Source organism: Sorex fumeus, unplaced genomic scaffold (genome assembly GCF_029834395.1).
Source record: "Sorex fumeus unplaced genomic scaffold, SorFum_2.1 ptg000006l, whole genome shotgun sequence".
NCBI lineage: Eukaryota > Metazoa > Chordata > Mammalia > Eulipotyphla > Soricidae > Sorex > Sorex fumeus.
Genome location: NW_026606063.1, coordinates 55,005,109 through 55,149,287, shown reverse-complemented (window position 1 = coordinate 55,149,287; position 144,179 = coordinate 55,005,109). Strand labels below are relative to the sequence as shown.

The 144,179-nt window shown below is 38.1% G+C and overlaps 1 protein-coding gene across 3 annotated transcripts; it reads right to left on the bottom strand.

The window, feature by feature from the left end:
* Positions 1 to 60,583: 60,583 nt before the first annotated feature.
* On the bottom strand, positions 60,584 to 138,806 carry EFEMP1 (EGF containing fibulin extracellular matrix protein 1). 3 transcript variants are annotated; one of them, XM_056124684.1, is made up of 11 exons: positions 138,518 to 138,806; positions 137,120 to 137,207; positions 131,199 to 131,247; positions 130,637 to 131,047; positions 87,841 to 87,963; positions 82,516 to 82,635; positions 81,360 to 81,479; positions 79,525 to 79,644; positions 73,617 to 73,740; positions 73,337 to 73,532; positions 60,584 to 61,196 (listed from the first exon to the last, which is right to left on the bottom strand). In XM_056124684.1, exons 2-11 carry the CDS (start codon positions 137,198 to 137,200, stop codon positions 61,035 to 61,037), a joined length of 1,506 nt encoding a protein of 501 aa, XP_055980659.1. In that variant the 5' UTR covers positions 137,201 to 137,207; positions 138,518 to 138,806; the 3' UTR covers positions 60,584 to 61,034. The 3 variants fall into 3 exon arrangements, with proteins under 3 accessions (XP_055980659.1, XP_055980650.1, XP_055980666.1); XM_056124675.1 differs by lacking the exon at positions 138,518 to 138,806 and adding an exon at positions 138,349 to 138,363; XM_056124691.1 differs by lacking the exon at positions 138,518 to 138,806 and adding an exon at positions 138,172 to 138,188.
* Between the last annotated feature and the right edge of the window lie 5,373 nt (positions 138,807 to 144,179).

The window sequence follows — 144,179 nt, the reverse complement described above, 5'->3', positions numbered from 1 at the left end:
CAATAATCTTAATTCTCCTTTGAGGTGTACTGTTGTATTTATTCTAAAGTGTACTATCCCTGTCCCTGTCCTCCCGTTATTCATCGATTTGCTCGAGCAGGTCCAGTAACGTCTCCATTGTGAACTTGTTGTTACTGTGTTTGGCATATCGAATACATCACAGGGAGCTTGCCAGGCTTTGCCATGCGGGCGAGATACTCTCGGTAGCTTGCCGGTCTCTCCGAGAGGGGCGGAGGAATCAAACCCTGCTTGGCCGGGCTGGCTGCATGCAAGGCAAACGCCCTACCGCTGTGCTATCACTCTATAGAATAAACAAAATCATAGTAAAATATATAGGATTAATGTGTTTGGGATTTAAGCTCAGGTGTCTTTTCAACTCTCCAACTTTTTCTTTTCCTATTCTGATAGTTCTGCTATTTTTTTCCATTTTTTACCATACTGCTCTTATTTCTAGATGATAATTTTGGAATCCTTTATCTCACTATTCTTTAAAATGTCTTCTTATTTTTGTTTTTGGGGCCATACCTGGCAGTACTCATGGTTACTCCTGGCTCTATGCTCAGGTGTTGGACAACATTGGGTTGTACTTGTTCCTCCCACAGGAGGCTTAGGTTTATTGAGTTACTCCCACAATAGTGCCCTTGAGGCACACCCAATTCCATTAAGCACTATAGCTTTTCTCTTTGCTTTATGTCACTTGCATGGTTTAGCAATGTCCCATTTGTACAGACACAGGAAGACAGTTGATGCTATGCTTTTGTAACACGGAAGTTAATTGACTGCTAATAATAATTTCTCCTGGTCTTCCATTATATTTACCTGACTTAAACTTCAGTTACCCTTACTTCCTAACACCCCCAGAAGGAGGGTCCTAATGAAGGGACTGGATGGACCCAGGGCAAGCTGTAAGCTACCCAGATATAGAAAGGGTACAAGCTAAGTAGCATAAGTATAATAAGTTAAGAGCACCGTCATGGAACAAACTCTGTCATGACTCCAAAAGAAGTAACTGAATAAGGACCCTACTAGGATAAGGAAAGACTAACCTGGCCTGAGGACTGTGGTCTTGAATATATAGCAAGATGTCCCCAGGAAGAGCCACCCATTAAACTTATAATATATCTCTTACTATGTTCATAGAAAATGATTAGAAATATTGTAAGTAAATTTACTATGATGGTTAAATGGTTTATAAGATGAGGAAAGGAGAAAGCAATACACCCTAGATATAATCCCACCCTGAGTGGATCTCCTAGTAATCTGGAGTGCTTAAACCTCAGATGAGATTTTGCCCTTGAGTTAATCTCCTAGAACTTCCCCTGAAGGAATGGCTTTATCTGTGTTGTTATGACAATGTTCCACCCCACCTGTGTATAACCTCACCCTTCACGATTTCTATATAACTATGCTATGTTCACAACAACCAAAATCTGGAAAAAACCCAAGTGCCCGAGAATAGATGACTGGTTAAAGAAAGTTTGGTACATCTACACAGTGGAATACTATGCGGCTATTAGAAAAGATGAAATTTACAAACAAGTAGTTCTACATGGAAAATATCATGCTAAGTGAAATAAGCCAGAAAGAGAGGGACAGACATAGAAAGACTGCACTCATGGGGAATATAAAGTAACAGAATGGGAGATGAACACTCAAGAATAGTTGAGATAAGTACCAGGAGGTCTGCTCCACGGCTTGGAAGCCGGCAGCACGTGCTGGGGGGAAAAGGCATCTCAGAGAGAGAAGGGAACACCAAGTAAAGGATGTTTGGAGGACTCGCTTGGAATGCGAGATGCATGCTGAAAGTAAACTATAAACCAAACACAATGGCCACTCCATACTTCATTGCAAACTAAAACACCCTAAAGGAAAGAGTGAGCAAAAGAGAATGCCCTGCCACAGAGGCAGGGTGGGGTAGGGGGATGTGGTGTGGGGTGGGAGGGCTACTGGGATCATTGGTGGTGGAGAATGGGCACTTATGGAAGGATGGGTACTCAATCATTGTATAACTGAAACTCAAGCTCGAAAGTTTGTAAGTTTACAACTGTACCTCATGGTGTTTCACTAATAAAAAAATATTAGATTTACAAATTATAATATGCTGCTGTGGAAAAGAACTTCTTGCTGATGAAGTTTCCTTTTTCTTCTTATGCAGCCAACCCTGCTTTAGAACAGCTTTGCAACAAGGACTGTTTTCCTAGGGATCTACTAAGGTGGATTGAATACAAAACAAGTGCCATAATACTGTACTATCTCTCTGGTCTCTTGGATAGACATTTAAAGAAAATTAGGGGATTTATTCAAAGAGCTTGAGAATTTACCACCGAGGAAGTACCTTTGTGAGTATAGCTAACATTGTGCTTTCAACTGAGCAACATATTGATACTTTTCAGCCTTTTTGCATTTACCCCTCAGTTAAAATATTTTGTTCTTTATGACTTCTTCACTTTTAGTGGGTGGTTAATGAAATGACTGAAATTACTGAAATGACTCAAAGCAAGAACCAGAGAGATGAAGACAAGACATGAACGGGAAGGAAAGAGAATTCTGGGAATGTATAACTAACATCTAGTTGCTAAATTTGACTGAACAGATACCCAAGGACAAGTATCTGGTTGCTTTCCTTCTGTGAAACACCGATAAAAAGCTCAGATGATTTTGAGTAATCAGAATAGATGCTGTATGTCATATACTGATGCTTATGTACTTAGACCAAAGACTAAGCTTCACAATACTAACCAAAAACATGTTTATTATTAACATAGAGATTGTGGTGACAAATTTGTTTGAGTTTTGTGCCATTACAAGTTTGAAGCAAAAATACGCAATTCTTTGATATATGAACATCAGTGCAAAGTAACCTCAGACAGTTGATAATATAAAAGATGGTTAAAAATATAAATATTGTCCAAGTAACCTGGAATGCATCATGGCCTATTTATTGTAAGGATAAATAATAACATTCTTCATCTGTTTTTTTGTTTCAATGTCAGAATAGATACTTTAAAGATGATCCTATATCATCCAGAAAAAAGCCACTTTGAGTATACTTTGATTGAGACTCAAGCAATCTATTTATAAAAGAGTTTAAGTTCTATAAAAATTGACTTCTGTTAAATACAGTATTCCTGGAACTAACAATGAGGGAAGTGTTGCTGTGTGTTTAAAACAAACAAAGTGGAACAGCCTAAGTCAGAGCTAGGACTCTATGCCACAATGCAAGGAACCTTATATTTCTGAGAAAATGTACTTGCAACCTTTCTTTACTCGATGTCAATTGTTGGACAAAGTCGGATTCTGCAGACATTCTATGGCCTTGACGGTGGGCAAAGAGCCATCACAAGCTTCAGTGCAACCCCAAGGGGTGCATATATTAAGGAATAAACAAGAGCCATGCTCCAACATGGCTTACTTAAAATGCAAAGAGTAACAAGAGAGCTACATTTGGGAAAAGATCAGCTCTCAGAAACATGAAAATAATACCAAATCTTGGTTAAATGTGCTTGCTCTTGAACTAATTAGCTGGGGATTGGTCTTAGTACAAGAAGTTAGAATGTGGGTTAAGAGTGAAGAAAAATGTTATTTTTTGTGTAGGTACTAGTCTGGTACTTCAGAATGTAGTAGTAAGTACACATGGGCTTTAGTAAACTTAGCAAAATTACAAAATTTTGAAAAAAGCCATAGCTTATTTAAAAAAGGAATTCCGGATGTAAAACTTTGGCTATGTTTATGATAAAATACTTTTTCCTCTTTCTTTGTTGGTAGTTTCTTTGTAATAGGATATGGATACATTTGTCATTAAAGAGAAATGGGGAATGGATAATAAAGAGTTCTGAGAAGAAAAAGTTAGTAGATTCCTACCCCTTTTGAAATACTTATCAAGCATTGACTTGCTACTGCCTTCTTTCAAATATCTTTTATTGTTTTTTCTAAAATGGGAGATTTTGTGAGAAAATCATACATCATACATAAAAGAAAGTTAGTATTATTTGCCTTTCTTTTACTTGTGTGCCTTCAAGAAAATGACCGCCTTTACTATGATCATATTAATGGCATCCTTCACTGGAAATATGTCCTTGACAGAACCTGTCTACATATGTAGGGTCTTATTAATAGACCTGTGCTAGATTAAAAATTTCTATGCCTAATTAGCTATGAAAACAAATTTGGAATTCAGAGAATTTTGTATTTCTCAAGGGAAAAAAGCTTATTGCCTATTTTGGTAGCTGTTCTGTGTTGTATTTGGGTGCCTCAAAATTTGAAGTTCATAAACTATCTAAAAATCCATGCTATTCCCCATGATATTTGCCTTGACTTTTACATTGTGTATATATTAATGTTAACTTGGCTCTTGCCTTTGATTCAGAAGTCTCAGAATCAGAGTTAATGTTTGGGACTCAGGGAGAATCATTCTACCCACAAAGTGCAGAGTACATTTCAGCAAAACGTTTCCAACTTTTTGAAAACTTCAGTTTTGGCTCTCTCAAAGCCCAACAGTTATTTAAGATTTCCAGGTCAAATATAGAGATTTCATGAATTTTGGGTCACAGAAAATAAAAGAGGCAACTAGTGACTATGCCAAATCTGTTTAGGAGAGAAATGAAATACCTTGGTGTGGCAATCTTTCTTAAGAGAGTGTCCACCTCAACATCAGCTAGTCAAGAATCCTTAATAAACCCAATGTCAGGGGAGACGGGATACAGAATAGGTCACGCAAGGTAGATTTTATCTTCTGATTGACACTTAAATGACAGAACTCATTTGATGCTATTCCAGGCTACCTGCTGGGTATTTCTAATCATACATTTTAACTAATGTTTTTGTTATACATGGGTCTAACATGAGACTGTTTCATCAGATGAGCATATATTTAGAAGTATTCGATATGCCAGACACAGTAACAACAAAGTCTCCAATGGAGACGTTACTGGGCCCGCTCGAGCAAAATCGACGATCAACGGGAGGGCCAGATGAATAAACAAATGTAAATAAGGGAAAATGACTGTTAGAATGATGAAAGTGATTTTTTCTAAAAAGATAAATCAAGGCATAAATAGCACTATAGCACCGTCCTTCCTGTTGTTCATTGATTTGCTTGAGTGGGCACCAGTAATGTCTCCATTGTGAGACTTGTTGGTACTGCATATCAATATCCCATGGGGAGCTTGCCAGGCTCTGTCATGCTGGGGGGGAGGCTACTCTCGGTAGCTTGCCAGGCTCTCCGAGAGGGACGGAGGAATCAAACCCGGGTCAGCTGTGTGCAAGGCAAACGCCCTACACACTGTACTATTGCTCCAGCAATGTGAGGGTGACCTGGCTGAGACATCTGTTACCCCATTGATCGCCAGGGTTGATTCGGCTGATCTGGATGGGTAGACGGGTGTCCCCTTCCTCCCTTCCTCCCTCACTGCTTCATGTGTGTCCCTCCTGAAGAGGACAACCTTCCCCGAATAGAGTCGAATAGAGATGGACCAGACCAGTCTTTGGTTGAGGGTATACGAGTAGCTGCGTTCCCCTGCTAGAACCTCCAAACAAACTCTCAAGGCATAAATAAATGTATACTAATTCAAGATTCCTCTATAGTATTACATAACTTGTCACTTAAACACATACTTCGGTTATAACACTGTGATTTGAGGATTGTTTGCTTGCTCTTGCCTTAGAAATTTATACCAGGTCTTGAGGCAGCTGTGGACACCGTAGAGTTTATTGTCACTTGTGTGTTTGTGTGTGTGTGTGTGTGTTTGTGTTTGTGGGATTGGAGTGCAGTCTCAAGCTGTGCTCGAGTGATCTGAAGTTATTCTTGAAGATACTTGGTCAATTGAGTAAACAGTTCAGTCCTTTGGTCTTATAGTATTGGGGACTCCCTGGGTCACCCTGATGATGATGAATGACCTACAGGGCTATACCCAATGATATTAGGGAGACTATGTAGTATCAGGTATTGAACCTGAGTCAAAATTGACTGCTTTAATATTTTTTCATCACTTGTCAGTCTTGACTTAAAAAATAATACAAAGATAGTATTTGGAAGTATTTGCAGAATTATGAGGTAATATTTATTTGGATTAGTATTGATTTCTTCCCACAGCTGGAGAAATGAGAGAATTAGAATGGGTTAGTTCTTTTGTCTCCTCCTACTGCTGTTTCATAAATTTTGCTTTTCCCATAAAGTGGACTTATATTGCTTACACATATATTTAAGTCAGGTTAAGTCAGTAAACTTTTAGAGAATTGATTAAATCCAAATAAATCAACATTTACTAAGTACTTCTTCATTTAAAGTATGGGCAAGATTCTGTTCAATGTTATAAGAAACGTGCTTATATGACGCATCTTGCTTCTGATGTATGTGTTGAGTTTGGAGTACATGAAAATATCTTGTTTCATTTTGTCAGGATCCATAAGTACTTAAATTCTCTGGGGCTGGAGTGATAGAACAGCGGGCAGGGTGTTTGCCTTGCACGCGGCTGACCCGGGTTCGATCCCCAGCATCCCATACGGTCCCCTGAGCACTGCGAGGAATGGTTCCTGAGTGCAGAGCCAGGAGTAACCCCTGTGCATCTGGGTGTGACCCAAAAATAAAAAAATTAAATTCTGCAATTGTTGATTTCTCTTGACCCAGGAGAGCTTGTGAAAGTTACTCAAAAGCTATGAGACTAGAATATCAGCAAATTTCTTGCTGATAATAGCAGGAGCTGTCCTGCACGAAAGAGTAAAGTTTTAACAACTTTGCCCTTGCCTTTTCTAAGCTTAGCAGGCCCCCTTTTTCCCTTTCTCTAACTTTAGAGGTCTGAATTCTTCAAGGTGACTTAAATTAGTTGTTTTTAACCCAATCTGAAAAGTCACTGAAATGACTCAGCCTAACCCAGATCAATGAAAAGCACTATAGTAACTCTCTTGTGCTACTCTTAGTATCTTCTCCAAGTACAATTTGATGAGCTTCCCTTAAAAATGTCTTTGTAAATTCCCCTAGTTCCTTTATTCAAGATTCCACTGATTCTAAGATACTTTAATAGCAGCTTTTTAGACAGTAAAATATCACCATATTAAAGAAACTTAATGTTTTGTTTGTTTTGGGGTTATACCTAGAAGTGCTCAAAGATTACTCCTACTTCTGTGCTCAGAGATCACTTCTGGTGGTACTCAGAGGACTGTATGTTGTGCTAGTGGATAAAATCCGGGTTGTACACATATAATACTAGTGTCTTACATGCTATACTATCGCTTTGGTTCCTAGAAGAACTTATTTTTGTTTATGACATAACTTCAGAATTATTAAAATTTGAAAATTATTAAACTCTTTAAATGAATTTAAGCATGTTTAAAGCTAGGATTTGGCACTGACCAACCAAGTGGAAACCGAGATAAAAAATGGGACTATATTAAACTAAGAAGCTTCTGCACCAAAAAAGATACAGTACAAATACAAAGACAATCTACAGAATGGGAAATGATATTCACCCAATACCCATTCGATAAGGGGTTGTTATCAAGGATATACAAATCACTGGTTGAACTCCACAAGAAGAAAACATCCAACCCCAACAAAAAATGGGGTGATGAAATGAACAGAAATTTTCTCAAAGAAGAAATCCAAATGGCTAAAAGGCACATGAAAAAATGCTCTACATCACTAATCATCAGGGAGATGCAGATCAAAACAACAATGAGATACCATCTCACAGCACAGAGACTGGCCCACATCCAAAAGAACAAAAGTAAACTGTGTTGGCGCGGATGTGACGAGAAAGGGACCTTCCTTCACTGCTGGTGGGAATGCCAACTGGTTCAGCCCTTTTGGAAAACAATACCAATATGGGTGATTCTCAAAAAATTACATGATATAAATTGAGTTCCCATTTGACCCAGCAATATCACTCCTGGAACTATATCCCGGAAAGGCAAAAAAGTACAGTCGAAATGACATCTGCATATAATGTTCTTTGCTGCACTGTTCACAATAGCCAAAATCTGGAAAAAACCTGAGTATCCGAGAACAGATGACTGGTTAAAGAACCTTTGGTACATCTACACAATGGAATGCTATGCAGCTATTTGAAAAGATGAAGTCATGAAATTTACAAATAAGTAGTTCTACATGGAAAGTATCATGCTAAGTGAAATGAGGCAGAAAGAAAGGGACAGACATAGAAAGACTGCACTTATGGGGAATATAAAGTAACAGAATGGGAGATGAACACTCAAGAATAGTTGAGATAAGTACCAGGAGGTCTGCTTCACGGCTTGGAAGCTGGCAGCATGTGCTGGGGGGAAAAGGCACCTCAGAGAGAGAAGGAAACACCAAGTAAAGGATGTTTGGAGGACTCGCTTGGGATGTAGGAATGTGAGATGCTTGCTGAAAGTAGACTATAGTAAATCAAACTATAGACTAAACACGATGGCCACTCAATACCTCTATTTCAAACCACAATACCCTAAAGGAAAGAGAGAGCAAAAAGGAATGCCTTACTACAGAGGTGGGGAGGGGTTGGGGATGATGGAGGGGTGGGAGGGCCACTGGGTTCATTGGTAGAGAATGGGTACTGGTGGAGGGATTGGTACTTGATCATTGTATAACTGAATCCCAAGCACAAAAGTTTATAAGTCTACACTGACAACTGTACCTCATCGTTTTTCACGAATAAAAAAAATGCTAGGATTGTGATTTATATTATTGTTTTTAGTAATACATTGTCACTGCATTACAACTTCACCAAGGTGCCAACATTGTCTTTAGGTCTTTTTTTATCTCTCAGTCCTTAGTCTTGTTTTGGCAATAAATCTTTAGATCTTAAGATTTTCTCTGGGTTCTCAATTATGTCTTATTAATTTCTGTTTGTCTTTATTTTTGTACCACATGGTTTTGATTGATATAGATTTATAGCTTAATTTAAAGCTGGGGAAATAAATGATTCTTACCTTCTTTTTTATTCTTTTCTTTTGATCTACTTGATCTTTTCTGCAGTTAGCAGGGCATACTATAATAATGTTACCAATATCTTTAGATATCCTAACAGCTTCTTTATATACTTTGATCAGTTTTCATTTGGTACATATGCTAATGACTGTTAAAATATTAATATATCTATCCTGTGGTCAACCTGTGTCCCTTAATATATTTTTCAATTTTTAGTTTACTTTGTATGACATTAATATGACAATTCCAATTTTTTCTTGGGTACTATTTTTCTGGTAGCATTGGTTTCTGGACTTTTACTTTCAGCCCGTGTTTAGTCTGACAGCTCAGGTTAAATCTGTTATAAATAACTGAAGATTGTTTTTTGTTTATGATCCATCTAGGCATTCTGCGCCTTTTGATGGATGAGTTCAGACCATTGAGATTAAGTGAAGATTCAATGCTGCTCAGGCCCTAAGATGATGAGGACCACAAAGGCCATGTTGAACTGCTTTAAGGTCTCCAGAGCTACACCAGTCGAAACTTAGGAGCCTCTAGGGCTACACCCAATGATGCTTAGGAGGCCATGTGGTGTTGGAATAGAACCTGGGTTGACTATATGCAAGGTATGTGTTTTAATTCCTTTACTATTTCCTTGTTTCCATTTCTACTTCCCCTACGATGCACCCATGCTTTAAATCACTCTTTAATCAGTGGACCTTTGTTGAAGATCAACTGTCCATTTACCTGTGGTTGGTCAAAATTCTGTTGAGGATCTTTGCATCAGTATTTATCAGTGATGGATGTTTATAGTTCTCTTTCTTTCTTTCTTTCTTTTTTTCTTTCTTTCTTTCTTTCTTTCTTTCTTTCTTTCTTTCTTTCTTTCTGATGTCTCTGTCTGATTTTGGTATCAGAATAATGTTTGTCTTGTAGAAGCTATTTGGTAGGCTTCTTGAGTCTTCAAATTTCTTAAAGAACCTAAATAAGATTGAGTGTAGGTTTTCTTTAAAGATTTGAAAGAATTTACCAATAAATTTGTAATGGCCAGGGCTTTTGTTTTGAAGAATACTTTAGATTACCATTTTGATTTCCTTCATAGTAAATGGCATGTTCAGGAGCTCTGTAGCACTGTCCTCCCATTGTTTATCAATTTGCTTGAGCGAACCCAGTAACATCTCCATTGTGAGACTTGTTGTTACTGTTTGACATATCAAATATGTCACAGGTAGCTTGCCAGGCTTTGCCATGTTTAGGCAGGAGCTCAGTTTCTATTATATCTTGGAAAGTTATTGAAGTCCAAAATATACCTATAGGTTCTCTCTCTTCTTGTTTTGGACCACACCTGGTGGTTCTCATGGATTACTCCTGGCACTGTGTTCAGGGGTCACTTATGGTAGGGCTTGTGGTTTCAGGGAATGAACTGGGTCTGATGCATGCAAGCAAGTAACCTACAAACTGTATTATCCCTGGAATATTATATGATTTTAAATAGTATTATTCTGGGGCTGGAGTGATAGTACAGTGGGTAGGGCATTTGCCTTGAACGCGGCCAACCCGGGTTCAATTCCCAGCATCCCATATGGTCCCCCGAGCACCGCCAGGAGTAATTCCTGAGTATGTGAGCCAGGAGTAACCCCTGTGCATTGCCAGGTATTACACCAAAAGCAAAATAAACATAGTATTATTCTGACTGAATATAATATGTGATTTTATTTATTGATTTTAATTTTTAATTGAACATTTGAGATACACAGTTACAAAGTTGTTCATAATTGGGTTACAGTCATGCATGTAATGTTCCAACACCCATCCTATCACCAGTGTACATTTCCCACCCCAGTGTCCCCAGATTCCTTCCGGCTCTCCCCTCCGTGGCTGCTTCCATGGCAAGCACTTTCTTCTCTCTCTTCCTTCCTCTCTCTCTCTCTCTTCTGTCTCTCTCTTTCTATTTTAGGCATTATGGATTGCAATATAGATAGTAAAATTTTATCATGTATATCCTTTTACCTACTTTCAATACTCAGTTTTTGTCCAGAGTGATCATTGTTGTCATGCTGATCCCTTCTCTAGCCTAACTACTCTTAATATGTGATTTTTAAAAAGCTGTTTTCACTGTTAAGGAGAATATTTTTGAAGTTAAAATATTGCAGATAGTTTTTTTTTAATAAATTTATTTATTGAATCACTGTGAGAGCAGTTACAAAGTTTTGGGTTTAAGTCTCGGTCATACAATGGTGAAACACGTTTCCCTTCACTAGTGCCCATTTCCCACCACCAAAAACCCCAGTATACTCCCCATCCCACACCCTCCCCCTACCTGTGGGACAGATGATTTCCACATTACTGTCTCTCTACTTTGATTGTATTCAATATTTCGACACCAGACCCACCATTATTATTTGGGATTTTACCCCAACACTCAGATCTGCTGAAAAAGCAACAGTAGACAATTCATTTTCTATTGCTGGTTATGAATAACACATGATGTCGTGCAGCCGCAGTACGGACTGCATGATTTTGGAATTCCAAAATTTTAACAATTAAATCTGGAGGGATTTCAGCCAAAATCTGTTGGATTTTGAGATTTGTTTCTGAGTCTCTGGGATCATGGCCATTAAGCAGCTTGATTAGGAGCCAGAGAAGCCATTCATGGGTGACCACTTGGGGTCTTGTTGGGATGGGGAGGAAAGAGCTGACTCCACCCTCATTCTGTGAGGCCCCATGTGTCTCATCACTGCGGGTCCAAACCTGACTGTCCAATGGCCTTTGGAGGATGGTGGCCACTGAGCTGCCAAGGGGAAGCAGGCGGAGGGATAGCACCCTTTCCCCAATGGGGTGGCCCGGTGCCGGTAATCTACTGCGGGACCAGATGCATTTCTGCCAAAAGCTTATGGTTTTCAAGATTTGTTTCTGAGTCTCTTGGATCATGGCTATTAAGCAGTTTGATCAGTAACCAGAGAGGTCTTGCCTCCAATTATATAGCTGAGGTGGAGGTGGTTTGTGGGTGTGTCTCCCAAATACCTAACTTTTGGTCATTTACTTTCTTGGAAAACTTGGACCTAACTTATTGGGGTCTGACTAAAGGCACAGCAGCAATTTTGGGGTATCTAGAAGTCTGAAGGCACCATCAGGCTGCTGATGCACTTGCCTCATAGGTACAGATTGACCTGCTGGTGGCACCACACCCCAGTGCAGATAGTTTTTAAAAAATGATTTCAAATAATAGTATGAGATATGGAAGGGTTTCTAAGTTTGTTTCTATTAAAACTTTTGACCATACAGTTTTTTGTTTTAGGGTATTTCTTTCACATTATAGTATCTTTAGTAACACCAATTGCATCAAAATAAAGATGCCATAATGCCCAAAAGGAGGGAGAGAGTGTGAAAGAGAGAGAAGAGAGAGAGAGAGGGAGAGTGAGAAAGGGAGAAAGGGATGGAGGGAGGGAGAAAGAGAAGGGGGGTTGGAGGGAGGGAGGGATGCAGAGAGATAGAGAAAGAGGGAGAGAGAAAGAAAAGTACTTCCATAGAGGCAGGTTGGTTGGGGGGGTGGGGGAGAAACTGGTGAATTGGTAGTGGGAAGTGTAAACCGGTGAAGGGATGAGTGTTGGAACATTGTATGACTGAAATCCAATTATGAACAACTTTGTTAACTATGTATCTTACTGTGATTAAATTAAAACATATTTAAAAGGTAATAAATAAATATGCCAGTGGTAACTCCCTTCTAGTTATGACAGCCATAGATATCTCTTCAGACATAGTTAAGTGTTTTCTGGAGAACTGTCACTGTCACTGTCCTCCGTTGTTCATCCATTTGCTCGAGTGGGCCCAGTAACGTCTCCACTGTGACTTGCCAGGCTTTGCTGTGCGGGTGAGATATTCTCAGTAGCTCGCTAGGCTCTCTGAGAGGGGTGGAGGAATCAAACCTGGGTCGGCCAAGTCGGCCATGTGCAAGGCAAATGCCCTACCCGCTGTGCTATTGCTTCAGTCCTTCTGAAGACCACACAAAATTATTCTTAATTGAGAGTCATTCAGCTAGTGAAACATATATTTTGGGAGCAGAAGCTGTATTAGTTAGTGTTCATTTCCAGAGAACAGACCCTAGTTTATCTGGTCTATGCAGACAATTACTAATGACTAGTATTCAATAGTTGACAGATACAGTCTATGGGTTAATGAAGTAGAGTCCTAATTGGTGAGTTTCTAGAAATGGATCTCAGTATAGCAACTGAGTCATCAAAGGAAATGTGTTTTACTTGATCTAGATACTATCATGATAATGGAGAAGCTATGTTCAGTATGTACTTCTGTTAAACAGATGACTCAACACTTCCTCAAGCAGTGGGAGAATGATGTCCCATGTTCAGCTTTCTTTCTTGCTTAATTCATTCTGAATTCACATTCTGGAAGGGAATCTGATAACAGAAATTATGTCATATCTAGAATCCAAGTTACAAGTAAGAATGGGGAAAAAAGCATTTCTCATTTATCAGCCTCTGTATACACAGAAAGTCTCTCCAGAAGAAAGTTGGAATTTGTGGTGAATGAACTCATTTCTAATATTTTCCCCAGAGTTCTTCTGAGGTCTCTCACTCTTAAAACTTGGTAACCACCTATTTCAGATAATTGAAGTTTGCCCAAGTATCTTCTTTATTCTTCATTTACAGTATTTTTTTTATATGGAGTTCACTGTCACTGTCACTGTCCTCCCATTGTTCATCGATTTGCTCGAGCGGGCCCAGTACAGCTCCATTGTGACACTTGTTAATGTGTTTGGCATATCTAATAAATACATCACGGGTAGCCTGCTAGGCTTTGCCGTGAGGGAAAGATACTCTCAGTAGCTTGCCGGGCTCTTTGAGAGGGGCGGAGGAATCGAATTCGGGTCGGCCATGCTGGCTGCATGCAAGGCAAACGCTTTACCCTCTGTGCTATTGCTTCAGCCCATATGGAATTAATTTTCTCTTTTATTTTATTCTATTATTCTCGCTATTTTCTTTTGGTTTCCATTATTTTTATACATCTTACCTTTTCATGACTATTTATTTACTGAGCACTCGAATATCTATATTTCCTACTTGGCCTTGTTAAGAGACAGGGTATGTGAAAAGCCTTTATTGATGAGATGTAACCTAAAACCCATGTTTCACAATTATCATTACCTATGTTCCTAATCATCAAGACACTGTGGGAATAGCTACTTTGGAACAAAAGCTTGTATCTTTGATTCATATTATAAATGTGCCTCATCACTAATTAACATCAAACAATATACAGATGTGAAGTAAATGCTTATCAGTAACTTTAAGTATAACTGTGTAAGATCAAGTTTTACCTCTTGTCTCTGGATTACAGCTCTACTTTTCCTGGATTATAGCTATAGCTTCTTGTCTTGTTAAGCTATCCCCGTTGTCACTTTTTCAAACTAAAAAAAAAGGTTATCTGTTATGAGTAGGAATAACCAATGATTATTTACCTAGTATATTTTTTATTAAAGTTTGTTGCCGAATACAAAGGTCCAGGTACATGGGTGGTGTTAAGGAGTGATAAAGATAAGTATTAAAACCAAGAATCAACAACACTGAAATCATGAGACCCAAAGTTTAATAACGAGACTTAAAAGGTGCCTGTCAAGATGGCAGACTGGGGAAAGGGTAGGTCAGGGAACCTGAGAACACAGGTGGAGGGAAGTGACATTAGTGGAGGGATAGGCAATGAAGCATTATATTTCTAAAACCCAACTATGAATAATTTTGTACATCTGTCTTTTAATAAAAAAAATTTGAAAAAAACAGTTGTTGCAAAAAATTCATAATTAATTTGATTTAAGCTACTGGTATTTTGACTCTAAATTATATTCTTGAGAATTATAAATATATCATAGGTAAGTTACTTTTTAGTATAGGGTTACTACACAAAATGCAACCCAATCAGTTAAATTTGAATTTTCAGTAGTGACAAATTTTAGTGTAAGTGTTATTTTTTTTAATAAGTAGTTCTCAAAAGTTGTATGAAGTGTACTAACACTAAAAGAACTTGTTATCCATTATCAAAATGGCAATACTCCCCAAAGCACTGTACAGGTTTAATGTGGTTCCTTTAAGAATACCCATGATATTCTTCAAAGAAATAGACAAAACACTCCTGAAATATATATGAAACAATAAACCCCCCACGAATAGCTAAAGTAATCATTGGGAAAAAGAAGAAGGATGGCATCACGGTCCCCAACTTCAAACTGTACTATGAAGTAGTAGTAATTAAAACAGCATGGTATTGAGCTAGAAACAGACCTGCAGACCAATGGAACAGAGTTGAATATTCTGTCACAGACTCTCAAATATATGATCACTTAATCTTTGATAAAAGAGCAAGAAATATGAAGTGAAACAAGAAAAACCTCTTCAACAAATGGTGCTGAGAAAACTGGATAGTTACCTGCAAGAAAAAAAAAGAACTTTGACCTCTGTCTAACGCCAGGCATAAAAGTCAATAAAATTCAGTTAAAAGTGCATTAAAGATCTCAATATCAGAACTGAATCCATAAGGTACATGGAAGAAAGTGTAGGCAGAACCCTCCATGACATTGAAGTCAAAGGTATCTTTTTTTTTCTTTTTGGGTCACACCCAGCATTGCACAGGGGTTACTCCTGGCTCATGCATTCAGGAATTAACTCTTGGTGGTGCTCGGGGGGAGCATATGGGATGCTGGGAATTTAACCCAGGTCGGCCGCATGCAAGGCAAACGCCCTACCCACTGTGCTATTGCTCCAGTCCCCCAAATATATCTTTAAGGATGAAGATATACTTATATCGATGACCAAGCAAGTGGAAACAAATATAAACAAATGGGACTACACTAAATTAAGAGGCTTCTGCACTTCCAAAGAAACAGTGACAAAAATAAAGAGATAGCCCTTGGAATGGGAAAAAAATATTTACCCAATACCCATCAGATAAGGGGTTAATATCCAGGATATACTAGACATTAGTAGAATTCTACAAGAAAAAATCTCCAACCCCATCAAAGAATGGGGAGAAGAAATGAACAGAAGATTCCTCAAAAAAGAAATACAAATGGCAAAAGGCACATGAAAAAAATGCTCTATATCACTATTCATCAGGGAGATGCAAATCAAAACAATAATGAGATATCTCATACAACAGAGACTGGCACACATCAAATAGAGCAAGAACAACCAGTGCTGGCGCCGATGTGGGGAGAAAGGAACTCTCTTCCATTGTTGGTGGGAATACTGACTGGTCCAGCCTTTCTGGAAAATAATATGGGCATTCCTTAAAAAAAACTAGAAATCAAGCTTCCATATGACTCAGCAATACCATTTCTGGGAATATTCATGGGGGTGAAAAAAGTATAGTAGAAGTGACACCTGCACCTGTGTATTCATTGTAGCACTTTTCATAAGAGAGCTAGAATCTGGAAACAACCCGAGTGCCTGAGAGCAGGACTGATTAAAGAAACTTTGGTACATCTACACAGTGGAATACTATGCAGCTGTTAGGAGAGGTGAAGTCATGAAATTTGCTTATAAGTGAATGGACATGGTCATGCTTAGTGAAATGAGTCAGAAAAAGAGGGACAGACATAGAAGGAATATATAAAAATAACATGAGACTAACACTGAGGATAGTAGACACAAGGGCCAGAAAAATTGTTCCACGACTGAAAACCTGTCTCATGAGCTGGGGGAGAAGGCAGCTGGATCGAGAAGGGATCACTAAGTCAATATTGGTTGGAGGAATTGCTCAGGATGGGAGATGTGTGCCTAAATTAGATAAAGGACCAACGGTGATGGCCTTTCAGTATCTGTATTGCAAACCATAATACCCAAAAGTAGAGAGAGAGTAAGAGGGAAATTGTCTGCCATAGAGGCATAGGAAGAGGTGGGATGTGAAGGGGGGGGTACTGGGTACATTGGTGGTGGAAAAAGTACACTGGTGGAGGAATGGGTTCAATCATTGTATGTTTGAAACTCAAACATGAAAGCTGTGTAACTATCTCATGGTGATTAATAAAAAAGAAAAAGAACTTGTTATCTAAAATTCAAGTTTAACTGGATATCTTATACTTGTTACTTGTTACTTCTGGGCCTGTTCCAAGTGTAACATTCTGTTGCCTTAGCTGAACAAACCAAGCTTGGAGGTAAGCAAAAGGGATGAACAGAGAAGGCACTGGATACCTTGGAATCTTGCTTGCACAACTCCTAGATTGCATGGTTCTTGGCTTCAGTGCAGCTGGGCACAATTTCAATACACATCTATGGAGACCATGTCACAACAACAAAACAAACAGATGTAGCTTCGAGTTACACTAACAGCTTGAAAAAAAAACAAGCCAACAGATTTGAAGACTGTTCTGGTAGCCCCTCCCAGGGAGTTAGCCTTTGTCAGAAAGGGAGTTACTATGCCTTCTTTTTGACATTTTTGCAGTTTCTCTCTCTCTCTCTCTCTCTCTCTCTCTCTCTCTCTCTCTCTCTCTCTCTCTCTTTCTTTCTCTCCTACACATGCACACACATTTCCTTTAAATAATTTTTTTGGGGTAGAGAACTCTTGCTTTATTGATGGTCAGCACTAGATTTTTCTAAGGTGGGGTGTTACCTGTTACATACAAATTTTCTGTCCTAAGACATGGTTCCGTTGCAATAGATGTCATGTTTATGCACTGAGTGCAGGGATAAATATCTACATTTCCCCCTATGCTCTGACTCTGCTGTTGGTTCCAAATACATTGAGTCTGATTTTCCAAATCTGTTTCATTGCAAAGTGGTAGTCAGAAAGAGTTACATAATTCTCAGCACTATCTTATAGGACAATTTTCATAGGTCGTTTGATAGAGATATTTAGCTCCTTACGTATAACTTAAAGCTGGTAGTACCTTTTCTGTTACTAAAATTAGAACAAACTGGCTTCTTTATGTTGGTGGATCAGAGCCATGAGTATATGGGAATTGGAATCATGCCAATATCTGGAACCTCATGTGCATACACCTTTTTATTATTTTTATGAAAGGTTTTATTTATGTGGCACTAACATTGAGGTGTATGAGTGACAAACTACAAGACCAAGTGAAGAGGAGAAAAATTAGACATTTTGGTAGGGATCTGCATATCTGCTAATCTTATTTCTTTAAAAGAAAATGTAAGGAATACTTTATTTTGTATCTTGGATGTCTTCATCAAATTTGCATGTATTCTTGCACTATTTTATTTCCCTTTATAGATAGGACATTATGACAACTTTAATTTTGTCTTAGTAACTATAAACTTATTGTTTAAGAAAAAATACAGCAATTCCAACCTCATTTTCCTCAGTTTTCTATGATTGTCTTTTCTTTTAACCAATCTGCTGACTCATATCCTGGGTTATCTGTTTGTACTTGTTTCCAGAATTTTTTTATTTTTAGCATTTCCCTAGTTTTTCTTTCCCCCTGCTGTTTTTATTCATTAAATCTTATATCTAATAGCCTCCCCTTTTCTACACTACTCTCATACTATTTTTTTTAGAACTTTCTTGCTCATTTATCACAAAACTTTTATGAAGTTTTGCTCCAAAGTCCTTTAAACTATGTAGAACAGATTTCCCTAATTCAAGGGAACACTCCAATGACAGGCATGAATGACTCAGAGTTGTGGGTGTGAAAAGGGGATGAGTTATGATCTCTCTTGGGTCCATTCCACCCTTAGAATGCTATGATTCCATGAAGAGACACTTTTGGGATTGATGAATCAGGTAAGCTCTTTTTTTGTGCATTTATATTCTCCAGATCAAATATTATAGTTTGAAATTAAGTTATGCTGAGTTGAAAAACAAGCACATAAAAAATTCCAAGTCATAAAAAAATAGAGACTCTTTTCAGAGAGGCTGTAAGAGCAGTGTTGTCAGATGGTCAGTAATGCTTGTAATCTTTGAGAGATTTATTCTCCGAAGCAAGAGTAATTTGCTTCTCTTGGAGAGAGAAAGTATTAACTCCTAAGACAGTTAAAAGATCTTTCTCTGGCACACCCTAAAATTTCCCACCTATATTGCATGTTTAAACCCTCCTAGGGGAACTAGAGGTCATGATATCTCTAGCATTCCATGCCCTCCCTTAGATTCCTATGGTGAGGGCTTTCTTCAGGGTGAAAAAATCCGCAGCCTCTGTTGAACCATTGAAAAGGCAGGCTACAAATTTGTATGTCATACACGATAAGCACAAATTAAACTCTACTAATTTTCTTGAAGCCATTAATTTAAAATCATTTCATTATATACTGTTTCAGACACACAGTTAAAAAGTGGTGAACAATGGTGAAGATGCTAGATAATGTGCTTATGCTGCCACGGAGTATAAAGACAAATAGGGAAGATAGACAATAGTCAATCACACAAAACTATCTAAAATATAACTTGTAAAAAAGGGCTAAAAAAGGGGAAAGTATATGAAGCAATTAGAGTTTGGAACAATTAGGTCTGATGTATCTTTGAGGTGGAAGGATATCTGAAGGAAGAAGAGGAATTCCTTGGTACGAGAAGTGAGTGAACGTTTTTCCTAGAAGTCGTAATCAAGTGCTAAAGGCTGGTGATAGAAGGTGAACCTGGTAGTGGCAGTGAAACTGGAAGAGCGCAGATCAGGTGGCAGTAGTAGACAATAATGAGGATTGACAATAGGGGTCAGATTATCCAGGACCATGGATTGTTGGTTTTGTTTTTCAATCCTGAGAAAGATAGGTAGCCATCAACATGCTTTGGAGTATTCCATGAATCAAGCACCTTAAAGTCTTGGTTTGCTTTAGCCATCTGTGTCTATTGTGGTGTTTGAAGCCAGGAAGATGTCACGTTTCCAGATAGAATTTTAGTAACTCAGTGTGCTGAATTTTCTGTTTGTATTGAATGATCAGAATCTATAAGATGGGAAACAAACACTGTACCATATTTTTCTTCTAAGTCTTCATATATTCCCCAAATTTGTCCATATTTCTATATAATACAATGGTATCACTTGTAGTTTCTGAATTTTGTGTACTTTTTAGTTATTCTGCAAGAGTACTAAAGAAATATGAATTTATTTAACCATAGAACTGGCACTCTCAATTAATAAAAATATACTTTATAATGTAAAGAACTATGGAATCTGATTTAACATATTAGAATCCACCTACCTCATCACGTAATGATCATTTTCAATTTGTGTATAACTCACCAGCCATATTAGTCTTCCATAAATATTCCTAACTGTTTCTCCTTCATGGCTGAAGTGATAGCACAGCGGTAGGGCATTTGCCTTGTGTGCAGCCAGACTGGCTGAGCCAGGTTTGATTCCTCCGCCCCTCTCAGAGAGCCTGGCAAGCTACTGAGAGTATTCAATATGCCAAACACAGTAACAAGAAGTCTCACAATGGAGATGTTACTGGGCCCACTCGAGCAAATCGATGAACAACGGGAGGACAGTTTCTCCTTCAGTATAATTTGCTCTATTTTTTGCCTGTTGTTTCTGATTCTAATATTTCACTAGCATAGTTGTTCACTTTCATTAAATTCTATACATATAAATTAAAATGTAAAAAATATGTTGGGAACAGGGTGGAAGTGTGAATCAGGCTTACATGTCAAACATACTTTTTATAAAAAATATCATGAGACTCTTAAGATAAATGCAAACATTTAAACAGATATATATTTTCTTTTTTTGTTGTTACTCAAAATAGTTTTATTTATTGGTTCATCATGATATAGTTACAAAGCTTTGAGTATTAGTCATACAATGATCAAACCCATTCCTCCACCAGTGTACTTTTTCCACCACCAATGTACCCAGTATCCCCATCCCATCTCTATCCCCACTCCCCTTGCCTCTATGGCAGACAATTTCTCTCTTACTCTCCACTTTTGGGCATTATGGTTTGCAATACAGATAATAAGAGGCCATCATCTTTAGTCCTTTATCTAATTTAGGAACACAACTCCCATCCTGAGCGATCCCTCCAACCGCCATTGACTTAGTGATTCCTTCTCTATCCCAGCTGCCTTCTCCCCCAGTTCATGAGACAGGCTTCCAACCATGAAGCAATCTTCCTTGACCTTGTCTCTATTGTCCTCGAGTGTTAGTCTTATATGTTATTTTATATTCCACAAATGAGTGCAGTCCTTCTATGTCTGTCCCTCTTTCTCTGACTCATTTCACTAAGCATGACACTCTCCATGTCCATTCACTTATAAGCAAATTTCATGATTTCATCTATCCTAACAGCTGCATAGTATTCCATTGTGTTAGATGTACCAAAATTTCTTTAATCAGTCATCTGTTCTCGGGCACTTGAGTTGTTTTCAGATTCTGGCTAATGTGAACAGTGTTTCAGTGAATATACACGTGCAGATATTATTTATACTGTGCTTTTTTGCACCCTCAGAATATATTACTAGAAGTGGTATTGCTGAGTCATATGGAAGCTCAATTTCTAGTTTTTTTTTTTTAAAGGAATACCCATGTTGTTTTCCAGAAAGGCTGGACCAGTCAGCATTCCCACCAGTAATAAAAGAGAGTTTCTTTCTCCCCACATCGGTGCCAGAACTGGTTGTTCTTATTCCATTTGATGTATGTTAGTATCTGTGGTATGTGATGATATCTCATTGTTGTTTTGATTTGCATCTCTCTGATGATTACTGATGTAGAGCATTTTTTCATGTGTCCTTGGCCGTTTGTATTTATTTTTTGAGGAATCTTCTGTTCATTTCTTCTCCCCATTTTTTGATGGGATTAGAGGTTTTTCTTGTAGAAGTCTACTAATATCTTGTATATCCTGGATATTAACCCCTGATGGGTATAGGGTAAATAATTTTTCCCATTCTGTGGGCTCTCAAACAGATATATTTTCTTTTTTGCTTCATGGTAGGAACTTTTCTGAGATCAGAGTAGTTCATGCTCCTTCTGGGTAGTATGACCGGAGACAGTGATGGGAACACTTAACATTAAGTATATCCTAAATTATAAGTGTATTGTCGATTTCATAGGTGAATTATTCTACAACAACTATTGAGAGCCCAGTTATATCAATTGAGACTTCCTCCGTGTTGTAAATAACTCTCCATTTCCCCATTCTCCAACCTCTGGTAAAAATCACCCCTGTGTTTGATATTAATGAACTTTATTTTTTCAATGCCTCTTAGAAGTAGAATCATTCAGTACTTTTTTGGTACATGTTTTATTTCACTAGAATATCTTCAAGATCCACCCATGTTATCAAATATTGCAAGATTATATAAGAAAATATTGAATAATATTCTGTCCTATGTATACACCTCACTAAAAATTTTGTTCTTTTGTCAATGGTTATTTTCATCCTTTAGCGATCTTGAATAGTGTTGTAATGCATGAGCTCGCAAAGCAGTGCAGAGAAGCGACAAAGGAAGACCTCAGAGAGAAGAGCAGCAGTGTTGGCAGATGTGGCAGAAGCTAGGAAAAGCATTCACAATGCTCGCCTGTCCTTCACCAACTACAAGACCAAGATGACTGCCCTCTGACGTCCTGATGGATCTATCACATCTTCCAGAAGGGCAATGGAGATTATACACACTTGGATCTCTTCAATAGCCACGTCCACCTGCCCACATACCAAATTCCACAGGACGGATATGTCATTCCCAACATTGTCCGTTATGAAATCCGACACACCATTTTGTCAGTAAAGAAGCGAATAGCACCCAGCCCAGACAAGGTCAGACCCGAACACCTGAAGAACCTGCCGTCAGTACTCATCAATACATTGGCTAGGCTCTTCACAAGCTAACTGTCTGAATGCAAGGTTCCATCCCAGTGGAAAACCAGCAGGACTGTTCTACTGTATAAGAAGGGAAACATCTACAACATTGGCAACTATCGCCTGATCTGCCTGTTGTCTGTTGTCTGCAAGCTGTTCACTTGAGTCATCCTGAACAGGATTGGCAGAACACTTGATGAAAGACAACCATGTGAGCAAGACGGGTTCCAAAAAGAATTCAGCATGATCGCCCATATCCACATGGTAACCAAGCTCATTGAGGTTTCTCGGGAGTTCAAGATGCCGCTCTGTCTAATGTTCATTGATTTAAAGAAGGCCTTTGATTCTGTTGAGACAGAAGCGGTCATTGAAGCCCTAGTCAATCGGGGCATTCAGACTCAATACATCAGGATCCTCTGTGAGTTGTATTACGTATTCACTACCAGGATCTCACCATTCTACAAAGAAGTGATCATCCATGTCAAGAGAGGGTTCGGCAGGGTGATTCTATTTCACCGAAACTCTTCAGTGCCACCCTCGAGAACATCATGCAACATCTGGAATGGGAAGGAACTGGACTGAAGATAAATGGTCGGCAAATACACCACCTCTGCTTTGCTGATGACATCGTTCTAATAACACCAAAAGTTAGCCAAGTGGCACAAATGCTGGCCGACTTTTACCGTGAATGTGAAAAGGTTAGACTACAGCTGAATCTCATGTTTATGAGAAACGATCTCGTTCCTGATGTTCCATTCACTCTCAAAGGAAAAAACATCTCCGAATGCAACACTTATGTGTATGTATGTACCTGGGTTGAGAAGGCAACATGATGAATGACCTGGCACCCAAGTTGCTCAGGAGGAAGAAAACAGCTTGGAATGCCTTCAAGAGTGTCGGCCGAATAACTAAGAGGACGAAGAACTTCTGACTCTGGGCACCTCTCTTCAATTCCACTGTTCTTCCTGCATTAACATATGCCTCAGAGACCTGGGCACTACAAAAACAGGATGAGAACGCTATTTGGGTTTCCCAAAGAGGAATCAAAAGAGCTATGCTTAAAGTATCACGCTTCATTCCAGTGAGAGAAAGAATCCGGAGTTCCGACCTCTATTGATGATCAATAATCAGGGACGCTGTCTCATTTACCAAGGCATCAAAAATCAGATAGGCTGGATCTGTAATAAGATTTGGAGATGAGTGCTGGACTAGAGCCATTATCTATTGGATTCCATGGGATGTCAAAAGATCTCGTGGCTTCCCACCTATGAGATGGTCAGACTTCTTCTTCAAGACCCTGAATGATCGGTTTGAGGCTGTTCGTGTTCCTCAAATGAGCGGACACCATTGGGCTACACTAGCACGCGACAGGGACGAATGGAGACGTTACTGGTGCCTGCTCGAGCAAATCGATGAGTAACGGGATGTCAAGTGATCAAGTGATCAAGTATCTTGATTTACAAAGTAAATACCATGAAAAAATGAGAAAACTATAAATTATAAGAATCATGAAAGAAGAGAAATTATAATGGAAAAGCACAGAAATACAAAAGACCTTAAGAAATCAATATGTGTATCTGTAAACAAAATATGGATAGCCTAGAGGAACTGGACATATTTTCAGAATCATACAAGCTTCAAAGCTTAAATTTGGAAGAATTCACTTTGAATAGATCAATCTCAGGTACAAATATTCAAATAATAATCAAAATATTTCATAAGAATTAAAGTCCAGAACCAGATGGCTTGACTGGCATATGCTAGGAAACTTTCAAAGCAAGTATAATATCTAACATTCTTAATATCTTCAAACAAATAAGAATGGGAAATACTCTCTAATAAAAGGGCTGGAGAATAGCACAGTGGTAGGACATTTGACTTGTATGCAGCCAGCCTGGCCGAGCCAGGTTCGATTCCTCTGCCCCTCTCAGAGAGCCCGGCAAGCTACCGAGAGTATCTCTCCCACACGCCAAAGCCTGGCAAGCTACCCATGACGTGTTCAATATGCCAAACACAGTAACAACAAGTCTCACAATGGAGACGTTACTGGGCTCGCTTGAGCAAATCAATGAACAATGGGAGGACAGTGCTACAGTGCTGCAGTGCTCTAATAAAAATTTTCCTTTCCCTTTGTTATTTCTGTAAAGACCAAAAGTACCCTTAGTTTTGTTGGTTGTGTATCTGATGGCTGTCTGGACTTGTTAGTTGTGGTGCTTGCATTCACTTGCTTGCAGTGTATTGAAGATACCACACTTTAGTTGTGGTACCTCAACAGCCTTGTGGAGTGGTACCAGGGATCTAAATCAGTCTAATGCCTATAAGGCAGGCACTCTACCTATAGTTACCTCTCTAGGCTTACCTTATGTTTAAAAGTTTTGAACAAAAGTTGAGTTATTTTATGACAACATATTGTTGCCTTAGAGTTTCACATATATAGAATCATATAGTGTCTTTTTTCCCCTCTGCCTTTTGTTTGTTCAACATTATGGCTTGTGATATTCATTCATGTTGTCACACACACTTTAGGAGGTTGTTTTCCTTTTTGTGATTGAATAGTAATCCATTCTATGAATGTGTCACATTTTTTCCCCAATTACCAGTTTGAACATTTGAATTGTTTCTTATCTTGAACAATGATGAATAAAGTAGCTATTATAATTTTATATGTTTATTTTTAACAGCAGCATTATTGTTTTGTATCATGCCTACCAGCAGAGTGCTAGGATCCCTTCTCCTTTATCCTAAGATTTCTTTCTCCAGCCTTCTAATACCCTCAGGTCACAGTTCTGTTGACTCTACTCAGGGTTGTTTTCATCAGGGATTGTTTAACATCTAGCTTTGTTTCTTTGTACCCTGCAAATGAGTGAGTTCATTTGGTATTTGTCTTTTGCTTTCTTACTTGCTTCACTTGGCAAAACGTCCTCCAATTCCATCTAAGTTGCAGTGAACTGCAAGATTCCATCGTATCTCATTGCCAAGTCGCATACCATTGTGAATATATATCACAATTTCTCAATCCACTCTTCTGTTGTTGACCACTTAAGTTTTCCCCATATCTTGGCTATTTTAAATAATTTAGCCATAAACAGATGTGCATATGTCCTTTTAGATTAAGATTTTTGTGCTCTTTGGGGGAGATGTCCAGGAGCAGAATTGCAGGGTACTACAGAAGCTCTGTTATTAATTTTTTGAGAAGTTTCCAACCATTTTCCAAAGAGACTGAACCAAGCAGAAGTTCATGTCAAAAATGAATGAGAGTTCTTTTTTTGGGTAATAATCCTGCCAATAATTGTTGTTGCTAAAACTTTTAATATAGACTATTTTCATAGGGATGCGTTGATGTTGCACTGTTGTTTTGATTTGAATTTATCTGATAATTAGTTATGGTAAGCATTTTTTGTTATAATCATTTTAGTACACACCTCTTTGTTAACACATGATTATATTTATCTTATCAAATAATCTAGTAGTAGGATTGGGGAGTCATGTGGTCAATGTATATTTAGCATTATTGGAAATTGTCAAGCTATTTTCCAAAGAAGTATGCCACTTTGCTTTTTCACTTTCAGTATCGTAGAACTCTAATTGCTCAACATCTTCATCAACAGTGAAACTCATAATCTTGTTTAGTTTTAGTCAGTTTGCAAAATATCAGTTTCTATTATATTGATATGATTGTAGGTATTTTAGGGGTATAATTTCATTACACTTAAAAATATGTCATCATACTAGACCCACAACCAAAGTTTTAATATCTCTACATCACCATTGATTTGATTTCCTTTCTCTTTTAGCCTTCTCCCTTGGAAACCTAGTTTTCTGTTTACAGCCCAAGACTGATTTTGCCTAACACATTTTGTAAGGTCAGGATTACCTTGAACCCCAAACCAAATAAGAACAGCATATAAATAAATAAAACTATAGACCAAAGGCTTTGATGAACATAGTTGAAAAATTTGTAGCAATATCCTGGTAACTAAATTCTAGCAAAAGAATTAAGTAATTGCAATCATTACCTAGTTTAAATTTTGTTTTAAATCATGCAAAATGCAGATACTGAAGTAAACTTAATTTCCTTCATATGTCATGAGATTTACAATATACAAAAATATTTACAATACTGCTTCATGAAAATAGGACCATCTATGTCTCTCCTTACATAGCTGGTCCTACATGAACAATACTATTTAGTCCCTGGATACTTTTAGGATGAACCAATATAAAGTGGATCAACTATTTTGAAGCTACTCTGGGGTTTTCATCTGAAAACAGTTTACAAGGGGTAAAAAGCATTAGAAATGAAGTTTGCTGTGAGTTTCAAGGAAAGGTGTGGTGGGCGCATAGGGGACTTGAGCATTAGGTGGCTGAGAGCCGCCTCCACAGGCCGGACGACAGTAGACCAAGGACTGGTGCAACAGAGAAACTGGGCCAGGTTTCCAGGCTGGTCCATAGACAGTTTATTTCTCTCTCCTACCCAGCATAGTCTAGTCTCTCCCCTCACAGTGCAGTTATCGTAGTGTTGGTCATAGCCCCAGTCATCATAGTTCCATCATCCTAGTCTCCTTGTAGACCTCAAAATCCTCTTCCTCATTATATCTTCTTCCTTGCCTCGTAGTCTCATAGTCCTCTACTTCCAGTCATCATTCTCATTTAGTCCTCCTTCTAGTTCCAAAGTCCCAAGGTCTCCAGAGTCTCAGTTCTTATCCTCTAGTTTTCAATGTCTGTTTCCTCTTACCCCATTCACAGTGTAGTTACATAGCAATCATGAAGGGTGGGGATACACAAAGATGGGGTTGAACATTATCATGACAACAAACAGAGGTTAAACCAATCTTTTAGGAGATTAACTCAAAGACAAAATCTCATCTGAGTGTTCAGCACTCCAGATTACTAGAAGATCTGCTCAAAGGTGGGATTCCAGCTAGGGTGTATTTCTTTCTCCTTTCCTCAGCAAGTAATCTATTTAAACAATCATAGTAAATCTTCTTATAATATTTCTAGCTATGTCATTTTGTATGAACACTGTAAGAGATATATTAAGTTTAAAGTTTGGCTTTTCCTGGAGACATCTTGCTGCATATTCCAGACCACAGTCATGAGGCCAGGTTGATACAGCTCATGGAAGATCCTGATGTATTGAGTTTGAACGTCCTGTTTGGCTAGGGCTTCGATGACTATTTTAGTCTCAACAGAATCAAAGGCCTTCTTTAAATCAATGAACATTAGACAGAGTGGTGTCTTGAACTCCTGAGAAACTTCAATGAGCCTGGTTACCGTGTGGATATGGGCGATCATGCTGAATTCTTTTTGGAACCCGTCTTGCTCACATGGTTCTCCTTCATCTAGCATTCTGCCAATCCTGTTCAGGATGACTCGAGTGAACAGCTTGCAGATGACAGACAGCAGGCAGATCAGGCGATAGTTGTCAATGTTGTGGATATTTCCCTTCTTATACAGTAGAACAGTCCTGGTGGGTTTCCATTAGGATGGAAACTTGCATTCAGACAGGTAGCGTGTGAAGAGCCGAGCCAGTGTATTGATGAGTACTGATGGCAGGTTCTTCAGGTGTTCAGGTCTGACCTTGTCTGGGCTGGGTGCTATTCGCTTCTTTACCGATGAAATGGTGTGTTAGATTTCGGAATGGAGAATGTTGGGAATGACATATCCATCCTGCGGAATTTGGTATGTGGGCAGGTGGACGTGGCTATTGAAGAGATCCGAGTGTGTATAATCTTCTCCATTGCCCTTCTGGAAGATGGGATAGATCCATCAGGACGTCAGAGGGCAGTCATCTTGGTCTTGTAGTTGGTGAAGGACAGGCGGGTGTTGCGAATGCTTTTCCCAGCTTCTGCTGCATCTGCCAGCACTGCTGCTCTTCTCTCTGAGGTCTTCCTTTGTCGCTTCTCTGCACTGCTTTGCGAGCTCAGAGGTTCGTGAGGCTTGTGCCAAGCCACATTGGCGAATGAGCTTGAGACTGAACCAGGTTAGTCTTCCTTTTATTTCCATTTTTTTATTAGTAGATTATTGTTTAATTTTTCTTTTTAAATTTTTATTAGTGAAACACCAAGAAAGGTTAGTCTTTCTTAATCCCAGCAGGGTCCTTATTCAGTTACTTCCATTTGGGTCATGGTAGAATTTGTCCATGATCATGCTCTTAACTTATAGTTAAGTATTATGGAGCTTGGCCTGGCTCATTTCGATACCAGGATTGTTCACAGCTTGCTCTGTGTCCATCCAGTCCCTGGTTGGAACCCTGCTTTGGGGGGTTCTAGGAAGTAAGGGTAACTGAGGCTTAAGTCAAGTAAATATGGATGGCTCTGGAGTAAATATTATTTTGGAGTCAATTAACTCCCAAGTTACAAAACATAGCATGAACTATCTTTCTGTGTCTATACAAGAAGGACATTGATAAACCATGTAAATGACATAAAGGAAAGAGAAAAAAATAGGATCATTAGTGCTTGATGGAATTGGGTGTGCTTCAGGGGCACTGTTGTGGGAGTAACTCAATGAACCTTAAGCTCCCTGTGGGAGGAGAAAGGACAACCCAATGTTATCCAACAGTTTGCAATATTATATACAATGTTAATATGGAAGCAGTGTTGAGTGACAATGTGATGAAATGAGGGGGTCAACAGAATTTATTCAATGCTTAATATTAATTGGAATTTACTAATATCTTATTAAGTTTCTTTATCAATTTATCCCAGATAGAAACTAATGGCAAATTTTACCCTTAACTTTCATCTTCATTTCTTTGTTTTCTCCATGTTTAAGAAACTACTTCTTGCAGAGTAATTTGTTACAGGTCTCCAGTGGCACACTACTCCTACACTCCCATGGACTCACACTTGTAAGGTAGTCTTCTGAGCATTAAACAAATGTTTGCCAATGTTCTAAATGCCAGGTTCTTTTGTGAACTTCACAGGAATGTTGCTGAGGCAGGGATAGGGGAAGAGGAAAATAGTTTTTGATTCTGCAGCTGTGTAGCAAAGTATGGAGATATGTGTTGAATGTCTCCCGAAACTATCACATCATTACCTCTTTGACTGTTAGTATGTTGGCAGCTGCATTTCCCTCAAACTGCCTTCAAATACTTTCATATTCTTCATTTGGGTAGAGAGTGGGAATTACTTCTTATTTGAGTTTTGATCTGTAATTATAAAGAAAACCATGGTAAGTGATGTAGATTTGTGAAAGCACAATAAGGCAGATAATCAACATTACAATGAGAACTCAGCAAGTTTCTTCATGTTTTAAATTAAAAGCTACTTCCTCTCTCAGTTTTTCTAAAGCACCCATAAAACAAAATAGGCTCATTAAATATGAAGGGGCAAGAGAAGTTGGCGGTTACACCTATTCAAATAAGCTTTCTTTTTTAATGTTTACACTGCAGAAAAGAACAGTCAAAAGATGAATGTCTGCTTATCAGTGGCTTCTTGTGACCTCCCTTTCAAGGTAAGTGAGGTCATTCCGGGTTCAAAACATGTGAGTATTTTGTTTCATATTTAATGATAGGCTCAGAAGGCAGGATTCTATGTCTCCATCATTTCATTCATTAAGTTTGTTATAATGATGAAGACTATGGTGTAGAGTTAAGAAAGGAGGACCATAAAGTCAGTCTTCATCATTATTGCAAAATTTCTTGTAGCTTTCTTCATGATTTTTCCAATATGGTCACAGTCTTATCTTCTCTGTGCCATCTTGCTACAGGGATAAGCAATTGTTAAGTTCTGTAGGCCAGCTTTTCCCACTTGTAGATTCTCTCTTTTTTTCATGAATCTTTCCCTGGAAAACTAGCTTTTCTTCTAAACCTGCAGAATACACTATCTTGTCTCTGATTTACAAAGTTATTCATTGCTGAATTTTCACTGTATCAATGTCATCCTGTTGTTCTTGAATTGCCTCGAGCAGGCACTAGTAACGTCTCCTTCGTCCTAGCCCTGAGATTTTAGAAAGTGCCATATTCGGATAATGAGACCCATCATTGTTACTGGTTTTTGGCATATTGAATACACCACTGGGAGTTTGCCAGACTGCCATGCGGGCAGGATACTTTCAGTAGCCTGCTACCGAAAGCTGAATTTTAAACATTCAATATCACAGCACAGATCCCATCACCAGTATCAACTCCCCTCTAGCAATGCTCCTTGATTCCCTCTTATATCTCGGCCCCCTTTTTTAGGAAGAAAGGTGCTCTTAACAAGCACTTTTCTAAGTTCAGTTGCTGAAGTTTTGGTCTGATTATTTAAAAATAAACAGACAACAACAACACAACAGTGTTGTCTGGTTTGGATATTTAGCTCTATCCTTCCTTAACACCACCTTTGTACCCGAATCCTCTGACCTGGCCCTTGTTTCTTCTCATCTCTCTCTTCTTTCCCTCCCCCTCATTATTTCTTTCTCTTCCCCATACTCTGGGCCAAGACTGACCTGGGCATCTCCCCTTTAAAACATTGCATTCCCTTGTTCAGTTATTCAAAGTACCACACATAAGTGATATCATCCCGTGTTTCTTCTTCTTCTTCTGGCTACTTCACTTTGTTGTCTTCCAGTTCCATCTATGTTGTTGTGAATTGCATGATTCCATCACTCCTTACATTTGTGTAATATTCCACTCTGTATACACATCACATACTACATCTTCATGGTGCATCGATATGTCACTGGACATCTAGGCTGATTCCTAATCTTAGCTATTGTACTGAGTGCTGAAATGAATAATGGTGTGCATGCATTCTCTTGAATGAATGTTTTTATGTTCTGAGGATAGATACACAAAAGTGAAATTGCTGAGTCATATGGGAGTTCAATTCTGTGTTTTCTGGGTACCCTTCAGACTGCTTTCCATACATGTTGGATGAGTCAACAATCCCACCAGCAATTGATGAGAGCTCTTTTCACCATATCCTCACCAACAGAGATTGTTTGCAGTATTTTTAATATGTGCCAATCTCACTGGTGCAAGATGATATCTCATTTTTATCTTTATTTGGACCCCCTTAATAACAAGAATCCACTTTTTAATAGGGGGTGCCAAGAGACATAAGAGATGATTTTGACTCTCAAAATTTTATAGGAGCTAATGGAGATAACAAGTGATGATGTTTAGTAAGTTATCATGGGAAATGTAAGATAATGTGAGTTGCTCCTTGAAAGATGGAGAAAATTTCTATGGTCCTTGATTTGGAACAGTTTGAACCATGGCACAGAAGAGTTTCTAATAAGTGGAACTCTTTGGGGTGCTTGTTTTTATTTGATCTGAGCAATAGTTCAACATTGCTGACTACTTGTTTCATCTTGATAGGTTTGCTTCAGTAATACCACATTTTAATAGTTTTCCTCCAAGTGGTGATAATATCAGAAATTTAAGGATATGGAATTGGTGGTTGATTTGTTGAATTTGGGTTTTTGAGATACAGCTGGTGGTGCTCAGGGTTTACAACCAACTCTTGTTGTTCTGAAGACCTTGTGGAGATGGAAATCCAACCAGAGTTACTACATGTAAGATCTAGCTCCAGATTTGTCCAATTTGAAGTACAGCAATTACTTCTGTACAGGTGACTTACTGGGGAATAGAGGTGGTGGGAAGGAACATACACATAAATAGTTATAATATGAGAATGGCCATGCAATATCAAATGAATATATTAATGCTGGCATCATGTAAATATCAAATGAATAATTAATGCTAGGGGAAGTGAGAGAAGAAATTTCTGTTCCCAAGTCTTCATGGAGGAGCTAGAAATAGAGTGTCATCAAACTAGTGTTTCTCAACCTTTTTCACACCACTGACCCCCCCCCCCCTTCTGAATCTGTTTCCTTCCTGTGGTCCTCCGCTCCAATCAGTTGACTTTCCTAAGGACAATTAAGTGTAGTCCTTCCACAAACAAAATAAGATATAATACTAAATAACTTGGGCTGGAGCAATAGCACAGTGGGTAGGGCATTTGCTTTGCATACATCTGACCGGGATGACCTGAGTTCGATTCCTCTGCCCTTCTCGGAGAGCTCAGCAAGCTACCGAAAGTATCTGCCTGCACGGCAAAGCCTGGCAAGCCCCCTGTGACGTATTTGATACGCCAAGCACAGTTTAACAAGTCTCACAATGTTACTGGGCTCAGTCTAACAAATCAATGAACAATGGGAGGACAGGAACAGTGACAGTAACTAAATAACTTCTTGGGTAATGTGCTTTATGTCATATAATCATTTTATGCAGCAATATTACCTAATAGTTTATTTATTTTTTAATTTAAAAAATTAAAATTTTATTTTAATTAACTTTTAAAAATCAAATCACTGTTACGGTGAGATATAGTTACAAAGCTTTCATGATTGAGTTTCAGTCATACAAAGATTGAACACTCATCCCTGCACCAGTGTACATTTTCCACCACCAATGTTCCCAGTATCCCTCCCGCTACCCTTACTCCACCCCACCCTCTGCCTCTATGGCTGACACTTCCTACTCTCTCTGTACTTTGGGGCATGATGGCTTGGAATACAGATATTGAGATGTATACTGAGAGGCTATCAGGTTTGGTTATTTGTCTACTTTTAGCACACACATTTCCCATCCTAAGTGATCCCTCCATTGCCTCATAGTTTGGACTGCCATGTTTTTTAAACTTTTCCCAAGTATGGTCTCCTTTGAAACTTGTTTCCTTCTTGTAGATACTACTAGTTGCCTTCAATTTCATGCTATTGCTCCCATTTTATACAGTTTTTGCCTGCGACCCCTTGGAATATCCTGGGGGCTCTCAGAGAACATGTAGTATTTGATTTAGAAATGATGGTCTAGACAGAGGTGGGGTGGTAAAGGGAAAAACAGATTCTATTGGGGACCTATGGTTTGAATAGAAGTAGGGAGGTAAGACTGCACACACCAAATATTTAGGGGATCATAAAAATATGAACTTGACTAGAGTTACTGAAGTAAGTACTGGTTTAATTGTTGGAAAATTTATTGTAGCAGGACTTGACTGACATTAGAGGAGTTCATATTATTTAAAAAACTCTGTTTCTGAATGTGAGTCTTTACAAATACACAGAACTAGACTATCCACTTGACAGATGCTTGTAGTGCTTTTAACTCAAATACTCTCATACAAAAGACTACTGATCATTGCTTTCATTTTCGTTTTTTCCCCTCTCAATTGCCAGCAATTGAGTCCAGGTCTCATACATTCAAGGCATGTACTTTACCATTGAACTGCATTCCCAATTCCTCATTGGCAATATTTTTTATGGAGAGAATTTATGAAAGGAGAGTACAGCTCGTATGTGTTTTTGAAACTTTTTATGTTCTGTCTTTGCTTAGCTTTCAAAGGGTGCAAAGAATCTGTGGCCTAATTGGTCAACTTGTCTACTGGTTCATCCTGAAAAGTAAATATTGTGTATCTGCAAGTGGAAAACCAGCATGTGTAACCTAGCTGCCTAGTCACGCCTGCCCCAAATGCTGTTGAAAACTTTGACCAAGGGCTATAAAACTGTCAAGAGCTGGGGCCCAAGCTCACTTCCACACCAAGTAGCTCATTATTGAAGTTATTGGGCAGATAACAGGGCATGCATTTGACTTGCTGTGATTCTTTGTTTGTTACAGAAGCATTTGGCAATGATAAACATCTTTGTATTACATCATTCTCATTTCTTATTTTAAAATTTATTTTCTAGTTTTACTTACTTGACAGTACAACATGCTCCTTGCTCCTTTATGTACACTCACAAGGTAAAATGTTATCTCAGTATCATTATAAAAATGGTAGAGCATTATAAAAAGGGAGGTCTTTTAAAATTCATTTTTAAGAATTGTGATAAAACACACATAAATGTAACACTTATCATGTTAAATTGAACCTTTTAAAATCTTCAGTTTGGGGCCCTTCTCTGCAGTACCCCATTCCCAATGGTACTTGTCCTAGATGTGTTAATGTTTTCTAAGAAAGGCATATTTAACACCAAGATGCTTAAATATTTACCTTATCCTTATAATAACTAAACACTTTATGTGCTTTGAGTATTTATCTCATCTTACGACAAGAGCATTTCTGACTTGCTTGAAGGATGAAACCTGATTCTGAGTCTCTGACAAATAAGAAACAGCCTAAGTCACACAAGTAGAAAGTGGTAGAATCAAATATATAAAGTCAATTTTACTCCAAACTCCCTGGTCCATGATACATCACTATTCAAAAATGCCTAATTCTATGTGACTAACCATGTTTTCTGTTTCTGTTTTAAAAAATGTCAGGAAACAGTGCCAAAATAAAAACTAGGAGGGAAAAATACCTGTCAGAAAACCAAAAGCCTTGCTCATTGGGGAGAGGCTACAGCATGGATTAGTAAACTGCTTAAGGCCTTTAGTGTCTGTTAAAGGAACATTGCTACTAAAAATATTTGTGGGAGTTACTAGGAAAATAACATTTCCTCAGCACCCCTAGCATCATATCATGGGGCCGAACCTCTTGCTGAGGTAAATAGGGATGAAATGAATAGTTTATACTAGGTATATGTAAGGTAGCCATGAATATTTATTCATGGAATATGTATTCAGGAAGGATTTAAATGGATTAAATAAAATATTCAGTAGTTAATATTTCTAATTAAAGTTGAAAACATGTAATCTTTGTGTGATTTTTTGAACCCCTGAAATATACTTCCATTAGAACAAAGAGCTAATGATCACTAGTAAATATATAAGTACTGAAATAGAAACCTTTATAGTGCGAAAAAACGTTTTTGTAGGCCAATGAATTAAGTCAATTAAACAAAGTTGAATAAAAGATAAAGACTTAATAATACCTTCTTAGACATCAGTTTAGGAATGTTGACAGTTAGCTGCAACTTAATAATATGCTTTTCTTGTCATTCAAAATTTTACATGTTTTCTTCAGTTGAGTGAAACTTGTGCAATTTTTAATTAAATTATTAGTTGATGTGCACTTTGATTGTTTCTTTGATTATTTATTTTAGTTTGTTTTGTTTGGGTTGTGGGCTGGAGAGATAGCACAGTGAGCAGGGCATTTTCCTTGCACACGGCTCACCGAGTTTCGATTCCTCCATCCCTCTTGGAGAGCCCGGCAAGCTATTGAGAGTATCCCGCCCGCACGTCAGAGCCTGGCAAGCTACCTGAAACATATTTGATATGCCCAAAGAAAAAACAAAACAAAAAACCCGTAACAATAAGTCTCACAACGGAGACGTTACTGGTGCCTGCTCGAGCAAATTGATGAACAACGGGAGGACAGTGTTTGGGTCACATCCAGTGGTGCTAAAAACTTTCTCTTGGCATTGTGCTCAGGGATACGTTATGGCAGGGCTTGGTTAATCATATGGGATACTGGGGATTGAAACCGGGTCAGCCACATGCAAGGCAAACGCCCTGACTACTACACTATTGCTCTGGTCCTTGCTTCCATAGTTTAGCTACTGTAAATAAAACACAATAAATATTGGGTGAATAATAACTCACTGAGTTAATGGTTTTTTTTAAAGATACCTAAAAGTGGGATTACCAGGGCCCGGAATGATAGCACAGCAGACAGGGCGTTTGCCTTGAGCGTGGCCGACCCGGGTTCTATCCCCGGCATTCCATATGGTCCCCTGAGCACTGCCAGGAGTAATTCCTGAGTGCAAAGCCAGGAGTAACCCCTGAGCATTGCTGGGTGTGACTCAAAAAGGAAAAAATGTGGGATTACTGGATCATTTTATAGCTCTTTACCTTTTAAAAGGGCTACATAGTGTGCTCTTTACCTCCTTGATAAATAAGTCTATAGTATTTTCCAAAATGATGGCTTCAATTGACAACTATCAAAACACTTGTACCATTAAAAAGTGAAAAAATATGCTGGAGAGATAAAGCAACAGAATAAGCATCTGGAAAACCTGGATTCAACTCCTGACATTGCACCATTTCCCAAGCACAGAGCTGGGAAAAGGTTCTGGTCACCAAAAGGTGTAACTCAAAAAGCAGACCAATGTGATCATTCCCTGCTATTATTCTCATACTGGTCTCTTTTCTATCTTATCTATCTTCAGCCCCCACACAATTGTGGTTAGTTCCAACCATTGACCAGTCCCCCTAGTCCCTGTTTTCTCTGGCTATGGATATTAGTCTTCTGCCATATATTATTTTTATGTGACACAAATGATGCAGTCATTCCATATCTGTCTCTCTCTTTCTGACTCATTTCACTCAGCAATATTGCAAACCACAGAGCCCAAGAGAGAGAGAGGGAGAGAGAGTGAGTGAGAGAGAGAGGAGAAGAAAAGATGAAGAAGGAGGAGGAGGAGGAGGTGGGGGAGAAGAAGGAGAAGGCAGAGATGAAGGAGAAGAAGGAGAAGAAGAAAGAGTAGTAACTTCCATAGAGGTAGGCAGAGGTTGGAGATTGGGGGGTGATGGGAGGGAATCTGGGGACACTGGTACTAGGAAATGTACACTGGTGGAGAGATGGGTGTTGGAATACTGTATGACTGAAATCTAATCATGAACAGTTTTGTAAGGGTCTATCTTACAGTGATTCAATTAAAAAGTGAAAAAAAAAAGCAGACCAAAGCGGAACAAAATAAAACAATTTTCCACAATGTCTTTGAGCATATATTAACTTCACTCTTTTCTAAAGTGATCTTGGACTGCTGAGACTTCCCCACTGCTATTTTATGATAGTCACAGTATCACTTATTTTCCATTTTCTTTGCAAAATTTCATCACAGATTGGAAGCAGTGCCGAAGAGACTAAGCTTTTATTTATTTATTTATTTATTTAATTTATTTATTTATTCATTTGGGCTGGAGCAATAGCACAGCAGGTAGGGCATTTGCCTTCTTCCCTCTTGGAGAGCCTGGCAAGCTACCGAGAGTATCTTGCCCACAGGGCAAAGCCTGGCAAGATAACCGTGATGTATCTGATATGCCAAAAACAGTAACAACAAGTCTCACAGTTTGTTGTGAGACATTATTGGTGTCTGTTTGAGCAAATCGATGAACAACGGGAGACCAGTGCTACAGTGCTATTTATTCATTTATTCATTTGGAACAGAAGGATGTGAACTCTCATTGCTTTTTTATTGGAGTGCTCAATTCAGGGCCAGGTATAGACAGCACACAGTTGATGGTAGGTAAACAGTTACTTCTGTTAAGGTAAAGTACTCAAGTATGTTTTTAACTGTCTGCATAGTAATCATATATATGAGAAAGATTTCTGTACCTTTCTTTCTAACTAACTATACTCTAAAGATACATTCATGTATTGGCAAATTGCATCATTTCATCTTAAAAAAGAACTTAATATTTTATTTATTTAATTTTATTTTTTAATTTTATTGAACCACTGTGAGACAGTTATAAGCTTTCATGTTTGGATTACAATCACACAATGATCAAACACCCATCTCTCCACCAGTGCACTATCCCTACCACTAATATCCCCGGTATACCTCCCCTTTTCCACCCTCCCTCTGCCTCCATGGCAGACATTATTCCCCATAATCTCTCTACTTTCGGGCATTATAGTTTGCAATACAAACCCTGAGAGGTTATCATGTTTGGTCCTTTATCCACTTTCTGCACACATCTCCCATCTTGACTGATTCCTCCAACCATCTTTTTCTTAGTGATCCCTTCTCTATTCCAGCTTCCTTCTCCCCTTTGCTCATGAGGTAGGCTTCCAGCTGTGGAGCAATCTATCTGTCCCGTGTATCTACTGTTCTTAGGTGTCAGCCTCATGGTAAGTTTTATACTCCACAAATGAGTGCAGTCCTTCTATGTCTGTCTCTCTCTTTCTGCCTCATTTCACTTAGCATGATGCTCTCCATGTCTATCCATTTATAAGCAAAGTTCATGACTTCATCTCTCCTGACAGCTGCATAGTATTCCATTGTGTAGATTTACCAAAGTTTCTTTAACCAGTCATCTGTTCTAGGGCACTTGGGTTGAAGAACTTAATATTTTATTAAACTAATTATACAAATAAATAACAAATTTCAAATGTAGGAGAATCTGTAGTGGAGAATACAGTATTATCTTAATCCAATTCAAGTCCAAAATAACTTGAGTTAACATTTAATATATTTTCCTTTTCAGTGCATATATCTATGAAGTTGAGGTAGTATCTCTTGCATTTTCCACTTAATACTATAATACACACATTTCCACTCCATGAAATATCTTTATAAATGTAAATATAATTCTATTTTTGCTTTTTGCTGCGATGGCATATTTTCAGCATTTATATTTTATTGATTGATTGATTGATTGCTTTTTGGGTCACACCCAGCGATGCTCAGGGGTTACTCCTGGCTCATGCACTCAGAAATTACTCCTGGCGGTGCTCGGGGGACCATATGGGATGCTGGGAATTGAACTTGTGTCTACCATGTTTGCTGCGTGCAAGGCAAATGCCTTACCCGCTGTGCTATCGCTCCAGCCCCCTATTTAATATTTTTAAGTTAAGGTATTTTTTTCATTCAGAACAGGATCTTATTCTGGAAAAATGCCCTCAGATTAGTAACATTAAATAAACTGTACTTGAGGTAACAGAGTTACAGTAGTGTTAGTATTATTGAATGGGCATACAAAATTACTGTCCTATCACTGCCACAAAACTGCCAAAGACCCTCCACTACTTTTCTTATGTCACCATAGACTGACTGCTTCTTTCTAACCCTCAATCCTCCTCCCATACCACTTGATAAATTCATTTATATAGTCAAAGCACAAGTTTATCATCACCAGATACTATTCAGTTCCTATTCAGTTCCTTGCTGTAGACTTACAAACGTTTGTGCTTGGGTTTCAGTTATACAGTGATTGAGTCCCCATCCCTCCAACAGTGCCTAATCTCCACCACGACTAATCCCAGCATCCCTAACACCCCCATCCTCCTATCCACCTTGCTTCTGTGGTAGTGAACTCCCTTTTTTTGTCTCTCTCCTTGTGGGTGCTGTGGTTTGCAAAAAAGAAATTGAGTGGCAATCATATGAGCCCACTTTTTTGCATGTAGCTGTCCAGTTTTGCCAGCACAATTTATTAAAGAGGATTTTCCTGCTCCACCTCACTCTTTTTGCCCCCTAATCAAAGATTAGATGATGACATGTTTGCGGGGAGATTCAGTATATTCAATCCTGTTCCATTTGTCTGCAGCTCTTCCTTTGTTCCAGTACCATTATGTTTTAATTATTACTGCTTTGTAGTAGAGTTTGAAGATAGGGAAGTTGATTCCTCCCATTTTCTTTTTCCCAAGAATTGCTTTAGCTATTCGTGGGGGCTTATTGTTCCATATAAATTTCAGGAGTGTTTGCTCCATTTCTTTGAAGAATGTCGTGGGTATTGTAATAGGGATTGCATTGAATTTGTACAGTGCTTTGGGAAGTATTGCCATTTTGACAATGTTAATTCTCCCCATCCATGAACAGGGGATATTTTTCCATTTCCCCGTGTCCTCTTTTATTTCCTGAAGTAGTGTTTTGTAGTTTTCTTTGTACAGTTCCTTTACTTCCTTAGTTAAACTAATTCCTAGGTACTTGATTTTCTGGGGCACAGTTGTGAATGGGATTGTTTTCTTTATGTCACTTTCTTCTCTCTCGCTATTTGTGTATAGGCAAATCATGGACTTTTGGGTATTGATTTTATAGCCTGAAATTTTACTACACAAGTCTACTTTTTCTAGGAGTTTTTTGGTAGAGGTTTTAGGCTTCCCTAAGTATAGCATCATATCATCTGCGAATACTGAGTTTGATTTTTTCCTTTCCTACCTGGATGCTCTTAATATCTTTTTCTTGCCTAATTGCTATTGCAAGTAATTCCAGTACTATATTGAACAGTAGTGGAGAGAGTGGGCATCCTTATCTCATCCCTGATCTTAGGGGGAAGGCTCTCAGTTTTTCCCCATTGAGGATGATGCTTGCTGTAGGCTTATGGTAGATGGCTTTAACTATATTGAGGAAAGTCCCCTCTATCCCCATTTTGGAGAGGGTTTTCATCATAAACTGGTGCTGGATCTTGTCAAATGTTTTCTCTGCATCTATTGATATGATCATATGGTTTTTATCTTTTCTTTTGTTAATATAATGGATTATGTTGATTGATTTCTGAGTGTTAAACCATCCTTGCATCCCCAGCATGAAGTCCACTTGGTGATGGTGTATGATCTTTTTGATGAGTAGTTGAATTCTATTGGCTAGTATTTTATTGAGAATCTTCGCATCCGTGTTCATCAGGAATATTGGCCTGTAGTTTTCTTTTCTAGTGGTGTCTTTGTTTCCTTTTGGAATTAGAGAGATATGGGCTTCATAGAAACTGATTGGGAGAGTTTCTGTTTTCTCAATTTCCTGGTAAAGCTTGAGAAGAACTGTAAATAGTCCTCTTTAAATGTTTTTTAAAAAATTCTCTAGTGAATCCATCTGGACCTGGGCTTTTGCTTTTGGGAAGATTTTGGATTAATGTTTCAATTTCCTTGATGTTACTAGGCCTATTCAGGTACTCTAGATCGTCTTGATTCAGTTTTGGGAGATGATAGGAATTCAGGAATTTATCAATTTCTTCTAGGTTCTCTTGTTTTGTGGCATACAGACTTTCAAAGTATTCTCTGATGATCTTTTGAATTTCTTTGGTTTTTGTTGTGATAACCCCCTTCTCATTTCTGATTCGGTTTATTAGGGTTCTCTCTTTCTTTGTGAGAGTTGCTAGTGGTTTATCTATTTTATTTATTTTCCGAAGAACCAGCTATTGGTTTCATTAATCTTTCGGATTGTTTTTTTGGTTTCCATGTCATTGATTTCTGCTCTAAGTTTTATGATCTATTTCCTTCTCCCTGATTTGACCTCCATTTGTTGATCTTGAGCTGTGAAGTCAAGTTGTTTATGTGGACCCTTTCTTCCTTCCTGAGAAATGCTTACAGAGTTATACGTTTTCACGTTAACATGGCTTTCACTGCATCCCATAGGTTCTAGTAGCTCGTGTCTTCATTCTCATTTGTTTCCAGGTATCTTTTGATTTTGTCCTTGGCTTCCTTCCTGACACACTCATTGTTTAACATTGAGTTGTTTAATTTCCAGGTGTTTGATTTGGTTCTCTGTGTCTGTATGGGATTCACTTCTATTCTCAGTGCATCATGGTCTGAAAAGATTGATACTATTTCTATCTTCCTGATTCTATTGAGGTATGTTTTGTGTCCTAGCACATGGTCTATTTTGGAAAATGTTCCATGTGCACTGGAGAAGAATGTGTATTCTTTCTTTTGGAGGTGTAAAACCCTGTATAGGTCTATAAGCCCTCTCCTATTTCTTCTTTCAAAGCCAGTGTTTCCTTGCTGAATTTTGTTCTTGTTGATCTATCCAGAGTTGATAAGGCAATGTTGAAGTCTCTGGCTACTATTGTGTTGCTAGCAATGTCTTCCTTAAAATCTGTTAGTAATTGTTTTAAATATTTAGCTGTTACCTCATTAGGTGCATATACATTTAAGAGTGTGATTTCTTCCTGTTGTATGTATCCCTTGATGAATAGAAAATAGCCTTCTCTGTCCCTTCTTTTATTTTTCAACCTGAAATTGATGTTGTCAGATACTAGTGTAGCCACACCAGCTTTTTTGAGGGAGTTGTTTGCTTGCAGGATTGTTTTCCATTCTTTAACTTTGAGTCTGTGTTTGTTCTGACTGTTGAGATGAGTTTCTTGTAGGCAGAAGAATGTTGGATTCTGTCTCTGAATTCATTTTGCCACTCTATGTCTCTTAATTGGTGAATTTAGACCGTGGACATTGAGAGAGATTATTGTTATGGGGTTTTGTGTCATCTTTCTGTAGGGGTCTGTTGTGCATGTAGGGTTTGTCTTATCATATAGCAGCCCCTTTAGCCCTTGTTTTAGGTTTGGTTTTGAGTCTATGAAGTTCCAGAGCTTCTGTGTATCTATAAAATAGCGAACTGTTTCTTTGAGTTTGAGTGAGAGTTTAGTCAGATAGAGTATTCTTGGTGAAGCATTTATTTCAGTGAGATTTTTCACTATATCCCACCATTGCCTTCGGGCTTGGAGGGTTTCCTCTGATAGGTCTGCTGTGAATCTAAGGGCTGCTCCTTTTTATGTGATTTCCTTCTTCGACCTTGCTGTGGCAACCATCATTCTAACTATGATACGTCTTGGAGTGTTTTTGTTAGGGTCTCTTTTAGTTGGTACCTTTCAGGCTCCTTGAATCTGAATGGCTGCACTGTCCAGCTCTGGGAAATTTTTAGCAATGATTTGTTTAATCGTGGTTTTTTTCATTGGGATTGTTTCCCTGAGCTTCTGGTACTCCAATGATTCTAACGTTGTTCCTCTTGGAATCATCTCCTAGGACTCTGATTCTCTGAAGAGCTATTTTGAGGTCTCTTGCCATTGTTTGTTGTTGCCTGTTGGCTTGGTGCAGCTGATCTTCCAGCTCACTGTTTCTCTCTTTAGCTGTGGTCATTCTACTGTTGAGGGTACAGACTGAGTTTTTTTTTATTTCATCTACGGAATCTTTAATTCATGACAGTTCTGTGCGTAGCTTTCCAATTTCTGCTATCATTTCTTCCTGGATTTTCTCAATTGTCGATCCATTGTTTCTTTCATGTGTTCCATAATTTACTGGATATCTGTCTGACTGGTTTCATTGAGTTCATGGAACATCTTCATGAGTTCATATCTGAATTCTTTGTCAGAGAGTTCCCTTAGGTGAGTAGCACCTACGGAAGTTTCAGGACTCTTTTCATCGTCCTCCCCACATGGTGGGGATTTGCATTGTTTCTTCATTTGGTGTGTAGGTATGGGGACTAAATTTCTTGGTATGACTAATCTATGTGCGGCCGCATGAGCATTAGCCCACCTAAAATTAAGCCACGCTCACTTCTACCAAAGCCAAGCCCACTTCTGAAGAGGCTACCCCCACATGAGAACCTGGTATGTGTGTGGAGGGGGTGTGTAAAGGCTGGATGGGGAAGAAGACGGTCACAGCATTGGGGACAAAGAGGAAGCGGCAGAGGCTCAGGGCTGCTTTATCCCAGGGTCCAAGAAGATGTCTAGGGTGCTTGCACGGAGAAAGCCAAGTCCTGGGTTCAAATAGTGGTGGATAAACTGACCTGGGTGGGGAAGAAGACCAGCACAGCTTTGGGGATAAAGAGAAAGAGGCAGAGGCTTAAGGCTGCTTTTGTCCCAGGGTCCGAGAGGATACCTGGGGCGCTTGTACGGAGAAAGCCAAGTCCCGGGTTCGAATAGTGGTGGAAAAACTGACCTGGGTGGGGAAGAAGACCAGCACAGCTTTGGGGACGAAGAGGAAGAGGCAGAGGCTCCAGACTGATTTTGTCCTAGGATCCGAGAGGACGCCTGGGGCGCTTGCATGGAGAAAGCCAAGTCCCGGGTTTGAATGGTGGTGGATAAACTGACCTGGGTGGGAAGAAGACCAGTACAGCTTTGAGGACAAATAACCTTGCTTTTTTTCTTAATCTAGCACATGAGAGAGAGATAATCAGGTATTTTATCCTTCTCACCATATAATATTCCACTGTATGTAGATGTTCATATTTTTTTAAAAAAAATAATGTAGGAGCAAGCTCCTTATGGTGTATTCGATATGCCGAAACCCAGTAGCAATGATGGGTCTCATTCCCCTGACCCTAAACGATTCTCCAATGTGGCACTCGCTAAAATCTCAGGGCTAGGACGAATGGAGACATTACTGGTGCCTGCTCAAGGAAATCAATGACAGTGATAAAGTCAATGTAGGAGCACTGAAATTTATTTAGCCATTGATTAAGCTGATTGAATTGGGCAATTGAATTAGGCTCCTGGTCCCATTGAGCCCAAGGTCACAAAGTTCCGCATTACCTGGGTTCTGTAGGACTTCACTCATGTGTGATGCTCAGCCCGAGCACATGGTGAGTGGCCTTGAGTGTGGCATAGATTCCTGCTTACCTCTGCATTACAGACCCTAACTGCGTCTTCTAATCTCTTTTGAGATTTATGGGTGTCTAAAATGAACTCCACATTAGTTTTTTTAAAATTTTTTAAAATTTTATAAGTTAGTTCACAATGTTTGATTACACTCAATATTCAAACACCAATCCCACTACCATTACACCTTCTCTCCACCAAATTCGGGTTGTTTCCATCCCAAACCCCAATCCCTGTTGCAAAACACAACTGAAATAATATATTTTGCATTGTCTGTTATGAAGAACTGCTCAACATGCTTACAAAAAAGTGTTCATGTAGGAAACAGTGTGAAGATTGTTCTATTTTGGCAGGAACCATTAAGACATTCTATAGGATATCACTAACATGTTAAAGTTTGGGTAGTGTGAGCTTTGGTATATATATATCTGAAAATATATATATGCATATATATTTCCTCCTATGATTTGCTGCCTACTATCTGAACCCCATCAAATGTGGTGTGGTAATTATAGAGAATGGGTTGGGAGTGTTTTATGGTGTATCACATGGCCGCTTTTGCAGTCACACAGTCCTGGAATATGTTTACTCATATGTGAGGCTCAGCCCAAGCATGTGGGGAGCGGCCTTGAGCATGGTGGCAGTTAGGTTTTGGAGGTTTTTGGCTGCCAGAGCTGGGTCCCTTGGGGCACGGAGGGCTTTCATCTGGCCCCCTGTGGGGCGCCCCATGTGAAACAGCTTGGTGCGGAGTCCGGTGGCATGGTTATGGGGGCCCCATGTTATGCTCCCTTTCGGGAGAAGCAGCCATGTGATCAGGACAGTGGCTGATGACGAGGTGATCTGGTGCTGGCAGGAGGTGGCTTATGGGTGTGACCTCTGGGTCATCGGAGACTGGGGAAAGCGGGCAGAGGATCTCCGCTCCTGGTCCCATTGAGCCCAAGGTCACAAAGTTCCGCATTACCTGGGTTCTGTAGGACTTCACTCATGTGTGATGCTCAGCCCGAGCACATGGTGAGTGGCCTTGAGTATGGCATAGATTCCTGCTTACCTCTGCACTACAGACCCTAACTGCGTCTTCTAATCTCTTTTGAGATTTATGGGTGTCTAAAATGAGGTCAATAAATGAGCTTATATAGCTGGGCCGGAGGTCGTTTGTGGGTGTGTCTCCCACATACCTAATTTTTGCCCTTTGAATTTCTTGGTAAACTTGGCTCCAAGTTGTTGGAGTCTGGCCAAAGGCATAGCAGCAATTCTGGGGTATCTGGAAGTCTGAAGGCACCATCAGGCTGCTGATGCACTCACCCCACAAGTACAGGTTGACCTGCTGGTGGCATCATATCCCCAGATGTTTATAGTTTTTATTTAGACATTTGTTAATCATAACTAAGCTTTAACTTAGTCATGATTAATACTTAATAATATAATATAATATAGTTAAATTATTTTCATTTGTTTATTAAAAAACACTAAGGTAATAATCTCTGTATTATTCTCATTCCTACTTTGGACAAACTTACAGGCTATCGAATGTAGCCTGCCCACAGGGCAGAGTCTGGCAAACTCCCCGTGGCATACCAAATATGCCAAACACCAGTAACAATGATGGGTCTCATTCTCCTAAAGAGCCGTGAATATAATCTCAGGGCTAGGATGAAAGAGACGTTACTGGGGCCTGCTCAAGGCAATCGACGAATAACAGGATGATGAAATGAAAAATGAAAATGAAAGGTAATAATATTTGTACATTAGCATTTTTCTCATAAACAAATCCCAGTTTTAATGACCTTTTTTTAAAAAAAATTGAGGTAACATGGATTACAATATTGTGCTTTTTTAATGTACAAAGTTGAATCCACACCTACCATCAAAGTGCCAATATTCCTTCATCACTGTTTAGAGATCCAATACTTTTTCCTCATCCTGTTTAGTAAGTTCCTATGCCAGAATTTAAGAGTGTTCTCATTATTGAACATGACTTATTTATATTGTTTTTTTTATGCTACATGTCCATGAAACCATCCAATATTTCTTTCTTTGACTTTATAATAAAGTTCTTGTGTATAATAAAGTTCTTGTGTATAATAAAGTTCTTGTGTATGTATGTGTGTGTGTGTGTGTGTGTGTGTGTGTGTGTGTGTGCTTGTTCCAACTCCTGGCTAAGTGCACTTTGGGGTAGCTCCTGGTTGAGTTATAGAGATTGAACCGGAGCCTCCTGTATGCATAGTGTGTATGCATTGTGCCTATCTCTTCAGCCTTAAAGTCCCTCACTCCTGCTTTTTTAATTGAGGCACTGTGATTTACAAAGTATTTATAGTTGAGTTTGGGCATACAATGTTCAAACACCAATTCTATCATCAGTGTCAAATTCCTTCAACCAATGTCACCCAGTTTTACTTCCAATTCCCAGCCTGAGTTTTTGACAGGAATAATTTTAGGTTTGCTTGTTGTAGTTGGGATCTCATGTTTTAAATTTTGTTGGTTTTTTGGTACAGATATGGTAGGTTCCATTCACTATCCCTGCTACATTTTGTCTTTTCTTTTCTTTTTCTCCAACCCCTGTTGTTTCTAACCTTCTCTATCCTTCTTGTATCTATATTCTAGGGACTGGGGTGATCTAGGTATCCCCTTTGATATCTTTCATTCCATTGTCCTTTTATTCTTTATACCATAGATAAGTTAGCACAGCAGGTAAGGCGTTTGCCTTGCACGCAGCCAACATGGCCGACCCGAGTTCGACTTCTCAGCCCCTCTCGGAGAGCCCGGCAAGCTACCGAGAGTATCTCGCCTGCACGGCAAAGCCTGGCAAGCTCCCCATGACGGATTTCATATGCCAAACTCAGTAACAACAAAGTCTCCAATGGAGACATTACTGGGCCCGCTTGGGCAAATCGATGAACAATGGGAGGACAGTGACAGTGACCATAGATAATTTAACATTTGTATGTCTTTCTTTTGAATAACTTTTCTTACCAGTATCATTCAGTTCCATTCAGGTTGCATTGAATTGCATGCTTTTATCCTTCCTTGCAGCTTTATAGTATTCAATTTTGCACATATACAACACCTTTGTTATTCATTTATCTGCCATTGGACACCTAAGTTGATTCCATATCCTAGCTGTTGTGTTAAGTGCTTCAATGATTGATGTGTGAATATGTCCTTTTGAATGTCTGTGTCCTGAAGGTAGATACTAGAAGTAGAACTGCTGGGTCATATGGTAACACTTTTCTGAGAAATTTCATGCTGTTTTCTACAGAGGTTGAATGAGACAACATTCCCACCTGAAGTGGATGAGATTTCCTTTTTCACCATATCCTTACCTAAACAGATTGTTTTCAGTTTTTTTGATATGCGCTACTATCACTGGTGTGAGATGATATCTTGTTGCCATCTTGATTTGTATTTCCCTGATAATAAGTGATGATGAGAACCTTTTATTTTATTTTATTATTTTGGCTTTTTTTTTGGGTCACACCCGGCGATGCTCAGGGGTTACTCCTGGCTCATGCACTCAGGAATTGCTCCTGGTTGTGCTCGGGGGACCATATGGGATGCTGGGAATCAAACCTGTGTCAGCCATGTTGGCTGCATGCAAGGCAAATGCCCTACCCGCTGTGCTATCACTTCAGCCCCAGAGAACCTTTTTTTTTAAATTCAAACTTTTAAATGTCTACTGGTCATTTATTTGTGTGTCTTCGGAGAAATGTTTGTTTATTTCCTCTTACCATTTTTTTGGTAGGGATTTTTTGCTGTTGTTAATTGTTGTGAATTCTTTATATAGCTATTCTTTATATATCTTGGATATAAAACATTTATCTGATGTGCTGAGTGCAAATGTTTTCTCCATTCAGTTGTTTGTCTCTTAGTTTTAGCCTGTGTTTCTTTTGCCATGCAGACATTCTCTAATTTTGTATATTCACATTTGTTTATTCTTGTTTCTCTTACCTTTGCCTATGGAATCATATAATTGAAAATACCTTTGAGGCTCAAATCTTAGACTGCTCTGCTTATATTTTCTTCAGTGCACTTTACATACTCTAGTTTGATCTAAAGATATTTGACCTATCTTGATTGAACTCTTGTGTAATGTGTTGATCTGAATCCAGTTTCTTCTTCTTCTTCTTCTTCTTCTTCTTCTTCTTCTTCTTCTTCTTCTTCTTCTTCTTCTTCTTCTTCTTCTTCTTCCTCCTCCTCCTCCTCCTCCTCTTCTTCCTCCTCCTCCCCCTCATCCTCCTTAATTTTCCCAGCACCATTGATTGAAGAGGCTATCTTTACTCTACTATATGTACTAAGCTGTTGCAACAAAAATTAATTGACCCATAGATCTGAGGATTTGTCTTTTACCCCTCCAGTTTTGGGGATGAAAGCTCACGTCGGGTCTATGGAAATAGCTTTGTAAAAATTTTTAATGGAGAAAATTCAATATTTTATTTATTATGGTTGAGAAAAAAATTAAATTGTTAACTTATAAAGATATTTTTGCTTTATTTTCACAAGTCATTATTGACAATTCCATGCAAATATTTAGATTGTAAAGTCTGGGAAATTTCAAGCAAGTTTCTATCATCTAGGTATGTGAGGATTTAGATAAATACAAATTTTCTTACACAGTATGAAATGGTAAAATAATTTATTATTAGGCTGTTAATTCCCTTGCTGCGATGGCATATTTTCAGCATTTATATTTTATTTATTTATTTTTTGCTTTTTGGGTCACACCCAGCGATGCTCAGGGGTTACTCCTGGCTCATGCACTCAGGAATTACTCCTGGCGGTGCTCGGGGGACCATATGGGATGCTGGGAATTGAACCTGTGTCGGCCATGTTGGCTGCATGCAAGGCAAATGCCCTACCCGCTGTGTTATCGCTCCAGCCCCAGCATTTATATTTTAGATCAAAATAGCCATTTAAATTCTTTTACAGTGTATTCATATGATATGCTCGTTTTCACTAGTTCAGTCAACCTAAGATATTATTCATTAGATCAATTTGAAATTTATTTCTTCCTCTTAATAACTTATAACTTTGTGATATTATCTCAAACAGGGAGTTTTTTTTATTATAATGAATTTCTATTGTTAGGATAATTATTTGTTTATTATAAAATATATAAATATTTTAATAATATGGACTGGAGCGATAGCACAGCGGTAGGGCGCTTGCCTTGCATGCAGCCAACATGGCCGACCCGAGTTCGATTCCTCCGCCCCTCTCGGAGAGCCCGGCAAGCTACCGAGAGTATCTCGCCCGCACGGCAGAGCCTGGCAAGCTCCCCGTGATGTATTCGATATGCCAAACACAGTAACAACAAAGTCTCCAATGGAGACGTTACTGGACCCGCTCGAGCAAATCGATGATCAACGGGAGGGTGCACCCGCGTGGACTATTTATAGCTAAATATATTTCATTAGGAATATTTCCTAATAGGTATTAATCAATAAGAACCAATTTCTTATAGTTTTAGTGCTCTGGTAAATAGAAAATTTCCCCATTAATTAGTTTCTGGATCCACATATTTCTGAACATTTTTTTCTCTACAATCAATCTAATGCCAGGTGTTATAGGACACATTTTATTGTGATAGGACTCTTTCACTTGAAACTTTGTGCATGCTATTAGATAGAGTCAACACTGAGGGTGATACGATTATTTATAGAAATTGTTCAAACATCAGACAGGAAGTAAAAGTCATCAGAAATGCTCTGCACTTGACTGGCAATGGTTGGAATGGTTGGGGCTGAGGGTAGGTAAGGTAGAGAAGAGACCAGTATGACAATAATAGCTTGGAATAATCACGCTGGACAAGATCTGAGGGTTGAAAGTAGGTAAAGGGATGTTCTTGGTAACCTTTCAGTATCAATATTTCAAACCGCAATGCCCAAAAGGAGAGAGAGAGAGAGAGAGAGAGAGAGAGAGAGAGAGAGAGAGAGAGAGAGAGAGAGAGAGAGAGAGAAGGGCCTCCCATACTCCCATAGAGACTGGCTAGAGGGATTGGGAGGAAACCTGGGGACCAGTGGGATATGCACACTGGTGGAGGGATGGGTGATGGAATATTGTGTGACTGAAATCTAATAATCATAAACAGCTTTTTAAGGGTCTGTCTCACAGTGATTCAATAAAAAAGTAAAAAAAAAAAAACAAGAAAAACCTCCACTATTGCAAATCAAAACCAATGTGCCTAAATTTAAAATGGAAAAAATAAAAAAGAAATGCTCTGAACTATATAGATAGATTCTACTAAACCCAAACTTAATTTATACTCCTAACTTATGTTCCCTGTTCTGGATTCCCCAAACTGCTGTGACCAGTCTACTAGCATCATTCAGCACAAGGAGCTTTATGACCTTTTTATTTCTTTGAACTCTTCCTCCCTGCCTAAGGGTTTCTTCAGTCGCAGGGAACTAGCTCACCTGCAGGCAGTTATTAGTGGTGCCCCTCATCAGAGGAAAGGGATGGAGAAAAATGAACCAATATCAATTGCCTCTCATGGAATTCTTTTTAGAAAATTTCACAGTTTCTCCTGATAAAGTGCCAATTGTCCACAGGACCCTTCGTTAAGTCACTTATTTAATGCTACCTCTTCCTTCCTTGACTCACTTTCCTCTGTGCTTCCTGATTTCATCTCTAAAATGACCATACTCAGTTCTTTGGTAAGAGCCTGCTTCGGGGGAAACACAAAGCAAGAATCCTGGTGTAAGTCAAGTGCCAATAATCTGCCACTTAAAAAACATAATACAAATATCAAAATATGGAATAGTTTTAAAATAACATGAATAATTTGAAGATACCAAAATAACTCAACACAATTATTTGTTTCTGTGTATGTTTAAAAATAATGTTTAGATTCTTCAAAACTGATTTAGTTTCTATGGGAAGATGAAAAAGAATTGAATTGTTGCATTCATGTTTTTAAATTCTCTTTCATTTAAATCCCAACTCTGGCTTTTTAAAAGGATCTGTGATTCATTAACAGGCACATGCACTTAAAATATAAACAGCTTAACTAGACATCTGTGTTGACTACATATAAGAGGCAGTTAACTTTTCTGTCTTGTTTCTGTTTGACGATTTTGCTATTTCAGTCTGCTGGCCAGATGAAACAAGATTAGAGTTTTAGTACCAGATGTGCCACTCTTTGGTTTTGTATTTTACAGGTGCTTCTCCCAGCTGGAAAGATGGAAATATGCCATCTTTCTAAGATGATGATACAGGATAAAAATATAAGTGTGTTAAAAATAATTCAACCTATTGGTGGAATGCTCTGTCCCTTATGGAATTCTTATGGATAACATATGAGCAAACTAGCAGCTGTAATATATTTTAAAAGGGTTAGAAAGTTAGAAACATACATGCTATTCAAACATAAACAAGTCCTGGGAGCCATGGAAACAAAATTCAAAAATAAACTTTCATTTGTAAAGCTCCCCCTCCCCAAATAATAATCCCACTGGGATCTGTTAAGGTAGTTTTAGGGTATTAAATAATATATTTCTATTCTTTGGACTCAGTAACCCTTTCTAACCCTTTTAAAGTATCTATCTTGTATAGAGAGGTGGTAGAGATTAAGTACATTTATCACAAATGGGATTTAATTCTTAGATTATTCTTATCCTCTAGTATAAATATGAAATCTTATAGTTCACTGATTTAATTTTAATTTTTAAACCTTATTCATTATGATTTACTTTACTGTTGATGACAGGGTTTCATGTATACAGTGTTCCAACATCACACCCTCCACCAGAGTGTCTTCTCTCCACCATTATCTGTGTCTCCCAAACACCTTTAGAGCTACGAGCTCAGTTTTGTAATCCAGTTCTCAGGTTCTATTGCCTTTGACTATCTGTTATTCCCTTACTTTCGTTTCTTTATATTCCACATATGAGATAGATTATTCTTTATCTATTCCTCTCCTTCTGACTAATTTCTCTCAGCAAGATAATCCCTAGATCTTTTCACGAAGCAGCAAATTGATGACTGTCTTTTCTTGTAGTTTCGTAGTACATTACTGATTGTGTACTTATACCATACTTTATTCATCCAGTTATGTGTTCTTGGACACTTGAGCTGTGGAACTACTCTTTTGTCATTTCACTTAAACATATTACAAAAGAACTAAAAGCTGTATGGAGGGATGATTCTCTCTCTCTCTTTCTCTCTCTCTCTTTCTCTCTCTCTCTCTCTCTCTCTCTCTCTCTCTCTGTGTGTTTTGCCACACCTGCTGATGCTTGGGTGACACACTCATGATGCTGGGGGCATCATCTGGTCCTAGGGTTCCTGCAGATAAAGCAGGTACTGAAACTCTTTGAATTATCTTACTGATTTGAGGATTGAACTATTAGTAAAAAGTATTATTTTATCTTATCCCAGGGCACTATAGCACATTCCTTTAGGAGTTAAGTTCATTGTTCACCCCTTCAAAAACAAACTGTGATATAAGGGTTATGGGGAAGAGATCTTGTGATAATGGTGAAGGGATTTTGGTACCGTGGGAGTTGGGATGGTATCACAACACTGAAAGTATAAGACAATGATATCAGTACTTATATGTTGATATATATAAATTTTAACAGGATGAGAATGCTATTCAGGTCTCCCAAAGAAGAATAGAAAGAGCTATGCTTGGAAAATCACGTTTCACTCAAATGACAGAAAAAGTCCGGAGTTCCAACATCCGTCGACGATCAAGAATCAGGGACGCTGTCTCATTTGCCAAGGTGTCAAAAATCAGATGGGCTGGTCACATAATGAGATTTAAAGACGACCGCTGGACTAGAGCTGTTACTGACTGGATTCCACGGGATGTCAAAAGACCACGTGGCCGCCCACCTACCAGATGGTCAGACTTCTTCGTCAAGATCAGGAGCAATCGGTTTGAGGCTCTTCATGTTCCCAGAGCGAACAGATGTCATTGGGCTACACTAGCACGCAACAGGAACAAATGGAGACGTTACTGGCGCCCGCTCAAGCAAATCGACGACTAACGGGAAGTTAAGTAACTAAGTTAAGTGATAAATTTTTAAAAAGATAAAAATTTAAAAATCATTGTGATAGAAGGTTCTGGGCACTTTGGTAGTGCTAAATGTGCAGAAATTTTGTACATCAAACCTATAAATGTTGACACAATTATAACCATGTTACTTAAAGTGCAATAAAATTCTTTAAAAATTAAAAAGGCAACTCCCAATCCCCTAATGAACATTGGCCAGTATCGAGAAATGGAGGTAATTTTAGCATTGATTTTTAAATTTAATTTAATTGTTTTTACTTATACTTTGAGTTCCTTGAGTTCTTTGAGAAGAAAGGCTCTTCTAAATCTGTTTTGTTAAGCTTCTGGACCAAGAGAGTATGAGCCATACTGTTTCTTCACTACGGTTGCCTGTTGAATTCCTTAAAGCAGACTGCTCCATTTGGATCTTTAGTAACAGGTATTTCCTCTTGTAAATAGTTGCTATTTCAAGTATAGTAAGATCTTTATGATCAATCCTTGAGTTCAGTTTCTAGAGTTCTGAAGCACTTTGAGTAGCAGTTACTTCTACTTCTCTAATTTTAGGGGTGGGGTTGAGGTGGAAGGTAAGAGAGAAGGTTGGACACCCTGTAAGCAGTGTTTGGGTCTTAATCCTGGCTCTGCACTCAAGGGTCACTCCTAATAGTGTTTCAGGGACTGTATGAGATGCTGGGGATCAAACCTGCATCAACCACATACAAGACAAGTGCCTTATATGCTATACTATCTCTTCAGGATACTGGCAGGTTTAAAGTTGGAAAAACATATTGTTTTAATATCTCAGTTATATAGATAAATAAATCAGGAAGATAAATATCACAATGTATTAATGTTAGAACTGAGACTTCTGTTAGAACTGCTTCTATTCTGTATTACACTCTTAGCCATTCGAAAGGATTATGTGAATATTATCTGGAGCGATAGTACAGTGGGTAGGGCGTTTGCCTCGGATGCCCCAGGTTCAATTCCTCCACCCATCTCAGAGAGCTCGGCAAGTTACCGAGAGTATCTCGCCTGAACAGCAAAGCCTGGCAAGCTCCCCGTGATGTATTCGATATGCCTAACACAGTAACAAGAAGTCTCACAATGGAGACGTTACTGGGCCTGCTCAAGCAAATTGATGAACAACAGGAGAACAGTCCTACAGTGCTACCTATTAATTTTTTGCTGTTTTTGGAAGCAACTTAGATGTCTGTCATTGTCAGTGTCACTGTCCTCCTGTTGTTTATCGATTTGCTCGAGCGGGCCCAGTAACATCTCCATTGGAAACTTTGTTGTTACTGTGTTTGGCATCCTCCAAATTCCAGTAGGCGGGGGTCACACCCACCAACTGGGTCCCTGGCTCCGTGTAATCCCATCAATGGTCAAAACTCAGAGGCTATAAAACCCAGCTCCCGGAAGAGAACAACGCAGAGTCTCCTGCCCCAGTGCCTGGCTGTCCTCGCCAGGGCCCCTTGGAGGGGAGCGGGTTGAGTTTCCCTCCCCGCCCCGACCAGGGCTTCAGCAACCGAAGACCTCCAGAACCAGCCATCATCATGCTGAGACCACTCTCCGCACACATGAAGGTACTGGTAGAGGAGCAAGGGCATGCGGGTCCCAGGACTGAGATCTCCAAGCCTATTCGGATCGGGGCTGAGCATCCTCCACTCTGATCCTCAGAATTCCAGTAGGCGGGGGTCACACCCACCAGCTGGCCCCCTGGCGCCATTTAATCCCATCAACGGCCAAGACTCAGAGACTATAAAACCCAGCTCCTGGAAGCACGTGGCCGCATTTGCAGCTGGGCAACATCTTATTATCTCATTTCTACTTTGGACAAACTGGCAGGCTACCAAATGTAACCTGCTCACACGGCAGAGTCTGGCAAACTCCCCGAGGTGTACCCAATATGCCAAATACCAGTAACAATGACGGGTCTCATTCTCCTAACTCTGAAAGAGCCTTGAATATGGCACTTTTTAAAAAATCTCAGGGCTAGGACGAAGGAGACGTTACTGGGGCCTGCTCGAGGCAATCGATGAATAACAGAATGGTCGTGATCGTGATCGTGATTGTGTTTGGCATATCGAATACATCATGGGTAGCTTGCCAGGCTCTGCCGTGCTGGTGAGATACTCTCGGTAGCTTGCCGGTATCTTCGAGAGGGGCAGAGGAATCAAACTCAGGTTGGCCACGCTGGCTGCGTGCAAGGCAAACTCCCTACCATTGTGCTATCGCTCCAGCCCAAACCTAGATGTCTAACAACAAATAATGGATAAAGAAGCTTGGTGTATATATCCACATAGAATATATGTAGCTAAAAGAAAGCATAACATCTTGCAGTTCTTGCAACTTGAGTGGAAATGGAGAAAATCATGTTAAAAGAAATAAGTCAAAGGGAAAAGGACAAATACTAGATGATCTTACTGATCTGTGGTATAAGAGAAATAAGAGAATAGACAGAAGAGAATGACAAAATTGCCTTGGCCTAGATTACAAAAATGTTATTATTAAGCAGTTGGGAAGTGTGTGGAGAATGAAAACGTGAACTAGAAGCAATGTAAAGGTATTGGTAGATGATATTTGGCACTTTGGTGGTAGTGAAGTATGGTAACTGTGCATCAAGGCCATAGATGATAACACTATTGTAAACATGTTACCTTAACTATGACAATAATGAATCAAATTTAAGTTTAAAATAAATGTATAAGTGCTTGCTATTGAATATATTGACTGATGATTCCCATATAATGACCTTCATAATTTCCATGTTAGTTATCTAGTTTAAATCAGTGATTTTCAAGGAGGAGAATTGGAAGGAGTCATGGGGTAATTTTAAAACAAAGCAGGTGAGTTCTACTTCTTTGGTTTGATTTGTAATAAGAATATTTACTTTATTTTGAATTTCAAGGTATATTAAAAGAGATCATAAAATTTTTAAGGTTCTTGAGATTGGATAAACCATATCATGTGCTAGATTCTTTGAGTTATTTTCAGGATATTTCTGATGTGAATGAAGCAAGGGTTTTTGAGGGTACAGGAAATAGAGCATTTGCCTTGCATATTTGAGGGTTGTTTTATGTTTCACCTTGGTGCTCCCCAGCATCAACTAACTTGGCCCCTAATATATATATATATATATATATATCACTTGATGACTTGATCACCTGACATTCCATTACTCATCGATTTGCTTGAGTGGGTACCAGCAACGTCTCCATTTGTTCCTGTCGCGTGCTAGTGTAGCCCAATGGCGTCTGCTTGCTCCAGGAACACGAAGAACCTCAAAATTGATCGTTCAGGGTCTTTACGAAGAAGTCTGACCATCTTGTAGGTGGGTGGCTATGTGATTTTTTGATGTCCCGTGGAATCCAGTTGGTAACGGCTCTGGTCCAGCAGTCATCTCCAAATTGCATTAAATGACAGCCCATCTGATTTTCGATGGCTTAGCAAACGAGACAACATCCCTGATACTCAATCGTCGAAGGAGGTCAGAACTCTGGATTCTTTCTCTCACTTGAGTGAAGTGTGATAGTCTAAGCATAGCTCTTTCGATTCCTCTTTGGGAGACCCAAATAGCATTCTCATCCTGTTTTCATAGGGCCCAAGTGTCTGAGGCATATGTTAATGCAGGAAGAACAGTGGAATCAAAGACATGTTCCCGGAGCTGGAGGTTCTTCATCCTTTTAGCTATTTCTTCAATGCTCTTGAAGGTGTTCCAAGCCGCTCTCTTCCGCTCTCTTCTGGCAACTCAGGTGCCAGGTCATTCGTCATGTTGACTTCTCGACCTAGGTACACATAACTGTTGCATTCAGAGATGTTCATTTTGTTGAGAGTGAATGTAGCATCAGGAATGAGTCCGTTTCTCATAAACATTGTCTTCATGAGATTCAGCTGTGGTCTGACCTTTCCATACTCATGGTCAAAGTTGGCCCGCATTTGAGCCGCTTGGCTAGTGCTTCATGTTATTAGAACAAGGTCATCAGCGAACTGGAGGTGGTGTGGTTGCCGACCATCTATCTTCACTCCCATTCCTTCCCATTCAGTCATCACATGACATTCTCGAGGGTGGCACTGAAGAGTTTTGGTGAAATGGTATCACCCTGCTGAACCCAAGTGCAGTCATCTTGGTCTTGTAGTTGGCGAAGGATAGGCAGGCATTGCAAATGCTCTTCCCGACTTCTGCCTCATCTGCCAGTACTGCTGCTCTTCTCTCTCTCTCTCTCTCTCTCTCTCTCTCTCTTTTACATTTTTATTAGTGAGACTTGTGGGGCATCTCGCTTAGGTTGGAACAGTATGGGGAGATAACGCTCTTCTCTCTTTGAGGTCTTTACCATTTCTCTGCACTGCTTTGCGAGCTTGGACATTTGCTTGCAGTTGCCTGAGTCTTGTGCGAAGCAACTTTGGCAAATGAGCTTGAGACTTTTCAAAGACAGGCATCTTTTTGTGGCTTTCTCTCTCTCTCTCAGCATTACTCGCACATCATAGAGGTGCTGAATCAGTTGATCATATTCTTCATCAATGTTGTCAATGACAGCATCTTCCCATGTTGCTGCAATAGTGCCAAAGAGCTCCCAGTTGGTGGTCTTTCTGGGAGTTTTCTTCTTAAACTTTGCAGCCCTTTCTCCCCGCTCTGTGAAATAGATTTTTGCATGAAGGAGATGGTGGTCCGATCCCATTTGGAATTTTGGGACAACAGCAACATCGTCAAGCAAAACCATCTATTAACTATAATGTGGTCAATTTCGTTGTGGAACTGTCCACTGGGAGACTCCCATGTCCAACGTTTAGATTCGGCCTCCTGGAAGTGTGAGTTACTATGATGATCTTGGTCAACAAGATGAACTCAGACAAGTCTCTCACCCTGTATATATATATATATATATATATATATATATATATATATATCTCTTCTTATTCTTTTTAAAAGGTAAAGGTAAAGGCCCTCCCATTGATCGTCGATTTGCTCGAGCGGGCCCAGTAACGTCTCCATTGGAGACTTTGTTGTTACTGTGTCTGGCATATCAAATACTCTCAGTAGCTTGCCGGGCTCATTTTATTTATTTATTTATTTATTTTTATTTTATTTTTTTTTATTGAATCACTGTGGGAAAGGTTACAAAGCTTTCAGGTTTATGTCTCAGTCATGCAAATATCAAACACATTTCCCTTTACCAATACTTATTTTTTACCATGAAGAACCCCAATAAAACCCCACCCCCCACCCCTCCCCGTCCCTGTGAGGCAGATGAATTCTAGTTAACACTCTATCTGCTTTGATTAGATTCACTGTTTCAATAAAAGATTCACCACTATTTTTTAGAGTTTACCCCCCCCCCCCAAATCAGACATGCTGAAAAAGCATTGTGAAGTGATTTGCTTTCTACAGCTGGGTTCAAGAATTAAATGTTGGTTTTGGATTTCTGCTATTTTACCTATTGACCCTGGAGGTATTTCTACTGAAAGTCAGATAGTTAAGAAATTAGTTTCTGTGTTCTGGAGTCGTGGCCGTGCTGGAGAGCCGCTCGCGGGGGGCAACCGGTGGCCTCGGTAGGGCATGAAGGGCGGAGCAAAACGCCCCCCTTCCCATGAGGTTTTAGTCGCCCCCACACTCCCGGCTCATACCTGCTGTCCACAAGGCTACCATGTGGCCGCCATCTTTCTTTCCAGAGAGGAGAGGGCGAATGGGGCAACACCCTTTCCCCTCTGGCAGACTTGATGGCCTGGATCAACGCATAGTCCGTTCACTTTTCTGCTCCAAGCTGCTGGGTTCTGCATTAAGTCCTTGTGCTTCTGGGGCCATGGCCGTGCTGGAGAGCCACTCGCGGGGGGCGACTGGTGACCTCGGTAGGGCGTGAAGGACGGACCGGAACGCCCCCCGACCCATGAGGTTTTAGTCGCCCCCACTCCCCCGGCTCATACCTGCTGTCCACAAGGCTCCCATGTGGCCGCCATCTTTCTTTCCAGAGGGAGGAGGGCGGAAGGGAGCAACACCCTTTCCCCTCTGGGCAGAAATGATTGCCTGGATTAACGCATAGTCCTTTCACTTTTCTGCTCCAAGCTGCTGGGTTCTGCATTAGGTCATTGTGCTTCTGGGGCTGTGGCCGTGCTGGAGAGCCGCTCGTGGGGGCAACTGGTGGCCTCGGTAGGGCGTGAAGGGCGGTCCGAAACGCCCCCCTTCCCATGAGGTTTTAGTCGCCCCCACACTCTTGCCGGGCTCATTTAATTAAAGATGAATATTTTCTTCATCTTTAAAAGAGTGGCTTTGGTTGTGAAATTAGTGAATAAATTATCTAGTAATTAGTGGATTTTTTGACACCATGATAAGAATGGAGCGATAGCACAGCGGTAGGGCGTTTGCCTTGCACACAGCCAACATGGCACACCCGAGTTTGATTCCTCCGCTCCTCTCGGAGAACCCGGCAAGCTACCGAGAGTATCTCGCCCACATGGCAGAGCCTGCAAGCCACCCGTGATGTATTCGATATGCCAAACACAGTAACAACAAAATCTCCAATGGAGACGTTACTGGACCCGCTCGAGCAAATCGATGAACAATGGGAGGGCCTTTTTTTTTCGAGCATGATAAGAAGGTGTCATGATGTGCCATGTTGGCTGTGTGCAAGGTGGGGGGTGGGAGGCATGCTGGGATCCGTGGTGGTGGGAAATGAGCACTAGTGGAGGGATGGGTATTTGATCATTGTATAATTAAAACCCAAGCACAAAAATTTGTAGTCTAAAACTGTACCTCATGGCGTCTCACTAATAAAAAAAAAAGAATTTGTTTTTATATCTTCTCCCTTTGTCAACTTAATAACTTTTACATCTCTTCCACTGTCAATTTAGTAATTTTCTAGGAGATACATTATTTATACCTTATTTATTTGGGGGAATTTTATTATTTTTTTATATTGCTAAGTAAAAATTTAAGACAAAATTTTAAAATAATCTATAAAAGCCGAGAGTTTTATTACTATATATAATGGACAAACACATTTAGACTTATCATGAAAATAAAAATCAAACAAATATAGTATATATTTATTTTCTAAAGAAATATATTTTTATTGAAATTTTCATTTTCTTACAAAGCAATTAAAGAACTCATTCTTGAATTTGCACGCAGTTCAATGGTACAATGACTGCCTCCTTATGAGACTTACTGTGGAACTGTAGTACATTTCCTTAAGCTCCGCAGAGAGAATCATTGTCTGGTCCCACTTTTATAGAAAACAATTCAAGTTTTACCCACTATATTATACTTAGCTCTCTTGAAACGACTGTTTTAGTGGATTAATACTAATTTACATATAGTTATAAAGACAGACTTTGACTCTTTACAGATTAAATGCCCATTTATACATGGAGTAATTGTTTGAATTATTGGAAAATGTATAGTATATATAGACATAGATGTACTACATATGTCTATAAATAAAATAGTACTTTAAGGTATTCTTTGGCTAATTTAAATGCCCTTAGCAGATGCATAAAAGTCTAAAATGAAAATGGTCCCACTATTATTGTCAATCTTAAGACTGAACTTGTGCGGTAAGTTCCTATACTATTGACTGTTAGCATCTCCAGGTCCACGATGTATTCCCTTGGTCCTGATAGTGACTTCACCAGCACCAGCATTGCACTTACAGGACTTGTTTGCTAAAATGAAAAAAAAAAGAAAGTAATTTTCTTGGATTGAAGTTTCTATCTATGAGTATACGTTTTATAAGAGTTAAGAGAAGAATTCTGAGGGTGAGATAAAAGTCAGAGCTTTTATTTCTTATCCACACATAGCAGTTGAAAATTACAGGGTCATATATATATATATATATATGCACACACATATATATATCTTTCCTCTATATCTATTAATATTTCTTTTCACTTTAGTGAGTTCTGGTGAGAATCTGATAATTTCTGAACTGGTAAACAGTTATCATCTTCATACACTGTGCATCTTTTAATATTTTAGTAGGTGAAGAGACTTATAAATAGTTCATTTCAATGGAATGTGGCAAGTGGCAGATATGAAGATATGTAGGATACATTTGAAGATGTATAAAGATATCTATGTAGGAAAAAAGAAGAGAAAAATTAAAGCACTAAGGAGTAAATCAAGATAAATAGAAGTTTCATAATGAAGTGTGTGCTGGAGAACAGGTTGCACTTTGATTTAGGTGGAGAAGTAATGGTGCTGGAAAGTGGAGGGAGATGAGGTTCTAGAGGCAGGTAAATGCATATTGTAAAATTGGAAGCTTTTTGTTTGATTTTTTGGCCACATCTGGAGGTGTTCAGGATTTAATCCTGACTGTGTGCCCCAAAAAAACACTCCTGGAAGTGCTTGGGGGAACATATGGAGTGCTGGAGATTGAACCTGAGTTGGCCACATGCAAGACAAGTCTCCTACCTGCCATATTATCACTTTGGTCCTATATTATAAATTAGACTACTTAGGATAAAATAGACAGCACTCAAAAGGAGAGAGAGAACAAAAGGGAATGCCCTGCCACAGAGGGTAGGGGGTAGAATGGGGTGGATTGGAGCGGGGGAGGGATACTGGGATAATTGGTGGTGGAGAATGGGCACTGGTGGAGGGATGGGTACTCGATTATTGTATAACTCAAACCCAAGCACAAAAATTTGTAAGTCTGCAACTGTACCTCATGGTGTTTCACTAATAAAAATTAAAAAAAAAAGAATAGAACTCTCCTTCTTCATCTCCCAAGCTGTGCTGATCTTCTCCGCCACCCAGTCTTTACCCCATTTACCCCACACCAGGTTTCCGTGGGGGAGTGGCAGTTTCAGAAGTGGGCATGGCTTCTGTGGAAGTGGGCATGGCCTAATTTTCAGCAGGGCAACGCTCAAGCAGCTGCTGGTAGTTTACACATACCAAGGAACCTAGTCCCCATACCTATGCACCAGCATGAAGAAACAACGCAAATCCCCACCACGTGGGGACAACGATGAAAAGAGTCCAGAAGCCTCACTAGGTGCTACTCACCTAGAGGACCTCTCTGAGAAAGAAATCAGATATGAAGTCATGAAGATGTTCAATCAACTCAATGAAACAGTCAGACAGATATCCAGTAACATGACAGAAATAATTTTCAAATTACGGGAAGAAATGAAAGTAGAAATGTCATGAATAAAAGGTTCCATAGATGAAATAAAAAACTCAGTCTGTACCTCAACAGTAGAATCACCACAGCTGAAGAGAAAATCAGTGAGCTGGAAGATCAGCTGCACCAAGCCAACAGGCAAAAACAAACAATGGCAAGGGACCTCAAAAGAGCTCTAGAGAGAATTAGAGTCCTAGGAGATGATTGCAAGAGGAACAACATTAGAATCATTGGAGTACCAGAAGCTCAGAGAAACAATCCCAATGAAAAAACCATGGTTAAACAAATCATTGTCAGCTAAAAGAGACCCTAAGAAAAACACTCCAAGACATATCATAGTTAGAATGATCGATGCTGCCGATGGAGACACAATACTGCAAGCAGTAAGGTCAAAGAAGGAAATCACATACAAAGGAGCACCCCTTAGATTCACAGCAGACTTATCAGAGTAAAGCCTGAAGGCAATGGCGGGATATAGTGAACAAACTCACTGAAATGAATGCTTCACCAAGAATACTCTATCTGACTAAACTCTCACTCAAACTCAAAAGAACGGTACACTATTTTATAGATAAACAGCAGTTCAGAACTTCATAGACTCAAAACCAAACCTAAAACAAGGGCTAAAGGAGTTACTATAGACAAAACAAAACCTACAAGCACCACAGACCCTTACAGAAAGAAGACACAAAACCTGATAACAATAATCTCTCTCAACGTCAATGGTCTAAATTCACCAATTAAGAGACACAAAGTGGCAAAATGGATTCAGAGACAGAACCCAATATTCTGCTCCTTACAAGAAACTCATCTCAACAGACAGAGCAAACACAGACTCAAAGTCAAAGGATGGAAAACAATCCTGCAAGCAAACAGCTCCCTCAAATAAGCTTAGTGGCCATACTAGTATCCGACAACATTAATTTCAGATTGAAAGAGATTAAAAGGGACAGCGAAAACTATTTTCACTTCATCAAGGGATGCGTACAACAAGAAGAAATCACACTCTTAAATGCATATGCACCTAATGAGGGACCAGCTAATAATTAAAATAACTGCTAACAGATTTTAAGGAGGACATTGCTAGCAACACAGTAGTAGCTGGAGGTTTCAACATCGCCCTATCACCTCTGGATAGATCAACAAGAACAAAATTCAGCAAGGAAACACTGGCTTTGAAAGAAGAAATAGAGGATAAAGGGCTTATAGACCTATATAGGGCTTTACACCCCAAAAAGAGAGAATATACTTTCTTCTCCAGTGTGCATGGAACATATTCCAAAATAGACCATGTGCTAGGCCACAAAACATACCTCAATAGAATCAGGAAGATAGAAATAGTATCAACAATCTTTTCAGACCATGACGAACTGAGAATAGAAATGAATCACACACAGACACGAAGAACCAAATCAAAGACATGGAAATTAAATAACTCAAAGATGAACAATGAGTGAATCAGGAAGGAAGTCAAGGATGAAATCAAGAGATACTTGGAAACAAATGATAATGAACACACAAGCTACCAGGACTTATGGGATGCAGCTAAAGTCGTATTAAGGGGAAAATTTATAGCTCTGCAAGCATATCTCAGATGGAAGAAAGGATGCACATAAACAACTTGACTTCACAGCTCAAGATCTTAGAAAAGGATCAACTGAAGGAGTCCAAATCAGGCAGAAGGAAAGAGATCATAAAACTTAGAGCAGAAACCAACGACATGGAAACCAAAGAAACAATTCAAAAGATCAATGAAACAAAGAGCTGGTTCTTCGAGAAAATAAATAAGATAGATAAACCACTAGCAACACTCACAAAGAAAACACACAGAAAGAACCCTAATAAATCGAATCAGAAATAAGAATGGGGATATCATAACAGAAACCAAAGAAATTCAAAGGATCATCAGAGAATATTTTCAAAGTCTGTATGCCACAAAACAAAAGAACCTAGAAGAAAGAGATAAATTCATGGATTCCTATCATCTCCCAAAGCTGAATCAAGAAGATCTAGAGTACCTGAATAGATGTATTAACATCAAGGAAATTGAAACTGTAATCTAAAGTCTTCCCAGAAACAAAAGCCCAGGTTCAGATGGATTCACTAGCGAATTTTTCTAAACATTTAAAGAGGACCTACTGCCAGGTCTTCTCAAGATTTTTCAGGAAATTGAAAAAACAGAAACTGTCCCAAACAGTTTCGATGAAACCCATATCTCTCTAATACCAAAAGGAAACAAAGGCACCACAAGAAAAGAAAACTACAGGCCAATATCCCTGATGAAGACGGATGAGAAGATTCTCAACAAAATACTAGCAAATAGAATTCAACTACTCATCAAAAAGATCATACACCATGACCAAGGGGTATTCATCCTGGGGATGCAAGGATGGTTTAACACTCAGAAATCAATCAACATAATCCATCATATCAACAAAAGAAAAGATAAAAACCATATGATCATATCAATAGACGCAGAGAAAGCATTTGACAAGACCCAGCACCCGTTTATATGAAAACCCTCGCCAAAGTGAGAATAGAGGGGACTTTCCTCAATATAGTTAAAGCCATCTACCACAAGCCTACAGCAAGCATTATCCTCAATGGGGAAAAATTGAGAGCCTTCCCCCTAAGATCAGGGACGAGACAAGGATGCCCACTCTCTCCACTACTGCTCAATATAGTACTGGAATTACTTGCAATAGTGATTAGGCAAGAAAAAGATATTAAGGGCATCCAGGTAGGAAAGGAAAAAAATCAAACTCTCACTATTCGCAGATGATATGATACTATACTTAGGGAACCCTAAAACCTCTACCAAAAAACTCCTAGAAACAGTAGACTTGTATAGTAAAATTTCAGGCTATAAATCAATACCCAAAAGTCCATGACTTGCCTATATGCAAATAGTGAGAGAGAAGAAAGTGACATGAAGAAACAATCCCGTTCACAATTGTGTTCCCGAAAATCAAGTACCTAGGAATTAGTTTAACTAAGGAAGTAAAGACCTGTACAAAGAAAACTACAAAACGCTGCTTCAGGAAATAAAAGAGGACACGAGGAAATGGAAAAATATCCCCTGTTCATGGATGGGGAGAATTAACATTGTTTAAAATGGCAATACTTCCCAAAGCACTGTACAAATTCAATGCGATCCCATTATGATACCCATGACATTCTTCAAAGAAATGGAGCAAACACTCCTGAAATTTATATGGAATAATAAGCCTCCACGAATAGCTAAAGCAATTCTTGGGAAAAAGAAAATGAGAGAAATCAACCTCCCTAACTTCAAACTCTACTACAAAGCAGTAAAAATTAAAACAGCATGGTACTGGAACAAAGGCAGAGCTGTAGACCAATGGAACAGCGTTGAGTATACTGACATCTACCCCCAAACATATGATCATCTAATCTTCGAAAAGGGGGCAAGAAAAGTGAAGTGCAGCAAGTAGAACCTCTTTAACAAATTGTGCTGGCAAAAGTGGATGACTACATGCAAAAAAGTGGGCTCAGATCTCTGCCTAACGCTATGTAAAAAAGTAAGATCAAAATGGATTAAAGACCTCAACATCAGACCGTAATCCATAAGGTACATTGAAGACAAAGCTGGCAAAACCCTCCATGACGTTGAAGTTAATGGTGTCTTCAAAGATGTCACACCACTAGCCAAGCAAGTGAAAACAGAGATAGATAAATGGGACTATCTTAAACTAAGAAGCTTCTGCACCTCAAAAGAAACAGTCACCAAAATACAAAGACAGTCTACAGAATGGGAAAGGATATTTGCCAAATACACCAAATACACATCCCACATGGGGTTGATATCAAGGACATACAAAGTACTGGTTGAGCTCCACAAGAAGAAAACATCCAACCAAATTAAAAAATGGGGTGACAAAAGGAACAGAAACTTTCTCAAAGAAGAAATCCGAATGGCTAAAAGGCACATGAGAAAATGCTCTACATCATTAATCATCAGGGAGATGCAGATCAAAACAACAATGAGATATTATTTCACACCACAGAGACTGGCCCACATCCAAAAAAACAAAAGCAATCCGTGCTGGAGCGGATGTGACGAGAATGGGACCTTCCTTCACTACTGGTGTGAATGCCGATTGGTTTAGCCCTTCTGGAAAACAGTATGGACGATTCTCAAAAAATTAGAAATCGAGCTCCCATTTGACCCAGCAAAACCACTCCTGGGAATATATTCCAGTGAGGCAAAAAAGTATAGTCAAAGTGACATCTGCACTTGTTTGTTCATTGCAGCACTCTTTACAATAGCCAGAATCTGGAAAAAACCTGAGTGCCTGAGAACAGATGACTGGTTAAAGAAACTTTTGTACATCTACACAATGGAGTACTATGTAGCTGTTAGAAAAGATGAAGTCATGAAATTTACATACAAGTGGTACTACATGGAAAGTATCATATTAAGCGAAATGAGTCAGAAAGAGAGGGCTAGATATAGAAAGATTGCATTCATCTGGGGAACATAAAGTAACAAAATAGGAGACTAACACCCAAGAGTCGGGGAGATTAGTACCAGGACTTATGCTATATGGCTTGGAGGCCAGCCACACATTCTAGGGGAAAAGGGAGCTCAGATAGAGAAAGGAGCACCAAATAAAGGGTGTTGGGAGGATTCTCCCAGGATGAGAGAAGCATGTGAAAGTAGACTACAGACCAAACATGATTGCCACTCAATGCCTCTTTTGCAAACCACAACACCCAAAAATAGAGAGAGAAGAATACGGAATACCCTGCCACAGAGGCAGGGTGAGATGGGGGGATGGGGCGTGGGAGGGATACTGGGACCAGTGGTGGTGGAAAATGGGCACTGGTGGAGAGATGGGTGTTTGATCATTGTATAATTGAAACTCCAAAATTTGTAAATCTACAACTGTACCTCATGGTGTTTCACTAATAAAAATTTAAAAAAAAGAATAGACAAAGTGGATTGACATTCTTCAATTACCTCAACAAGTGTATATTAAACTTAGTGAGAGAATGTGCATGTTATAAAGTTGGGCTTTGGAGAAGTCAACATTTAAGGAGTCAGAGGAGAAAAGGACCGAAAGAAACTGAATTAGAAAACGTGAGACCAGCAATGTCCAATAAATCAGGAGAGGCTGAAGGTAGCTGGAACTGAGAAATGCCAGCTGAATATTAGCAGTGTGGATTTCACCGGTTTCTTTTTTTTCTGTCCCCAGAAAGAGTTTTGTAGGGAGATAGAAACAGAAAATAGAGGATTGACTAGGAATAAGAAAGCAGGGCCATAAATAAAAACTGTACTTTCAGAAGTCTGGCAGGGAAAAAAAGTGGGGAAAACCACATCTATATGGAGAAACAAGTTAAAATATGTATGTATATAGTAGGTAGAAAGCAAGATGATAGAACACAGCTCCAGAGAAGATAAAATGAACATATGGTGGGTTAATCTTGATTGATAGAAATGAAATCCTTTGTCTTTGGAAAACATGAATGGAAATGTAAGAATGGGGTGAATATAAGTTTGTAGAAGATATTTGTCGGTCTCAGCAGTCTCAGAAGAATATGAGGTAAATTCAGCTACCTAAAGGAAGGGGTTTCAAAAGAGAGTAAGAGTAAGAAGGAAAGTGCCTACCATAAAGGCAGAGGGAAGGATGATGCAGTGGTGGCAGTAGGGATACTGGGGACATTGGTGGTGGAAAATACCCACTGGTGGAGGGATAGGTGTTTGATCATTGTATGACTGACTCTCAATCAGGAAAACTTTATAACTGTATCTCACAGTGATTCAATTTTAAAAAATAAAGGAAGGGGCATAAGGGCTAAAAGACTGTGGATATATTTTTAGTCAGGGGATAAACCAAAGAAAAGGAAAAGACATAGGATTGTTGACCATAGAGAAAACTATGAAGTGAAATACTTATGATATTGCCGACTTGTAAATTTGTATGATTATATAGGTATCATTTGTAGAACTGATGTAGGCCCGATGAACAGGAATTTGAAGTGTTTTGACAAAACAAAGAAATTGGCCACCAAACAGATCGACTGAAAGAGACAAGAGCATCAGGGGATTAGCATTACTTAGAAGTTGAAGAGCAGACAGGGTGAGAGAGAGGGGAGGAAGAGGCAGTCCTTGAGAGGGTCACTGGAGACATATTATTATTATGTGGAATTGCTGTATGCGAGAACTAAGGCAGGGTATGACCATAAGATTTGTGGCAAAGTGGCATGAATGTCATAGGGGACATGATAGCTGAAGAACTGTAAATAAGATATTGAATAATCATGGTAGTGCCAAGATAAGATTACAGAAAGATTCTCCACAATCTAGCCTTCCTTTATCTCAGGACCTTTGCTCTTCTCTTTGTTCTAAATCATTCCCTGTAATATTGCTTTAGTGATCTCATTCATATCCATGACTTTTACTAGCATGTAGCTACCTGTAACTTAAATGGATTTTGAATTTCAAGCCTATATAGCTAACTTGCTTCTTATTTTTATATGATGTCTCATGAGAACTAGGATCTAATATGTTCAAATTGAATACTTCACTCTCTCTTCCTCACATATCCTTTGTCCCTATCTCATTTGCACAATTTGGAGGTTATCCTTCTCTTTCACCTCCTCATAGAAAATTACTTATAAATCAAGCAGTTCTTTTCTATAGCTTTGTAAATATTTCCACTATTTCTTATCCACCGCCATTACCCAAGTAAGCACTCTCTTGAACACTTACTAGCCATTTAATTTACATCTTGCTTACTCCAGTCCAGCATCTACAGCTTAGCCAGGTATGTTTTAGTTTTAGTTTTAGGGACACATCTGATGGAGCTCAAAATTCACTCTGGTGGGCTCAGAGGACCATATAGGATACCAGGGATTGATTAAATCCAGGTCAGCTATGTGAAGACAAACACCTTACCCATTGTACTACCACTTCAGCCCCAGCCAGGTATGTTTTCAACATGAAAATGTAATAGCAACTTATTTACTTAAACTGTTAATATGATCTGTAAGGCATTGTGTCATTTTAAGTCACTTTACTTCTAGTACTTAGTTTTAGACCAATTGAACTGTTTTGTATACCTTTCATTTGCTATTGTATAATTTGTCCTTGAGTATAAATTAATTTATTTCCCAGGAAGTTTCTAGACACTTCTATCTTGGTTAGACTGACTTTTTAATGTACTGATGAGCAAGTCCCAATGCTTAATTATAACACTAAGCATTCTTGTGAACTCTTGATAATAAGCTCTATAGGGGCAGGAATTGACTTGGTATAGTCAACTTACTTAGTAAGTCAACTTACTAAGTATCTAGGACCTAGCATTGTGCTTATCCCTTATATCCAATAGTTGTATGTAATATTAATACCTTGAAAGTATTGATTGAATCAGCTCATTTATTTAAAAAACATTGCTGGAAGAACTCTTACACATAGGTACAGTTCTACATGCTGAGGGCAGAAGAAGGAACAGATAGGTAAAGTTGGTCTCTATTTCATTACATTTATACTCTAGCGACCAACATAGACCAACAAATACTATGCACAGTGGTGATAAACAGTATGAAGAAAATCAAGGCTTTGTAATAGAAGCTATAGCCTATTAGGAGTGGGATAAAGATGGTATTCTATCTTTTATTTCATGTGCTATTTATTTACAATTATTTACTTATTACAACTAATATTTATTTAAAAATTTTATTTGTCTATGGTCTTTTGATACTATTAATAATGGTCTCACATGCGAAAAATTCAACCCCACACCCATAACTAGTGTACTAATTTATCCTCACCTAGGACCCCAACATCCCTCCTTTTTATTCCTTCCCCACTCTATTGCCTGGATCAGTTCTTCCAATGTGCTGCCATTGGACTTTTGTTGCTACCTCACTATGTATCTGTAAATCCTACACATGGGAGACATGATTCTGTATCTGTCACTTTACTTCTGACTGACTTCACTCAGCATGGTATCAGAGTTCCAACTCTGGTGCTGTAAATTGCATGATTTTGTTTATTCTCAGAGCTGCATAGTATTCCATTGTGTATATATAAAACCATAAACTCTCAATCCATTTATTTGTAATTGGGCATCGGGTTGTTTTCATATCTTAACACTCCTTGAAATAAGCAACTGTGTACTGCATACACTCATTAAGGAGCCAAGTATACAGTAGGTGCTTAATTAGGCTTGTTCATAGAGTTTATGCATGATATGCCCTCTGTACAAGTGGAATTTCAGGGGAGGTATTTTACAGTACTTGATTCAGCTACTTTTTAAATTATGTGATAATACATAATCTTAAAATGTCTTTTTACAGATGAAGTAATGAAATTCATATACAAGTGGTACTACATGGAAAGTACCATGCTAAGCGAAATGAGTCAGAAAGAAAGGGACAGACATAGAAAGATTGCATTCATCTGGGGAACATAAAGTAACAAAATAGGAGACTAACACCCAAGAATAGCCGAGATAAGTACCAGGAGGATTACTCCATGGCTAGGAGGACATCCGCACATGCTAGGGGGAAAAGGCAACTCAGATAGAGAAGGGAGTACCAAATAAAGGGTGTTGGGAGGTTCTTCTCAGGATGGGAAATGCGTGATGATAGTAGACTATAGACCAAACAAGATTTCCACTTAATGTCTCTTTTGCAAACCACAGCATTCAAAAGGAGAGAGATAACAAAATTGAATGCCCTGCCACAGATGTAAGGTGGAATGAGGGGATAGGGGGTGGGAGGGCTACTGGGTTCATTGATGGAGAATGGGCACTGGTGGAGGGATGGGTACTTGATCATTGTATAACTGAAACCCAAGCAGAAAAATTTATAAGTCTACAATTGTACCTCATGGTGTTTCACTAATAAAAATTTAAGAAAATAAAATAAAATAAAAAATGAAGAAAAAAAATGTCTTTTTTTTACTTTAAATGGATTTGTTTCAAATTATTTAACTTTGGTATTATAAAGGTTGATTTATAACATTCATGAGAAAAAAAGAGATTTTACTTGAACAAATACCATGGCATTTGTATTTGGAAATATCAAGTCAGTGAATGTACTTATATGAACCATAAAACTTTTATTACAATGAAAAGACAGGTTGAAATATTGATTGTTGATTCTTCTAGAAAATTTTACTTTCTTGAATTGTCACTAAGTTCAAAATAGAAAGGCATTTTTAGAGTTTGAGAAATTTATTTTATTGTTAAGGGTAGAAAATAATGTTATTTGTTTGGGCTAGAATAATTAAATTGGTATTATCTGAGTTGTGTAAAATTCATTTAGAGGAAACAAAGTATCTAATCTATCTTAAATTTAAAGCATAAAATATTTTTAAATGTTCTTAGCTATTCGAAAAAAAGGATAGTAATTGTGTTTTAGGCTGAATTTTTTCTTTCTGTAATTGGTCATGAAAAATTAAATATTTCTAATTTATTGGCAAGGAAAGATAATCACATATTTCTGGAGCTGGAAGAAATTTAAATATCAAAGAGCAGAATAATTGTGTAAACATTAAAAATCTGTAAACTTTACCACAAGAATGAATTTCCCAATTTACTCTGCACATACTCAAAATAAAAAATTGACTTCAAAATTTGATTCAAAATGAAGATTTCCCCAAGGAGTTTTGAGAGAATTGTAACTAGATGAATAACATCCTTAGTGTGAAACAGTTACCGTAATCCTGCAAACTGTTTGGTTGGATGCCATAACTTTCACATGAAGTGGTTAGCCCTGTTTAAAATATGTCAGATTTTAACCTAAAATGAACTTGCTGAGATATTGCAGTGGTAACTGGAAGGTTGAAGCATTGAAGTGAAGGAGATCTCTTTGGAAATCCATGGAAGGATTAGGAGAGTTCTAGGAGCCAGTTTAAAGAAAGGCCAGAGGGATTTGAAAACAAAAAATAAAATAGGAGGCATTGTGAGGAAAGAAATGGTGGACTTCACAGCAATATTTTACATAGGCACTGAAAGAAAGATAAAAGACAAAGGTTACTTCACATTGTTTACCTGGAAGTTGACAAGAATAGTACCATTTTTGACACATGGTATAGGGTCCTGGGGACCATTTCTCAGAGACTTCCAGGTTTCTGCTTTGGTATAAATGTAAATAATTTATGAATGTAATAATATGAAATTCAATGTTTTTGAAAATAAATCCTTTTCAGAATTTACTTTTTTATGTATACTTAACTCTCATCTACTTGTGGTAGAAGTTTGGGGTGTGTGTGTGTGTGTGTGTGTGTGTGTGTGTGTGTCTATGTGTGTGTGTGCATGCTTGTGTCTTGGAGATTATGTAACAATCCAGTAGAATTTACTACTTGGTATCTGTGTCACTTTAGAAAACCCAATTAATTTGAATTTCACACTTATGTAATACTGAGATAAAGAATAATGTCTGTTTCCAAGAATGTTAAACAAGATGATGTACACAGAATGCTCTAATACAATGCCTACACATAAACTCTTTATTTGAATATTATTTTGTGAAATTTGTTATTTCTTGGCGAGTGAGAGATGCTGGGATTAATTTGCTTTTCTTCTATATGAATATGATCAAACAACAATAGCAATAACAAACTAGTACATTTGTCCACAGTTAAGTCAGCTCTTATCAGAATACTTACTCTTTGTCCACAGTTAAGCCTGCTCTAAGAATACTTACTCTTAAGTAGAATTCTCCATTTTCATTTCCAGATTTAATCCGAAAAGTGTTGATTGTATTGGCATAAATGGTTGTGGCCTGTATCTGGAAAATGTCAGATGGCACAGACCTCTCAGATCGAATGCTCATGTATTTGTAAACTATCGACTGGGGAAGTTCTCGACACACTGTATTTGAGACTGGGCAAACACATCGGCTACAAAGACAAACAAAAGCATTCACTAGTGTAGTTTGGTAAAATCAGAAGTCTCTCACTTTCAAAAGTTCTGATTTTTCTTACTTTTCTGATGTTAGAACGTAAGGATCTTGACAAGGATTTCGTGGGTAACAACGAAAGCCACCATGATAATTCCAACACATTTCATCTTCCCGGCATTCATTTGTGGTTTCACACTCATTTATATCTGTAGAGATGTAGAGCCAGAGTTTACCAATCTAGATAAATTATGTAAGTGAAAGATTCAGGTTTGCATGGAAAGGAGGTGTGTGGGAATCTGATGTGTTTAAATTGCTTTTAGATATAATACTGTATAGGACTTGATTCCTTGCATTTAATTTAGAGCAGATGTACTTGAGCCACTCTAGATATATTGGAACATGTATTATTTAATAATATATTATTAAGAATCTGTTGCTCCTCTGTTGAATTCAAAGTCAAATACTAGTCTTTTAACTCATTTATTTAAAGGTTAAAAATGCCACTTTTGCCCTCCAGGAAATTGTAATTTAGATAAAAGTATAGATTCAGTAGCAGTTAGTTATAAAATAAAATGGAATTAAATAAGAGATAGGTTTACTGAAAAATTATACATAGAACTGATTAATTATGCCTGATGGAGTAGGGAAGACTGAGGAAGGAGCAATGTCTCAAATTGGCATTGAAGGGAATTGACTATAGCATTCAAAAATTTGTTTATTATTTAATGGCTGAGAATGTAACAAGTAAACTTGGGGAAATTTAAGAGACAATAATGGCTAGTGTTGTTGTTTCAGTAACAGTAAAATGATGATTCATATGTGATCTTCTGGAAGTAGATTACACTTTCCAGAAGAAGTACAGCTCAAAAAATGAAGATATGAAATCTTCTACCTTGTGTCATAAAATTTAAAGACGTGGAAGATGACCAATTAAGGAGTCTCAAGTGGTGAAAGGGCAATTAGAAAAAAGAAAAGCAAGGAAGTCAGAGAGAAAGATAAGTACAAGAAAATGTGTCATGGATAGGCCAGACTGGACAAAGATTGATTTTAGATTTGGGTATTTAGGAGTTCCCAGATGACATCTGATAGAACAGTTTACATTACCATAAAGCCACTCTATAATAATAATAAAAATAATAATAATAACAATTATATTAACTCCAAACCACTTCGTATGTCTATATGTCTATCTTTCTTTACATTTTAGTAGTGATTTAGGTTTCTATCCAATAGAGGCTTTCCAAATAGTCATTCCCCAAAATCTGATATTCATCCACTAATTCCATAAGTATTCTCTGAATTCTTGTTGCAAGGTAGGCTTGACTTGGTTTCTGGGAAATTATTTCTTTCTCCTCATTGTGTTCTCATATCTCATGTTCCCCTTTTTACTCATGTTTTCTTTCCACTTTGTGTTATTGAAATATTTATTTTTGTCTTCTATTAGCTAGCAGACTTCTTTTGGGGAAGGGGACTCACAAGCAGTGCTCCCTGGCCTCACTGGTTGGCTGGAGTTCAATGCAAAGGACTGAGGATGTGCTGCTTCAGAGCTGAGGGTACCTACTCCATCCATTTGATGTCGATGGCCTCTAGGGGCAACATCTACAGATGCTCAAGGAACCATGTGGTGCCATGAATTAACCCTGGCCCATTGTATGCTTAACTTCTGTACTGTTTCCCAGTCCCTTACTTACAAACTTGTGGAAAAGGGCTGTCATACCCATTTCTAAATTCCCTTCATTATAACACTAATGTACTGGGAGCACTTGGCTTTATATACATATTAAATCCTAATAAATTGCTCCTCATCATGTAGAGATAAGGGAAGAAAGAATCTCTGACTTTGAGGGTTAATTAGGTTGCACAAGTTCATACAGTTAATAAGAGGCATCTTTCCACTGCAAAGTACTGCATCTTCTAAGTGCAAATTATTCCAGGCTTTGTCTTTGTGGAAAAAAAATTATTTTAGCATCCAAACTAAAAGCTAAATCTATCTGGAACTTAAGAGAAGACTGGAAAAAGTTATGTAGTTTCCAAGAGTCAGTTACAATAAGTATCCTCTTTGGACAAATTATGGCTAAAGAAAAAACAAGATTACTCAGAAAAATCATAATTGACTTGTCCTTTCAGTATTCGCGATTTTGAAAAAATAAAGATGCTGTTTACTACAGAGAAAACTAAAACTCATTTATTATAGTTGGTTAATAGCAAAAGAAAATTTTATATAACTTTAAATTTGTTTAGAGCCCAGCATAATCAACTATCAACTTCTTATTTATTCTGGATGGTTTTCTAGAAATTATTAATGATATTAAAGTATTTGACGAAATATTTGTGTTCTCTGTTTATGTTTTCCTCTCTTCCCCTGATGCCAGTTCCATCCTCCAAACAAACAGATTTTCATTTTCCAAGACCGGATTGAGAAGTTTTTATCTCCAAAATAAGCCTTCAGAGGAAGGCAAGAATTTACTCGTCAGTTTACTGCAGTCTATGGACAAGGTTTGGAAGGGATAGTTTCAGTGGGGGAAACCAATTATTCTGTAATTGAAGCTTTATGTCTTTAAGATACAATACTCTCGAACCTCTTAATTTGCTATTCCTGTAAATTTTCATATTTAATTACAATGTGAATATATATTTCCATATATAGATTAGGTATATAATATTACACTGTGTGTTAATTTGAATATATGTTTTGCTAAATGTGAAGTCAACTTATGATAACATTAAAATGAAAAAACCCAGACATTTGTTTGAAGGACTCCAGGAAAATCGGTTAAGATATCTCACTGACTAACATTTTCCTGCATGTAATAAACACATTAAAAGTGTTAGTTAGGACTCTAAAAGTAAAACTACATGAATGGAATGTTTTTTCAAAATCTGCATTACAGAGTCACTAGTAACTTAGAATGAATACATTCACTGTGCATTAAACAACATATCAATTATATTCTTTTTAGAGGTTGTAGTCTAGTTGAGTAAGCATACTATAAAATCCTAGGTTATAGAGGATGCTCTGAGTTTATATTTTCTTATGTAGACTAGTATCCCAAGTGTTTCCCTTCCATGATATTTTATGTTTTGGGGCTTGAGGAGCACAACTGGCAGTATTCAGGACTAACTTCTTGGTATTCAAGGACTTCTTCTGGGCAGTTCTCAGAGGACCATAGGCAGAACCAGGGATTGAAACTGGGACTTTCACATGCAAGGCAAGTGCTATTTTTCTAACCCCTAATTCTTTTATTTCTTAATATACTTTCAATGCTTTATATATCATCTATTAATATAATTAAGTTAATTTTAGTTTTGATTAAAAAGAACTCCAGCGAAGATTTGCTACTTGGCTATTGACATTGCTGGGAAAATTTCACAAACAATTTTGAATTGTACAGGTCATCTAATTCACTAGTCATTTTCTTATTTGCTATCTTATTTTTTTCTTTTGAAGGAGTACTGATATTTATTCAGCCACTGATTATCTGATTGAATTGTGCATGAATTCCACCTTACTTTTTTTTCATTTTTTATAATTTTATTTATTGAATCACCGTGAGAGCAGTTACAAAACTTTTGGGTCTAAGTCTCAGTCATACAATGAAACACCCGTACCTTCACCAGTGCCCATTCTCCACCACCAAAAACCCCCAGTATACCCCCATCCCACACCCTCCCCCTACCTGTGGGGCAGATGATTTCCACATTATCTCTATCTACTTTGATCACATTCAATATTTCGACACCAGACCCACCATTATTATTTGAGATTTTACCCCAACACTCAGATATGCTGAAAAGGCAACAATAGACAATTTGTGTTCTATTGCTGGTTATGAGTAACATATGATGTCATGTGGCTGCAGTAGGGCCATGTGGTTTTGAAATTCTGAAATTTTAACACTTAAATCTGGAGGGATTTTTGCCAAAAGCCACTGGGTTTCGAGATCTGCTCCTGAGTCTCTGGGATCATGGCCATTGAGTAGTTTGATGAGGAACCAGAGAGGCCGTTCGTGGGCGATGACTTGGGGTCTCGTTGGGGTGGGGAGGACAGGCCCGGCTCCCCTGCCCCATGCCGTGAGGCCCAACAAGTTTCGTCACTGCGGGCCCAAGCCTGACTGTCCAATGGCCTCTGGAGGATGACGGCCACCAAGCCACCAAGAGGGAGCAGGCGGAGGGAAAATACCCTTTCCTCTCTGGGGTGGCTCGGCGACAGTAATGTACTGTGGGGTCCGGATGCATTTCTGCCAAAAGCCACTGGGTTTTGAGATTTGTTTCTGAGTCTCTGGGATCATGGCCGTTAAACAGCTTGATCAGGAGCCAGAGAGGCCATACTTGGGCGATGACTTGGGGTCTTGTTGGGGTGGGGAGTACAAGCCCGGCTCCACCCCCATCCTGTGAGGCCCTATGTGTCTCGTCACTGGGGGCCTAAATGTGACTATCCACTGGCCTCAGAAGGATGGCGGCCACTAGGCCGCCAGGGAGAACAGGCCAAGGCACAAAACCTATTCCCACCTGGGTTGGCCCAGCACTGGTAGTCTACTGCAGAGACCGGACACATTTCTACCTAAAGCCGCTGGGTTCCAAGATTCGTTTCGGAGTATCTGGGATCATGGCCATTAAGCAGTTCAATCAGGAACCAAAGAGGCCTTGCCTCCAATTATATAGCTGAGCCGGAGGTGGTTTGTGGGTGTTTTTCCCACATACCTAACTTTTGGTGGCACCATACCCCCTAGCTATCTTATTTTTTACCTCAACTTCCTTTTCTAGATGCCAAGGCTTAGACAGTTTTATTAATTATCTCATGATTATACAGATAGAATGCAGTACAGCTAGAACTCAAACACATTTTCTGTCAAGTTCATGAATTTTTTTTTTACTCTGTTTGCCAACATTAATGTGTTTGCACCAGTTTTCCAGGATTATTTATATTCTTTGCTTTTTATGAGCAGTATTTCTCCTATTGGCTGCTTGTAAGGCGAATGCCTTACCCGCTGTGCTACGCCCCTCTCAGAGAGCCCGGCAAGCTACCGAGAGTATTTGATATGCCAGACACAGTAACAACAAAGTCTCCAATGGAGACGTTACTGGGCCCGCTCGAGCTCGAGCAATTTCTCCTATTAAAGAGATTTTATTTTGCATATTGCATTGAAGAGAGGGAGAAGTGGGTGTATATTTTTAGATCTTTTGTAGATATTCTAAAATTACATTGGATAGAGAGCTTTGGTTTCTCCCTATGTGTTGTTATGAAGATCACCTGAATATTCATTTTAAAACTGAATCCAAGGATACTCCTACTGTACTTTATTTTTAATTTTTAAATTTTTTTTTTTTGCTTTTTGGGTCACATCTGGGGATGCACAGGGGTTACTCCTGGCTCTGCACTCAGGAATTACTCCTGGCGGTGCTCAGGGGACCATATGGAATGCTGGGTATCGAACCCGGGTCAGTGGTGTGCAAGGCAAATGCCCTACCTGCTGTGCTATTGCTCCAGCCCCTCCTACTGTATTTTTTAACCTAAGAATTTAAGCACATTTTAGTATATGAGGCTGATTTTCTCAGCACCTAACCTACTACTTAATTTATAATAGTGGCATTCTGGAGAATTAAGATTGTTTTGAAATATATTTAACCTGCATGATAAACTTTTGTTTAGACTCAAACTCATGATGAAAAGTTGTAATAATTAAATCTATTTTGAGTGTATGATTAGAGGATATATATGATGAGGATTATACAATTTATAAATAATGTATACTATTTTAAAATTAAATTTGCTAATATTTTATAAAATAAAAATCATTACTTTAAATTTTAATGAAAGCCACTGTAAACACTGATTATCCTCTTTGTGAGATGTGAATATCTTATGCTAAAGACAAGAGAGCTAGCTCATATGGTATATTTAAGAGGGAAAATGAAGTGTGTGATAGAGTCCTCTAATTTCCTCTCTATTCTTTCTGAACACTTAGCAGATAGGAAAACAATAAGCTTACCTTGACATGTTCTACTTCTCACCACTTGGTATCCCTGGGGGCACATACAAGAGAATTTCCCAGGTTCATTAACACATTGATATTGACACAAGTAGCTTGAGCTTCTACACTCATCGATGTCTGTTGAATCATACAAGAGCAAGGACACAGAGTTGGAAAATATGCATCACTACTTTGAAAATATTATTTTAGATGCATTTAGAGAGGGAAAACATCATTGCAAACTGAATCAGAAATGTCAGCTCATTTGCTCTAGAACTTCATAGCACAGAGTTTTAATTATTTTCAATTTTATTCCATTAGTACAACAGGTTGGTAATTGCTGAATCTATCTATACTTGCTGATCAGACTGAACAAATTTACTTAAAGTTGATACTCTTTATGTTGGGATCTGCATACTCACCCATAATACAGATTTGTTTTTGTCTTATCAGGTATTGGGTGACTCTTCTGCCAAATTAATCTGAGATTTAATTAGCCATTAATCAGCCCCATCTAGCTTCCAGAGATAACATCTGGGTTGAGTTTGATTTTCATAGGAAGAATGCTATGCATTTCTCAATGGTGTAGTCCCAATAAATTGCGTGGAAGGGCAGAAGCAATTATTCAGTGCCAATCCTTTTGGTTTGAGCCCAGTGGCATCATGGGAAGTCTCCCTGTTTGGAGTATGAACTTTGAAGTTAGATAAAACTAGGAGGGTTCATGAGGAAGTCAAGGATATCAAGAGTCAATGGCATCCCCCTCAGGATGTCTTATGCTTTTAAAATTAACACAGAAGCCTGCATATACACAATGGACTTTGATAATCATTCCTCCAGCTAAACGACACTCATTAAATGTTTATCTGAAACACTATGATTAATAATACTTCTAATGACAGAATTTTAAGCATACAATGTTCCAATATCACACCCTCATCCAGAGTGTCGGCTTTCTTCCACCATTGTCTCAAACTCCCATGATGCACACACACACACACACACACACACACACACACACACACCCCTTGCTCTCCCTCCCCCATATGTAAATTCAGTTATGCAGATCAGTTCTCAGGTTTTGTTTCCCTTGGCCTTACTATATTCTGTGTCTCATGTGTGAGAGATCATCCTGTATCTGTTTCTCTCTTTTTGACTAACTTCACTCAGCATTATATCCCCAAACTTTTTATGTAGCATGAAATTGTATGATTTTATATTTTCTTATAACTGAGTAGTATTCCATTGTGTGTTTATATACCATACTTTATCCAGTCATCTGTTCTTGGACACTTGGACTGTTTCCAGATTTGGGTTATTATGAATAGTGAACTGCAGTGAACCTCTTAATCATGTGGAATGTAGAACCCAGGCAATTTAAAGAGTGTACATATATCACACAATGTCAGAAATGTGATTAGAGCAGATCATTTGACTCTTATTCTCATATTTTTGACATGCAATCAACTCTTTCTCATTTGAATATGCACCCTTATTGCTTTAGGTGGAATTTTTATTAGATGCAGAATTAACTGAGTAGTCTGGACTGGATTGAGAGATTTTACATTTCTTACAAACTCCCAGGAGATGCTATTGCTGCTGGCAATCAGATCACATTTTGAGAAGCAAGACATCAGAGCATCCTTTCTAACATTTAGACCAAGTCTGATTCTAATATTTCAGTTATTATTTTTCTCCCATCTCTTAAAATCCAGTGCTACAATTGAACTAAATTAACTGGATTTTAGAACAGAATTTCTAGAACAATTTTTTTATAAATTGTTACATAATTATATAAGGCAACAATAAGTACATGGACTGAATTCTTACTACAAATCATTCAGAAAATATTTTACCTTCACAATTGATCCTATCACTGCTTAGCTCATATCCTTGATTACATTGACAGATGAATGAACCAAGAATGTTGTAGCATTGCTGAGCACATGGATTGCTGGCATCACATTCATTTATATCTAAAAAAAGGTTACATACATTTATATCAGCTTTTAAACATGTCTTTTCTCATTTGTACTAATGTTACCTTATGATAAGTAAGTAATTCCCTAGCTGGATTCTTTGTTCTGCAGAAGCTCATTGGAGAATATCCATGTAGGTTTCATATTTGTTGGAACAACTTCAAATGTCTATTATACTTTTTTATAAAAGACCACTTTTTTCTATGAATGACAGTTAGTGTTTGATGACTTTTTCTAAAAGAATTTAATGATTATAATAAATGTATATTTCAGTGACTATTTTCTTTTATTGTTGTTCAAATACAAAAAGCCAAGACTATAAATAATTGATATAAGACACTCATACTGACAGGGTCTCTCAGCATGTTGTAGTGAAGATTTATTTGTGCTATTTATTACTTTTTAAATGGGTTCTGTTAAATTCCACTACAATTATAACATGAGCCTTTGAGACTCATACAGAGTTTTGCAATATTTGACGGCAGAGAAAATATTATGAAAAGGCATTTTTCCTGCACTAGATTCTTTCCTTGTTATGCCAATTCTAAAACTGTGTACTGTGACATTGCATTCTGAAAGGAGAGAAGCAGCATGTAAAAATCAGATGTGATTCTAGTGGAAAGTTTATGGATTTGAACTTGCAATAACCCCTTTGGCACCTTTTACATTTATATCACACATGTTGACTAGCTGGTGTGTATATCAATTGATCTGTAGCATATCTATGTCTATATCTATCTATCTATCTATCTATCTATCTATCTATCTATCTATCTATCTATCATCTATTTATCTATCTATCCATATATCACAGAAGAGAAATAAGTCCAGCAACTTAAAAAAGTTTTCCACATCTTGGCATGTTTTAAGAAATAGGTTGGTTATTGTCTTTCAGTTTTTTGCAGAAAAGCTTATGGGAAACATTCCACTAAATCACACAGAATACAGAAAATGCAGAAAATATCGCATGTGGCATATACTTTATTTTTAAGGAAAAAAAAAGTTAGTTAGGATGGTAGTTACCAAGGCTTACCTATGCAGGTATAGTTGTTTTCTGCCAACTGAAACCCAGGACTACACTGGCAATAAAATGATCCTGGTGTGTTCACACATCGTTGCTGGCAATATGGAGGCACAGAACATTCATCTATGTCTAGGTACACACACAAAGAGAAACAAATTATTGGTTATCCACGCAATAGTTTTGTCTCAATTTCTCAGTAGAGCTTTATCTAGAAATCCTATTTAGAGAAGAAGTCATTTAAAAAATAATTATTTTTCTTTTCTTTTCCTGGCTTTTTTGGTCATTATGACATGGGAAATACATTTGAAATATAATTGAACATATTTAAAATATACTTTGGGTTGTATTATGCAGTTAAATGAAATATTGATTACAAAAGTTTTAAAAAATACTGGTATGGAGAGATACTACAGTGTACAGATAGTATACTTGTCTTGTATGCAGCGCCCTCAGGTTCTATCCGTCATCTCAAATGGTTTCCCAAGCACCGCCAGAAGTAATTCCTGAGTAACCCCTCAGAATTGCCAGATATGGCCCCCCAACAAGACAAAATAAAACAAAAATGAACAAAATGTCTGGTTAAAGTGAGATGAGATTTAAATATAAGAAAATATTTAAGACATTTCATATATGTACATGAAAATGGCAATTTGAGGATTTAACAGATCATTTTGAATAACAGAATTATGTGGTGCAATATAAAACCAGGGCAAAGGAACAGTGGGCTGTTGCTCAACTGGTGACCTTGGTGGAATAGCAAGTTCAGAATCTAGGTGTCTTTTTTTCCCCTTTGTAAAATGTGGATAGTAGCTCCTGCTATGCGTATCTTCTTTTTTTTTTTTTAGAAGCCAATTTATTTTATTTTTTTTTCTTTTTTGGGTCATACCCAGCAAATGGTCAGAGGTTACTCCTGGCTTTACACTCAGGAATTACTCCTAGCGGTGCTTGGGGGACCATATGGGATGCCGGGGATTGAACCCGGGTTGGCTGCGTGCAACACAAACACGCTACCCGCTGTGCTTTCACTCTGGCCCTGCTATGCGTATCTTTTGAAGTTTCCATAAAATTAAGTGAAATGACACTGTGGAAGGAAAGGATGCTAAACAAGTTGTCTCTTGGGAGTGCTCTTCTGACCCATGAAGTGTTCCAGCCTGATCTTCTCACATAAATATTTCCAACAATGAAATGCTCAATTGAGAATTTATAAAGTAGGACTAACATTTTAGAATCATAATAAAAATTTAATAATTCATGTATTTCATGTTCCTACATTTTGTGACAACTCCAATGTGGCATGTACAAATAAATTATGCATGCATGATGTAATAGGAAGCAGTGACATAACCAAATAGTAAAGATAAAACAAACTTTTATGCTGAACTTTTCAGTTACTTTTATAACTAAAAGTGTGTGAGAGGCAGTGTGTTCAAATAATCTCACAGTAATCTGAGTTGGAATCTTTGACAGTTACTGACTTGGTCTTTTGTTTTAAAAGTGAAACAGAACAGTCTTATTGAAAGAAATTTACTTGGGGAGATATGAGGGGAGAGAAGAAAAATAGAGAGATACATGTTCAAGAGAGAACAGAGACTTCTCCAGAATGGGAAAAACAGAGAATGGCTTTTGGGAAAAGGTTAGAAGGTTATGTACAACTTTTCTAAATTGTCTTGGTCTGAAGTTCTCTGCTCAGGCCAAAATTAATCTGGGTGCTGTCATAGGGAAAGCCTTGGGTTCTTGATGATCCTTTATATTCTTATCATGACCTTTAATGTCTAGATTCTCTTGTCGCTTCCCCTATTAAGAGGTGATCACTTTTCTCTGAGTGATGCCTCAGTTTCCCCACCCCCAGGGTGTGCAAGATTTGCCTCTCAAAGAGATTTATTCCTCATGCCTTTATAATACTTCTATTTTATCACTTACCAAAAACTCATTTCCAGGGGCTCCCTATCTTTCTGCTTACAACATTTCCCCTTTGAGATTTCGTCCCCTTAAAGTTCTAAGAAGGACACAGGTGAAGGAAATATTCTATAACTTAACATAGGACATATTCTATAACTTTTTCCTTCTGGCAAAGAGCATGGACCTGCTTATGTAAGAGAATGAAATATTGTGCTAACTTGGTACTACTGGGGACCAGGCAATGGTTTATGGGTTTTAGAGGTGTCAGTCTGAAAAAGAAATCAGATTAATTAGACAAGAGGTTTTAAAATATTAGACCCCGGAGGAGAATAAAAGGCTTAAGCTCTATGCCCAGGGAGAACAAGAAAATAATGGCCATAACATAAGCTTTTGTTTTTTTGCATTTTGATGAGTTTGTGGTTTGTGTACTAATAATGACTCTAGTGGGAATTCGAGCCTCCTTTGTGGTACTACCTGTTCAGCATCAAGGAAACTACCCAGGGGAGGACTGGCAGTTTGACACAAATGCCTAAAGGGTCAGGGTACAACTATTTATTGTTTTCTATTGATTCCTTCATTGAGTGAATAGAATTTTTCTCTACCCATACCAAGAGTCAGAATAGCATCTAAAGTGATGCTTAGGTGCAGGAGGTAGAGAATAGTTAAGATACAGGAGAGTCCATTATGAAACATTAGTTGGAAATGATCACTGGACAGGAACTGAGTGTTGAAAGTAGGAAAAGGGATATTCTTGATAATCTTTCAGCATCTGCATTGCAAACCATAATGCCTAAAATGAAATAGAGAGAGAGAGAAAGAGAGGGAGAGAGAGAGAGAGGAGAGTTAAGGGGGTAGCTTGGATGAGTGGGAGGAAAACTGGGGGCACTGTTGGTGGAATATTACACTGATGGAGAGATGGGTGTCGGAATATTGTATGACTGAAACCCAATCATGAACAGCTTTTAAAAAAATAAATAAATATCTAAAAAATAAAGTAAATTTAGGAAAAGAAAAATTATTTAATGTATAAATAAAATCATATCTCTAAAAAAATAAAAATAAAGTGATGCTTAAGGAATTAATCTCTAGATTTGGTTCACTTAGATCACTACAGAGTAGCAATGGAAACTCTTTCCATATTTTTAATTTTGTTATTGATTTTGAGCCACACCTGGAAATGCTTAGGAATTACTCCTGGCTCTGCATTCAGGTATTACTCCTAAAGGTGCTCTGGGGTCCAGATGGAATGCTTCGGATGGTACCTGGATCGGCCAGAAGCAAAGCAAGCACCCTACCCGCTGTATTCTCTACAGTTCCCCTCTTTCACTTCTAAGGTCACCCAGGGTCTAGCGTCTGCTTTAAAAATTAACTATCAACTTCACACAGCCTGGTACCCCCAATATTAAGGAAAAGTGAGAAATTTAATAACACCCTAAAAGTATATTGGTGCTGGGGTGATAGTGTAGACAGTAGGGTGATTGTCTTGTACATGGCTGATCTGGGTGCTATCTCAGCACTACAGATGTTCCCCAGAGCCACACCAGGAATGTTCCCTGATGCAGGGCCAGAAGTAGTCCCTTGAACACCATTGGGAGTATATACTACCCCTATTTAGTATGGAATACAGGTATAAAATTACTATTTTGAATAATAAGGCAAATAACAGAAAAGTATACAGGAACAGAGGGAGCACTGTATTACCAAATTGTGACCTACTGAGTCTTGTTGGTTCAAGTACTATTTGGACCACTTACAATGAGTAAATGAAAAAGTTGAGAGTATTACTAAAAAATAGCTATTTGGAGCTAGAATATGGAAAAAATCTGAGTGCCCAAGAACAGATGACTGGTTAAAGAAACTCTGGTACATCTACACAATGGAGTACTACGTAGCAGTTAGAAAAAATGAAGTCATGAAATTTACATACAAGTGGTACTACATGGAAAATATGCTAAGCGAAATGAGTCAGAAAGAGAGGGACAGATATAGAAAGATTGCATTCACCTGGGTAACATAAAGTAACAAAATAAGAGACTAACACCCAAGAACAGCTGTGATAAATACCAGGTTGTTCATTCCATGGCTTAGAGGCCAGCCGCACATGCTAGGGAAAAGGCAGTTCAGATAGAAAAGGGAGCACCAAATAAAGGGTGCTGGGAAAATCCACCCAGGATGGGAGATGCATGCTGAAAGTAGTCTATAGACAGAACATGATTGCCACCCAATGTCTCTTCTGCAGACCACAGCACCCAAAAGGAGAGACAGAACAAAGGGGAGTGCCCTGCCACAGAGGCAGGGTGGGATGGAGGATGGGGGGGTGGGAGGGATACTAGGATTGGTGGGGGTGGAGAGTGGGCACTGGTGGTGGGATGGGTACTCGATCATTGTATAACTGAAACCCAAGCACGACAACTTGTAAGTCTACAACTGTACCTCATGGTGTTTCACTAATAAAACAAAACAAAACAAAACAATTTAAAAAAATAGCTATTTGGTACTGCTATAACTTTTAAATTGTTCTTAATAAAACACTTGTCTGAGATAGCTCTAAATTTATGTAATGGATTCTTTACTACAGTATGAGAAGTTCTATTATTGAGAAGAGAGTGACTATATTTGTATAGATTACAGAAGAATTCTCAGAGGAAGACTTGAGCAGGTAATGGAGGTGGGAAGTTGTAATGTGGTGGGATTGGTGTTGTAATATTGAATGTGGTAAATTATTGCTCCCATCATTTATTCTTAAGGGGAAATAAAGACCTTTCACCAATCTCTGGGAAAAGGTAGTATGTAAAATAGGGTAGTCAATTACAGAATTTCAGACCTAGTTCTGGGCCTTATGATTGAACCCAGAATACTTTAGTTTTCTTCTTATTTACCAGTCATCCTTTACAACTCTGTTCTTCTATTCATTGAGAAAACATACAGAGTATCTAGTTGACAGCACACTCTTCAGGGACAGAAGACAGTTTGTCGAGACAGCATCAACATAAACCAGACCTAGTCCCTGTCCTCAAATAGAGCTTGCAAGTAGAGTCACATGCTGTACTTGGCTATGCATTCCTAACACTGCATCCTCTTGCAACAAGGAAAATGTTGAGTAGTGTTTATTAATTCTTTCTTTTTGATTACACACAGCTATTCCATTTAAGACCAGATATTATTTTAAGCATGTGCAGATGAGCACAGGGAAAGCAAGAGTCCGATATTGTCAGGAATTGAACTCTGGGCATCATTTATTCAAGACATCCTATCCAACCCTAAAAGCTATCTCTCAGGACTGGACCTCACTTTTCTCTTTATAATCTGTGCTATGCTACTAACGAGTTGATTAAAGCTCATATCACTCATGTTTTAGTACCATGGATCCTAAATAACTTAATTTAAAATTAAGATGCTCAAGACAGGGCTGACATACTGCACTGTTGTACTTACCTACACACTGGTCTCCTCTCCTCTGATACCCTGGAGGGCACTGACAGGAGAAGGATCCTCTTAAATTGATGCACAATTGGTCGCCTCTGCAGTTGTGCACACCTGCAGTGCACTCATCTATGTCTGTTAGAGACATTCAGCACAGAAAGAGTTTGAATTGATAGTGGTTAAAGACATTCAGCACAGAAAGAGTTTGAATTGATAGTGATACTATTATTTCCTCTATTGTGCTTCACACTATACTTAAAGAAACTTTTAATTTATTCTTAAAATATAGGGACTGGAGAGATAGTATAGCTGGTATGGTGCTTGTCTTGCACACAGCTGACCAGGGTTAGATTCCCATACTATGTATAATCCACTGAGCCCTGTCAGAAATGATCCCTGAGAACAGAACTAGGAATAAGCCTTGAACACAGGCAGGTATGGCCCTAAACAAGCAAAAATAATATAAAAACTACTTGAGAAAAAACTGACATAATAATGTCATTGGTGTAAATTACATTATCTCAAAAGTTCAGAAATTATTTCACAGATGTCATGTATACCAGTATGATTTAACAAGAGCTAACATTTTTGCCATGCTTACTTACCTGGGCACACTTATTTTTGTTAAGAAATGAAATGTACAGCTAGAGTCTTACTTCAACATTATCATTTTGTCCACTTTTCTACCACTATCCTGTCATATATCAATCCTTTCTTGGCTATTTTTTTCCTGGTGTTGGTTCAAATATTGCACTGCAGACATGCAAAACACCTTTTAAAAATATACATTTATTATATAGAGATGCACTCATTAGAATATACACTAATTTTTGTGTTTAAAATGTAAATAAACTTTGTAAAACTTGATTTTCCCATCCAATATATTGCATTTGAAATAATTTCAATAGAAAAATACACAAAACTCTGCTCAATAACTGGAAATAAATCAAAATTTTATTTTTATGCATTCCCTGTTGCTGTGTGTGTGCAAACTTTAGGGTAGCATTAATGTATTAACATTTTATTGAAAATATCACACAGTAAAGGATTCTACTTGATTCTATTTTTCTAGAAGAGATAGGCTGGTATAGCTTAAAAATGCACATTTTCCCAAAGCATTACATTTTCGAGGGAAATTTTGCTAAATGTGTCATCAACATAAAAATATTATAGTTTAAAAAAAGTAAAATTGCTTCATAATCATATAATAAACTTTTTATGACACTTATTTTGTTTCAGAATATGACATGATATAACATACATATGCACATATAATAGTGGTTTATAACTGGAACTTAACCTTTCATCTTCACCTTTAATCAAATATGTTAGATATTCTAAAAAGAATATTTTGTTTTTGACATCCATTGACAGTTGAATATTCTCATTGACAGTTTGACATTCATTGACAGTTGAATATTCTCAGTTTCATTAAAAATGTAAAATGTTAATCATAATTTAAATTGTAATTCCTAGATGATAGATTTTTCACAAACCCTGATGTTTAGGGGTCTCACATCATCTCTGTGGTAGACCTAGGATGGTGCTTGAGAATAAATATGATCCAAGAATCAATTTTTTTTTTTTTTGCTTTTTGGGTCACACCCGGCGATGCACAGGGGTTACTCCTGGCTCTGCACTCAGGAATTATCCCTGGTGGTGCTCAGGGGACCATATGGGATGCTGGGATCGAACCCAAGTCAGCTGCATGCAAGGCAAATGCCCTACCCGCTGTGCTATTGCTCCAGCCCCAAGAATCAATTATTTTAAAGGGCCATCTTCAATTAGAATTATTTTTCAGTTGCTGTTGGTGGACTCTTTTTTCATCTTTATATAGTTCCAAGGACAAATGCTATACCTACACTACCCAGTATAATACTGAGGAAGTTTAGCTTCTAAGATGGATTACTTCAGATCAACATCAATTAGTTGGGTATGGGATAAGATTCCTTCCAAAAGAAAGAGGGAGGAACAATGAAAAACGCCAGATATTCAGCTGTTTATTAGGTAATTGTGTATTCATTAAGCAAGTAGAAAGCCCCTGAGACTCTCTCTTGCCATCTGCATTCAGTGGTCTAGGGCGACTTCCCCACCCAGGACAGCCGATGCCATGGGCCGACAAAGGAGGAAATGAGGCCAGGCCGGTTGGTGATCAGTTGCTGTTTGTTCTATTCTCCTTATGTACCTGTTTCAATCTCACTAAACTTCCCATCCTAGTCTCATATTGCCCCTCATTTCCATCTCCTCCTGTCTCTCCCACTTGTCTCTCCACATTCAGACTCACTGCCTTGGTCTCTGTCTAGTCTCTCACCAACTCCCCGCCTTGGGGGTAGCCACCACACCCCATCCAGTAGCATAATCAGCATATGGAAGCCTTTCTTCTGCTCAAGGGCAAAATACCACTTAGAGGTGTTTCTCCTCTCCTTAGTCCAATAACTTAATTAAGATTTTAATCAACATCTTAATTTTACTTCTTAATATTAGTTATTTTGTCTGGACACAGTAAGAGATACATTAAACTTGTAAGGTGGCTCTCCTGGGACATCTCGCTATAGATATAGACTACTGAGCTCAGGCCAGATTAATCTTTCCTAATCCAGCTGTTACTTTTTGGATCATGACAGAATTTGTCCATAACCATGCTCTTAATTTATAGTTAAGCATTATGGCACTTTGGCCAGGCCCATTTCGATGCCAGGGTAGCTCACAGCTTGCCCTGGATCCATCCAGTCCCTTGTCGGGACCCTGCTTTTGGAGTGCTAGGAAGTAAGGGCAACTGAGGCTTAAATCAAGAGAACAGGTGCCCAGGAGTGAATATCATTCAGAGTTAATTAACACCCAAGTTACAAAAGCATAGCATTAATTGTCTTCTTGTGTCTATACAAAAAGGACATTGCTCTGAACTAACTATACAAAAGAGTTAAGGAGAAGAGAAAAGCAATATTTATAAGTTAACAGAATCTGATTAGGCGATAAAGGTGATGAACCAGCAGGGGAAGCAGAGCACAAAGAAAGAGGTTACAAATAAACACAGAGGAATGGGAGCACTGTAATGGGAGTAACCCAAGAAACCTAAGCTCCCTGTGGCAAGGCAGAAAGAACAAACCAGTGTTATCCTACGGGTAATGACTTATAAAAGTATTTTCTTCCATAATTTTTTGAGCCTTGTTTTAAAGATTTAGTAATTTTTGTTTTGAACTTTATTCTTGCTATTATTACTATTTTCATGTTGGTCAGTGTGTGCTACTTTGTGCTTTTTAGGTTTTATCCAATGGTGCAGGCATTTTTTTTTTTATATTTTTCTGTCTCTTTTGTGTATCTTCGTTTTCTCATATGCACTTGATGAAAACATTTCTACTGGGGGTTCCTCAGAGCTTTATGACTCGTTAATGAAGCAATGACAGCAGAATTCCTATTGTTTTATGTCAAAAACATTTGCCAGCATTTGCAGTGATAACAACCCTAAGAGATACTGTAATGTGAGATTCAGATGTGGCAAGTTTCCTCAGATGCTGGCAGAAGATCAAGGGCTTGGCCTGACTGCTGTGTTTGCTTCAGGAGGTACTCCAATGACTGCAGCTTTTCTTTCCGAGACATCTCCCTGCAAATCACCTCACCCCTATCTTATTTCTAATGTGAAATTTCTTTCTTATTTTATTGAAATTAAATTATAATTCCCCTTTATAGGCTAACATTTCTAGTAGAATTAATATATCATTAACGAGTTTGAATATAAAAACTATGTCCTTGAACTTATTTCTTTGTTAGAACCATTTATATTTGAGAATAATTACTTTAATAAAATGTCAAATTAGTGATAATTGTAATTAGAAAAAACAAAATACTACTACTTTCATTGTCACCATGTAATTTTCTTATTTCTATCATAAAACAAACAAAACTGTAATAAGACTCACCTCATCTAGGACTGACTGATCAAACATTTTAAATGCATTTTCTAATTACCTAGGCTCATTTTTAATTCTTTCAAATGGAAACCTCTCTACTATTCAATACAATGCTGTTATATGAAATTCATGTTAAGAAATTATTCCAAGGGTTAAGTGAGTAATATATCATAGACCTTGAGCTAAATCTACTAGTGACTGACCTTGACTACACTTTCACTTTGGCTTTTCTGATGAGTTTAGAGTACTTTTCCACTTCCTTGCTCTTAGGTTTTCTAGTGCTATTGGAAATACAGGTATTTGACTTTTTATAACTAAATTTAGTTAGACTGTAAGTTTATATAAAAATTAAAATAACAATTTACAAAATATTTAAATAACAATTCTACTCTTTTGAAAGTTGTATTTTGAGATCCTATATACATATTTCATGCAAAGTCAAATAGGATAGTTATATATTGCTGAGCTCCCTAATGCTGGTATTTTCTCCTTGTATGCATTTCTATTTAACTTAAACATTATGGGGAAATCACTAAAATAAAGAACTATGTAAGAAACTCAAATCAGAATATCCATTTCTGTACAGATACACCACAAGACCTGGTTTTTCAGCTGTGTTTTTGAAAGTCTTCTGTTGTGAGAACATCTGTAATGGCAAAGGCATTAGTAACTTTATTTTTAAACCAGGATTTTTCTGATAATCTAGGAAAAAGTATACATTAGGGAGAGGAGTTCTTGTTTCATTTTTAAGTTATCTATAGTTTATCTTTGATAGTTAATATCATGGGGTTCTTAGCAGTTGGTTAATACATTCCTTCAAGTCCTGGACCCAAACTCTTTGAGAGTGGTGAGCTATGTTTCACTTTTTTCTGTATTCCCAGCAACTCACATAATACATTAAACATGATGTGCTTTGATAAATATTTGTTCAATAAATGGATGAATAAATCAAGATTGTTTTGATTGTTTATGGAGAAGTGATGCCTAGAGTATAAGGAAAGCTGGGCCAGTGTTTCATCTCAAGGAATTCTGCCATTCTGCCCTCCCGTTGTCCATTGATTTGCTCGAGCGGGCCCAGTAATGTCTCCATTGTGAGACTTCTTGTTACTGTGTTTGGCATATTGAACACTCTTGGTAGCTTGCCAGGCTCTCCAAGAGGGGCGGAGGAATCGAACCCAGCTCGGCCGGGCTGGCTGCGTGCAAGGCAAATGCCCTACCGCTGTGCTATCACTCCAGCCCTGTCAAGGAATTAAACATCTATAAGGTAGAGTAACAAGCAAGACATGAGAAGTATAGCAAAACCAGCAATATGTAAGAAAATGGAAAGGGATGTAAAGCAAAGGAGTTGAGGTCAAAGACTATGAGGAAGCACCTGAGATTTATGCCCATGGATGATTTGTCCAAGGAAGTGGGTTTGACTGCATTTTGAAAGAGGCAGGATTCATGAATTGGTAAAAAGGAGACTATTTCTACACTGAAGGCAAGTTAAAACTTGCATTAAAACTGGCCAGACAGGCAGTTTGCTTGGAAAAACCAGAAGACACGGATGAGTATGGTCGGAGGGCTATGTGAGAGCAATATGGTACAGTGCCTCATTGAAGATGCTCACAAAGTAGTAGGTCATGTAAAAGCAAAGTTTAGAGTTTGGGTTGAACACCATAGGGAATAGTTCTAAGCTATGTAGACATGGCCTAATGCAAACATTATCCAAAAACAAAATAATAGATTTGCTTCCTAAAATATAACAACTATATAAATCAATTCATATTTTATCATGCTATTGCATTAAGAATAACTAATGAAGGGACTGGAGCGATAGCACAGTGAGTAGAGCATTTGCCTAGCATGTGGCTGACCCGGGTTCGATTCCCAGCATCCCATATGGTACCCTGAGCACCGCAAGCAGTAATTCCTGAGCGCACGAGCCAGAAGTAACCCCTATGCAACACTGGGTGTGACCCAAAAAGCAAAAAAAAAAAAAAAAAAAGAATAACTAATGAAAGTATTTAGTGATTTCCCAATTTTTCAAAATATGCCCACGCTCTTCTTCCTAGTCATTTATACTATCACAGATCCTTTTATTTCAGACTTTGGCACTATCATGGCTTTAAACATCCTCCAGCCTGATTTTCTTTGAGCTCTTACAGCCTCTTTATCACAATGACCCCTGTTATTGGAACTAAATATATGTAGTTTTAACTCAAAGTAAATGGAGGTAAATATGTCCACATCTCTATTAAGCCCTAATTTTGAGTCCCAGTTTAGGCCTTACTTTTCTATGCTTTTGGCTCCTTCTCTCTAGTCTGACTCATATTTCCCAAACCCCTGACTCATGCTGCTTTTTTTCTCTCTTATGCAACAGTTTAATCTCTGCAATGTTCTTTTCTTAATTTGATAACTTACAACTTACATGAAGTCACTCAGTGTATTTTCATGGGCAAAAATTTTCTGTATTTCTGCTGTAGGACAGAAGTTGGACATTTTCTAGTCTAATTCCAATTTAGAATCTCTAAATTCTAAAGCTTTAAGAAAAAATGAGAACTACTTCAGAATAAGTTACTTTTGACAAAATATGCACAGTAGTAGAAGGGGACTGAAATTACTTTTATTCTACTCTTGCCCATATGATTTGGGGCATGGTATTTAGTTTTTGTTCTGTTTTTCTTATTTTCCAATCTGCAAAATAGAGTATCTAATCTTAATGATAATGCATAGACTAAAAAGAATTTTCAGAATCTTCAAAAATTGTTTTTGTTTCCAGATTGTAAACACCAGGGCCCCTTGGAGGGGAGCGGGTTGAGCTTTACTCCCCGCCCCGACCAGGGCTCTGGCAGCCGAAGACCTCCAGGACCAGCCACCACCATGCTGAAACCACTCTCCGCACACCTGAAGGTACCAGCAGAGGAACAAAGGCAAGTGGGCCCCGGGTCTGAGATCTCCAAGCCTACTTGGATCGGGGCTGAGCATCCTCCACCCAGATCCTCAGAATTCCAGTAGGCGGGGGTCACACCCACCAACTGGGCCCCTGGCGCCGTGTAATCCCATCAACAGCCAAGACTCAGAGACTATAAAATCCAGCTCCTGGAAGCGCAGGGCTGCATTCGTGGATGGGCAACATTTTATTATCTCATTCCTACTTTGGACAAACTGGCAAGCTACCGAATGTAACCTGCCCGCACGGCAGAGTCTGGCAAACTCCCGGTGGCGTACCCAATATGCCAAATACCAGTAACAATGATGGGTCTCATTCTCCTAACGAGCCTCGCATATAGCACTTTCTTAAAAATCTCAGAGCTAGGATGAAGGAGACGTTACTGGGGCCTGCTCGAGGCAATCAACGAATAACAGGAGGGTCGTGATTCGTGATTCATGATTGTAAACACTTAGAGAAAAATAACCAATCTCTACTTGTTCTGTGTGGGATATGCCTTATAAAGTTCTATTCTTTAAACTCCTATGGATACAGAAAAGGTACTTAAATAGAATTTATACACATTTTTTGTCCCTTGCCCCCCCTTCCCTTTGTTATTATGACAAGTATCACACATACTTGATAGTGGTGTACCCACACTTAGTTGTAGTTTGCTAGAGATTTAACACTTTGCTTTGGCATCTGAGAAAACAAACTCAAAAATGAAAGTGCTTCCAGGATCGCACTTGGCATTTGGGTCAATGACTGAGATAGAACTGTGACCTCATGCCTGTAAGACCTACAGCTATCCTTAAACCTATAGTACGTTATTACTTTTATCTATATGCATGTATGACTGTATTGTATCTCCGATAACCATACTGCCTTGATATCATAAATATAAAATAGGGGAAAATAGGTATTAATGTGTACTCTAAGGAAGGAACTATTTAACTCCTGGTTTCTTTCTTTGTTTTCTTTTCTTTTTAACATACTTAATGACATATGAGTAAACCCCTCTCTACTCAGAAAATTAGTCTTAATTCTTTTTAGTAGCAGAACAACAAATTAGTTTATAGTAGAATAGTATTTCTATGTAATCTATGAGACTTTTTAAATAAAGGGGATTCAGTATGTAAAGATTTTATAGTTAATTTGGTTCATTATGTTTTCAATATAATACTGAGAGGTAAGAACTATTTCCACAAGAAATGAGGGCATTGCTGCTTTTGTACTGTTTCAAACATTAATGGCTATTGATAGTGATAGATTGAGTAATTAAGACTTTAAACTATGCTGTTCGAAATTGACTTCAAGATGTATAACACTTAGCTAACTTAATATACAAGTTTGTTAAAATTTTAAAGTTAATTGGTATAAAATGGGTAAATGTTCAGCAATATTTAAACAGCTATTACATGATTATGAGATGGGATTTGAAAACCTATGATTTAATCCTAATATCAGCTCTGTAGAATAAGTTATCACATTATCCATATTTTATAGCTGAAAGAGAATGTCTCTAAAATGCAGATTGATGAGGTGAACTGCCTAGTTCCAAGAACAGAAATTTAAGTCCTAGATTTCTATTTTGCCTCTGTAATTTAGGTCCTCAGACCTATTTTGTAAGAATTCAACAGAAATTTATTGTAATTATTTTTTTCCATGGAGTTAAAGAAGGTTGTTAATCTGTGGTGTCTTTATTCCTTTCTTGCACTTTTCTCCTACGTTAAAATCATTCTCCAAGTGCATTACTCTCCAAGTCCTCTGTTTCCTTCTCTTGTGCTTAGCCAATTATCAAAAATTTTTGTCAAAGACTTTCTATTTTCCTTGTTACTTCTTTCATAGTACCGGAATCAGATTTATCTGGGCCAAATGCCCAGTTCTAGTTAGCTTTTCACCCTTCTGAAATTATCAACTAGAATTCACCCAAGCTAAGCAGTTCTGGTGGAGAAAATAAATACTGATATTAAATAACAAGAGAGAGCTGTCTTCATCGATGGCCAGTGGTAGATTTATAGTTCTAGATTCTTGTCTATTTTGGCAAAAGACCGTATTCATAATTTGGTGTGCTCTAAATGAAACAAAAAAAGTCACCAAAATCAACAAACAGCAACTTCCCTGATAAGTTCATTTCTTTGTTTTAGAATGATGAATCAAGTCTTTGAGGAGTCCTTGGCATTGTACTCTGTACTGTCAGAACTTTGAAATATTCTCTTCCCTATGGAAAAGTCATGCTACATGTACTTGAAACTGCTTTTCAGCAATGACGAAGGATTTTCATTGAAAATTGACTTTTACTTCAACTCCTCTGCTTCTAGTAGCACTTACTTGCAGGATGATTGAATTAGGTTAAGCATACATTTCATATACATGGAAAGGAATCCCAAATAGTATGCACAGTATTCATTCTGTATCTCATCTGTTTTCTTTGCACACAAACCAAATGAATTCCTTAGAGACTGAAACAGGAAAATGAGCAAAGGAGCAAAGGCTTTCAGATTCTTCAGCTCTTCCTGCACAATGGCAAAGTAAAGCTTTTTTAAGTAAAATACATCTTTGGGCTTCTTGCCTGTAGAGAATGCTACTTTCTTTTGTCTATTTTGTTACCCATTTTATTAGTATATTCACGATGTTCCTATATAATATTCCCTTTAGATTCTTTAGATTCTTTTGATTTTAGATTTTAGATTCTCTAGGAAACCTTTGCTACTGATAAATTATTGTTAAACAGCATGGTATTGTCAGCCTAAATCTTATTTTTCTTTTTAATCTTAACTATTAAATGTTTGATAAAAGACAACCCTGGTATTTAAGATAATGTTACAACCAACTGTGGGATTAAAACAGAAATTTTAATCAGGCAGCACCATTAGTCTTTGATCCAGAGTGATTCAGTATCAGGAATAAAAGACTTTTTCTATGTAAGTTAAAGCCTATCCCATATAAACTGGAACATCCTTCAAACTGGAAGAATAATAATCTTCCAGATTTATGAGATATCTTTCCATTGAAATTTCAACTGTGCTTTCCTGGTGTTCTAAAATTTTACTTTGTTCCTCTCAGTTCTTGCCCATTCCCAACACCCTATCAATTCCTTGGACAGTGATTAATTGAATGAAGGCCTTTTTTTCCAACGGAATATACTATGGTCTGTGATTTGATTCTTATCCCCCATCTTCACCCCACAAAGACTTAGTAATTCTCCCAGACCAAACCCCACACATTCTTGGCTTACTCCTTTAGGACGATCATTATTTTGAGATCACACAAGGCTCTTGCTTGGCCAATACCAGTTACAACAAGCATGGCTTGATGCCCTCCTAATTGTAAAAGACCAATTACATTACACTTGTTCATTCAAGAGTAAACAGCTTTTGTGTATGCTAAATGGAAGCATAATAACAAATTAATTGAATCTAACTTGGCAAAATGTTTCAAAATCATTAAATGCATAAACGTTTTTATATAAAGTACATCTTTGTGCCTCTTGCCTGTGGAGCATGCTACTTTTTGTGTGTATTTTGTGACCCATTTCATTAGTATATTCATGATGCTCCTATACAATATTTTCCTTTATTTTGTGAGTTATCCTATTTCTCTGAATTCCAAATGGAGTAGAGACATAGGGTGAATATTAGTGGACAATCCACCAAATTTACACTAATTTATATTTTATTTTTTCCTTTGATTCAAGATTCTAACACAATGAAAAGCAATGTTAAATCTAAATGAATGCTGACTGTATGGAACATAGTACTAATGTTTTGGGATATAAAAATATTTAGAATTATAATACATGATAATAATAGCACATAAATTGGTAAAGTTTATCAAAGCCTTTGCATTGTATGCAACAGTTATGTGTACCTAAGTTGAAAAGTCAACATGATGAATGGCCTGGCACCTGAGTTGTGCCGGAGGAAGAGAGCAGCTTGGAATGCCTGTAAGAGCGTTGAAGAAATAGCTAAGAGGATGAAGAACCTCTGGCTCTGGACACATCTCTTTGATTCCACTGTTCTTCCTGCATTAACATATGCCTCAGAGACCTGGGCCTATGAAAACAGGACGAAAATGCTATTCGGGTCTCCCAAAGAGGAATTGAAAGATCTATGCTTGAAGTATCATGTTTCACTCAAATGAGAGAAAGAATCCAGAGTTCCAACCTCTGTCGATGGTCAAGAACCAGGGACGCTGTCTCATTTGACAAGGCGTCAAAAATCAGATGGACTGGACAAATAATAAGATTTGGATACAACCACTGGACTAGACCCATTATCGACTGGATTCCACAGGACGTCAAAAGACAGTGTGGTTGCCCACCTACAAGATGGTCAGACTTCTTAGTCAAGACCCTGAACGATCGGTTTGAGGCTCTTCGTGTTCCTAGAATGAACAGACATCATTGGGCTACACTAGCACATGACAGGGGCAAATGGAGACGTTACTGGTGCCCGCTCAAGCAAATCAATTATTAACTGGAAGTCAAGTGATCAAGTGTTCAAGTGACTCATGGAAGGCAAGCACTCTTACTAGGGAGTTAAAAAGCTACAATGCTAACACAGAGGAAAATGCGACAACTCAAACTGGTCCATTCTTTTAGAGAGAAAGAAATAGAAGCTAATGGTGAGAGATGTGCTCAAGTGACAACAAATATGCCTTGATTGTATAATGCCCTGGATTCAATTGCTAGCATCACACATCTCTGAGTATGATCATGGTGCTCTCTCCCTCCACCTCAGCTCTACTTATTTGAGCCTTGCTGGAGTGGCCCTCGGATTGCTGCTGGGTGTAGTCCCCACAACAATTAAAAAAAAAAGAAAATAAGTGTGTAGAAAGCAAGTAAAACGGTAGTTTGAACTTTAACTTGTTAATAGTTACATTAACAAATATAAGTGTATTAAGAGCTTTTACTAAAACCCAAAGGTTTTCATGCTGATTAAAACAACAACAAATTGGAGTTAGAGTGATAGTACAGCTGGTGGAGCATTTGCCTTGCATGCGGCTGAGCCGTGTTCGATTTCCAGCACCCCATATGATCCCCTGACCAACACCAGGAGTGATCCCTGAACACAGAGCCAGGAGTAAGCTCTGAGCATGCTAATGTAACTCAAAACAGAACAAAACAAAAACCAAATTAAGAAAAACAAAAATGTTTTTCAAAGAGAATCTATTTACATATAAGGACACAGAAGAAAGAAAAAGAGCTACGAAATATGTCATGTAATCACTCAGCAAAAGAAGCTATGAAAATGATATAAAGAGGATCCCAGCAGGGCGGGGAATTTGACCAGTTTTCTTTATTTAAAATGGTGTTATTCATTTTAAAAATCACTAATCACTAACTTCCCGTTAGTCGTCAATTTGCTCGAGCGGGCGCCAGTAACATCTCCATTTGTCCCTGTCGCGTGCTAGTGTAGCCCAATGGCATCTGTTCACTCTGGGAACATGAAGAGCCTCAAACTGATCGTTCATGATCTTGACGAAGAAGTCTGACCATCTGGAAGGTGGGCGGCCACGCGGTCTTTTGACATCCCGTGGAATCCAGTCGGTAACAGCTCTAGTCCAGCGGTCGTCTTTAAATCTCATTATGTGACCAGCCCATCTGATTTTCGACACCTTGGCAAATGAGACAGCGTCCCTGATTCTTGATCATCGACGGATGTCAGAACTCCGGATTCTTTCTCTCATTTGAGTGAAACGTGATATTCCAAGCATAGCTCTTTCTATTCTTCTTTGGGAGACCTGAATAGCATTCTCATCTTGTTTGCGTATGGCCCAGGTCTCTGAGGCATATGTTAATGCAGGAAGAACAGTGGAATCAAAGAGATGTGCCTGGAGCCGGAGGTTCTTGGTCCTCTTAGCTATTTCTTCAACGTTCTTGAAGGCGTTCCAAGCCGCTCTCTTCCTCCTGCGCAGCTCGGGTGCCAGGTCATTTGTCATGTTGACTTCTCGACCTAGGTACACATAGCTGTTGCATTTGGAGATGGTCGTTCCATTGAGAGCGAATGGGGCGTCAGGAACAAGGCTGTTTCTCATAAACATTGTCTTCGTAAGATTCAGCTTTAGTCCTACCTTTCCACACTCACGGTCAAAGTCGGCCAGCATTTGTGCCGCTTGGCTGATGTTTGGTGTTATTAAAACAATGTCATCAGCAAAGCGGAGGTGGTGTAGTTGCCGACCATCTATCTTCACTCCCATTCCTTCCCATTCCAGTCGTCGCATGATGTTCTCAAGGGTGGCACTGAACAGTTTTGGTGAAATGGTATCACCCTGCCGCACCCCTCTCTTGACATCAACGATCACTTCTTTGTAGAATGGTGAGATCCTGGTAGTGAATCCGCAATACAGCTCACGGAGGATCCTGATGTATTGGGCTTGAATGCCCTGATTGGCTAGGGCTTCAATGACCGCTTCCGTCTCAACAGAATCAAAGGCCTTCTTTAAATCAATGAACGTTAAACAGAGCGGCATCTTGAACTCCCGAGAAACCTCAATGAGCTTGGTTATTGTGTGGATATGGTCGATGGTGCTGAATCCTTTGCGGAACCCTGCTTGCTCGCATGGTTGTCCTTCATCTAGTGTTCTTCCAATCCTATTTAGGATGACTCGAGTGAACAACTTGTAGATGACAGACAATAGGCAGATGGAGCGATAGTTGCCAATGTCATGGATGTCTCCCTTCTTGAACAGTAGTACGGTCCTGCTGGTTTTCCATTGGGACGGAACCTTGCATTCAGACAGGTAGCGTGTGAAGAGCCGAGCCAGTGTATTGATGAGTACTGACGGCAGGTTCTTCAGGTGTTCAGGTCTGACCTTGTCTGGGCCGGGTGCTGTTTGTTTCTTTACCGACGAAATGGCGTGTCGGATTTCGGAAGGGAGAACGTTGGGAATGACATATCCATCCTGTGGAATTTGGTATGTCAGCAAGTGGACACGGCTATCAAAGAGATTTGAGTAGAAGTCATGGATAATCTTCTCCATTGCCGTTCTGGAGGATGTGATGGATCCATCAGGACATCGGAGGGCAGTCATCTTGGTCTTGTAGTTGGCGAAGGACAGGCGGGCGTTACGAATACTTTTCCTGGCTTCTGCCGCATCTACCAGTACTTCTGCTCTTCTCTCTTTGAGGTCTTCCTTGATCGCATCTCTGCACTGCTTTGCGAGCTCGGACGTTAGCTTGCGGTTGCCTGAGGCATGCGCCAAACCATGCTGGCGAATTAGCTCAAGAGTTTTCGAAGATAGGCGATTTTTTGTGGCTATCTCTCTCTTGGCATTCCTCGCACATTCATGGAGGTGCTGAACCAGTCGATCGTATTCCTTGTCAATGTTGTCAACAATGGCATCTTCCCATGTTGCCGCAATAGTACCAAAGAGTTCCCAGTTGGTGGTCATTCTGGGAGTTCTCTTTTTGAACTTTGCAGCCCTTTCTCCCCGCTCTGTGAAGTAGAATTTTGCATGAAGGAGACGGTGGTCCAATCCCGTTCGAAATTTTGGGACAACAGCGACATCAGTCAGGCAAAACCGTCCATTGAATATGATGTGGTCTATTTCGTTGTGGAATCGTCCACCAGGAGACTCCCATGTCCATCGTTTAGATTCTGCCTTCTGGAACTGTGAGTTACCATGGATGGTCTTGGTTGTCATGATGAACTCAGACAGTCTCTCACCCTGTTCGTTCCATTCTAGGCCATGGGTCCCGATGTGAAGTTCTTCAGCTGATCTTCTCGGTCCTATCTTGGCATTAAAATCACCCACAATGATCTTGTAGAAGGTGTGGTCTTCTTTATAGAACTTCTCTAGCTCCATGGAGAACTTCTCGATTTGACACTACTTCCACTACCCAGCCGTCGCCACACTCCAGGACGCTTTCCGGACCTGCGTGGCAGCTCCGGCCGAGACCCATGCACGACTGAAGACCCACAGAACAAGATAAGTGGAACTCTCTGAGACCTTGGACTCCAGGCTCGGCGGACCCAGGGACAGAGCTTCTCTGCTTGCTCCACCACCACAGGTGACAAAGGGATTCTAATCAGGAGCCCCACCCTACCCTGCCCTGTCTGCTTCCATCAACCACCCAGGGATCGAATTGCGCACAGGAGACCCACCCTACCCAGATAAATACCCCACTGGCAGACTTCCACTCTGGACACTACTTCCACTACCCAGCCGTCGCCACACTCCAGGACGCTCTCCGGACCCGCGTGGCCGCAAGCGGCCACGAGACACATCATTTTAAAAACAAATTTTTCAAAATATACTGAATGTTAAAATGCACACCAAAAAGGCAGAACATTAACAGATTTTTAATCTTACTGGAAGTTCAATGTTCATTGTATCATTCAGGTTTGAAAATGTTCATTCAAAATACAAGAAACGGATACAATATCCACCCTAAAATGGAAAGTTGTAAGAATTAAACAAAATCAATATTTGTATTTTTATTATTTGACACATGGTGCCTATAAATGTATCTTTGAATGGTTTAAGGTTTTCACTTTATACTTTTATAATTTATTCTCTAACATGTAAAATATTTGCTTACTGATAAATAAGAAAAGAGTTCATTTTAAGTGGTTATTTATTTCTTCCCTCTCATTTGAGTAGAGAAGCAGTTAAAATCTAGATTTATTAATTCTCATTCTTTACTAAGGACTTTTTAAAATGAAGAGTGTATTCTTCATGATATTAAGGTATCACATAAAGGTGAACAAAATGTTAAATGTCAGCAACTGTTGGATATCAACTCTAAGTGTTTTAGGCTTCATCAGTGAATTGCCCCTTTACCTCAGAGAAGCTTACAGTGCTCTTATGAACACCCCTAATCCCATGAGTTTATCTTTCATCTTTCCTTTGTGCTTTACCTCTCCTTCTGTTAGCTACTAGATTCCTCAAGCCAGGCTTGTTTATTTTTTTTTTATAAAGTCAAACCTTCTGGTGACTCTAGATTTTGTATTTGTAGTGAATTATTTGCTTTTCTCTTTCCCCTATAACTTTTTCATATTTTACTATAGAGCAATGTTGTTTGCTTAAATACAGAAAGTCTGTTAATGTTATGCTCCTAATATTTTGGAGTTAATTGACTCTGTAATATATTTACCTGGATCTTCATCATAATTACTTTACTCAGTCCAGTACTCAGTCAAGGCTTCAGTCACCGTACTTCCTAACACCCCCAAAAGCTAGGTACAAGTGAAGGACCTCTGGATGGACCAGGGGCAAGTAGCAAAGCTACCCTGACAGAACAGTCTAGAAAGCAAAAAAAAAAAAAAAAAAACAGTCTAGAAAGCACTCTCTTGGTACAAGCAATGATGACCTAAGAGAGAGAAATCTATGGGGTAGGAAAAGCTAAATCTACCTGAGGACTTAATCTGGAATTTACGGTAAAACCCAGCTGGTTCTTACTGTGTTTATCTAAACAACTGCAAATAATAGTAAGAAGTAAACTTAATTGTTTAATATGTAGTAGCGGCAAGGGAAAGAGAAAAGCAATATAAAAGCTTGTCACCTTTGAGCAAATTTTTCAGTACAGTCTTAGTGTCTCCTTGAGTTAATCCCTCCCCCAACCCCCCCAAGAATTGCCTCCCTCGAAAGCTTTACCTCTGTAAATAATCAATCCTACACCTCAACCCCCTCAGATACTCTAAAAATATGCTATTCAGTTATGAACTGAATGCCCAGTGTCCACATCTTTTCTTTCCTTCGTTCAGGAGACTGGGAAGTCTGGGGAGGCAGCTCTCAGTCACCAAATGCATCTTAAACTATGTTCATTCTTATTCACAGGTAACTATCAGCTGGTGCCCAATTCTTTAGTGCACTATTACATTCTACAATCTGGTTCCAAATTGGTAATATAGTTTCCATTTAACCCAAGTTATTCATAAAGTATCATACATATTTGAATTTAATTTGCTAATATATCATATTTGGCATGCATAGACTGTGAAATTTCTGCCCTACTCTGTGCTTAAAACCGATCAACAGAACAAAGAATACACTTTCAGTGGTGCGAAGCAGTAACATTCAATGCACTACTGAATAATTAGTTCAAGGAGAATAAAAAGGAAATAGGGGCAAGAGAAAACATTGTTCAGTAAGACATTGATCCTATGTTTCATGCATTAAGATTTATCAAAGCTAAGCATATAAAAAGCCTTTGGATTTTCACACATTTATAAAATGATTTCAAGTCACTCAGGAAAGGGACAAATAGAAAATGACTTTTCTTACATGTGGAATGTAACTACCTTACATTTCCATTGGAGGTGAAAATACATATGGAATTCTCTGAAATGTATTTTCATTATAAAAGTCTGATGAATTCCTAAATAGCCTTGTATAATATATTCATTTTTCAACTCATATCTTTTGTCCTTTTTGTCTTTCTTTTTGCTTTCTTTTAGCAACTTTTATTTATTTATTTATTTATTTATTTTTTAATGAATCACTGTGAGGTACAGTTACAGACTTACAAACTTTTTTGATTACATTTCATTCATACAATGATCAAGTACTCATCCCTCCACCAGTGCCCATTATCCACCACCAATGTTCCAAATAACCCTCCTGCCACCACCATCTCATTCCCCCACTCCCTACCTCTGTGGCAGGAACAGTCCCTTTCACTCCCTCTCTCCTTTTGAGTGTTATGGTTTGTAACACAGGTAGTAAGTGGCCATCATGTTTGGCCTATACTCTACTTTTTTTTTTTTTTTTTTTTTTTTTTTGCTTTTTGGGTCACATCCAGAGATGCTCAGGGTTTACTCCTGGCTTTGCACTCAGGAATTACTCCTGGCGGTGCTTGTGGAAATATATGGGATGCTAGGGATCAAACCCGAGTCGGCTGCATGCAAGGCAAACGTCCTACCTGCTGTACTATCGCTCTGGCCCCTATAGTCTACTTTCAGCACGCATCTCCCATCCCGAGCGAGCCCTTCGAGCATCTTTCACTTAGTGGTCCCTTCTCCATTCCAGCTGCCTTTCTCCCCAGCATGTGAGGCCAGCTTACAAGCCATGGAGTAATCCTCCAGGCCCTTATCTTTATTACCCTCGGGTGTTATCTCCCATTCTGTTACTTTATATTCCACAAACAAGTGTAGTCATTCTATGTCTGTCCCTCTCTGTCTGACTCATTTCACTTAGTATGATACCCTCCATGTTGATCCACTTATATGCAACTTACATGGCTGTCTTTTCTATCTTTATCTCTAACTTCTATATAAACAGAGGAGTATCTAAAAATGGAATCATCTTTTCAAACAAGATTAAATGACTGTGTTAGTAGAATAGAATGAATAGAAATTTCTCCTCAATGTTTAAATGCACTACATTGTACCTATCAAGTTCCACACTTGTCAGGAATTTTAGAGTAGCCTAATCCTTGTTTTGCAGCCTATACTGAAAAAAATAATATTTGGGAAAACATGCCATGTATACAGTTTGTAGAGCACAAAAGGGAGATGGATCTGTGTCAGTTATAAAGTAGATGCATTAAAGGTTAAAAAAGCATCTTTATCTTTGTGTTACCTTTAACACATCAAACTAAGTTGATCCCAAATAGAATTTCTTCATGTGAAAAACAAAGATGGAGAAAAAAGAGATCTATATACTTAGATTTGCTATATTTACTTAAAATAGTTATTGCATAGGGCAGGAGTGATAGCACAGTGGGTAGGGTGTTTGCCTTCTGTAACTTATCCATGTTTGATCTCTGACACTTCATAAATATCCTGAGCTCCATAAGAAGTGACCCTGAGTGCAAAACCAGTAGTAAACCCTGAGCACTGTTGGATGTAAGCCTTAAAAAAAGAAAAAAAAAGAAAAAAAAGAAAAACTGGTTACTGTGTAGAGTACACTGTTGGAGTATCATCACAAGTTTTCATTTTTAAAGACAGGGTAAAAGAACAATTTAAATGGTCATTTTTAAAATCGCTAATTTTTTGCCATAGAAATACATTTTATTTATGGTAAACTTGAAGTGAAAATCCTTGACTTTAGACATGGCTTCATATTGCAAATGAAGATGAATATGAAGTTGACAAAAGTTTGTCAAAAGTTGATGGGTTTGAGGGTCTCTTGTCAGTGTTGTTCTACTAAAGAACTTTCCATGGATTTCAGAACCAGGAAAATCAACACATAGTGTTTTTTAACTTCTAAACTATCTTATTTGACACTGCATATGTATGTATATGTATGTATGCATGTAAGTACATATGTTTTTGAGTTATATCTGTTGATGGTGTGCGGCTATATCTGTTGAGCCCTGGTGTGCAGGACCCGGGGCATAGATCTCCAAGCCTGCTCCGATTGGGACTGGGTCTCCTCCACCCAGATTCCCCATCTTTCAGTATGTAGGCGTTACACCCACCAACTGTCCCCAGTGCCGTGTAATCCCATCAAAGGCCAAGACCCAGAGACTATAAAACCCAGCTTCCAGAAGCATGCAGCTTCTGGTTCACTCTGGTTCACTCTGGTTCACTCTGGAGAACCTGGCAGGCTACCAAAAGTATCCTGCCCACATGGCAGAGTCTGGCAAACTCCCCGTGGCGTATTCAATATTCCAAAAACCAGTAACAATGATGGGTCTCATTTTCCTGACCCTGAAAGAACTTCAAATGTGGCACTTTCTAAAATATCAAGGCGAGGATGAAGGAGACATTACTGGTGCCTGCTTGAGGCAATCGATGAACAACAGGATGACAGTGATACAGTGATCTGTTGATGGTTAGGGGATGTTCCTGACTCTGTGCTCAGCAGAATTTCATGCGGTACCAGGGATCAAACTGGAGTGAGCCACATGCAAGGCAAGCATCTTAACCCCATACTATGTCTCCTCAGATTATATTCCCCACAAATTTTTATTGAAGCATGGTAATTCTCAATACTGTTAACAAAAGAGTTTCATGTATACAATATTACAATACCATATCCACCATCAACGAGATAAATCATTTTGTATTTGTCTCTCTCCTGACTGACGGATATATTTAAAAAAATTTTTTACACTTACCTTTTCCTACTCTAACCATATTATGCCAAGAATTTATTTATAGTTATTTAACCTTTCCAAGTATCACTGCCCATCAAAGAGGAAGTGAGGATAAGTACCCATTTCATAATGTTATGATAATAACTAATAACATACATTAATAACACACTAAACAGAACCTGTTTTTTTCTAAACACCTAAAGTGTACTTAATAGAATGTAGTGTCTATAATAACATGGTGTGTACCAGGCTGGTACTTCTGTTGTGGAAGTGGACAGATGAAAGGAATTAAAAAGCAGAAAATCAGAGATTTATAATTACACATCCTATCTTTATTTGTTTCTGAGTCATGTTTCATTTTATTTTTTAAAACTATTTTTAAGTAACATTGGTTTACAAGAATGTAAATGTTTATTTGCTTTAGGGATACAATGTTGCCATAACATGCCCATCAACAAAATACCAGTATCCTTCCACTACAGTTCATAGGACCCTTTCATCTCCATCCCTTTAGTACCCTCAGTTTTGTGGTCAAGAGTCTGAGGGTTTGTTTTCATTGGACATTATCTGTTCCCTTGCCTTGTTTCTGTATATTCCACATATAATGAGATCATCTGCTATTTGTTCTTCTCCTTCTAACCTATCTTGCTTAACATTATCCTCTCCAGTTCCAATCACGTGGTAGCAAAATTCAAGATTTCTTATTTTCTTAGAGTTAAGTAATATTCCATTTGCTATATTTTTACTTTTCTGAGAAATCTTCATAGGTTTTTCCATGAACCTGAACCAATTAACATTCCCACTAAAAGTTACCATTTTTTCTACTTCTCACTTATAGCATTTGTTTCTGTTTTATTATATTTGTTTTTAATATAGACCATTCTCACTGGTGTGACCTGATATCTCATTATTTTGATTTATCTTTCCTCAGGGTCATGTTCTGATTGTGGCATATCATGACTGAAATCCAGTTAAGGGGAACATAGCATTGAATTTCCTTTCCTTTAGTGTACTGCAAATGAATGAATACACAAACAGAAAAAAATTAGCTTTTTTTTTCTTTTTGGGTCACACTTGACAATGCTCAGGGATTATTCCTGGCTCTGTATTAAGGAATTACCCTTGGTGGTGCTTGGGGGACCGTATGGGATACTGGGAACTAAACCTGGGTCAGCCACGTGGAAGGCAAACGCCTTACCCACTGTGCTATCACTCCAGCCACACAAATCAGCTTTTTTAAAAAAGGTATTTCTCTTAATCAGTATTGAAGATTTATCAAGATGTCAAAAACAGACTCAACATATGATCTAGCAAACTATCCAAAGAAATTAAAAACAATAACTTGAAAGAATATTAGCATGTTTATGCACAATGCAGTGGCATTTACTAGGCCATGGTATGAAAACAACACAGGACATAAATAGGACATGTAAGTAGGTAAAGAAAATGTGCTACACATATGTAATGCAATACTACCATTCAGGGCAACATGAATGGAATTGGAGGTTATAATGCTAAGTGAAATACGCTAGAAAAGAAAGGAAAATACTGCTGGTATAAAGAAACAAAGCAGGGAAATAGGTAGACCAATCCAAAATGTACCTTGAATTTAGACTGTAGAATTTAAATTGAAAAAGAGGCAGTAAGTGGGGGTGCAAAGAGTAGAGTGGATCTAGTAGATGGTATTAGAGATATCTGGACATTTGGTGGTAAGTATGGTGTAACAGTTTACTTTGAAGAGATGTGGAAAAGCACTCCTGAAACATACAATGATATAAACCAATGTTACCTCAATTAAAAAAAACTGAAATAAATTAAAAGTCATTACATCAAAAACAGGAAAATAGGGCCCGAGCAATAATAGAGCAGGTTGGGTGCTTGCCTTGTATGCATGAGTTCAAACCTGGGCAACCCATATGGTTCCCCAAGCACCACCAGGTGTGATCCCTGAGCGCAGAGACAGGAGTTAGTCTTGGGCACAGCCAGGTATGGCCAAAAGCAAAAACCAAGCCAAATAAAATCAAACAAAAACCAGGGAAATAGTTTATTTCTCTTTAGGGAAACTTCAAACATTGAAGCAAAAGATCCAGCAAAACAAACTTAGAATTCAAGCTCTAAAACTCTTTCATGACAATGGAGTATTAATATTTATAAAGACTACTTAGCCATTGAAGCAACTTAGTCCATTGAAATGGGGAACAAAATCCAATCATTTAAAAATATACGTGGTTTATTTTTTCATCCCGTCCCATGTACAAGGTCGCCATCTTGTCACCACATAGTTTACTCACTTCCACGTGGCACTTCTATTTTAAATGACCTAAGTAATTGTGTAATTTTCTATATTTTAAGATATTTCATTGGGGCTGGAGCAATAGCACAGCTGTTAGGGTGTTTGCCTTGCATTCGACCAAGCTGGGTTTGATTCCCAGCATCCCATATGGTCCCCCGAGCACCGCCATGAGTAATTCCTGACTGCAGAGCCAGGAGTAACCCCTGTGCATTGCGAGTTTGATCCAAAGGAGGAAAAAAGAAAAAGATATTTTAGCAGTGTGCTACTACTGGGCTGGAGCGATAGCACAGCCTGTAGGGCGTTTGCCTTGCCGACCTGAGTTTGATTTCTCCGCTCCTTGCGGAGAGCCAGGCAAGCTATGGAGAGCATCTCGCCTGCACGGCAAAGCCTGGCAAGCTACCCGTGACATGTTCGATATGCCAAAAACAGTAACAACAAGTCTCACAATTTGTTGTGAGACATTACTGGTGCCCGCTCAATCAAAATTGATGAACAACGGGAGGACAGTGCTACAGTGCTACTTAGCAAACGTAGTTTTAACTAGAGCTCTAGTTAGACTCTATAAGGACGAGAGAGATCCAGAGAGCCAGAGAGAGAGAGAGAGTGTTTTTGCGTGAACAACTTTTATCTATGAAACATGAGCAATGTACTATTTCTCTGGTTCAGTGATGTGGTTCTCTAGTACACTGCTTAGACTCAACAGCACTGTTACTTTCATGTGCTCTGTGTGGCTGGGCTTCTGGCCAGATTTCCAGGGCTTTAATACATGTCTGCTAATCTTATACCTGCAAATAGATGTTAATATAACACGGTTCCTTAAAGATTTATTTGAAACTCCCTGAAAATTAACAGGTGGTTCCATATAAAACTCATCAATGCCATTTTACATGACCTCCTACTTAAGACAGACTATGTATTGCTATGGGCAACACACGTGTTGCCATATGTCTAAGTTTGGTCTTAAATCTTTCTACAACCTCTCTACCTTAATAGGATAGATTTCCCTTCAAGGTCTAGCTCATACTCACTTTCTTTATGATTCGTTTATCAAGTTCCCATGGTAAATTTCAAATAACTACCTGAAAAAAGATTATTCAACTGATGTTTGGAAAAACTATCGCCACTAACTGCACTTGTAGGTAAGAGGAATGGCAGCAAACTTGCTCCCTCTAGAAACTCCAGTTCCTTGCTGAGAACCTCGATGGCTGCTCTGTACCTTCTCCAACTTCACGATGAAGGGGTTTCTGCACTTTATCTAGACTAAGGCTCTAAATAGATTCAATTCTGACTACTGCCTGGTGCAATTTCTAGTAGGAAATTATTACCCAAGGTGTACATCACTAATTATATACTTTTTAAGCTTTGACTGTATTCTTAGATTTAATGTATAAGTTATAGTAACATTCTATATAAAATTAGTTCCAAGAAGTTACAACAAAATGGATTAACAAATTTACAACTCAGAAAAAATTTTACTAAGAAAATGATGTTTTTATCTCTTTTGTGAGCAAAGCAGACATCCTTTGTATTTTCATGAAGAAGTTTCAAATTAGAATATTGTATCTTTCATATGTTGCAGAAGAAAACTAATTATGCTACTCTTCCCTGTTTTCAGGATCAAATATAGACTTTTTAATAGAACATGAAAGGTGTTACATGATCTGATTCTTGCCAACGGAGTCACATAGAACAAACTATTCCTTCTTCTGTTTTCCTACCACTAATGTTAGCAAATACTGTTTGCTCTGCATGAAATTGTCTTTCTTCTTCCTTTCACCCAGTTCACCAAACTAAAATTTTCACAACTTTGTAATAGTAAGGACTTTTGAAAGTTTTATTGGGGCAGCTCAATCAAAGAGGACCCCAAATGACATATTACAATTACTGTATACTTCTCTATCACCTGTGAGGTCTTTGATGACAACAATATCATTTGATCTATGAAAACAAATCCATAAAATACAAGTATATAACCCATCCCCAAAAAAGACTTGTTATAATGAAAAGCAATAATGAAAAAATCTTGAATGAATATTGGCTATAAAATTATTTTATTATTAAATTATAATTTTTAATATTTTATTAATTTATTAATTTATTACTTTTTGGGTCACACCCAGCAATGCACAGGGTTTACTCCTGGCTTTGTACTCAGGAATTACTCCTGGTGGTGCTCAGGGGATCATATGGGATGCTGGGAATCAAACTGGGTTGGCTGTGTGCAAGGCAAACACCCTATCCCCTGTACTATATCCAGCCCCTTTACTTTATTTTTAAATAAAGATTATTTTAAACATATTCTCTTGAGAAGAAGGGTATTTGATACTCTTCATTTTTTATGACTTGATCACACCTTGGTGCGTGCTTATTTTTTACATGAATGGAGGAGTCTAATATGAAAGAGTGCACCTATGGACAATTTTTTATAATTATAAAATCCTTGTCAAAATCACGCCATGACTGCTTACTGTGTCCATTGTGTTCTCTAATTTAAGTCTTATATGTAACAATAAGTAAGTGCTGTTAAAAACTGATGTTAGACATAATTTATGGTTCATTCCTCTAGCCATATATTTGACTAATGAACACTGCAGTTTAATGGATGTGGGCATGAAGCAGAAAGGGTGATTGTTCAGAATATCATTTAGGGGGCTTATGTAGTTCTTACTGGGTTATTTCCTGGGGTATGGTAGCTGAAATTACACCAAATTTTTATTAACTTGTAATTTGATGTTTACCTTTGTAAGTAAAGTAAAAGGCCCTCCCGTTGATCATCGATTTGCTCGAGCGGGCCCAGTAACGTCTCCATTGGAGACTTTGTTGTTACTGTGTCTGGCATATTGAATACTCTCGGTAGCTTGCCGGGCTCTCCGAGAGGGGCGGAGGAATCGAACTCGGGTTGGCCATGTTGGCTGCGTGTAAGGCAGACGCCCTACCCACTGTGCTATCACTCCAGCGATACCTTTGTAATGTCTATAAATAAATATATAACTAAAATATTATAAATTGCCCTACATGGAGTGAAAAATTGTACTGTATATGGGGGGAGGGGATTGGATCCACTCCTGGCGGTGCTCAGGGCTTACTTTTGGTTAACAGTGCTCAGGAATCATTCCTAGTAGTGCTCAGGAGAAGTTGTGTGGTGCGGGTACTGAACATCTGGGTTGATTGCATGAAGGGCAAGCTCCTTAATCTCTATATTGTTCCTTTAGCCTTGGAATATTTTTTAGTGAATTCCCAGATTTGCTTAGGAAAAAGATCTCCCAGAATGGAACTGTTTTGGAATCACAATCTGATTTGCAGAAACACTTGTATGCACAAATAGTGAGTGTGTCCATTGGACATAGTTTTCAGTTAGTTATGATTTTGTAAATTGCCTTCCTGGAGCCAACTTCATGTATGTCTCTTATTAGTATTACTACGGTGTATATAATACTTGAAAGTGATGTAATTTTTCTTGTAAGTCTCACACACATTCAATAACAACATATGCTATTTTTCCATCACCAACCTCAGATTTATTACATTTATATATTTATCACATACATGTATATTTTTTCTCTTTATTCCATAACTTAAATGGAGGTAGTATTTTTATTATTTCACTACTTAGTAAAAATATTTCACTATTTATAAGAATACTAAATCTAAATTATTGTCACAAGAATTAGGGCTCTATAAGGACTGTCCTCCAATGACTTTTTCTATCTTGTTTCCTGCTATACTTATCTCAAACATTGATGCTATTCTGTCATAGTTATTCTGTAAGTAGAGTGTTCACTCAATATAGTTGGTCTTTGCTCTTAGAATTTTCCACATATTACTGTCACAAGAATTAGGGCTCTATAAGGACTGTCCTCCAATGACTTTTTCTATCTTGTTTCCTGCTATACTTATCTCAAACATTGATGCTATTCTGTCATAGTAATTCTGCCAATAGAGTGTTCACTCAATATAGTTGGTCTTTGCTCTTAGAATTTTCCACATGTACTTCATTTTTCAGGATCCAGATCTCACTTCATACTCCACAAAGCCCCAATTGGCTTTGGGTTGCATCCATCAGCCCTTCTTTTTGAATTCCTTCACTATTTTTGGTAACCATAATTTACTTTTTTTAGCACAGGAACTCAGGGTAGGATCCCAACTAGGATTTTTGTTAAATTACTGGCGTATCTTTAGTTTTAAACATCTGGCTTTATTGGATTTGGAAAGAGAACTCTTCTCAAAGAACTGGAGCTCCTGCTTGGCATCTTGAGATCTGACTTTGATTCCCACTTCTGCATGGTCCCATGAGTATCAAGGCTGGAATGATCCACTAGCAGGACCAGTTGTGGCCCCAAAACAAACAAAACAACAGCTACAAAAATTCTTTTTTATCTTACATCAAGATAGACTGAAAAATCTGTGTAAGGAAGGTAATATTCTCAGCATCTAATATTAATTCTGAACACATAGTAACTGAAAATATTGATGAATAAACTTGATTAAAATGAACAAATAAATGCATGGTGGTACAGATTTAATTATATATGTGGAACACAATACCCTAAATTTTTATTAGTAATTTGGAGTCTAGTAAGAGAAAGAAAGGTAAAACTCTTAAAAGTCCATTCTCTTGATAATAAAATTACCCTTTACTGCCTATAGCATAAAAAGCAGTGGATCCAGAAAGCGTGGCCCCAGAAAAGGACACTTTTGATTCCAAAATCCCTTAGTTGAGCTTTATATGTTAAGTTGTTTAATATCAGCATCAAGTTATGGTGACAAATGAGCATACAATGCCCCCTTCAATCCTGCTCAAATAGAGCTCTTGACTTCATTCTCGGAGGGAGCACTGCTCTTCATGTACTTGAGGACTTCCTCTTTTAAGGACTAAACAAAATACAAAATGCTCATATGAGGGAACCAACATTAGGGAGAAAGCATGACATGACTGGGGTGGGGAGGGGTCACTATTGAGTTTTCTTATTGTTTATTTTATGAACCTTTGATAAAATCCACCCTGATTTCTGTTAAAAAACTTGAAAAAGTTTTTCAAGACAAACTTACATGGCCACTTCTTCAAATTTGTTCCAGATGGATTTAGTCATAGAATGATTGATTATCCACTTGGTTTTGAGCTATGTGGTTAAGCTCAGAAACCTACGACAAACTAGTTAAGAGCCATGGTTCATGAAAAGTGGCAGAAAGGATAATCCTTAAACTGTCATCTTCAGAGTTAGTGATAAGACAACAGGACTTTAGTGAAGCTCCTTATGTCAAGAGAATGTATTAGCAAATGGATGGTTTGAATATGAGGAAATCTTACAAACATAATGTTCACCCTTATCTGGATTTCAGCATAAAGGGAACCGGATCTAACTGGAGCCTCCTTGCCCTCAGGACTGCCCAGTTCTCAGTATTTACTTCATGGACCAGATTAGCTCTCCCAGGATGCTCTATGCATCCTGCTATAGGCTGACCTTAACCTGGCTGCCAAGCACCCATTGATCCTACTACCACTTAAAGATGTACAAGAGGCTTCTGGTTATTGGCATCAGAGACGCCTGAGAAAAATCTAGAAAATAATTTTGGGAAAGAATAAATGAAAGAGAAAAATGCAACACATTCTTACAGAGCTGTATTATGATCCCCTTAGAAAGCAATTTAAGACTATTCTATTTTCATCTTTTTTAAGAAAAGAAAAACCTGTTCTTCAGATTTTAGTCATTACTTTTGATAGTAAGTGTACTTTTCTCTGTTCTTCCTCCTAGTTAATTCACAATCTGGTTACTAAAATGTTCTTTTACAGGAGAGTGGTTGTTGCTGATGTCACTGCTCATGTCACTGTTTATATCACTGTTTGATTTTACAGATCTTCTTGTACATTATTTATGTTCTTGGTTTCCACATTCTTCCACCCCCCCCCCCCCCGCCCCCGCCGGGTTTTGCTCATAAATCTTTTCTCTTTTTCTTTAGGGTGACTTACTAAAGTATTGCTGAAAAAGAAATCCACTAGCTGTATTCATTACATTACTGCTGTATTGTTAAACAAATAACCCACTAGGTGGCCTTTTATCAAGAAACCAACTCCCTAGAATCCCAGAAAAGTTCATTTGGATTTTATCACATTTTTAACTCTTACATAATCCATTTATAATTTTATATTAGTAGGCATCCGAGACAAAGAAAAAGAAGTAAATATATTTAAACATAAAAATTCTAGAAAACTTTTGAATAAGTTGTAGGAAGGAAAATGTGATCAAACAGAACTGAAATGTCTATGGAAGAGCCATTTCCATGATTTCTTAACAAATACATAAATAACATAGTTTTCTAGTACAAAAGTTAACAGGAAACAAAAACAATGTTTAATAAATTTCCTTTATATAACAGGCATGTGGGTACTTGTTTATCTGTAAAAATAGAGTTTTTGTGTTTGCTCATCATTTTAATTTCAAGAATATTGTTTATAGAGTGAAGTAAAGGTTTGAACTTAAGAGTTCTAAAATCAAAACATATAGTCATAATTATTTAGAAGCGGTTTTGGAGAAGATTGATGACATTTAAAAAGTCTCAAGTTCATAAAGAAGGAAAGAATATAGTAATTCAAAAAAGAGAGAATTACAGGGACAAGGGAGATGGCTCTGGTGTATCTTTGTATGCAGGATTCCCAAGTTCAATCAGCCCACCTGCCTTGCCCTGCATGGTCCCGCTAAGCACTGCTAGAAGTGACCCTTCTCTCACCTGCCCAAGTACTCTCTGGGTGTCCCCCAAATAAACAAAAAATTCCAAACAAGAAAATCAAACCAATCTCACACTCCCTCCCGCTCCCCAAACACATCTTTTTTTCTTTTTGGGTCACACCCAGCTATGCTCAGGGATTACTCCTGGATCTGCACTCAGGAATTAAACCTGGCGGTGCTTGGGGGACCATATGGGATGTGGGGAGATGGAGGGATGGAGGGGTGGGAGAGGTTGTCAGCTGCATGCAAGGCAAACGCCCTACCCACTGTACTATTGTTCTGGTCCCCCAAAATACATATTTGAGGCAACTAGCTTTTCCCTTCAGATATACTCTGCCTATTCAACCATACCCTTCAGACTGCATATCCAGATAAGCACTCTAATCTCCTGCACTGCTGGGGCATAGTTATATTTAAAATAAAACAAAAAAAATCTTATATTTTGCTTTTAAAAAATGTAAATTTCTAGATTTAAAAGTTTTGTTTGAATTAGCTCAAGGACACTTTTAATTACAGACTGATTTAGACACAGCTCCCAATATCCCAGAGTTCTGATATTCATGCCCTTCAACACAGGCTGGTTCAAATTACTTATTCCTTACTAGCAGTATAAAGCAAAATAATGAATTGTTACTTCCATGATTAAGTTACAAAAGACTGTGACTTTAGTATTATCAGCACTCTTTGTTGTTGGAAGTCTCTCTTGCCCCTCACTTTCATTACTCAGAGACAAGCTGCAAGACTGTGATACTTTATTTTTTTGTTTTTCTTTTTGGGTCACATCTGGCGATGCACAGGGGTTATTCCTGGCTCATGCACTCAGAAATTACTTCTGGCGGTGCTCGGGGGACATTATGGGATGCTGAGAACCAAACCCGGGCCAGCCACATGCAAGGCAAACACCCTCCCCACTGTACTATCGTTTGAACCCCAAGACTGTGACACTCTTTTTTGAGAAGTGTATGTGGTAAGACATTGAAGAAGGAAGAACTTGGGAGTAGGGTCAGGGAATGCATACTGCAAACTACCACTACTGAGTAAGACAGACTTAGAGGCTGTTGCAATCCTGGGGAGGACCTTAGGACCAGGAATACAGCTAAGCCATACCTTGGTTTCTGGCTCAGAGAAAGTGTGGGTTAATAAATGTTTATTGTTTTACACTGATGTGTTTTGTTACACTGGGTAACTTGTTACAAAGAAACCAGAATATAGACTTCCTGATGCTTTTTTGGTAATGGATAATAATGTCTATTTAGGCACCACAGACTGCTCTGATTGTAAGCCAGGTTTGAATCTGAGATTAGAAAAAAATCCCACAATATAAAATGAATTAATTTGAAGACTTTAAACAGATTGGTGTTTACTTATTTTTGCCTACCAATAAGGCAGGAAATAGTCATTCAAATTATGAAAATAAGAGAGTCTATGACAGTTAGTGTTAGGACCCTTATCTTTCAAGGAGTTTATATTAATATATGCAAATTGACATGCATCAAATTAAAAAGAATTCCTTTTGTGAGCAAGGATTGAAATGAAGTCCTGATCTGTACACAAACCACAACAATTACCCAGGTCAGTGTTAAAAGAAAAGACTGCACTGCAATAGTTATTAAAGCTTCAGTGATTCAGTTCAGACTAACAGCAAACAGAATTAAGAGTCAACCATTTTTTAAATAAAGCTTCCGGTCAATAGAATTGTCTGTTTTTTTTTTCTTTTTGAGCTGTCCGTTGGATTCATTAATGATTTATAATCACAATATGCAGCTCCATTCATTCCAGGACAGATTTTAATTTGCTTGATAAGTTTTCCTGATAAAAACACCCCTCTCAACAGCAAAGAACTATTAATGGAAACAGTTCAAGTGCCAGACATGTATCAATCAAGTTCCATGTAGGTAAATGATTATAAGATTTGTTAGCTTAGACAAAATCCATTCTTTCTACCATATTGTTTTTCTTTTATTTTCTTTTAAACTTATTTTAAATATCTTTAAAGGACAACTCTGAATTTTAAGAGCTGAGAAAACTGAGGTCCAGACAGGTTAACTGATTTATATAGTCAGAATCACTTAGAACACCAAATGGGAGATTTGGTCTCCTGCTTAGTTTCATGGGGTTTCCGCTATTCTTTGTGGCCAAAGACTTACTTTCTGGCATCCTCCTGAGCATTCAAGCATATAAACATTTCACCGCAGGAGAAAATTCTATTAATTAGTAAGCAAAAGAAATACTTGTATATCACATGTACTGTTACAATAAAATTTGTAACTGGAGGAGAAAAATCTCTTTTAAAAATAAAGTTTATGAAGAAACACTGCATTCTAAAACAGTTTTAGTGGTGCATCATTATAAATCAATATCTGTTTATACTACTTTAAGTACATCACTTAAATTCCAGGGTTGTTCTTCAATTAAAAAAACTCAAAAAAGAATAAATGACATGCATATCTGGTTTTATTCAATTTGTGGCACATTTTCTAAATGTAGAAAATAGGGAATGAAGAATTTCTCAATATATCATATACTTGATGGTAAGATGGTAAGGTGGGCGCACATATTGTCAGTTTCTGGAAGATAGGCCCTGTGTATGTTAACAAAACCTGGGATCTTGTTAAAAGTATGCAATATTCAGTTTCACTATAGACCTACTGAATCAGTTTCTTCATTTTAAGAGGATCTTTAGGTAATTTTGTATATTGAAATTTAAGAAACACTAGTTTATCACACATATCATTTGGAGATTCTCAAAGTTATAGTAGAAAAGTGAGCCCTTAATTTAAAGACTCCCCTAGCAACTTTGTGAAAACATCAAAACTAACTCACTCAGATACCACTTTTGTTTTGTTCTGGGGACTCACCTGATGATTCTCAAGGCTCTGTGCTCAGGGGTCACTCCTTAAGGTGCTCAGGGAATCATATGCAATGCTGGGAAAGGAACTGGGATTGGTCTCATATAAGGCAAGTATCTCAATCCCTGTGTATCTCTCTGACCCTCAGGTGCTACTTTTTTCTTTTTCTTTTTCATAGGTCTTTTCAGGGTCTGGAGCTACAGCACAACAGTAGGGTATTAGCCAACCCGGCCGAGCCGGGTTCGATTCCTCAGCACCTCTCAGAGAGCCCAGCAAGCTACCGAGAGTATCTCGCCCGCACGGCAAAGCCTGGAAGCTACCCATGACGTATTAAATATGCCAAACACAGTAACAAGAAGTCTCAAAATGGAGATGTCACTGGGCCCCCTCAAGCAAATCGATGAACAACTGGAGGACAGTGACAGTGACAGTGACAGGTCTTTTTAGAAAAATATTCATTAATACCACACATGCATATACACATATAAAGCTAGTGATGTGATTATAATGAGAAGTCTATTAAATTGATAGCACTGTAGCACTGTTCTCCTGTTGTTCACTGATTTGCTCAAGCGGGCCCAGTAAAATTGTGAGACTTGTTACGGTGTTTGCCATATCAAATACATCACGGGGAGTTTGTCAGGCTTTGCCGTGAGGGCGAGATACTCTCTGTAGCTTACTGGGCTCTCTGAAAGGGGCAGAGGAATAGAACTCGGGTTGGCCAGGTTGGCCCAAACACCCTACCACTGTCACTGTCCTCCCATTGTTCATCGATTTGCTTGAGCAGGCCCAGTAACGTCTCCATTGTGAGACTTCTTGTTACTGTGTTTGGCATATTGAATACTCTCGGTAGCTTGCCAGGCTCTCCGAGAGGGGCGGAGGAATCGAACTCGGCTCGGCTGGGCTGGCTGCGCGCAAGGCAAGTGCGCTACCGCTGTGCTATTACTCCAGCCCACTGTGATATACAAAGTTACAGCCCCTTTTTCACCCACACACGAAAGTGTAAAATACTCTCTACCAGCTAGGTTTTTATTATAACAAAATAGTCCAGGTTGTTTTTCTAATAGAAGAATATTTTTATAGTCTATTGGCAGGCCGGAGTGAAAGCACAGCAGGTAGGGTGTTTGCCTTGCATGCGGCCCACATGGCAGACCCATGTTTAATTCTTAAGACTGTCTCGGAGAGCCTGGCAAGCTACCAAGAGTATCTTGCCCCCACAGCAAAGCCTGGCAAGCTATCCGTGACGTATTCAATATGCCAAACACAGTAACAACAAGTCTCACGATGGAGACGTTACTGGGCCCGCTCAAGCAAATCGATGAACAATGGGAAAACAGTGTTACAGTGCTACGGTCTATTGGCAATTATTAACCTATTCATAATACCTTCCTTTTGGAAATTACTGCTCTGACATATAAAACAATTCATTTTTTCTGTTAAAAATAAATCAATAAGAAAGGGTCTTTTTTGTTACTTATTGTTGAACCTTAATTTATATGATTAAGGTTAGTTAGTTCTATTTCGAACAATAAATAGAAATAGTGGGCAATTATAAGACTACTCTAATAGAAAAGAGTGTTTTTGCACACATTCACCAGAACTGAAAACATGAGATCTAAGCAACAACCACTGAAACTTTGTAACGTGCCTGTTAATTTGACAGTCTGGACGGAGTGGCGGTTGGGGTGGGAGGGAATCTGGGAGCACTGGAGGAAAGAAATTCACACTTGTAAAGGGATTGGTGTTGAATTATTGTATGTCTAAAATGCAATTACCAGTAATTCTGTAAATCATGGCTCTTTAATAAAAATTTAAAAAAAAAGAAAATAGTGTTTTTGGTATTTCTATTTTTTTTTGCTTTGTGGGGTCATACCCAGTGATGCTTAGGTGTTACTCCTGGTTCTGCACTCAGGAATTACTTCTGGCAGTGCTGGAGAGACCATATGGGATGCTGAGGATCGAACCCAGATTGGCCGTGTGCAAGGCAAACACCCTACCTGCTGTACCATCACTCTGGCCCCAAATGTATTTCTATTTTTGAGTGAACTATATACCAATTATCTTTTCCTGGTTTTTCAGAACAATTAGTAGCTATGTAAATTGTATCCAAAAATGTCTTTCACTTAGTTTTTTTTTAATCATTAGCTTTTTCTTATTCACAAATAAAAGGAGGTCATATAATAGAAATTCAGAATAAAGTCCTGCATCTTCACAATATCGTATGGGAGAATTTTCCTTGCTTTCGGACTACCTCCCTGTATTAGAGTTCTTTATGACACCAAATGAGAAATATTTTTCTATAAAGGATCTACAGTTTTTATTGGAAAATTTAATCATAAGTGACTGGAATTTTCTGCCTTGCTTGGTAAGTAGAGTTTTTTCTGAGTTACTCCTAAACTATGAAAGTTTGGTGATTCAGTATAAGTACCAGATAATTTAAATACAGTATTTGATGACTTATGTAATAATTTATGCTTGTTATAAAATGCAGTGGATGATTAAATACATAGGTGGGCGGTATGAAAATCAAGCAAACCTCTATGAAATACTGGCAAAGAAATGCCCATGATGCTGTAGAAGTGAAAGACAACTGTCTCAGAGGTTGTACTCTAGTGCTTTGTTGTTGTTGTCTTAGGGGTCACACCTGGCAGTACTTTGGGCTTACTCTTGGCTCTGTGCTTAGGGGGTCACTCTAGGTGGGGCTTAGGGTAACATATGAATTGAACCCAGGTCAGTCACGTGCAAGGCAAGCTTCCTAGATGCTGTACTACTGCTCTGATTCTATGTACTCTAATACTTTTACTTCTGGTTTTTGACCCTTTTTATACAATGTCTGAAAAATAAAATATTCATTGATTAAATAGTATACTAAGTTTTCAAAGTGCTCTTGTCATAAATTAACCATGGATTTAGCAGACAATTTCAATGTTTATTTTTAATTTTTTTTTCTTTTTGGGTCATACCCAGCGATACACAGGGGTTACTCCTGGCTCTGCACTCAAGAATTACTACTGGTGGTGCTTGGGGGACCATATGGGATGCTGGGAATCAATCCTGAGTAGGCTGCGTGCAAGGAAACCACCCTATCTGCTATGCTATCGCTCTAGCCCCTCAATGTTGATATTATGGGAACAATGCAGGGTAACTGTGTTCTGAGTCATTCTTATGAATCCTCAGTTTTGGTCGGCTTAATTTTGCTACATACTACTTTTCTACTTATTAATATGGTGTGTGTACAGTTTGTGTACATATGTGTACAAGGGCATGAATGTGAATATGTGTGTATATGAGTATAAATATCTAGGGAAAAAACCTCTAAATTTGAGCAATAAGGTAGGAATTTCAGCCTTCATGGGCAGGGTTTAGAATTCAAATTTGTCTTCTGACAATTTCTTTTGGAATGTACTTTTATTTTTTCCTTTTTTAGATATTTTCTGATTTCAAGAAGTGTTTAGGAAATATAAAGAAAAAAGTAATCTTACACAACATATTTCTTTAGACCTCAAGTTATGTAAAATGCTAATTAGAAAAAACTTTATTGGTGGATTTTACACAGTTGAATGATGCCAGTTACCTAAAATGCTCACGTATTTTAGGAGAATAATTAAAATAGAACCAATTCTCTAAGAAATGTCTTCCAACAAGCAATTTGAAAGTTTCAGCAGTAAACTCTGAAAAACAAACTAATATCACTCTAGAATTTTGGTATATTAAAAAATACTGGGATACTTAAGTTTTTAAGTGGAGATACTGTCAAAAACATTTTAATGGCATACCCATTTTGAGAATGCATGTATGAGGATAGTTCTGTTGCAAAATATTTTGAAAGTAAATTATAAGTAATCACCAATCACAAAAACTATTCCATAATCTGGTTTGTAATAGATAAGGTGGTCACTACATGAACTCTATGAATTTCCCATTCTAAATTATGTCCCAAATATCTACTCAAGGGAGTAGGATTAGATGTCTTGAAGCACACACAGATGTTTTAAATTTAAGTTTTATTTCCCCACCATCCCTGGAGCTTTTTGAGGCTTAACTATATGCACAAAGGTAATTCCAATTCCTGTCATGATTCTCACTTAAGTTAAGAACACATAAATCTATACACATAATTTTTATGGTGCTTCTAGTTCCATTTCCTAACTCTCACACGTTCATGTATTAGACAACTCTCTAAAGGCCATCAGTAAACTGGATTCTTTTATCCTGAACCTCAAGCATCCATGGATTTCCTTCTCTAGAAGTTTAGATCTTCCTACTTTAGGAGTAAATCAGAACTGAGCTTCTTTGTCACCTACAATCAACTAAGTGACCATCCTGGATTTCATAAATTTAGCATTTGAAAAAAAATAGATTTTTTAAAAGGATTATTGCTGGCCTTTTTAATACTTATTTCATAGAGCTTCATTAAATGCCTTCCTTGGCATCTTCTTAAATCAAAAAACCCACATATTTTCCAGTCTCATGCATATCTCAAAAAAGTCATCAATATTAATATATTTTAATACCCTATGTTTTGCATTACTGAACTGTTACTTTTTTATGGTTATTTGATAATTTATAGATGAATGATGCCAATTCTTATAAAGAATATTACTATTTACTATTTACTTCTACCTTGATTTTATCAGTCATCAGTTTTCACAACAGAAAATAACAATCAACCTTGATTGAATTTATTAGGCACAAACTGAATGGTTTTATGTTTTTTTTGATCAATTTCATGCACAATGTTGTCTGGTTCTTGAATAGTATAAATGTACAATTATCTGAAAAATAGTTTAAGTTTTAGAATTTAATTTAGTCCAAATATCAAGGCATTTAGCCTACTTAGTACACATTTACATAACATTCATTCACCATCTTTCCCTCCTTTTAATTTGTGATCCTATGAAACTGATAGCAATGAACTATTTATGCTGCTGCCAGTATCTTGGCACTCAGTATTCCTTTCATGTAACTTCTTCACTTCATCTTTATTAAATGTTTACAAATCGTTTAGAGTCAAGACACAAGTCTGTGATTGTGGTTAAGTTCTTTAAAGACAACCATTTTCTTCTGCCAATATTTGAATGCAGTTTTTTGATCAGTTTTATTTCTGAGTGTGCAATTTGCAGTTACCTCCTGGAAAATGCATGCTAATGAATTTCAGATGTGGTGTGAATTACTTATTTGTAAATTTGTGCAAAATCAAACTTACTTAGGACAAATTTTGTTTACTCTTTGGTTTCAAAGAATAAAATTGTGCCAGTTATCCAACAAGTGCAAAGACAAAACTTACAAATATGGCAATTTGTTTTCAAATAATGTAATTTGAGACTTTACACTCAAACATAATGAGCAATCCCACTGCAAATTCCTGAAGTAACCCAGGCTTGCATTCTACTCTAATCTGTTTCTTTTGCTTCCATGTGGAAAGGTAATTTTTTTCCAGTGTTAACTAGTTTTAACAATAATGCTGTCTTTCATGGGAAGTAAACATTTGATCCTTGTGTGAAAAAATGTGAATACTCTTCTAAGATCTAATGATATTCACACACAGTCCAAATAGAGAGGTAAGCTGTATCGCTGGTATCAAAAGGATCTCCTATCACTTTGATAACTGAAATATGCTTTTAGGTCAAAGTTAGAGTCAGCTTTCTTTTTCATGACTGCATGAACTGAACTTCCAACAGCATTGTCTCATCTCACAAGTATGTGCCACTTGTATAAGGAAAATGTCTTACATAAAGGAAGAATATCTCTTAGCACTGATGGTCATAAGATATTAGTATTTTACCTATTAATAATTTCAAATAAGTCACAGTAGTTTTTCATTCTATAGAGCTTTAGGAGAGATACAGGCCTCTTGTTTTCTTGTTAAGATGCCTCATTGTCCTGTAGATTGCATTTATTATGTATTTGGTTCAGTGCTATAGTTCTATCCAGAACTCTTGACCATTCATGTTGGATGTCAGAGTACAAATGATGACAATAAAAAAGGTAAAAGAATGAAGTAGAAATGTTATTTTATACTGGAAGCAGAATGGATATTTGTGATGTTTTCTCCTCACTGCTTCCCTTATCCTATGACCCTGAACTTATTTTTGTAGCTGAATAGTTTCACAAAGGAAATATTAAATTAGTTCTCAGTGGTTCTCAAAGTTAAGCAGTAGTCAAAATCATGAGATTATTAAAACATATATTGCTGGACCCTTTTCCCGAGTTTCTGTTTCAGTGGCTATGATTGAATACAGGATTTCATTTTCCAATTGGTTACTGGAAGAAGCTAATGCCTCTGGTCTGGGGTCCACACTTTTGGAATCATTGAATTATGTATTTAGTCTTTTTGTTGTTGTTGTTGCAGGATACTCGTCACATTGGCGTTTTTCCATTACTTTATCCAAATAGCTTCCATTCCATTTATATGAAGGAATTCTAAGGTCATCTGACTATGCATGAATAAGATACATGTAAATACAATTCACAAATCTTTATCAAAAATCACTTTAGTTAACTAGAAATTCAATGACGACAATATTTGGTGAGTAAATTATGAAGTATTGTTAGATTGTTTTTCAGGAGAAAGTTAATCACTTCTACTAGCATCAGTATATTAAAAAAGCAATTGTTTTACTTTTAACTTCAATGATTCACTTACATAACTTTAAGAATTTGAGACGTACAAAGGCATCTTTGATATAATAATTAGAAACAATGAAAAACTCTAAGTAGGCTAAATACTCATTTTATCTTTGTTTGAAGTATTTATTTAATGTTAGTATCATAATTTACAAGTATAGCCTTCCTTTTGCAAAATACCTATTTTCTGAGATCAAAGCTCTTTACTTCACTTCGTAATTATATGTAACAAAAAATTAGGAATTTCTTCACCAAAAACAATGAGCTAGAGACCAAATGACATTGGTGAAGATCAACAAAAGGGTAGTGTTTGAAAGTAACTTGATAATGACAATGCTAGGTATGCTAAGCTACTTGATTACACTATAATTTATAAATCCTCATTGGGATTTGACATCACTCAAGTTTCAAATGAATGGAATTGAAGCAAAGATGTCTCTAACATCTAAGAAACTGTACATGTCAGTTCAAGCTTCTCTTTATTTTGAAAAGTATAATATATAGATAACACCTTTACTTTTTAAAAATAGTGTTTTAGTTATCTTTATGTTTCAAAGAAATGTACAGATGATAGCTGTCACCAGGAGTAGAGTTTTATAGTGCTGATACAGTTTTTTTCATTTAAGTTTTCTAAAAATAATGTTTTCTTTTTAGTTGTTCCTGGGTCACAAGCAATATGTTAATAAAATAAAAATCCTTTTTTGAAAACTCAGCTGAAAATTAATTTTACTGTTAGTAACTTTTTCTTTAACAGAAATGTAAAGAGATGAGCTATGTTATTACATATACCTAAGTATGTAGGAGTTAATGCTTATGTATCCTATACACACAAATCTAGAACATGATTTTGCTAGTTTGCTAAAAACAAGCAAAGGGAATCCTAAAAAAGAACAGCTCTATACAGGTACTTTAAAAAAATCAATGAAATTTAGTTTTGGAATGTCAAAAAAATTGAAAAAATATGGTCTCATTGAACAAACAATAATGCCTTAATCTCAAGAATGTTTCTAATTCTGGGACTATTTCCCTTTAGACTATGATGCGCAAGATATTTAATTTTGGGATTGTGCTAGAATGGCCAACCATGATACTTGCCCAGGGTCAAAGGAGGATTATTTAGAGGTTATACAATAAAGATAGAGAAAAACAAAGTAAGTAATCAATAAGTTATAATAAGTTTCCTATTCAACTTCCTTTTGGAGCTGATATCTTTGAGATAGATGATATCTCATGAAAGAAAATTCTGATTTTTTATTTATATATTATTCTGACTACATAATATTGAAATTATCTTTATATAATTTCACATCTTCAAAGTGAAATTTTTAGTGCAAATGGCTCCCCCAGCATAACTTTTGGTTGACAAAAATTACCTTAAAAAAACAGACTGAATTGATGTTTGGACATTATTTAAATGCTCTGTTTTTGCTCAACATTGAAAAACTTTGAACAGGTAGATGAAGGGAACAATAGATTATATTTACACTGAATATTAAAGCTAGTTAGACATCTATAAAGTAAAATATACTTAAAATACCTAATGATATTTAAATTATTCAGCACTATCTGTGATTGGTAATAGTACATTAAAGGGTAAAACTGATTTGAACATTGAAATATAGTACAGGTTTCAGCCATTACATAAAAATGTCTCCAGCTTTAGTTTCTATAATAATAAACTGTACCTATTGAAAAATAAATGTGGAAAAAAGAAATAATTTTAACACAAATATGACTCATCTGTAGGAATTCATTTATTCCAATCCAGAGACCACGGTACATATGTTTGGATTACTGGATTTAAGTATGAAATATTTAAAAGGGAGTGGAGATCCTATTAAAACAGAAGGCTCCTCAAACTACAATGATGTCAGTAATATAGGTCCTTAGAGCACATTATTGTTTTAAGTGGAAGTCCCCACACTTTCACATTGGTTATAAAACATTATTTTGTGCTGCTGGCCTGGAATAAGAAAGTCATACATCTGCAGGCAATTAGAAGAAACTGGATTGCATGTTTGATTAGCTCAATAATAAACGGGCACAAGTGTGACTCGACTTAGGCTAGTCAGATTCCCTAGACAGATTATCCTGTTGTTATCATATGATATAACTCCCTTTTATCAACAATTAAGTATATCCACATTTATAGGCACTTTGCAAAATTGTATGGTTGGAAGAAATCCAATTTAAGCTTTAAGTCATCCAAAAAACTTTTAATCCAGCTTTGAATGATGTAGACCCCAACCCCATGCTTTAGAAATTGGATGAATTATGCAAAACAGTTTGGACTAGAGATACCCTTTTACCAATAGTCAATAAATATTTACTTAGCATCTATCATAAGCAAGACACTTAGTAATTTTAGCTTATAACTACAAAAATTCCAAAAGAACAATAAACATTCTAATACATGTAAAGTATCATTTTAAGAGAGACAATTTTGAAGAAAATTAAATAGGATTTATTATTGTTATAATTTTAGTTTTGATCCATGTTCAGCAATGCTCAGAGCTTACTCCTAACTCTGTAGTCAAGGTTCATTCCTGGTTTGGGACCTAATGGAGTGCCAGAAATTCAAGCCCTGGTACTCTGTGTACAAGACCCTATCTGCTATACTATTGCTCTGGCCCGGAATTTAATTTTTATTACTCAAATTTTATTTTATAGTTTCTATTGTAACCAATGCATATTATATGAACTTAGTCTTCTTCAAAACCTTCATTTGGTTCTAAGCACGGTTCTCAGATTTAACCACATTGTTTTATGGAAAATGAGCCATTAACTTATCTATTTTTTTCCTAATTACTTCAAAGTATTATATCTGAAATATGAAAACATTCATTATATAAAAGTTAGTACTTAAAAAATTTCAGCAAAACTTTTTGCTCCAGAAAATCACTACTTAACCTTTTAGTCTAATTATATATTTAAATAGCACAATTAAAAGTTAGTATCTTTTTTATACTTTTTTTTATACAAGGAGGATTTTTTATATCAATGTTGACTCAGATACATACTATATACAAAAAACCTCATGAGGTTGTATCCTTGACATAATCTTAAATATCTGAATATCAAGCAGATGCTGAAGCATTCATCATTGATATTGGAATTCTGACTCATGACAGTAACACAAAACAGATGCTAATACAATGCGCCCTCTGAAAAGTGACTCCATCACAGTATGAGTTAGCTCTTGATGTGGGGTACTTAAAATTTGAACACAAAGTGTAAAATAATGAAAGTCAGAACATGATAGTTTTCCTTACTTCATTTAAAAGCCACTTAAAATTTATGCAAAGATAGAATTGAATAGTGGTGAATAAGGGACACAGCATCCCTCTGAGTCAGAAGATGTTTATTTTATCTAGTGCACAGCTTAGGTGGTCCTGTTTGAATCATTCAATTCTAAGGGAAGAGACACTCTTTTCCTCACTCATAAGTAGGTAGGAGGTAAGAATTCCTATGTCCTTTCCACAGACTATTCACTGTGTAACAGTCACTTGTCTATAGTTTGGGGTCTTCTCTGTTAGCTCCTGACACTGAAAATGGGATCTGGAGCTCCTATGGCCCATTATAATTTTATAATCTCTAAATCAGATCTTGTAAAATGAGTTTATAAAGTAGAAAAGAGGGCACAGTGCACTTTGCTAATCCCTTAGCACAGTGCACTTTGCTAATATTGCACATCTTCAAAGCCCAAGATTCTTATCACTTTGCTAGTATGAGTTTACAGCTGTTTCTAGAATACACAGTGATGTGTACTCTTTGTGAAAATAAACAGAAAAACCCCAGGCAAACTGTGCCATGGTGTAAATGATAGAAATGATAAGTGCTCCAATGAAAAGTTTAAAAGAGAGATATATGTGAGCAGGAGAGAATCCCTTAGAGGTAATAAGAGACTCTCAATGCCTGAGAGAAAAAAAAAGTTAGTGCCAGTTTCAGTGAAAGAAACCTTGAGAAACCAAGTGGGACATTTATGGATAGCTTGATAGCACAATCTCAAATTCCAAATGAATAAATTGACTACTACTTCTGATTACTCTCATTCTGGTCCTGCCTGCCTAGGCCTGAAAGCTGTTTTTCTTCATGTGAATTTTGGTTCTGAAACTTGGCAGCTGATTGGAGCCACTTGGGGAGCCCTGAAAAGTCCTGATGCCCAGAACTCACCTCCAGCAGCTGCTATTTAGTTGGGTTGGGTGTGGTTTGGATATCAGAAAGTTAAGAAAGCTCCCAAGTGGTTTTAAATATGTGCAACTAAGAATGAAAACCACTGACGAACTCTTTGAGCTAGTTTCCTTATCTGTAAAATAATGATGATAATTATGTTTCAGCAATTAAATGAGAGTAATTTTAGGATTATTGCAATGATTTATGTGTGGTGTTTTCTAGGTGTCCCCCAAGTGCTGATGGGAGGGGTTCACAATAATAATAAAATGTGCACTGTTTTCATCCTCACCATGAAGTATACTTAGGTAACGTTAACATAACAAGTTATGCTTACCTTGGCAGGCATTATGCTCACTCTGCTCAAAGCCTGAGGCACACTGGATCCCATCAGGATTGGAGGGAATGCGCTGAGATTCAGCTGGGTTTCTCCGAAAGACAAAATTATTTCGGCCAGTTTGTACTTCAGGGCCTGCAACTGCAGCAGCACTGGCAACAAAACCACCCCCAGGCATCACTCCACTGGTTGCCATGCCAGTGGCTGAGACACCTCCGGAGGCTGTGCCTGAAGTTGCAGCTGCGTTTGCTGCTGCACCCACGGTTTCTGCTGCAGGTACTTCCTGTTGAGGCTGTTCATTATTGACAATAATCTGGGCTGTTTTAGGAAGGCAGAGGTATCCTCCATAGTGGTTGACACATTTCATGCCACCTTTGCAAGCATCTGGGACAATGTCACATTCGTCAATATCTATGGTCAGTAATAAAAGAAGTCAGTAATTTTCTGAGGAGGAGAACTTACCATGTCAAAATATATGATTTGTCTTTTTGTTATAATTCAAGTGGGAAAGGAAGAATGACACAAGACATGGAGAGAGAAAGCTATTTTCAAATTGGCTTACCTTTGCACTGCTGTCTTACAGGATCCCACTCGTAGCCATCCGTGCATTGCTGTGAAGAGAACATGAAATATGTGGTCAAAAAGTGTTAATTAGTATGCTATTCCCTAAGAAATGACTCTAACAGTTTTGTTTTTGTGGCAAAAATTTTTCTCTCAAATCATAGATAGATAGTGAGATGGATAGTTGAACAGCCTCTTGCTTTCCAAATCTATGCACTAAACACTTTTGGTGTTTGCAAGAGAGCTATTTTCAACTTCTTTAACTTACCAGCTGTCTCATTTTCTCTATTGTATTTAGTGTACTTACCCATCACACTTCTTGAAATTATTTTCTATCTTGTTATTAACCACTTCAATCAATCTTTGATTTGTCTCACCCTCTTCCTCCTCCTGCTTTAGTTACTCCTTCTTTTCCATTTAATAATAACAACAACAAAATCAACTAATTTTTTTATCCCCCTTGCTTGGATTCTTTATTTTTTATTTATTTTTAATTTTTTTATTGAATATCTGTGAGATAGACCATAACATTGCTGTTCATGATTTGGTTTCAGTCAAACAATGATCCTACACCCATCCCTCCATCAGTGTATATTTCCACCACCAATGTCCCCCATTCCCTCTCTCCATCCCCCAGTACTCCACTCCACACCCCGCAGCCTCCCACTATTCCCTCTATTTTTGTGCATTATGATTTGAAATACAGGTACTAAGAGTTCATCATGTTTATTCAGGGCATTCAGTATTTTCATCCAGACACTAAGAGTAGAGTTGCTTTTTAAAGGGTGGCAGCTTTGGGGTGATGGTGTGACTGCCGAGGCTTCTGGAAGTACTGGAAGGTGGGGGAAGATAGTTCATCCTGACCCTGAGATTTGGAGATTTCAGTCACAAAACCTGCACACTCGAATTTTCAGAAAATTATATTTCAGTGAGGTCTGTCTTGAGACGGTGGGTTGAGGACAGGGGCATGGTGGTGCTCTTGGATTGTGAAAGCAAGTGACTGCTGGGAGCTCTTCCTGGACAGGCACCAGGCTAACCCACTCCCCCAACTAAGGTCTTTTTAATTTTTGACACACACACACACACACACACACACACACACACACACACACAGTCTTTCTTTCTCTCTCTCTTTTCTCCTCCCCTCCCATAATTCCCTCCCTCCCCCCCACTCATGGAACATTCTTGCAACTTAACTTCCTTATCATTCTTAACCTGCTGAGTTTTATGTTTCCCTTAGACACTGGTCTTTTTTCACACTTCAATTTCTACATGTATCTCTTCTTTACTCACTGAACAAACCATCTATCAAGTAACTTCTTTCTTGTATTGTTGTTTCTGTTTTGGGGCCACATCCATTAGTGCTCAGAGCTTACACCTGACTTCATATTCAGGTATCACTCCTAAACATGGTCTGGGTCAGCTACATGCAAGTCAAGTGCATTATCCTTGTACTATATCTATGACCCTGAAGTAACTTATACTAGGCAGCATTTCAGTATCTAAGTCTCAGGGAATGCAAAGATCATGAAGACCTTGTTCCTGTTCTCATGTAACTAACAGGTCCATAGAAAAGGCTGGAAGATGTCAAGTTGGAACTGGATTTTAGGTGCCATAACATAATGAAAATGATGACAAATTCTGCCTGACACTGTGAGGTTATAAAATAGGCTGGAAAAGAGGATTTTATAGGGGAGACCACAAATTAGTTTGGGTGGGGCTTTTAGGGAGACAGGGATTCTAACAGGGAGACCATATGTATGAATATGCAAATTGTTAAAGAGGGAAGGAGCTGTGAGTGGTTTTAGTGCTTCACACTGAGATCTGAGAGGCAGGCAGGACCAAATGTAGAAAGTTTTGTTTTTTGACATGTAGGAACTGAATTTTGCCCTGCAGGTCAATGAATAACAAATTTTATAATGTTTGAGAGTGCAGCCCAGGGCTGGAGCGATAGCACAGCTGTAGGGTGTTCGCCTTACAAGCGGCCAACATGGCCGACCCGAGTTCGATTCCTCTGCCCCTCTCGGAGAGCCCGGTAAGCTACGGAGAGTATTTGATATGCCAAACACAGTAACAACAAAGTCTCCAATGGAGACGTTACTGGGCCCGCTCGAGCAAATCGACGATTAACGGAAGGGCCTTTTGAGAGTCAACTAGCATGAGTATTATAATGTGGACTTCTGAAATCACCCAGATGATCTGTTCAAAGTTCTGGGTAAAGGCAGGGGGCAGGGTATGAGAATTCCTAATGAGCATCTCAAGTGATTATGATTCAGGTCCTATGGACTCTTTCTTGAGAAATATAGTTATAAGTGATAAGGAAACCCTGAAGAATTTTTAAGCTCAAGAAAATATTTGGTCAGACACAGATTTGAGGAAGATGATTCAGGGAGGGTTGAACAAACGTAGAATAAACCAACAAATAAACTTAAATTCACTTAATAAAGAGTTGCTTCAGCACACAACAGATGTTTGGCAAGTAAAGACCTGAATGAAGACCAAGAGATCAGTTTAGGTATTTACTGATATCTGAAACTTAATAAAGTACAAACAAAACTCACTTTAATCTCCAAACTAATTCTTCTACTCCCCTTAGCACTGCCCAAGGTATTAACACCTTTCTCAGGCTCAAGATTACAATGTTATTATCAACTTTTCCCAAAAATTTCCTCCAACATCTTCTGATTTGGTGGCCATTTTTATATCTAGCTGCAGTGATAAAAGTATTTGGCCTTTTGAGTAAGCAAGGCTCTTCAGCTATTCATTTCTTTACCCTTGCACACAGATTCCATGGCAAATTTTCTTGTTCTCTTGGTAATATAAGGACATCTAATATTTTTCATCTGATCTCTTGAACATCTCTCATTGTTAACATCTCTCATGCTATTAACGTGTCTAAATTCTTCCCACTTTCCAGTTTTAGTCCATTTGACCTTGTTACCTCCTGGACTTGACATTTATTTTCACTTCTTTTGCTTTTGATTATGCCAGTATTTCTGACTCAGCAGCATGGTCTGTCTTTATAGATTAGTCCAAAGTCATCTCTTCCGTTAAGAACCAGAATAGATATCTATCTCCTTTAATAGTCAGTATCAACATTATTAATCTCTTTGTCTCTCAACAGTATTTTCAAGTATTTTCCAGAGAAAATTACCCAAATTTAAGATCTGTTTTATTAGTAAACAAATAATCTTAAATCATATTTTATTTTATTATTTTTTTTAAGAATCAACAAAGTTTTTATTAAAGTACCACTACACCTGAGGTGAGACATTCATAGCAACAAAATACTAAGAATAGAGTTAGTATTGTACTTTCATCATTTAATTATACAAATCAACCTTACAGAAAATCAGTAAGGGAACCAGAGCTTTGAAGGAGAAACTGGACAAGCTGAGTTAAAAGGGCGTGTAAAAGGCAGGACCAGAGAGATAGTCCAGCAGGCACAGTGCTTGCCTTCTGTGTGGCCAACCACAGCATCCCTTATGATCCCTTTACGAGAACTTTAATGTTTGTATTTCTTGAATATGCAATAGAATAGGAAAGAAGCAAGTTTCTTAACAGAGTGTATGATAGCATATCCTTCAAAGTCTATAAGCTGACAGATTTTTCAATAGCTACTAATAAAAAAAACAGAGTATCATATTGCCTTCTAATCACTAATGATTAGTCATAAAAGATTAAATCATATTTTAATAGTAGTTAGAATTGCTTATTCATATAGCAAATACTTGACAAGAAAATAGCTAAAAAGAACTGATATATGATTTTATTTTATGTTTTATTGAGGTAAGATTATGTACAGGATTTCACGTGTTTTAGGAGTTCTATTTCAAATATCCTTGAAGTATATGTTACAACACAACCCAATATCAAACTACTAATATGCCTGCCTGCTATTCATATCTTCTAAAAAAGTAACTTTTAAGTTAGACAAAATAAACATTCACTTGAGTAATTCAATGGGCTATTAAAGAGTTGCAGTTTGTTGTAGGTATTTTGTTCCAGCACATTTAACATAGTTCTACAATTAAGCAAGCCTAGACTGAACTTAACTTTACTACTTGCTGGCTGTGGAGCCTTATATAAATTAAATACGCTACCAGCAGCTAAAGATGATGCTACTTACCTCATACCTTGGTGTGAAGATACAAAGAGAATCTCCACAGTGAAATACTTAAAAAAATGGTGACTTATTGTTCTTTAATACAAGTTATAAAGCGTATTCAATTAATCTTAAAAAAGACTTAATCTTAGTCCAGATTTTTTTCCTGAGAAATCTGTTATAAAAATAGTGAATCCTGGTTAGGGTTCTTAATTAATATTGTGGTGTTTAATGTGGTGTTTAACCTTTTCTCTTAAGATGTAAGATGTAGATGATTAGTAATAGGAGAAGAACATAAGGTAAATATTTGTAAAACTATTAGATGATATGGACAGGGATAGCTAATATAATTTTCATTCATTATAAAGGTTGTTAGTGGGGCTGGAGCTATGGTAGTGGGTAGGATGCTTATCTTGCATGCTGCCAATCTAGGTTTGATCCCTGGTATTCCATAGAGGTCCCCTGAGCATTAGCAGGAGTAATTCCTGAATGTAGAGCCAGGGCGTGGCCCAAATTACCTCTTCCCCCAAAAAAGTTTGTCACTATGTGTAACTTAATGACAAAACATTTTCATTCAGAGATAAACATCATATTCTTCATTTTTCTTGTATATTTCTCTTCAATAGAGGAAGAAACTTCTTATGTTAAACACTATTTAATTTATAATTAATATGCACACAAGGAATATTTGCCAGGTAAATATTAATATTCTAGGAATAATATGGTTCTCCAAAATTGAGACATTTATTACCAGTAATTGACATTAGCATATATCCAGAACTTATTAAAAAAACAGCCTCTCGAGCAAATTGATGAACAACGGGAGGACAGTGTACAGTGCTACAGTGCTATATTCTTTCAAGTGAGTTTACTTAATTTTAAATTTTAAGCAATTTTAATTTCTTAATTTCTTTTAATTTCTGGTCCCATACAAATATCGTTTGCCTGCCAAATGGATGGAAGTCTTAAAATAAAAAAACAGAGGTACAAAATCACCAATAGTTAGTTAAGTGCAGCATTTAGTTCTTAACCACATCCATTACTAGCAGTGTGTATCTGTGTGAGGGGTGCTGATGATATTTTAAAAATTTCATAAAAAAATGTTTATGCTGTACAATTAACTAATTGAATTTATTCTGAAATACCAGATATGCTAATCTAAAATTTTAGATACCATATTTTAAAACCACTTTAGTATATAGCATATCCTGTTACCAGTTATTCTATAAATGAACATAGTCTTTACAAATTCCATAAAGGTCACTAATATATAAGTTCCATGCACAAATAAGATGTGTGTTTCTGATGCTTTACATTCTTATTTGACTTGGGTCTCACTCTATATTTTTGGTTTTAATCTACATGTGTTTTAGTAATCTAGGCCTTTCAATTCTTTACAGCCATTAAATTAGTGAATGTGTTGAAAGTATGTAGCTTACTTCGGCTTTTGCTTTAAGAGTTCCCCTTTTGGGTCTTCAGAAATCATCACGTTTTGGTTCTCATCTCAATCAAACACTAAAACATAACTCCGGGAGCAATGTCCCCCCCCTTCCAGCAGAATACCTGCACCTCCAAGCTCCTTCCTCTTATTTAATCCCCAATTTAAAAAGTCTCAAATCTCAATCTTAGTGAACTTTTGGAAGAACCAAGGCAATTTACAACTGATCTTCAACGTGAACCATACTAATGTGTTTTTTTTTTTAATGTCTCACTATCCACAGAATACAGCCCACGTAGACTGGCAGGGCTGGACAAAGTCTCCTTTGTGTCACAGAATCCCCTGAACCGCACTTATCTCAAATTCCATCGCCCCTTACCGTATATGTGATGGTTTCTTCGGTGTCCTGTGACATGACCAGTGCCAGAGTCAGCATTGTTAAGAAAAGAGTTTTCAACATCGTGAATCTCAAAGAAAAAAAAACAGGACAACCCTTTTTAGCATTTGAGGAGGTGTGGTGGTGTGGGCCCCCATAACAAAACTTGAGCAGTAGGTAAGCAGCACGGAAGGGAGGGGACTGGGGGCTGAAGCTCCTGAGTTACCCAGGTTCCGATCTACCTTCTTAGCCCCAGCCCAGCCCCCTTAGATCGTTCTCTTCCTCAGCTTTCCCTTTGCCCAAAGACTGGCTGAGGAATTGCACTTTCCTTTCCTTTACTCTAACAGGCTGCACTTAATAGATACAAAGAACACAGCAGCTTGGATCTTACACTGCACCTATACAACAGGCTCCAAAAGGGATGGAAAGGAAAGAACAGGATAGTTCATTTCAAAGGAAATGGTACATGTTTTCTTTTTGTGGAGACGGAGGTGGGGCAATGAACCTCATATTCTCTTGAACATTAAGATTTTCCCTAAAAATTCACCTCCAGTTAGTGAAAGTCTTCACTAACTGAAGAGCTTCAGCAGAAAGACCTGGGAGCCTGGGAATCAACATAAATTGCCTTGGACTCAAACTTCAAACAAACTTCAAACACTAAAACATAGCTCCGGGAGCAATCCGCCCACCCCCACTCCCACCGCCCTTTCTAGCAGAAGACCTGAGCCTCAGAGCTCCTTCCTCACATTTAATCCCCAGTTTAAAAAATCTCAAAACAGCATCTGCACATCTTTCCCGAGCGCAGCTTTGTTTTAAAGTTCTAGGTTGCCCGAAGGAGTAGCCCAAGGCGCCTGCATTTCCCTCTGCCTTCTGCGCCCCGACCTTCAGGATCCTGGCTTCTTAGGGTCAGAAACCGGGAATGGTGCAGCAGCCCAGGGTTCTAGTTTAAGAGGTAGTCCGGCATCCGTCCCCCAAGGAATAGAGAGCCCCCTCCCCCCAAGCCCCTACCCTCAAATAGTAGTCCTCGGGAGCAGCTCAAGGCTCCAGTTTCTCACCAGCCCTGGAATCCAGGTGCGACTTAAATCCTGCACACTGACCCCCTGAAACAATCAAGCCTCTTTCAGGGGCAAAGCCCCTTAGGCTGATCGTTGGCGCGCACACACACGCCACTCGCAACAGATGTCATTCCAGGACTCGCACATGCTGACAGATCGCATTCCTAGACCGCACACCTCCACCTCCGTTTCTGCCTGAGGTCTTGCATAGTCCCCGCAGTTCCTGAGTGCATAGCACCGCTCAGGTCACCCCACCTATTACCCGGCGCGCGGCCCAGTGGGCACCGGGCAAGCGGGTGCTGACTTGGCCTCGGGGGAGGCGAGGGGGAGAGAGGGGGGCTCCTACCTGCGCGGCTGCGCTGCACTCCAGGCCGGGGCAGCTAGGGGAGAGCGCAGGGGAGGGCAGGCTGGTGGGTCTGAACTGGCGAGGTCTGGCAGTACTCGCGGCTGCTGAGAGAGGAGGAGGAGGAAGGGAGGGAAAGGGGGAGGGCGAAGGGGGGCGGAAGAGCGAGTTGAGGGAGGCGCAAACAGAGCCCAGTGCAGCAAGCTGGCGGGAGAACAAGCCCGGCCGCTGCGTCCGCGCCCCCTCCCCTCAGTCCTCTTTGCCAGCCTCTAGCCCCGGGTTTCCAGATCAGCCTGAATCCCAGGTGGAGAGAACACGTCTGACTTCTTGCGTCCGGGGCTTGGGTTAGTCTTGGGACCTGATGCCCCAGTGTCTGTACTGACTGGAGATTGCCTTAATCTGCGGGGGGAGGAAATATCTCTTCCAGAGAGCTCTGAGCATCCTGGAAAATCTCTTTTAAAATTCAAAACAAGTAAATGAAACCCCTCAATAATCTTTAGCATAGTAAATGAAACCGGTACTCAGACCTGGTGATTTCACCGCCCCTCCCCGCACACACTTACTTTTGGAGGGGAAGTGGTTGAGAGGAGTCAGCTATCTTCTGGAAAGGTAGTAAAAAGAGCATCCATTCAGCAGAGATTTATTCTGACCTACTATGTGCCTGGTGTTGGGAATAGGTTAATTAAGTAGACCTCACTAAACTAAACCTTAACTAAAATAGGGAGGTCTTATTTGTTTCAGACTCTCAACCCCTTCCTTTTTATAGGACCCTTTTTCTCATCTACTGATTTTTCTTTCCACTAGTCCACTTGCTGGAGTTCCAATATTGGTCATTTAAACTTGGCATTTCACTCTCACCTTTTATATAAGGATGGAATTTCAAGAATTTGGAGAGAGAATTTTCTTTAAATCATACCACCCATATGGCAGTTATCTTTGAAGGCTACAACTTTAATGTTAGATTAAAAGTTTGCTCCCAAGGCAGTCATGTCTTTTAAGAAGCAAATGCCAAATATAATTTCATGATTGAGACAATGTGCCAGCTGAAGATATTCAAAACTTTGACTCAAGGAGGGAAACAGGAGAAAGGCTCCCTTCACTTTCCCGCAGGAAGAAAAGAGAAGCTGTCAGATCAAAACCTCTCTCTTTATCTCTGGGATACAGAGTGGGTTACCCAAACCAAGACAATTTGGTAGCAAGCCACACAATATTAACAAAATCCGAGATCCATGACTGAACTTTGCTTGACTATATGGGATTTTTCCAATATTGTTAAATTTTTACTACCAAAATTTGAATTAATTTGCTTTCTCATTTATTAATGACCTTTTAAACCAAAAGGGAATCTGTATATAATTGAATTATGTTATAAATAATCATATATTATATATCACTGTCACTGACATATATCACTGTCACTGTCTTCCCATTGTTCATCGATTTGCTCGAGCGGGCCCAGTAACATCTCCATTGTGATTGTTACTGTGTTTGGCATATCGAATACATCACGGGTAGCTTGCCAGGCTTTGCCATGCAGGCGAAATACTTTCGGTAGCTTGCCAGGATCTTCGAGAGGGGTGGAGGAATCAAACTCGGGTTGGCCATGTTGGCTGCGTGCAAGGTAAACGCCTGTATATAATATATACTAAAAATATAAAATAATGCATACATATGTTATATTTTGTACATGATATATAATAAAAAGATCTGTCCAGACATTTTTTTCCTTTGTGAACTCTTTTTCAACTGCTGATTTGTTATATTTATTTGAACACCTTATGGACTAAATTTGTTAAGATAAATATGTCACTGATTTTCATCTTCTCTCACAATCTACTATACTCTCTAGCTTTCCTGTCTCAACTAATAGCGATCTTATTTTTTCCTTTGGTAAGATCCAAGGTTATGGCATTATCCTTGATTTCTCTGTTTCTTACACCTTCTATTCAATTCTAGATAAATCCCTCTTGGTTCTATGCTCAAAATATATCCAAAACAGATCACCAGGCTAAATCAAATAACTTTTAGTTTCTTAAGAAATCTCCATGCTGTTTTTCATAGATGCTTTGCCAATTTACATTCCCATCAACAGTATACAATAGTTCCTTTCTCCTTCATACTGTTTCCAATTTTTGTTGTTTGCAATCTTTTTTGATATAGGCCATCTTCACAGTGGTGAGGTAATAACTCCTTATAGTTTTGTTTTGCATTTCCCTAATAAGTGACATTAAGCATGTTTTCATGTCCCTGTGATCCATCTGTTTGTGTTCTTTGAAGAAATGCCTGTAAGGTCATTTGGTCATCTTTTGATTAAGTTGCTTGCTTTTTTGTTGTTGTTAAGTTGCATGTATTCCTTATATATTTTGGATATCACCTACATTGTCAGACATGACATGCAAATATTCTCTTGTAATAGGTTGTCTTTTCATTTTTGTATTAATTTTTGTTGTTGTGTAAAGTTCTTTTAATTTGATATATTGATTTTTTTAAGTTCTGGCTTTTATTTCCCTTGCCAATGGAGTTGACTCTCCAGTTAGACTCAATTTATATCATATAGTGCATCACTTACATTTTCTTCTATGTATCTTAGGTTTTCTTTGGTAGATAACTTCTTATTCTTTTATACTATTTTATGATATTTCAAACTTTCTTCTCTGTAGTTAAACTTCTCTAAGTTTATTAAGTTACATAATGATGTTTTTTCTTTTTCATTATCTGTCTTTAAATTTGTTTTGGGGGGTGAAGAGATAGTACTGTGGATACGATGCTTGTCTTTCACATGGCTCTCCTGGGTTCAGTCCCCAGCACTGCTTATGGTACCCTGAATCCAGTCACTGGCACTTCAAATTCCTGGCACACCCTGAGCGTACCAGGAGTGATTCTTGAGTGCAGTGCTAGGATTAAGCCCTGAGCACTGCCAAGTGTGACCCCACAACAACAACAAACCCAACCTTAAAGCAAAATTTGCCTCCTGGCTAATTTATTTTTAAAATAAACTTCTCATTTTACTTGAGTTATTCATTCTTACTTATATAACTGGCTCCACAAATTTTCTGCACATGCTTTTGTGCTAGCTGATTTTGTTCTCCTGCATATGTTATTGCAGTTTTAGCATTGGAATCCTCTTTTGTATGAAGGTCATGAATGGGGTGGGGGTAAGGATGATGTTGTTGACAACTCTGATTGAGCACTGTTGTTAGTGGAGTATAAGAGGAACCATCAGGAGGGAGAATTTCATATTGTCTTGCACTTCCGTAGTCACCCCTGGATCTTATTCCAGTTGGTTATTTTCTACTTCTGAAGAGAGGGTAGACAAAGTGATAGGGAAGGACACTTACCCGGTCTAGCTTCCACTGGCCTAAAATACCAGCACTTGGCCTTATTTATTTTGGGCTTCAGAGTTGTATTTCTGCCAACAGTACAGCTTTTCACCCAAGTCTAACAGTTAACTGATATTATGGAGTATTATTTTCCTATTCCAACAAGGGTAGGTCAACCAATAATAAAAACAGTGGATAGAGTTGAAGATATGACACAAAGGAAAGGCATTTGTCGACATGCAGCCAATACTTGTTAATCTCCAAGCACCACCAAAAGTAATTTCTGAACATAGATCCTGTACTAAACCCTTAGAACTGCCAAGTGTAGGCCACCTTCCTCTCTGGTGGAAAACAACAACAATGCATACTGCCATGTTATGATCCAATTATCTTCGCGAATTGAGCTCACATTTTTACTCTGTACCATGGTCACCTATATTTCCTATATTTAGATGTATTAAATGATATGTCTCTAATGCAAGTCAGGTTGTTAGGCCTTTTTCTGTGGTATGAAGGTGATTTCTGGTTGTATTTGAATGGGAACCCTGCTTATTAGCATTTACTCTGCAATTTTCAGAAGTCCTTTAAAAAATGTGTTCTTCCAGTTATTGCCTTTACTTTTAAATGATCTTGATATTGTCGTTTTTTTTTTTTAATTTTTCAGTCACATCCGGCAATGCACAGAGGTTACTCCTGGCTCTTCACTCAGAAAATACTTCTGGCGGTGCTCAAGAGACCATATGGGATGCTGGGAATCGAACCTGGGTCAGCCGCGTGCAAGGCAAACACCCTACCCACTGTACTATCACTCCAGCCCTGATATTGTCTTTTGAGAGAAAATATTTTAATTTTGATAAACAAATTTATTCATCTTTTTCCATTTATGTTTTGTCCTATTAAAAATATTACCTTGGGGAATATTTTAAGCCTCCTAAACCTCAGTTTATGATTATGAAAAATGGAATGGATGACACTTTCTGCTTCTTACGGATGTTATGAGAATTGAGTAAGAAGTTTGTGTCAAATATCCAATACATATAATTATTCTTAGATATTAGATGTATATTGTTTGTGAACCATTTTTTCATCTTAAGGGAATCTAACATATTTTATCATTTCTACTTCTAACAATGAAATTTATTTATCCTAACTAGTTTACAATGAGGAGATTAATAATGGTATTCTCTGTAATTACTTTAGGGAAAATCCATTGTTTTCACTTTGGATCAGTCAGAATTGATTCTTTTCCGCCATCACAGGAAAGACTCTCCAAAAGCAGAAGAGAACAGCAGAAGAGAACAATGAAACCCATTTCTTCTTTTGCCACTGACATTCATGCTACAGTCCTCAAGTAGGTAAATAGGTGTGAGCAACAATGTAATAAACATTGCCCATGGCTAACAAACAGGAATAACCTGGATATTTGATGGATTGTTCACAGGAAGTACTGACCTAGGGCTCAATTTGTTTTCACTGATATAATGTTTCAATTTTTAAACAATAAGACAAAAATAAACAGAAAATTTCAACCTGGATTATATTCATCTTTATACAATTGTAGTTGTAAAATATAATTTATAAAGGCAAAAAGTGCCAACAAACCACAATAATCATGACCCTGATTGTTAAACTTCCAAATCAATCAAATTTAATCTTGGGTCTAACAGTGTGTGTGTGTGTGTGTGTGTGTGTGTGTGTGTGTGTGTGTGTGTGTGTTTGTGGCCACCCCCAGCTATATTCAGGCCTTACTACTGGCCCTGAGCTCAGGAACCACTCCTGGAGGGCTTGGGAGACCATATGGAGTGCCAGAGACTGATCCTGCAACCTTCCCTCCATTATCCTAACCACCCCTCGAGACTGCCCCATAGCACTATAGCACTGCACTGTCATGTAACACTGTCTTCCTGTTGTTCATTGATTTGTTCTAGCGTGCTTCATTGATTTGTTCTAGCGTGCACCAGTAACGTCTCCATTGTGAGACTTGTTACTGTTTTTGGCATATTGAATATGCCACGGGGAGCTTGCCAGGCAGGTGGGATACTCTCAGTAGCTTGCCAGGCTCTCAAGAGAGGGGCAGAGGAATTGAACCCAGGTCAGCTGTGTGCAAGGCAAACACCCTACCCACTGTGCTATCACTCCAGCCCCATAGCAGGTCCAAAATAATTTATTTTATATTTCTTGTTACCAGTAAATGCCTAATGGAATTATCAAACATACTTCAGTGAAAGAAAATTTGTGATAATTGTTATATCTCGCTATGGGGCCAGTAAGTCCTTGTCAGAGGATTTGCTAAGCTGTTATCATCGCTACTAGTTGAGCCTTCTGAGTTAATGTTTTTGTTACTT

Bases quoted from the DNA above. Each gene is read 5' to 3' on its own strand.
- EFEMP1 (XM_056124684.1), bottom strand. From the start codon at position 137,200: ATGTTGAAAACTCTTTTCTTAACAATGCTGACTCTGGCACTGGTCATG. The intron at 131,248-137,119 runs GTAAGGGGCGAT...TTCTCTTCACAG, and splicing joins AAGAAACCATCACATATACG to CAATGCACGGATGGCTACGA. The intron at 73,533-73,616 runs GTAAGAAAAATC...TTGTCTTTGTAG, and splicing joins TACGTTCTAACATCAGAAAA to CCGATGTGTTTGCCCAGTCT.